The 144,179-nt window shown below is 44.8% G+C and overlaps 1 protein-coding gene across 1 annotated transcript; it reads right to left on the bottom strand.

Moving 5' to 3' along the window:
* Nucleotides 1–55,073: 55,073 nt before the first annotated feature.
* LOC144751986 (vomeronasal type-2 receptor 26-like) lies at nucleotides 55,074–125,208 on the bottom strand. Its single transcript, XM_078639944.1, has 3 exons — nucleotides 125,137–125,208; nucleotides 107,468–107,591; nucleotides 55,074–55,975 (listed from the first exon to the last, which is right to left on the bottom strand). The coding sequence occupies exons 1-3, from the start codon at nucleotides 125,206–125,208 to the stop codon at nucleotides 55,074–55,076; spliced, it is 1,098 nt and encodes a 365-aa protein (XP_078496070.1).
* Between the last annotated feature and the right edge of the window lie 18,971 nt (nucleotides 125,209–144,179).

The raw sequence follows: 144,179 nt of genomic DNA, 5'->3' as shown, positions 1-144,179 counted from the left end.
TCTCCTCAAAGTAACACGCGATCTGGTCGCAGAGAACATGACAGGGAGGGATTGTTGTTTGGAGCACTTTTGGATGGGTAAAAGCTTTCACTACACCAAACACAGTTTTTTGTTTTCGTTGGGCCTCATAAATCATTGTAGTGTAATAATTTTTCTTGGCCATTTTTATGCATGCAAAATATTCCTTCCTCCTTTTTACAAAGAGATCCTGTGCTATGGGATCATAGTCTTTTCTCCACTACCTTTCGCTTTTCCTACACTGGAGATGGAGTTCAGTAAGGGCTTGCTAGTACCATGGAGCGCTAATCTTCTTGGTTTTATCATGTTTCCTAAGACGCTTTGGAGGAACAAGGTCATTTGTAGTGGATTGCATCCAAATACGACAGTTTATGGAGTCTTGCTCCACATTGCCAGTCATAATGGGGGCTAGAGCTTGGGCTGATTGCTTAAGGCTAGTACTTTTAGCAATGGCAGTCCAATTTAGTAAGGAGGTCATACAAGGCCCCCCTCCGACTCTCCACCTCCAGCATGATTGACCCCGACTTCAACCTCCACTTCCTGATCCCAAGCAGCCCAAGGACCACGCTATGCGGCACCGTCATCTACAGACCGCCGGGAACTTGCACCCAGTCTACAACTACCATCACAGAGCTCGCCGCACCCCACGCCATAACCTCCACAGACTACATTCTACTCGGAGACCTCAACTTCAACCTTGATACCCGCAACAACGCCGACTCCACCACTCTCCTCGATAACCTCCCCAACCTCGGACTAAAGCAGCTGGTCAACACACCCACTCACAGAGCTGGAATCACCTTCGACCCTATCTTCACAGGAGGAACAAACATCCCTTTCAGCCTCACCACCCAGCCCCACTTGACTGACCACCACTGCGTCCACTTCACCTTGAACACCACCACCAAACCCAAACCTGCCCGCGCCCGTCACAAAGGAATTGGAGCAAGGTCACAGAGGAACTCCTCAACATCACCCTCCTCTAAGACCCTCCCAGCACCACGACCGACACCAACTCTGAATGAATGAATGAATGAATGAATATAAGCTTTATAAAGAGCATACTTAGCCCATGGGCATTAAGGCGCTGTGGAAAGGGATCAGGATCAGAGATGTCCATAGGTAAAAGGGCTTACAGATTCAAGCTGGTGAAGAGCCAGGTCTTCAAAACCTTATGGAATGAGGAATGAATTTACAGAGCCGAAATTGAAGGGGGAAGGAAATTCCACAAATTGACTCCAGCCAGCGAAAAGGCCCTCCTCCCTTCTGGATTTCCCGAACCTGGGAACTGTCACCAGATTCTTGCTGGCAGATCTTAGCTGCTTGCCGGGGACATATCTCCAAAACAATTTTTAATGCCTCCTGACCTCATATTGTAAAAGGCCTTGTGCACCAGGCACAGTGCTTTAAACACAATTCTTCGACCCAATGGAAGCCAGTGCAGGCATCTGATGGTAGCCAATTCAGTCAGTGGCACCTCAGATAAGTGCCAACTCCTTGAGCACAACCTTACATTAAATGAAAAATTTTAATCTGTGAACCAAAGTTGCATAGAAGCGTTGTCCATGTTTAATTCACATGCCTTAAATTACATCCATTATCCAATCTCATTCGAATGAATTATATATTCAATCCATTGTTGCATTTATGCATTTTCACAGTTTCCCTCCCGATGCATTTCGGACCTCAGTCCTTCGTCAGGGGAATCCTAAAAAGACAATGACATCGTCTAAGAATTGTACCCCGAGGTTCATTAAACCTATTTACATCAAAATTATAAAAATAAACTATAGTGCTCAACCCATGATAAAAGGTTGCAATGTTATCGTTAAGCTGAATCATTCTGTTAAATTAATCACCGTGCTGGTTCCCCATGAAACCAAAAAATAATACTCATTGAAGTCGTGATAAATCAACCAGTTCCAGAGTGCCCAGTGCCTGATAGGGCACTGGGATAATTCATCAACAATTAACAAAATTAAATCTAAAGAGCATTTGTTTAAGATGGCGTACCATCTTTCCACAAATTTAGAGCTGTTCCTGCACAGGAGTGGCTTTAGCGGGATGCGGAGCCCCCTGGGTATCCGCTGTGCCCGGTGGTAACGTATTAAGGTACTGGCGTGAAGCCTTTGACTAATTTCCTTCTTTGTAAAATATAAAAGCTGTTTCAAACAATTTTCTTGCATGTTTGCATCTTTGCTTTAGGGCACCTTATTGAACATATCAGGCACAGGGCACGCGATTGTATGTTGTGTAATTGGATATTAGCACCGTCTATCAGGCACTGGGCACTCTGGAACTGGTTGATTTATCACGACTTCAATGAGTATTATTTTATGGTTTCATGGGGAACCAGCACGGTGATTAATTTAACAGAATGATTCAGCTTAACGATAACATTGCAACCTTTTATCATGGGTTGAGCACTATAGTTTATTTTTATAATTTTGATGTAAATAGGTTTAATGAACCTCGGGGTACAATTCTTAGACGATGTCATTGTCTTTTTAGGATTCCCCTGACGAAGGACTGAGGTCCGAAATGCATCGGGAGGGAAACTGTGAAAATGCATAAATGCAACAATGGATTGAATATATAATTCATTCGAATGAGATTGGATAATGGATGTAATTTAAGGCTTGTGAATTAAACATGGACAACGCTTCTATGCAACTTTGGTTCAAAGATTAAAATTTTTCATTTAATGTAAGGTTGTGCTCAAGGAGTTGGCACTTATCTGAGGTGCCACTGACTGAATTGGATTACTACACCTTCTCGTCAGGGGGTGATATCCTTGAAGCACACCACAACCATACAGTTTGACACAAGGAGGAGTGCGTGACCCATACCACATTCATCTGATGGTAGCCGACACAGAGCGGAATCACCAGCCTTGCAGCGGCATTTTGCACAAGTTGGAGTCAATGTAGGATCCCCTTATTTACCTCTACATAAAGGGCATTGCAGTAATCTAATCTAGACAGTACAAGGGCCACCACTGCCTGTTTCCGTGAGTGGAGGGAGAGAAATTGAAAGATCTTTTTGAGAGTTGTTATCATCCCAAAGCAGGTTGAAACTGTTCTGTTTATTTTGGGGGCCCAGAGAGAGGGAGGTGTCCACTCTGATGCCATGATTTTTGGCACAGAGGCCAGGGCAAGGGCAGGATCCAAGCGTATCTGTCCACCAGGCCTCAGTCAAAATCTCCTGTTTGTCTCCAAAAATTAAGATCTCAGTTTTATCCCTATTTAGCCTTAGATAGTTCTCTACCATCCATGAAGCCGCCGCCTGCATGCAGTTTTGAAAGTTTGCTGCTGAGGCATCGACACTCTCAGTGATGCTAATCATGATTTGAGTGTCGTCAGCATAGGATAACACTTCTAGGCGAAAGATCTTACAACCCTGGCAAGCGGGGCTACATAAATATTAAAAAGGGTAGGACTCAATGAGGTTCCCTGGGGGACTCCACAGAACAACTGTTTAGGAGCAGAGAAGAATTGGTCCATCCTAACTCATTGTGACCGTTCCATAAGGAAGGATTTAAGCTGGTTAAGGGCAAGGCTCTCAATCTGGGTGCCTCCCTGCCAATGTAACGAGAGAGATGGTATTGGAGGCTGCCATCAGGTTCAGAAGGATCAGTAAGGTGGTATGACCAGCGTCAACCTGTTGTTGAATGTTGTTGAATACAACGGTTAACGCCGTCTCGGTACTGTGCTCACTTCTGAACACATTTGCGAGCCATCGAGCAGCTGATGATTCTCCAAATAAGTACTAAGATGTAGGTACAGATGTTCCCAAGATTTTTGCCGGGACAGGCAATAGGGTGGTTGTTCTTTAGTTCCACAGGGTCCAGAGAAGGCTTCTTTAAAAGAGGTTTAACCGCTGCAGTTTTCCACGTGGTGGGATACTGGCCTGAGGTCAAGACAGCATTAAAGATTGAAGTTAAAGGTGGGGCAATAACCTCCATTCCCAGTTTCAGGATCTTCAGGGGACAGGGCTCAAAGGGAGAACCAGACCTGATTCCAATTAGCATCCGCTCAGTGTCCTCTTGAAGCATAGGAGGAAAGGAGGCAATCCTTCAGAGGAGCTACCAGAGGATCCGATGGAAGATCTTGCTTTGATCCTCCAGCATTGGACATCTCCAAGGAGGATAGTTTTTGGCATAAAAAACATGCCAACACCAAAATCCTGGGAAACCTCGGTGTTATTAGTGGCAGTGGGGGCTAGGAGGGTATTAATCACAGTGAAAAGTTCCCTTTGGGATTTTATGGATACCGTCATCTTAGAGTAATAAGAAACCTTTTCCTCATCAATAGCTATATATTCCCTCAATCTAAGTTTGTACAGATCCCTTTCAAATGAAGTAAGACAGGTGCCATTTTCTGTCCTGGTGTCGGAATACCTGTCTAATCTTTCTCTGCCTTTCAGTGAACCAGGTGGCCGAAGGGTGTTTTCTTGCCACATGTTGCTCCTTAAGGGGGGCACGAGAGTCCAAGGCCACCAAAAGCCAGTTGGAAAAATCGTCGTAGATTGAGTTAACATCCAAGTAAGGGAGGTCGCAATAATTGCTAAGTTTATTAAGAAAGTCCTCCTTATTTATGCGCCTAAATCTTCTCTTCATCTCTACCCTACTCTTAAAATAGGATCTAGGTGAGATACTGCAATTTGCAGAAGGAATGGGATGGCATAATGATCAGATCAGGAGAGTGGGATAGGATCATTCACCTCTATCATAGAATCATTAGAGAAGATCCCATCCAAAATGTGTCCTGCTGTATGAGTGTGGCTCCTCACCAGCTGAAGAAGACCACAAGAGTCCATAGTTTCTAAGAAAACCTGTGTTTCAGCACAGAGTTTTTTCCAAATGAAAGTTAAAATCACCCATGAGAGTGATATTAGATCTTGCTAGATGGGGCTCTATTCGATTACTGAAATCCTGATTGAACATTGCTCAGGGTCCAGGAGGCCGGTAGGTGACTACTTTGGCAAAACCTTAGGTGGGTGGGACCTTCAAAGAGAAATACAGGGCCTGATAGGGATCTGAGGGAGAGGTGAGGGCCTCAGTGGAGCATGAATAGATGTCTTTATAGAGTACTCCTAAACCCCCCTTATCCTCCCTTCCCTATCAAGTCTGGACAGGGCATACCCGGAACTGATGGCCTCCACCAGATCAGGCCCTGAGCAATCTCTGGCCCAGGTTTCGGGGATGAATACCCAATCAGGGTTATGAAGGGACACAAAATCGCTGAATCTTGCCCTGTGTTTAATCAAGGATCTGGTGTACACGAGTGTGGGAGCGCATGCTTGATAAACAGGCGTGGAGGCTGCAATAATGGTTTAGAAAGGGGTTTATTGATAACAGAATGGGATAGAATAGGTTGGCCAAGGGTTTGTTCTTCTTCCTCTGATGATTCTTGGGATGAGCTGGAAGCAGGGTTTGATAAAGATGTTTGCTATCCCGCTTGCTCTTCCGGACTGGAATGGTCTCTCCGGAGGCTCATAGAAGAACGAAATAAATAATAGGGGAACCGTCAGAATGATGTTTTGTTACACTAATACTTTCTTCCCATCACCACACCATTGTGTTTTTTTCTGTATTGACCAGTGGGATTCAAGAACTGAACTTTCTTGCAGTGATAGGGTTGTCAGGAGTACGCCTTTTCTTTAGGTGACTAAGACAGATAGGTAAATGATGTGCATTCACGTGCAGTGACGTGGCGAAGGAACACTGTGCAAAAACGTGCAGGGATTCGAAGGAACAGTGTGCCCGACTACCAACACTCAGTGTTCTGCCCTCCCTCTATGGTCTACTCAAACCCCCCCCCTCTTGTACATGGGTGACCCCGAGCCAGTTACACTCACCGGCTCCCGCCGTAACTCTCCTAAGTCACGGCCGCCTTCCAGCCTCCTCCGGACACCACCAGTCCTCCGACCAGCTTTCCTCTCCGTTCTCAAGTCTGCAGTCCTCCGAATCGGGTCCCGCGTCTTCTGGGTCTCCACCGGGTCCCGCGTCTTCACTAGTCCAACCGGGTCCCGCGTATTCAGTCCAACCGGGTCTCGCGTCTTCAGTCCAACCGGGTCTCGCATCTTCTCTATTCACGTCCTCGGTGCTCCGGCGTTCTGTTCCTCCTTCCGCGCTCACCCTCTCTGAACTCTGACCCTGCGTGCCTTTCAGTGGTTCGTGCTCGGCTCTTCCAGGGCACGGGGCGGAACTTCCAGGTCCTGCCGGCGTTTGGCTTTCTCCTGTGAAAACACGGGAGAGGAATAGGGACGTGGTGATCCACTGATGGATGACGTAGTTCGTACCCGTGACTGTGGTCCCTCCCGTATCCGGGTGAGTACAGGGTCCTTCTCACAACGAGATATCCCATAAAGGAATGCTTCACACACAAAAGATGGGGCTGACGAGTTTCCTCATTGGAATTTTTAGCTGCACCCAGCCTTGCAGTTAGCATACTTGTACACCTGGCAACCAGCCAGAGACTCAAGGTTCATAGATCTGCAAATTGCTAGTCGCAATTAAGGAATGCTGTCCCATTCATTCCTATCGGCCTCCAGGCCCATAGGAATGAATTGGAGATTGCATGACCAGTAGGTACTAGCAAATTGCTCATGCAATTTCAAGGGTGCAAGGGTGTCAAAATGAGACCCTGTTGCACCCCTGAAATTGATCTCTGCACATATGTTGCACACACACATGACCTGTGTGTGCACAACATGAAACTTTAAAAAATGCACAAATGTGCATTTTTTAAAGTTTTTGCAAATTACCATGAAGTTCAACATCATGGTAATTTGATACTCCTATTAGTGAAATCGATATTTTTTAAACTTTTATGCATTGCATTTAAGGAATCTCAATTTGGGATTCCTGAAATGCAATCCCAATTTAAAGAATCGCAATTTAGAGATTCCTTAAATTGCAATTTTTGCATTTGGGATGAAGCATCCAAAATGCAAAAATACCGGTCACAAAGGGGCGGATTCTGAGAATCTGCCCATTTGCGACCGGTTTTTCCTTTGATGAATGTGCCTGAAAGTCCAAAACAACGTGGCCAAGACCAAGAAACTTTTCAACATCATACAGCAGTTCACCAAACTCCCTGTGAAGCCACATACATCATACCTTCCCAGGAACTCTGTGACAACCTCAGCTCCGACTTCCATCTGATTATCCCGGCCCTCTACAACAACTTCAGAGAACCACCCCCACCCTGCCACCGCAGACCATGAAGAAAACCCACCCAGGGGCCCCAATGGATCCCTGCCCGCTGCACAAATTCCACAGGGCCGTCGCTGCCATTGCACATGAACTAGGATGGACTATCAATGCCTCCTTCAGATCTGGCATCTTCCTAGACGACTGGAAGCGGGTGGAGGTGAAACTTCCTCAAGAAGCCAATGCCTGACACAGACCTAAAAAACTACAGACCCATCTCTCTCCTCCCCTTCACTGCCAAAGTCACATAGAGACTTGTAAATGCCCAGGTGACCACTCTGTCAAGGATCGGGTTCACGCTGAATAGAACTCCATCCTTGACGCCTCACAATCTGGATTCCACACCAACCACAGCACCAAGATTGCCCTCCTCACCACCACAGACGACATCTACATACTACTCAACCAGGGACACACCACAGCCCTTATCCTCCTAGACCTCTCCGCAGCCTTTCACACCATCTCTAATCACATGCTCGCAGCCAGACTTCATGACGCAGGGATACAAGGAGCCACACTCAACTGGATCCAATACTTTCTCTACGGCAAAACACAGAGGATCAGACTCCCTCCCTTCCTTTCCAAACCAACTGACATCAGCTGCGGAGTACCCCAAGGATCATCACTCAGCCCAACACTTTTCAACATCTACACAGCCCCCTCGCACCTATCAACAGACAGCATGGGCTCAGCATAGTATCCTACACCGACAACACCCAGCTCATCCACTCGCGCACGAAGAACCCCAAAGACATCAGACTCTGCTTCTACGAAGGAATGAAGGATGTTGCATCTTGAATGAGAGACAGTTGCCTGAAACTAAACTCAGAGAAAACTGAGGTCGTTATCCTAGGCTTCTGCAACTCCACCTGGGACAACAACCGGTGGCCCTCCACCATTGGAAAGCTACCCACCCCTATAGATCATGCACAAAACCTCAGCATGATCCTCGACTCCTCCCTCTCCATGAACCGCCAGATCAACGCTGTCGCCTCCACCAGCTTCAACTGCCTGTGCATACTCCGCAAGATCCTGAAATGGATCCCCCTGATTGCAGAAGTACCGTCACCCACCCGCTGATAACCAGCAGACTGGACTACGGCAATGCCACATACTCCAGAATCAACAGAACTTTTTAAAAAAAACTACAAACCATCCAGAACACTGCAGCCAGACTCGTCCTTGGAACACCATGTCACAAGCTCATGACCCAACACCTATGAGACCTCCACTGGCTCCCCATCAAAAAGAAGGTCACCTTGAAGCTCCTCATCCACACCTACAAATCCCTCAATAACATCGGACCCAAACACCTCAATGAGAGAGTCTCCTTCCACCTACCCAAGAGGAACGCCCGCTCCGTCGACCTCTCCATGGTCCCTTGCATCCACAGAAACAGTGCTGGTATGAGAGCTTTCTCCCATATCGCAGCCAAGACCGGGAACGAGCTCCCTGTGAACATCAGATGCTCCCCAACCCTGCACACGTTCAGGAAGATCCTCAAGACCTGGCTCTTCAACTGATCCGGAGCTGCCCCCGCAGCCTCTTGGGACCCTCACGGGTGAGTAGTGCGCTTTAAAAATCCATGATAAGATGATTGATTCTGCAACTCACTCTCTTCCTGTTTCTGCACCTCTCCTGCTTCTTTCTGCACCTCGATTACCTCTTTCTGTGCCTCTCTTGTTTCGTTCTGTACCCCTGTTGTCTCTTTCAGCTCCTCCCATGCTTTTTTCTGCAACTCTCTTACCTCTTTCTGTACTTTTCGTGCTTCTTTCTGCATGCCATTAGACATCTCAAATGACATCACTGATTACATCATCCATGCAATCATTGACGCACATACTCACACATTAATATAAACTTTGATATACCCACTCTAAAATACAGTTTGCCATTCTTGAAACCATAAACACACCAATACCAGTTAGTACATACCCATTCACTGATTCATAGGTCGACACACATATGCCCATACTCACACTCACACCCACCCTCTCACACATAGTTACTCACACACCTAGTCAGTACCCCAAAGAGTCAATCATACCGCCATTTAATCACCTATTCAGTTATATACACACCACCTCAGTTATTCACACAGATACTAACACATACTTACTTTCTTATACAATCATTTACACAATCACGCACACACCCATACAACACCTAAGCAGGAATGTTTCTCACTGAAAGCATCCCCACAATCTTTACGTCATGAGTGTGATACTGGAGCAAAAGCTGACATGTTGTCTGCTAGTTTATATGGGGGTGACTCTACTTCTCATCCTAGGGTTGAGGAGTTGTGTTGTTGTTAGTTATCCCTTAGGGGTAATATTACATACTATACCCACCTCCTTGACGCTACCTACTATGTTATGGGTCAAGGATGCTGGTCTCCTCCTGGCACCTCTTCTGGGGGGGTTAACAATTGTCTGCTACCTTGTATTTATGACACGGCTACCCCCTTAACATACACATTTATTAGGTGGAACGTTACGGGCCAAAAAGGCAGAACAAAACAGTACACAATTCATGCATCCCTGAAGATACAGGGCCTATATAGCAATACTTCAGGAGACTCACCTGACTGGCCCAAAGCGTGATGAACTCCAAAAGCACTGGAGAGAACAAATGTATGCGACAACATACTCTGACTTTGGTCTTGAGTTGGGTTTGCTCCTAAGTCCTATTTCAGAAAATAAGGGAAATCATTGATCAACATGGATGGTATATCTTGATAACGGGTCAGTTGGCAGGGCAGGACTTGGCCATTGTTAGACTTTATACCGCTATCAGGGACCACTGGAGACTCCTCACTAACCTTTCCTGGGCCCTGGCTATAAACCTGACACTCTTTTATAATCAGAGGCAACAGAGATGGAACTAATGGACTCCTGGAGGAAACTACAACTAGCAGCCAGGGATTATTCTTCTTTTTCCAACATGCATGATCTACATTTTTGGTTAGATGCATTTCTTTGTTCGCCGGAGATGCACAGAACAGTGAGGCATGCAGAATACCTCTGCCGCACAGTATCTGACCATAACCTGATTCTACTAGCACTAGACCGGCACAGGGAATGCCCTTGAATAGCAGGTTGGCACCTACATGTGGAGTCTTTAGATGGCCTAGTATTCCAAGGGAGATGATCAAGGACTATTTCATTGACAATGCACTGGCATCCTGCTTACTGAATGAGATGCCTTTAAGTTAGTGCTGAGGATCAGATGAATCACTGAAGTAGGAGGTGCCCGATGCACGCTGCTAAATGAGGTGGAGGCCCAGGAAGGGATGTTGAAGGAAACCCAATCCCAGGCCTACAAAAGCCACTCAACAAAGTGAAGGAGCAGCTAGCAGTTCACTGACAAAATATCGACTATCAAAATATCTACATACAAAAATATTGAGTCATGACTATTGATTTGGAAAATATCAAGTCAAACATATTGGTTTAAAAATAACTACTCACTAAACTTATAATTACAACTACAAAAACATAGAAAACATACTTCGTTTTTAATAATATAGTTGTCTTAAATATCGATTTTTAAATATGTATGAAATTAAAAAGTAAACATTATTGAAATTAAGTTATAATATATGTAATATTTGTTTACCTAAATATTATAATAAACAAATAAATCAAACACACATATGTATTAATATTTTTTTATTTACACATATCTATTTTAATAATAGTACTAAATTAATGTTTTTAAATTATAATATTTGAATAGTTTTCAAATGTAATAATATAAAAAATAAATATATATACATATATCCAATAACATAATTGGGCCAATTAAACTGGCAATAGTACATTCTGCCATAGGGAAATGGGAGCAGGGATTAATGGATGCCACACACAGAAGGGGCCCTTCTGCGGGCTCCCATAACACGCTTTTTGACATGGTTTCCATGTCAGACAGGACGGCATGGAAATCATGCATTGTAATCCCAAGGCTGCCCTTTGGGATTACGGGCCGGACTCCATCTGGCCGTTAGGCTTCTCAACATCATCGGAAACCAGCCGGATAGACCATCCAGTTTCAATTCCGACTGGCTGATTCATAGTCAGCGGGGACAGCATTGAAACTGAGGATGGTAGTCGGAAAGCTTCTGACCGAAGGTGAAAGGCTTTCCTTTCGCCATTGTAATAAGACCCTAAATATTTTTTTTTAAAACATTGTAATTAAAAATATAAAAATTTAAAAAAATAAAAAAAATAAAAAAAATTAACTAAAAATAAATAAAATATTGAACACATTAATAATTAATAAATATTATAATTTTAAATAAACCAAACCCATACTAATATGCATTTAAACAATATAAAGTGAACTAATGTTTTTAATAATTAATACATATACTATTCCCACTACAACTTGTAAATACTCAGAAGGTTTAAAATGTACAAGTTCCACTCTAGTCAGTACAACAGTAGGGAAAGTGTTGGAATTCGTTGGAGAGGTAAACTTTACTATTCTCACTCCAGTCAGTGCAACAGTAGGGAAAGTGTTAGATTGCGGAGGGGTAAAATTTACTATTCCCATTCCAATCAGGAAGTTATTACTGCCACTGTACTCTATTGGACATTATTATTACCTTTCAAGTAAAATAAATAATACCAAAACTAAACTAAACGAGAAAAAATGTACATATTTAGATATAAAAAATCCATGTTTTGAAAACAAATTACATTTATTGCAATGTTGAATACTTATTATCAATTAATAAAATATTATATTTATCAAAATACCAAAATGTTTTGTCAAAATAATAACAACCATTAAATGCAATTTTATTCAAGATTAAAGTATAACACAATTAACACATATAGTAACATATTGTATAATTTACTTAAAGTTACTTTTTCATATTATTACTTACGTAACTTACCCTATACCTCTACAAGCTATACACCACACATCTCAAATATATAATTAAATGTATGATAAGATATAATTAAATGTATGAATACATTATTAATATTAATTTAAAATGGTATTAATTATTTTCAATTAATTTACTTCCCACTCTATTCCCCTATAAACCCTACTACCCACTACGGAACTAAAAAATAGAAAAAAACTATTAAATTACATTTAAAAACTACTATTAGCTTACAAAACACATTAAACATCGATATTCTTGCTCATGACAGTATTTTGTCACAATATTCCCAACTCAATATTTGTGTCAAACGATATTATTAATTTGGGGCCTGATTACGATGTCAGAAAGCATTCTGACCAACTCCTTGTCAGAATCGTTTCTGTTCGACTCAGCTTTGGGGAGTCTGACTGACTGATTACAATGTTTCCAAACATCGTTCGGTCGGACTCCCATTGACTACAATGGGAACCTGTGTTCGGACCGACAGCACAAACTTCCATTGAAAAAAGTGGTGGATGTGGAAAATATTGCACTCTGTGGTGGGCACCCCATGGTGCCTGCCACACTATGCATGGATGGAAAGAGGGGTCCTATGGGTACCCCCACAGGTCCCAACTGGAGGCCTCAGGGTGAAGGGAGACCTGCTATGGGCCCCCCAACTCATTTTCCGACAGGCATTTCAGAATCCAACATCATAATAAGTCAGTCCGAAACACAGTGCATAGACCTGTATGATTCGGCTCTTCACAGGAAAGCCACCAGGAGCAGATTCACCATTTATTTTGTCTCGCGTCAAAGTAACTCAATGTCTGTACATCATGACTATCCTTACAGATTTGTGCTTTTACACAACTACCTTAACCTGAAGTGAGGCACTGGAAGCCCCCCTGCTGAAATTAGGGCAGCACCCTGGGATATTCGGGCATATCATCCGCTGTCTGTGCTTAATTTGTACTATAACAATGTAGTTGGGTAATAATTTCCCTCCTCCCTCATATGTCCACTCTCCTTCATCTCGATCAGACTGGGTTCATCCCAGGGAAGAAAAAAACATTTAATAACTTTAGATTGTTCTCCATCATGGATATAGTGCCACTGGAAGATGCTGAGGTGGTGATAGTCTTGATCGATATAGAAAAGGCATTTGATTGCCTGTGCTGGGACTGCCTCTACCAGGTGATGGATGATCAGGGCTTGGGTGTGCGATCTGTCCAGTAGAGTAGGTTCCTTTAGACGTGACACTCTGCGTGAGTGGAAACTGGTAGGGTAATATCTAACACCCATGCAGTTGGGAGGGGAACCCGCAGGGCAGCCTACTGTCTCCACTGATCTTTGCAATTGCAGTTGAACCACTGGCCAGCAAGGCGTGGGACATGGTGGTTTATCTGGGGCTGGTCCATCAGGCTATGTCCCACAAAATTAGCGGATGATATACTCACCTTCCTTGCCACTGCAGAGAGATATTTATTGGGGGTAGTCTCACTGTTGAGCCCAATCACTAGCACATCAGTACTTCACATAAGTTGGTAGAAATAGCTTGAGTTACCCCTGTGCCCATGTACGCTGAAACACCGGAACTTGCTCGAACTCATGTTGGAGGATAACTACATGAACTACTTGGGAGTCAAAGATTATCACACCCCAAGGGATGTATTGGATGGTAACATTGGGGCAGCAGTTAGGTTTTTCTCCGCTAGTGTGGGGTTCTGAGGACTCTTCCCCTATTTTTAGCTGGAAGGATTACAGTTGTGAAAAATTATGGCACTCGTAAGCCTGCTTTATTTTTTGCCACCCTGCCAATAGTTATTTCCTTGGGCCTGTTTACAGAATTAAACTCTTGCTGTTGGTTGTCCCTGAGGCTGGCAGAATACGAGTGGCAATGGCCAAACTGTGGAGGCCTACCTACGACGCGGGATTAGCAGCAACTGATTTTGAAATCAACTACCTGGCCGCCCATTGATTGACATCCGGCTGAATACCGTGGGGGAGCTCCCACGCTTCAGTACGCTGCTCCAGGTAATGTTAACTCCCAAGCAGCCCCTTACAGAGAATTGCTGACAATTCATCTCTATTGGCAGCAGTGTATTCAACACACTCACCCAACTCTGCCATATTATTCCAACCCGCCATTGTATGCTCTAGTAATTATAAACAGGACAAGTGCTTTACAGGGATCTTTAGAATGGGTGACCATCATCATACCCCGAGCGGGCGACCTCTATAGGGACGTTGAGCTGTTTCCTTTGAGGAACTCTCTATGTATGAGACACTTCTTGTTACATAGGCATTGACATTAACTATGCAAAACCACTAGAAGACATGTATAGCAGAACTCCTGGTTCACCAAAGTAGTCACATGATATGCACCACAACTGGTAAATCACATGCAGTCACACTGCAACATAGAGCACTAAGGATTCCGTCCGGGAAGAGGCACTGAATCTCCCCTCCTTGCCATCTGGGATGACCTAAAGAATACAGTTGACCGCAACGGGGTTGCTGCGCTACTCCTCTTGGACCTCTCAGCGGCCTTTGACACGGTTGACCATGACACTCTGAAACAAAGACTTTATGAAGCCGGCATAGAGGGAACTGCTCTAGACTGGATCGCGTCCTACCTTCGAAACAGAACTAATGTCATCCACACCCCACCTTTCTCATCCAAACCGTACTCCACAAAAGCTGGGGTCCCTCAAGGTTCTATCATCTCGCCCATGCTTTTCAACATCTACATGAAGTCTTTACCAGTACTGATCAATAAATTTCACCTCACGTGCTACAACTATGCAGATGACAAGCAAATACTCCTTCAACTGGAATGCCCCAAAGACATTGGAAAATCACCAATTTTCAGCTGTCTCAGAGCCGTGGATCAGTGGATGACTTGGAGCCATCTCAAACTGAATGCTTCAAAAACTGAAATACTCACGTGTGGCGATTGGAAAAATTATAATCTGCTTGCAGCATGGCCTGATGAACTGGGATCACTGTAAAGTACCGAAGGAAGTAAGAAACCTCGGAATGAACATGGACTCCAAGCTGTCGATGAATGTCCAAGAGAATAAACTGGCAAGATCAAGCTTTGCTACTATAAAAACGCTGCGACAAAATTTCCCTCATTTGGGAATTCCACACAAGGTCCAAGCTACCATCTCCCTTGTTCTATCCAAACTCGATTACGCCAATAGCCTCTACCATGGATCACCTTTAACGACCATGTAAAGACTACAACGGATTCAGAACTCGGCTGCCAGACTACTCTTGCATATCAAAACACAAGACCACATCTCCCCTGCCTTGAAAGCCCTGCATTGGTTACCGGTTGCCAGAAGATCCACGTTCAAGCTGCTTTGTATCACCCACAAAGCAATACATGGAATAGGACCACTCTTCATCAGGAATAAAATCACCAAACACATTCAACAAAGGAACCTACGCTCTAAAGGATCTCGCCCACCATACAAGAAAAAAAACCTGGGTGGCACATCCTTCTCTGTTCAAGCAACCAAACTATGGAACTCTTTACCCCCCAACATAAGATCCACCGACAACCACCTTTTCTTCAGAAAACTACTCAAGATCTGGCTCTTCCCCACATAAGCACCATACGGAAATAGAAATTTACTGTATATCCCTCTGTATATAAGCATTTGTTTTCACTATAGATATGTACCCACCGTTGTGTATTACTTTATAAAACATGTAAAACAATTATGTTGTTAAGAGAAGAAAAAAAATAATAATATTAATAATAATAATAATATTCATCAATAAATAAAAATCATCTTTGGTCTACATGTACATACTTCCATTGTACATCTATGTACCTTCCATGTACTTGGATCTGTGTGTCTGTTACTTTGCTCCTGAAAAAGCATATCCAATGCACGACCCTATTTCTCATCCTGTGCCTCTGTCAATATATTTAATCTAAATATACTTACTTCCTTTATCTATCTATATACTTTCAATGTACTTATGGATCTATATATTTATCACTTTCTTCTAATTTAGCATTTCCAAGGCACTAGCCTATTTCTCAGCCTATACTTCTATCAATATATCCTCTACATCCACTATCTCATTTATCCCAAACCCCATACCACAACTATGATCCCCAAAATAACCTTTTCTAGACTCTCTCCTGCTCTACCCCTCCTTGCGTCATCTGACACCTCTTTTTACTACACCGATCCCCTAAAACAAACATTTCTAAACTCTCCCCTCTGACTCCTTCCCTCCAAAACTCATTTTTACTCATCCAAAAGCCTCTTCCTACTGCTAAGACTTAAACAAAAAAATCCTTCACTCTTTTATCCCTCCACTATCCTTTTTCAATCAAAATTAACAGACTAACGTGTTCACTTCTCAAATTCCATATTCCATATTCAAATATACTAATATACTGCCCAAATAACAGAATAACATATCTACTACTCAAATTACTTCATATTTATACTATACTAATTTTCAACACTAATCCTGTATGGGTTCCGGAGTGGCGTGCGACTCGCCAGAAAAGCTCTTCAACACCCATCAGGGGTATCAAGTGCTATATGAATGCTAATCTTTCTTCCCCCTTTATCCCTCCGCTATCCTTCTCACTCCAAGTAACAGACTAATATCCACCACTGTAATTACCTCATATTTCACCATATTAATTCACCACTAATCCTTTATAGGCTCCCTGAATAGCATGCGTCAACAAGCGAGCGATAAATAAATACAAACCTTTGTCCTACTCTATCCTTCTGCTATCATTCCAAATCCAAATAACTGACTAACCTATCCACCACTTAAAAACTACTTGCATGTTTCACTGTACTAATTCAACACTAATCCTCTATGGGTCCTGGAGTAGTGTGCTACCCGCCGAAAAAGAGCTTCGACAATACAATTACAATACAAGAGGTAGGCAGAAATAACATGCCCGATTTCTGAGTCACACTGGTCCATAATCCTTACCAACATTTACACGGTATCCCGTAATACCAGGTTTAATTTCATTAGCTTTTGCTTCCTGCACAGGGCATATCTTACACCAGTGAAAATGATGTAGAACTATGGTGTCATGTCACTTAGGCTAGTCCTGTCATTTATGCCCCCTTTTACATACATTATCCCATCCATATTTCTTTCATATGCTTCTGTCTCCTGATTGTCGCATCAAATATGTTTTACACAATATTAACGCAGGACCAATTAATACTTTGAAATGTCATAACCGCCGTACTGTATATTTTCTAACAATAAGTAAGCATGAGTGACTGAGTGAAAAGTACTGTACGGTTTAACACGATCCCTGAGGAATTGTGTTTGTCATGTTCAGTGTGGCCAGAAACTACCTACACAACTGTAATATACATGGGGTGGTAGTGGCACTGTAGAGTTATCTTTTCTAACGGCTGACATTTCCTGTTGGGGATGTCAGGAAGTGGTTGGCACACCAAGCACTCACTTTAGGTCATCCAAAATGCGGAGGACCTGGGGATACCTAGGAGCTACTTGACAATGGGGCACGGATGGTGGCATGACCTGGATGTGGGAAGCAGGTAGCCAAAATGGTCCTCATGGTGTGGGCCACGCCATGTCTATAAGAATTGGGAGGGGATCATAGCATGAATAAATGAGGTGACAGACAGGACTCTTCCCTGCTTGCCATTGGTTTGCCTTCTGGGGGGATTCCCCAGCCCTGCTGAACATCAGGTATCAACTAAATTTGTAGATTCAGCACCAGTGCTGGTGAAAGATGCAATCACAAGGAAGTGAAAGGCTTCCACCAGCAACCGGTTTCCAAATGGGAAGGGATCTTATTTTATTTATTTATTTATTTTATTTAAAAAGTTTTATATAGCGCTGGCTAGACCTGGAGGTATCAGAGCGCTTTACATGAGCATCAGATCATAGTTACAGGTTACATCGTTTCAAAGGATGGCAACATAGTTATATGTAAGGTTGAGATAAACAATAAGCACAAATAAGTAAATGGAAGAGCAGGCATGGTGAGAGATTCCGGGGAGGGGGGGTTGGAGCACGGGAAGTAGACAGATAATGAGGGCGCGAAAGGGAGGGGCGGGTGAGAGACACAGCATGGGAAGAGGAGAGGAAGGGTGAAGGGGACACAAACCGGTAGATGAGTCAAGGCAACGTCCAAAGTCCAGTAAGGTGTGTTCCCAGGGCATACAAGGGGAGAGATTCAGGGGAGAGAGGATAGGAGCTAGGAAAGAGACAATAAGGAGAGACGAAAAGAAGTCTGCCTAAAGACCGTCTGGGTAGGTGATGACCAAGGAGGGAATCCACGGCCCATCTCTCCTATAGCTAAACCAAGTAGCTTCATCGGGCGTCAGACAAAATAGTTCAGTCTCAATACAATGAGAGAGGAGGGAAGGAGAGACAGTGCTGGTGGTAAAGAGGGCTGCTGTGCCATAGATAAGGCTAGAGCCTGGGACACACTGGTGGACTGCTTAAAAGACCCATATGACCACTCTCCTGACAGTTCCCAACCATCTGATCCACATCTGGATCACATTTGAAGACAAATAAGAGGAGCAGGTAGCAGGGGGTCATTGTGGCAACATCCACGACACACAGAAAGAAGGCAGTTCATTAGTGGGCATGTGAGAGTCTGGGATTCATTCAATGTAATTCTTGTGAAATGTACTGAGACAGGGAAAAGAAGAGGGAGGGGACAGGTCCAGGGAGCGGTAGGCCTGCTCAATATGCAATAAACAAGTTTTTCGGTAACTAATGAATGTTACTATGGATGCACTGTATTTACTTGCATTGGAAATTCATTGTGGCCAAACCTGGTGCTGTACTGTATGTTGCATGTTAAAAGCAATACACATGTGCTTAAACAATAGATCAGGGTAGAGTGTATATCCAGCTAATGCTGGCCGAGTTGCCCCTCTCTGCTAAGGGAACCCAAGAGTATAGGTGCAGCTAGTGGGGGAGGGCGCCAAGGAACCAATTTTGTTGTTACCTGTAGGTGGGTTGAATCTCAATAAGTGCAAAATGTCTTTATTGATTAGGCCTGCATGTGTGATGTACATATGGAATCTATATGTATTTCCATCCACATCTGGAAATGTGACACAGGAATTAAAAAATTCAAACTGTATGCTGCATCCGCCTTTACCGCAAAAATAATAGGACCAACAACATTAGGAATCCCATGGTTGCACTAAGTGTGTGCAAACTACTGGTCTGCAGTTAACCAGAATGACTAGGCTGGTCACAAAATGGGTTTTAGCCTTTTAAGATTAAAGCTTGAAAACCAATAATGTTAGGTGGTTCAAGAACACTGTGGAGGATTAATCTCCAACACCGCAGACTTCTCCGATAAAAGGTGCAAGGTTGTTGTTGACTTGCCACAATAGGCTAGTAAGGGAACATATTACAAGACTGTTAGTTGTTTCACCCAAACATTCACATTCAATGTTATTAGACTTTATATTAGAGTTACCTGAATTAAAAATTGCATTTTGATTAAAGGGGTTGTTGATCACTTAACAAAAATGGTCTATGGTTATCTCATTAGAATTACATACTTCAAAGAGTACACAACTTTGTACACCACAACATTTGATAGCATGGTGTTCAACAAGTAATACATTTGACAGGAAGTGAACATTTCTCTCAAGATTTTGGTCAGTTTTGAATAGGAAATTGCAGATGGAAATGTGTTTGTCCACTAGTTATCAATCAAAGACAGACAGGCGGAATAAAAGTTTGCACCACTGTGTCAAACCTTGATAGAAGAGGATTGGAATACGATCTTGTGGCTAACACAATTAACATACAACAATATAGACAATTAATTTACTGAGATGTTACCTTTCTTTTCTATGTGTAGACACCATCCTAGAATATTGCCGTAACACAGCATCCCAACAATTTTCCTCACATACATTTTGGAAGGTCAATCTTCCCATACATACTGGGGCCAATGTTCCCAGTAAGTACAGAGCCATGTGAAGGTTGTTGCATTAAGGCTTTCTTCATCATCATTCAGCATTTTTAAAACCTGCCAGTCTCCCAGAGAAGGAATGTTTACTTTATTACCTATGACACCACTATTAGCATCACCCCTGTACACTATAATATTGGGCCCTAAAATGATATGTTGTCACCTCATTAGTACCAGTTTAACTCACAAGTACCGTAATACTTACTGAAAGATGACCATTCGGCCTCTGTGACGGCCCTTTCGTTAAGCAGCAACGTATGCTTCTGCTTTTTTTATCAGTTTGAAGTAGAAACGACTTTGGTTAAAATCTATTTGTAAGTTATGTCACAGATAATGGATTATGTTGCAAATATAGCAAATGGATAATTATGTGGAAATCATTGTGGTCAGAGAATCGCATAGTTGCAGATTATAGTGCAACACCAATCGCTTGTACTACCTACTTATTAGGGTATGAATCGCAAGGGTTAATTATGTATATATTGCCATATGGCTTGTCATTAATAACAGAAATTGTCTCTGTGTAGAGACCAAAATTATGTGAGCTATTCAGCATTGCCTGTGCCTTACTGCCGCACTGCCCAACAATAGGTTACTAAGTAACCCACTCAGCAGTGGGTTCTAAGGCACCTTATCCTGCAATGGGTTACAAACACCTTCAAATGCAAAAAGAACAATTGATGGACAGAATGCAGAACAACGTCATACATTCACCCCAGTACAGCGATCTGGGTCTAAACCCATTGTTTGTTTGCTCACTGTGCCATTTAAGTTTGAACCCAGCCATATACAAATCAGTCTTGCTCTTGTGCCTCATGGGAACAGTCCAGCCTGAACTGCCAAGCCAGGTTCTCCCTGGACTGGAAACAAGCATCCTAGGGCCGGTTTCGATGTTTCAGCCCCTATTAAACAGGATAGCTTGACTCCAGTCTCCAGTAGCATGGAGAGCAAGCAATAGAACAATTATGGATTAACTGGGTTCTGTTTTTAACAAAGTCATGGGAACATGCCAGGGGCCTTTCATATATTGTGGGGGTGATTTTAACTTAAGGCTGTGTCAATTCACTAGCAATCTTGTATGTGGGTTATGGGAGGCTGATTCACTGCACCACTCACACTTCCATCACTGTCCGTGTGGCTCCCCTCTAACCACTCATCTGTTAAACTTTAACCTGTTGCTTAGTATCAATTTGTCAAGCGAAGCCACTGACAGACAAGTCTCATTTACAGGGAGAAGTCCTGGAAGTCTCATGGGTTTTATAGCTGTACCAATGGAGATAAGAAAGAACTTTGGAAATAATGCTATTTTATCATGTAACAAGAGAGAACACAATCTTAAAACTGTGATTATCACTTAGTGCACCCATGCAACCTGTTCCTAGTGCTGCCTACTCTTAAAACCAGGTTAGTGGGCGGAGGTGGATACTTGGGAACTTCTGAGACATTTGCCGAGGAGCTGCTAGAGCGAAATATAAATCTGTTTGCATTACAATGCCACTCCCTCAAATGTTATAGAGGCCTACTCAGGAATGGGATTATGCATACAAACGTCTTAGTTGAAAACAATTACTGCACCTCACCACCGGACAAACGCTACCAAGTTGTTTGATGGACCCTGTATGAGAGCACATTAACAACTTAAGAAAGCTCTGAAAGTGTCTCCAAGGGGCATGGAGACTATATGATTGTGTATACATTCTTACAAGGTAATGTTTGAGACTAGAAAAGCGAACTTAGGGAAGGAAGCATGGGAGCAGTTGCAGAGGAGTTGTATGGAAAAAGATTTGAACTCATTTTCTAAAGTTGTAAATTCCCCAAACGTTGCATGTGGTCACAAAAGTGGCATGGATATACCCATTCAACCTTCACTCTTCAACCTGGGTGACACTTTTTACCCCGGTATTTAACAATACCTGTTATCCGAATCAAGATCAATTGACATCTAATTTAATTTTGGATTGAGGGACAGGTCCTTATCACTCGGACATCACATGAGATGAAGTGATCTTAGCAATAAATAGATGCCCAAATAATAAAGCACCAGGGCCCCATAGGCTGCCAATTGATTTCTTTAAGAATATCACTGAGCTGTGGGCACCTATACTGGTCAACATCCTAAATAGTGCAATCATCAATGGACTCCCCAGGACCTTCTCAAATGCCATTATAGAACCTATTTTATAAAAGGGTTATCGAGGGAACCCCCAAATGCTACTACCCAATCTCGCTCATAAATAGTACAGCAAAAGTGCTGGGTAGTATAACATTGGAGCATCCGGAGACTTGGGCAATTGATTAAGATATCTTGACTCCTATCCAATATGGTTTTAGGAGGAGATTAAGGATGATTGACCAATGCCTGAATCTTTCTCTCATTCACTGTAAGTATGTGAGGGCCAAGAAAGGAAAACTATAGCTCACCTTCATGGACCTAAGTTCAGCATTTGATAATGTTCAAAGAGGTAAACTCCAGATCAAATTGTTGGACTTGGGGGTGGAGGCTTAGTTGGTGCACGTCCTAAGCAAACTGTGTCAGGTATTGCCCTAACAGAGATTATACCCCTTCAATCAATATCTGGAAAGGAGTGTATCAAGGCTAAGGATGGGTGTAAAGTCTGTTCCGCTCGTGGATTTTGTGGATTTTCAGCAATTGTGCAATCCGCAAATCTCGTGAAATTGCCGAAATCCGCCCGCAAGCGGATTTGCGGATTTTTTCAACACGTGGACAAATATGCAGGGCAGGATCATTCTGGCACGATGCTCCTGTCACAGAAAGTAAACCTCAACAGGAAGCACTTACAGATATAAAAGAGGTGCCCGAGTTAAAACTCAAATTCAGTAATGTATCATTTCATAATTTAATTTCATAATTCTTTATTCGAATTCCAAGAATTCATAAAAACACATCCACAAATTTACAATGGTATTATAAAATCCTTAAAACTTTGTTAAATCGTAATAGGCATCAGACAATTTCAGCAAGATTACAATAAAAAGGAAAGTCAGGGATTATCTATCATTTTACGTGCTCGGGTGGCGGTTCATAAGAAAGTGCTAGTTCGAAAAACTACCTCTTCATTATCCAAAGAAAACAGCATCTGATAAGATTCCCCCAAAGAAAGAGGTCTATGTTTTTAAAAAAAAGGAGTTAAAAAACATTTTACATATTTTAAATAATATTTACAAAAGAAGAAAAAGTGCAAATCAGTTTGTGCGCTTGCTCCATCGCAGGGGCATGGTGTGTTTTCTAAGTTTGACCGATATCCTAAAGGTTCAGTTCAGTACAGTTCCCGCCCTTAATCGGGGCTTCTTTCCCAGTTTACCATTGGCAAGGTAAAATATATTGGTAAGTTCCTTACCCATGTAAATAGAAACTGTGGATTTTTTAGATTCCTCACTGATCCTTTTTAAGTTATAAAGTGCATAGAGTGCTTTTTTCAAATCATTCTTACGGAATGAATCGGGTCTGATAGGGTCTAAAAAGAGGCTGCCTTTGTCAACGCTACATAGGCTCTGATAGAGCCACGAGAGCCAAGGAATATCCATTCCTCCCTCCCACTTGAGGCAATCATTTATAATTTCTTGCGTTAAGGAAGCGGATTTATTCCTCTAAACTGAAAGCCAGAATAGCGCAGGTCGAGCGCTGATAAAATCACAAATAAAATGTAAATTAAGTTTGTTATGGCAGATATATCGAGAGGTGGAGATCGGTGCACCCAGCAGCTTTCTACAGAAGCGATGTTCTTCCTGCTGGATCCACGATTCTCCGCCAAGCCCCATATCTCAGCCCCATACGTGGCTACTGGAACGCATTGCAATTTAAAAATCCTTAAAATTGCTTCAATTGCACCCGTTTTCTTCGGGCTGGGGAGACTTAAAATTGAATTGATGGCCTTTGAGAACTTGCTCGTGGAGTGGGCCAAATTCCCAGTACAAGAGTTGTTCGCAGCAAAGACAATCCCCAGATATGGAAAAGTGCGGGTGGAAATTAATCTGTCATTCCCTACCAATACGGAGTTGAGCTGGCGTTTCCCTGGTCTGCATGACATAATAAACGATTTTTTAAAGTTCACACGTAGATCCAGACCCTTCATGTACTCAACAAAGATTTTAAACAAAATACACAAAGAATTTGGAGTACGGCCCATTAGGACTGAATCATCTGAGTAGAGGAGTACTAGTAACGATGTACCGTTAATTTTCGGAACGTCTGGGGTTGACTGTTTCAGGGAATTACTCAGCCCATTAATATAAATAATAAAAAGCAGGGGTGCTAAAATGCACCCCTGTCTAACTCCCCTTCCTACCCTAATTGCACCTGAAACCTCCCCACCATGCCGATACTGACTTGTGCCTTAAGATCAGTATGTAAGAATGCCAAGAAATGTACCAGGGATTCATCCAGTCCGTAATCCAACGGAATGGACCAGAGTTTAGACCTATTTACTAAATCAAAAGAGGACGATAGATCCATAAACACTAAATAAACAGGGGAAGATCGGGCAATATTATATTTGCTAATACCCAAATTAAGGTTTAAACACTGTTCTATTGTGCCAACCTTACTTCTAAAACCCAGTTGGCATTGAACTAATATATCGCTTTCCTCCGTCCAATCTTGAACCCTATTGACTAGGACTCGACCCAAAATCTTGACTGTATTGTCGAGCAGAGAAATTGGTCTATAGTTAATTGGTTCTGATCTATCCCCCTTTTTATAACTTATCAATCAGCTCTAAAAAGTAGTGAGCAAGGTCGAGGCTGGGCAAGTGTCCTTTATCCCCATATCTGTCGTTGAAAAGTGTCTCACTATGTAGATAGTCTTCTCTCTTCAAATGGACACACACAACAGTTCGGGTCTATGAGATGGAGAGAGAGAAAGAGAGCACAAGAGTGAGGATAAAAAGAGAGAATGCAGGAAATAGTGATTGAGGAAGGGAGAAAGAGGGAAAACAAGGGAGAGAGTGAGAAAGAAAGAGAAAGAGAAAGAGACAGAAAGCACAGCAGAACAAGACCAAAGAGTTAGAGAAAAGGAAAAGAGCGAAACAGGAAGTGAGAGAGAAAGAAAAAGGGCAAGAGATAGAAAAAGAGAGCGAGAGAAGGCGACTCGCGGGAGAAAGAGAGAGATGGCAAAAGAAAGACAGAGTGAGAGGAACAGGAGAGAGAAACATTGAGAATTGGCTAGAAACTGAAAATTATGAAAATAAATAACAGAAAATGTTATGAAATGCTGTCAAGAGGGATGTAGAGGACAAAAGCTTGTGTTTATGTGCGAGAAGAGTTGGAGTGAGACAAACAGAAAAGTGCGATAAAGAGCCATAAAAACAGAAACAGGATAAATAGAAAGAATAATTGAAAGTCAAAGTTAGGGATCCAGAGGGAGAATATGAGTAGTGGAAACATACATGGAAGGACAGACACAAGACATATTTGAAAATGAAAAGAAAGAGGAAATACAATCTGTCCAAAGTCACAATTGGACTGGAAACAAAGTAGGGAAAGAAATAAAAAGAGACATACACAGAAAGGCAGAAAGATGAGTATTTGTGGATAATAATTTCTTAAATGGATGAAGTATAATGGTAAACTCTTGGAATTGCTCCATGGCCTAATTTGTAGCCTAGACATCCATTTGTATGGTGTGTCGAAGACTCTCTAAATAGCACACTTAAAGTTCTGGACCTATTGTGATAATTTTCTCAGAGTAAACATAGTACCTAATACACCAGACCACAAAGTAAATGTTTGAGTGTTAAGAAGCTGTAAGAAGTATTTTTTCTAGGAAATTTCATGTGTTTCTCGGAAAACCCATAAAAATACAGGAAGGTGAAAAACTTCCAGACTTGTTTGGCTTTTGTACAAAAATCAGCTCTTTTTGTCAATTTGGTGTTCAAGTGTAAGATGACGTACCTTCTCCTCGTGATCAGTCAATCACTCGCAAGGAAAAGCTGAGCAAGTATACACTTGAGTGCAAATTGCTTTTCAGTTGCCAACACAATTCAGTTTCAAAGTGCTCACGTGAAACAGCAAGTCATGCAGTTGTGTACATGTGTATTGCAAACTAATTGTGATAGTAAAATGATAGAAACGTCTTCGCACCCTTTCCCCACTATGATGGACAGCTCACTCAAGGGAGCTCGGCGCCTTTTGGCGTGCTGGCAAAGATACAGGCACACGTGGTCACATATTTGTGCAAATGGCAAAAAAATCCTCGAGTTTGCGGGAAAATTCGCGAACTCGATTTTTTGCCATTTTGCGCAAATTTGCGGACCGCGAATTCGCAAATTTCGCCCATACTTACTCAAGGCTGTATCCTTGTCCAATTTCTATATAGCATGTATATCAATGACCTGAAGATACATCTGGGATAGAATGTGGCCAATGCAATAAGGGCAGGATCAAGAACTATTCCTCTACTAATGTAAACAGATGGCTGTGTCCTAATGTCGAGAACAGGTGTGGGTCTCCAGAGACTGCTTGAGGGGTTGTGGCATTTATGGGATCCCTAGGGCTACAAACCAATAAAACAAATTCCTTTACTATGATCTATGGAAGATGAGACCATTTTATATAACCAAGGCACTAGATTACAGACTGTGAACATGTTTACATATTTGGGGTTACCCTTTGATAGTCAATGCAACTGGAACCATCTTAGCCAGGTTAAATGCCTCAATTCGAAAAGAGAGTGTCCACTATTCCCAAGTTTGCCAACAAGTTAAGATTTTAACCTATGGGTGCACTGCTTAATATATATATGGCTAGATGTGTATCAGCAGTTACCTATGGAACAGGGATCTGGGTAATACAGACGCCATCACAATTCCTTGTTGCTGACAACAAATTTGCAAAAGAACTGATCCGATTACTGAACATCTATTTATCATGAAGAATTGGGTCTCGTCCATGTGGGAGACATTGCCATGTTAGTCTTACTTATGCTATGGGTCTCAATCTTGAATTGTTCGAAAGCAGCATGAACCAAAGCAGTAATTAGTGATTATTTGAAGCTATGTAAGACAGGTAATATCCATTGGTTGAAATGGGTCAAAACATAATTCCAACTGATAGGGAGACAATCATTTTTCAGTAATACCATGAGTATCACAATCACAAGGCACATGAAAGCCATGGTTAAAAAGGAATGAATGGATTGTACAATGAGATATAGTGAGGAGGGGGAGCTCGGCAAAGGAACAGTCAAGTTATATGGTATGCTGGCAATGACCAGACATGTTGAATCATACATGCTCACTATCCTTAGTTCATACCAATTTTACTTAGTGAGATTTTGTCTCAAAATTAAACACTTTCTGCCCGCTTATCCCTAGACAGCCAGCTGTGATCAGGACCTCGTAGCGTGTCCATGCAATTCACTTTTTGTCCAGTCACAGTTGCATTTTTTCTTTTTTTGTGGCTCGTATGATAGGAATAGGAAGACTTTACCTGCTCCCATGCTTAGGAGTCTAAACATTAAACAATGCAGAACTGTTACATTTACAATTACTTCAAACAGATATGTTCTGCCATATAGTCTTTAGGTATTTTGCTTCTTCTGTTAAGTTATGAAAGACCGTGGGTAAATAACTGTTCTTCTGTTTACACTGCCATTTGTTGCTTCACAATCGTGCATTCTGAGCAGTTGCATAGGGTGCAGAGACAGAATATCAACGTGGAAATATTGAATTGCATTAATATCGAGTGAAGCATATCGATGGTGTAAAATATTGAGGTAAGTTTTTTCGTAGTTAAAAATATCAAATTGTATATAATGCAAAAATATAGATTTTGAACATTTCAATGTCAAACATATTGTTGTAAATTATATCGATATATTTTATTGTTAATATTTTAATATTATTAATTTAGTATTAGTTATATGTTTTGTAGATTTAAAAATATATGTTAAAAAGTTTGTTTTCTTTTTTTAAATTATGTTTTAGGATCGGGATGTTGGGTTTATAGGAGATAAGGGTGGGGAGGAAGTAAAAAATTTAGATTTCAAATTAAAATATTTTTTAAATTGTATCACATTTTAGGAGCGACATGTTGGGTTTATAGGGGATAATGGTCGGGACTAGTTTTAAAAATTTCATATAAACGTTATATATTTAAAAACAAATTATAAAGTTTTAGGAGTAACATGTTGGATTTATAGGGGATAAGGGTGAGGAGTCATTAAAAAAAGTACATTATTTAAAAAATATTTTTTAAGTATTTCAAATATTTTTTGTGGCATATATTTTTAGGGGATATGTATGTTGTGTATTTACATTTTCTAATTAGAATATACATATTTTTAAAAAGATGGTTGATGTGTTTATAGTGAATTAGGGTGTGGAGTAATTTGAAAATATTATTTGTACATTATTGATTATGTTTACATTTTTTGGAAAGAATTTGGTAGTGTGAAGTTGATTTTATGGGGGATAAGGGTAGGGAACATAGTAATTTGAAAACAATTTAAAACATTGAGCTTATATTCATGTTTAAGTACATTTTTCTAATTTGTTTTGTAATTTATTTACAGAAAAAATATTTGTAGAAAGATATACATTTTTTATGTATTTTTTCTTATAAAGATAAATCTGATGAAAAAATATATTATTTACTATTAATTAGGAGTTGTAATAATTATTTATTATATTTTATTCGCCAGCACTTTCTTTGATCTTTTTTAGTTTTGGAGTTGGAATAGTAATTTATAATTTTTTTCATCATCCAGCTGTTTCTCTGAGTTTGTTTTGCTTTGGAGTTTTAATAGTAATTTATTTAGATATATTATCCAGGACTTTTCTTGAGTTTTGTTGATTTTGGAGTAGGAATAGAAATGTAGTTGTGTTTATTATCCAACACTTTACGTGAGTTTTGTTAGTTTTGGATTTGGAATAGTAATTTTGAGGCTCATTATGATGGCAGGCAGACATCCGTCCACCCTCCATCACATCGGTGATGGGACTGCCCACCAGACATCCGGCGGTCCCACCAGCCCAATTAGGATGCGCCTGCCATACTTGTTATGTTATGTCACCCAGGCCCTCGTCACCAGCCGACTGGACTACGGCAACGCCCTCTACGCCGGAACCACCGCCAAGCTCCAGAAAAGACTCCAGCGGATCCAGAACGCCTCAGCAAGACTCATCCTCGACATCCCCCGACACAGCCACATCTCCGGACACTTGAGAGACCTGCACTGGCTCCCGGTCAACAAGAGAATCACCTTCCGCCTCCTCACCCACGCGCACAAAGCCCTACACGACCAAGGCCCGAGCTACCTCAACAACCGGATCAACTTCTACACTCCCACGCGCCTCCTCAGATCAACCAGCCACGCCCTCGCCGCCGTCCCCCGCATCCGAAGAGCGACAACAGGAGGAAGATCCTTCTCCTACCTGGCTGCCAAGACCTGGAACTCACTCCCGTCCGACCTGCGCATGACCCAAGACCACCTCTCCTTCAGGAAGAAGCTCAAGACCTGGCTGTTCGAGCAGTAACGGCACCCCCCCCCCCCTCCCAGCGCCTTGAGACCCTACGGGTGAGTAGTGCGCTCTATAAATGTCCTGATTGATTGATTGATTGATTATGTTAAAATTATTTTTAAAGCACACTTACACCAGACGGTTTCATGGTGTTATTAACGCCATGCTTGCAGGTGGATCCTGGCATTTTACCATGGCGTACGGTGCTGCTGGCTGCAGCACTGTCCGCAAAGAGCATGCACAACATTTCCCTGCAACACATGGAAGGCACCACGCGGTGCAGGTAACTGCAGGGGGACACCATGGGTACACCCGAGTGCACCCCTGCCACCCCCTTCCAGAGGGGGCCCGCAACGGGCTCCCAAAGCCACTCCCTGCCAGCATTTCCATGGCTGCATCGCCACTATGGAAAGGCGTAAACATTACCCACATCCTAATATGGTAGAAGATGCCTGCTAGGCACACCACCATATTAGTGGCCCAGCTCCGCCCAGCAGGCAATCATAACAATTGCCACCAGGGGAAAAGTGGGGGACTGATTTTGCATCCACTGCGATATCCACCGGCATCCTAATATGGCGGTGAGTAATTCTTATTACGATGGTGTAACAATAACCACCGCCGGCACGGCAGTGGTTAACGTTACGCCATCATATTGAGCCCCTTAATTAGATTAATTATGCAGCACTTCCCTGAGTTTAGTTGGTTTTGGAGTTGGAATAGCAATTTATTATGTTTTATTATCCAGCGCTTTCTTTGACCTTTTTCAGTTTTGGAGTTGGAATAGTATTTTAATTAGATATATTATCCAGCACTTTTCCTGAGGTTTGCTGGTATTGGAGTTGGAATAGAAATTTAATTATGTTTATTATACAGAACTTTCCGTGAGTTTTGTTGGTTTTGGAGTTGGAATAGTAATTACATTTTTGTTTATTATCCAGCACTTTCTCTGAGTTTATTTTGTTTTGGAGTTGGAATAGTAATATAGGAGCGATCATTCCGCCATCGTCATGAGATTTATCGCCGCCACATTATGATGGCTTTGGGTATCACTAGAGACGGAAAGTCCGTCTGCCGCTTTCCTGCTGGTGGCAATCGTCACGTTTGCCTGCCGGGCAGAGCTGGGCCACTAATACGGTGGCGGTGCCTATCAGGCACGGTACGCCATTTTAGGATGAGGGTGAATAATAGGCCTTTCCATGCAGTACAAAAGGGGGTGGTGATAGACGGTGCATCTGAATCAATCAAACACTCACACCCAGTCAAAAGATCTGGGTTTAATCCATCACCGTTATTTAGCCCACTCCGCCACCCCAGTTCAGACATGGCTATATGCAAATCAGTCTGACCCTGTGCCTCATGGGAACAGTCCAGCCCGAACTGCCAAGCCATGTCTTCCCTGGACCGGAAACAAGCTTCCGAGGACCGGTTTCTGGCATTCCAGCCGTCTTCATCCCGGCTTACTTGAATCCAGTGGCAAAGTGAGCAAGGGACTCACGTCTGAGCATACCCTGCCACACTTATGGCGGCCAAAAGCAGTACAAAAGCAGGTGGTGATGGACGGAGCATCTGAATCAATCAAACACTCACACCCAGTCAAAAGATCTGGGTTTAATCCATCCCCGTTCTTTAGCCCACTCCGCAACCCCAGTTCAGACATGGCTATATGCAAATCAGTCTGACCCTGTGCCTCATGGGAACAGTCCAGCCCGAACTTCAAAGCCATGTCTTCCCTGGACCGGAAACAAGCTTCCGAGGACCAGTTTCTGGCATTCCAACCGTCTTCAGCCCGGCTTGATTGAATCCAGTGGCAAAGTGAGCAAGGGACTCACGTCTGAGCATACCCTGCCACACTTATGGCGGCCAAAAGCAGTACAAAAGGGGGTGGTGATGGACGGAGCATCTGAATCAATCAAACACTTACACCCAGTCAAAAGATCTGGGTTTAATCCATCACCGTTCTTTAGCCCACTGCGCCACCCCAGTTCAGACATGGCTATATGCAAATCAGGCTGACCCTGTGCCTCATGGGAACAGTCCAGCCCGTACTGCCAAGCCATGTTTTCCCTGGACCGGAAACAAGCTTCCGAGGACCAGTTTCTGGCATTCCAGCCGTCTTCAGCCCGGCTTGCTTGAATCCAGTGGCAAAGTGAGCAAGGGACTCATGTCTGAGCATACCCTGCCACACTTATGGCGGCCAAAAGCAGTACAAAAGGGGGTGGTGATGGACGGAGCATCTGAATCAATCAAACACTCACACCCAGTCAAAAGATCTGGGTTTAATCCATCACCGTCCATGGTGGCATGAAGGCTGGCAGGGATTGGCTTTGGGGACCCGTTGCAGGCTCCCTTGGGAGTGGGTGGGGGAGCACTGGCTGGTACCCATGGTACCCCCCTGCAGTTCCCTGCACCAAGTGGCAGGCACCACATGGTGCCTGCCACAAGGTGCAGGTAAATACTGTGCATGCCCACTTACCATTGCGGACGGTGCTGCATCCAGCAGCACCGTCCGCAATGGTAAAAGGCCAGGATGCACCCGCCAGTATGGTGGACGCATCCTAATTGGGCTGGTGGCACATCTGCCGGGCTGTCGCATCACTGTTATGATGGCGGGCGGACTGCTGTCCGCCCGCCATCATAATCAGCCCCTTAATTTGGTTCATTATCTAGCACTTTCCATGAGTTTAGTTGGTTTTGGAGTTGGAATAGTAATTTATTATGTTTTATTATCCAGCACTTTCCCTGAGTTTTTTTGCTTTTCTAGTTGCAATAGTAATTTAAATAGTTTTATTATCCAGCACTTTTCCGTAAGTTTTATTAGTTTTGGAGTTAGGCATAGAAATGTTTTATTGTTTATTAGTTGTTTTTTTGTATGTACATTTAAATAGGAAAAGAGATGTATGTTAGTTAATCTTGTAAACATTTTTATTTGTTATACTTTTTTTTTATTTGACAGTTTATTTAAATGTTTTCACAATATTAAAAACATTAGTCAGTTATTTTGATGCTGTTCAAAATGTATTAAAAAGTATAATAGACATTATTTTTAACATACATGTAATAGTAAAGTAAATATATTGATAGTTGTTTTTATTTTAAACAACTTGGTTTTCATTGTTATTATTTTTCATGACAACATTTGTATTTATTGTTTTTAAACATGTTTTAATATATTTTATATAATTTAATTTTAATACAATTATATCATTTGTATTTTACATATTTATTGAACATTTTATTATTTTGTATATTAAATATTATTTGTATTCAGATATTATTTAATATATTAAATAATGTACAAATATATTTTTCCATGTATTTTTTCATTATTAATTTTTATATTTTTGGTATACTTATAGTACATGAAATAAACATACAGTTTAAGATACATTAAATATTATAGTTTTTAGTTTGCTGGTAATATAATATTCAATACATATTTTATAATTGTTTAAATTTTTGGGGAACATTTGTAAATCGTTTGACAATATATAAAAATATACATTTTGTTTTGCATTTTGATATTATTTCTCTATTCTTTTCTATGGGGAGTGATTTTTAATGTTAATTTTTACTACACAGCCCTTTTTTTCTAGTTTGCTCACTTTTCAATCTAACTGTTTCCTTTTTACGTCATTTTGGAAGACGGCACCTTGTGGTTGGGAACTGTGTTTCGTCGCTTAAGGTAAGTTTGTTTTAATTAACTTGAAAGGTAGTTTAGGGTATTGGCGATGCAGTAGTAGTGTATTTAGGTTTGTGAGAACCTTGAGTGTTTGTTTTTGTTGTAGTTACGGGTTGTTTTGGTAGTTTAGTGTTTTAGAGTAGAGTGTTATGTAGTGTTAGTTATGTGTTGTTTACTTTTACTCATTGTAAGTATCTTTTGTTCTGATACAAATGGTGCTTGTGGGTTGCTTCCTATATTTAAGACATAATTAACAAAAACCTGAAAATAGAACATAATCAATAATCAAACAATTACCACCCTCCCCCATCGACCCCCCCTTCTGGCACTTTTATTGTCTATTTCTATTATGTTTCTGGCTTATGGCTATTTTTCTAGCCCAGGATTCATTGCATATGTTAGGTTTCGCCTGTGTTTTTTATCTGGAGAAGCCAGAGGTATTTCAGGCACTTGATTTTATGACATTCCGCTGACAGAGGAGTAAGGAGTGGTTTCCTTATTTTCTTAAATGCCGATTTGGAGTTTGTAAGTGAGGCATGTATGCGTTCCATCCCCAAAGTATACCACAGTCTGTGGAGCTAGCCTAAGTATGTGGGTGTTACCTATGTTCCCCAATGTGCTAGAATATTTTGGACTGCAGTCCTAAGGGCCAGGGCCATCTGTTTCCCTTTGCCAGGTTTCAATGGAAACATTAAGGGGTTTGGTCAGTCCAAGCACAATGTATGTCGTAAATCGTGGGATCTGTGTCTTAAACCGTAGATCTATTTTATCTAGTATTTTGAACCAATACGTTGCAACAAGGTACACCCCATCCTAGCCAGCATGAGGGGCTGCAGTCTGTATTCCCTTTGTTGAGGCTCACGGGGGTCAAGTATCAATATGTAGCTAATTTGATAGCTATTTCTTTGCTGGCCATGTTCTGTGCTGTATGTTTGGCCCTATAGTAAATCTTTCCCCATTCTTTCCTTGATAACTCCCTCCCTAATTCTTTTTCCCACCATTTCTGGCTGGCGATGAGCTGTATGAGGGCTGCTTGGTGCAACATATCAAATAACTCGGAGACCAAGTGTTTGTCAGAAGTTTTAGTAACCAACCACTTCTCGTATCTGGTCAGTGTTGGACTGACCTTTAGGTGCCCGTTGGTGTTGAATTACCAATGCTGTAGCTGCATACAATGGAGTCGCTCTGTTTCAGGTAGTGAATCATCTTGTTGTAATTGTGTGAATGTTAATATACCTTCAATGTCCAACAGATGTCCTGCCACTTTGCAAGGTGTAGCCTACCATGTTCTGAATGCCTGTGTATCTAACCCTAGTGTGAACTCCCTGTTATCCATCAATGGTGACATCAGGGAGGGGAACGATGTAAGATCCTTCTTGATAGCTACACCCTCCCACACTTCCATCAATGATTTTGTAACAGGTGACCTCAAGAGGCTCCACTGTCTATCCGCTTTCTTAAAAAAAAAATCTACAAAGGGAGACCAGCTACTGCTCTAATCTGGAATAGCCAGTATTTTTCTTATTCTGCTCTGCTCCACTCTATAAGGTATCTCATTTGAGCCGCTCTAAAATAATCCAAAAGATTTGGGATCCCCAAACACCCCTCTTCTAGTTTCATATATCCCAATTCTCTTTGCATGCGTGGTAGCCCACCTTTCCAGATGTAATGGAGTATGTCCGTTTGTTAGGTAGTGAGATCCCCTTAGATGGGTAAGCCAGTAGCGTCTGGAATACATATAATACCTTAGGTAATATTGACATAAGATGTCAGCCACACGGCCCAAAAGTGATAAATGGTGATGCTTCCATCTATTTAGCTTGCCTTTAATGTTTGCTAAAATTCATTTAGTCTTGTAAATATTTGTAAACATTTGCAATCAATGTCTTTTTTTCTGTCAGCAATTTTTTCAAATGATAGAAAAACATAAAATGATTGACACAAAATAATGGTGTCCAGGGAAGCAACAATAAAGTGTTTCTTACCCTATATAAAAAAATTGTATTGAATCACTGTGGTTTGGGCATTTTGTGTTGTTTACTATTGTCATTAGGTCTAGCCCTCACCACATAAAGGACCTAACCCCTTTTGTTCCCAACTTGTGTATAATGGCTCCCTTATCTGTCCTTTGCTGCTTCTATAACTATTTTTAAGTCTCCCCTAATATTGTCATGCGTACTTGACTATTCAGAACCTCTGAGAAAGCTTACTTCAGAGAATGTTCATATCCCGAGTTGAGGGCATATACTGATCCTATCGCTATTGTATGTCCCCCCACCTGCAGTGTATAAGTTAAGAGTCTCCCTTAAATTTCTGCTGTTTTGTCTCTCACTTCCCCACAAAATCGTTTAGCAATCAAGATTGCCACGCCTGCCTTCTTGTCCGTTAAGGAAGAAATTGTTGGGGAAAGGGTTGCAACCGTAATCGGTGCCAGTCTTTTGATATATGGTGGGTCAATTTAAGGAGGCACACATCTGAATCTGAAAACTCTAAATATGACAGGATATCTTTTCTCCTTATAGGTTTATTGAGATATTTCATCATCAAAACATCTTTATTCGATTCATAGAATCATAAAAGAACAAGCAATACTATACAATATTTACATCCTTCCAGTCCAGTGCAATGATTCTTGGAAACATAGATTTCAAATTTTACAAAACAATACATTTGTGCAAATACGCAGTTCAAGAATAAAGTACAATCACAACAGTGCAAAAAAAAAAGCATAACCATTAAATTCTCAGTGGCAATGGGCAGTTAGTATTATAAAGTGCAGTGCTTTTATATCATGATGGTATTACCCAGTGATACTTATGCCCTTTTAATATTTGTTAAAAAGTCAATTTAGACTAAAAAGTTGCAAAAAACAATACTCATTATAACATATTAAATACTATATACAATAAAAAGAAATCAACAACATGGTCCTACAGTAAATGATTAATCATTCTTCCTCCCAGGCTTGGTTGTGTTCCTCAATGCTGGCCATTGTCTCACCCATGGCATCTAACTCTTTCAGCTCAGATGCTATTTTGCCTTTCAGGGTCTGCAGGTCCTCCAGTAGTGTATTAAATATCATCTCCAAGAAAGCACGGGTAGCCGGAGCCTCCGTAGACTCCGAATCTTGACCCGCTTGTGGGATTGGGGATGTGCACCCTTCTTTGCCACTGTAGGGGGCTCGGTCAGCATGTCATTGAGGTTGCGCTCCTTTTTCCCTCTGGCTGCAGTCATGTTGGCTATTGATCTGACAGCTGGCCCATCACCCTCTGCCCCTCTTTCCTTTAGGCCGCCTTGTCCCTCTTGGAAGGCCCCCTGCTTTGGGCTATATCAGGGTCACCCCTGATACACTGGTAGTTCACAACACATTTAGAGACCTGGGTATTCCTCAGCTCTACTTGTTCCGCAGTTGACTGCCTCTTTCATTGGTCTTCCGGCTCCCTTAGTTGCTTCCCAGGTCTTGATGCAGATGAAATGTGGTGACAACCCTTCTGCTGGGTCATGTTGCATGCTGCCACTCTCCTTGGCCCACCTGTGTTCTTGCTCTTGTAATCCAGCCTTATTCACCACCTTCTCGACGCTAGGTTCTTATGACTCTTAGGCTTCTGCTGCCTTGTGCCTGCCATTGTTCTCTGGTTCCTGGGTGCTGCTTCAGTTATATCAGCCCCCTCAGTGATCTCCTCGTTTGCTTCTTCACAAGTCCTCACTGGGCCATTCATGCATTTTTTTCTGTGGCCCCACTTCCTTTTCACATTCACTGGACCAATTAACAGCGCAGGCTTAGCTGCGGGAGTACGCTTTCTTCCTTAGGCCTGAGCGTGCCTTACATTAGCCTACTGCTGGGTACCCCTCATGCTTCACAGCCCTTTGTGCCTTGTGTCTCTCAGGCCTCCTCCTTGATCCAGGCATTTGCTCTGTCCCCTTTACCTTCTATTTCCGGAATGTATGTCTTAAAGCGTTTCTGGCAAACCAGGACTTATCTCAATTCTGTGACAGTCCAACTCACAACAAGGGAGACACACTGGACCTCATCATAGCAAAAACAAGAATAATTTCATTGGAATTCATCACCCCTTGTGACAGAACTGACCATCACAGCATCTTATTCTCCATTAATAACGAGGAAATTCCAAAAAGGAGTCATCAAAAACAAAACAATGGAAAAGGAACTTACAGAATATCAACCCCAATCAATCAATCAATCAATCAATCACTTGTAAAGCGCACTACTTACCCATGAGGGTTTCAAGGCACTTTGGGAGGGGGTGCTGCTACTGTTCGAAGAGCCATGTCTTGAAGAGTCTTCTGAAGGCCAGCAGGTCTTGAGTCTGCTGTAGGTCGGTGGGGAGGGTGTTCCAGGTATTGGCGGAGAGGTGGGAGAAAGATCTGCCATCGGAAGTCGTTCTTTGGATGCGGGGGACTGCGGCGAGGGCGAGGCCGGCAGAGTGGAGCTGGTGGGTGGTGGTATAGAAGCTGAGAAGTCTGTTGAGGTATGCTAGTCCGGTGTTGTGGAGGGCTTTGTGTGGGTGAAGAGCTTGAAGGTTATTCTCTTGTTGACAGGGAGCCAGTGGAGGTCTCTCAGGTGGGGTGTGATGTGACTGCGGTGGGGGATGTCGAGGATCAGTCGTGCAGAGGCGTTCTGGATGCTTTGCAGCCATCTCAGGAGTTTGGCCGACGTTGCTGTGTTGAGGGCATTTCCATAGTCTAACCTGCTGGTGACGAAGGCCTGGGTGACAGTTCTTCTTGTTTCAGTTGGGATCCACTTGTAAATCCTGCGGAGCATGCGGAGGGTGTTGAAGCAGGAGGAGGAGACGGTGTTGACCTGCTTAGGCATGGAGAGGGTGGAGTCGAGGATGACCCTGGGGTTAGGTGCATGTTCGGTGGGTGTTGAGGCTGTTCCCAGATTGGTAGGCCACCAGAAGTCATCCACGGCTGAAGGGGTGGATCCGAGGATGAGGACCGCCGTCTTGTCCGAGTTCAGCTTCAGTCGGCTTTTCTTCATCTGTTCGCTGACGGCCTTTATTCCTTTGAGGAGGTTAGTTTTGGCATTGTGTGGGTCTTTGGTGAGGGAGAGGATCAGCTGGGTGTCATCGGCGTAGGAGATGATGTTGAGGTCGTGCTGTTGGACGACATGGGCGAGTGGTGCCATGTAGATGTTGAACAGCGTCGGGCTGAGGGATGAGCCCTGGGGTACACCGCAGATGATCTCAGTGGCATTGGAGTGGAAGGGGGAGGCGGATGCTCCATGTTCTGCTGGAGAGGAAGGATGCGGGCCCGTCCATGGCCGTCTCTTGGATCCTGGTGTTGTGTAGGCGTGTTCGTAGTGTGCCATGTCGAAGGCGGCTGACAGGTCAAGGAGGATGAGGGCTACTGTTTCTCCGTTGTCTGTTAAACAGATGCAGCTTCGCCCTGACCCCCACAACGGGCATGGAAGATGTCCATGACCTCACAGCCTTTTACAATTCCACGATGCTTGAAATCTTGGATTGTACAGCACCCCTCCAAGAAAAAAATATTTCTGCCAACATTTCCAAACCTTGGTTTAATGACTCCTTGAACTCGGAGCGAAGCAAGCTAAGAGTTGCAGAACGATTATGTAAATTAGCACCCACTGACATTCACCTACATCACCTTAGAACGTTAAGGAACTCATACAACAGGAAGATTCTAAAAGCCAAGGCAGACTGTTTCAGAACTCAGCTGAACAAAACAATCAATCGTCCCAAAAAACTCTTTGAAATCGTCAAGCAACAAGCTCGCAACTCTATGGATCTAAACAGCCTGGCTTCACCTTCTTGCGATGAGCTTTCCAACTTCTTCCATGAAAAGATAAAGCTCGACATCCAATCTAAGAAGGCCCTTCCACAACCTGTGGCCCAGGATGCTAATGGTTATTCACAAGTCAGGGTCATTTCCAGATCTGCAGGGGAAGTCACAAAAAACAATGCTTCCTGGAACACCTCAGCGCCAATCTCAGAACAAAAAAATCTATAACACTCTTCTGGCAATCAATCCCTCCAATCAATTCTCTGACCCCCTTCCTCCTGACCTATCCAAAATGATAAAAACATCCATCCTACCATTATGGGCAAAAATTATAAACGCCTCTCTGAGACAAGGCTCCATACCAGATTGTCTTAAAATAGGGCAGGCTACACCTATATTAAAGAAATCCAATGCCATTCCATCAGATCTCAACAATTACCGCCCTATATCCAACATCCCTACTTTGGGGAAACTGCTGGAGAAATGTGTACCATATTGAGAACTACAACCTCCTAGACTATCACCAATAAGGTTTCCGTCAAGGTCACAGCCCAGAATCTGCACATACTCACATATTGGATGGCATACTAAAAACTACTTGACCACAACAAATCTTGCCTAATGATTGACCTATCCTCCGCCTTCGACATGGTTAAACATGATAGCCTACTGTCCCTATAGGACAGTGTTACAATGGTTCTTCTCCTTCCTTAATAACAGGACACAAAGAATCAAGATGAAGAATTCACTCTCTCAACCATCCGTGGTCGACATAGGCGTTCCCCAGGGCTCAGCCCTATCTTCTATTCTTTTTAACCTACTAATGGAAACCCTGGAAAAAGCATTGAAATCAGTGAATATCCTATATACCCTGTATGTGGACGACGCCCAACTGTATTAGAAAATCTCCACTCCAGAAGTCTTAATTTCGCTTAACACTATTCTACAGAAGAGGCAAAGTTGGCTCACGAACAACCACCTTACGCCCAATACAAAAAAAACTGAATTCATTCTCATTCTCCACCCAATCACACACCAAATATAGAGCAATGGTTGAAAAACCTAACCTCCATTGACTGTGTTCCCCTCGTCATTGTTTCTGCAAAATCATCATCGACAAACACCGGAATATGCAGTCGCACATCACTAATGCCACCAAGGGAGCCAATCACCACATGAGTTTACTAAGGAAAATTAAACCCTTCCTCCCTCAGACTGACTTAAAAATGGCAGTGCAACCCTTAGTGCTTTGCGGTCACCCCAAATACAAGCTGGCTCCGCTGAGGGCTTCTCTTAATGTTGCAGCAAGATTGCTACCAGGATCTAAAAGAAATAGCCACATTTCTCTGACCTTGAAAGTGCTGAACTGGCTGCCCTATGAGGCACGAATACAACTAAAGGTTGCCTGCATGACCCTCGTGGGTCACGTTTGCTCTATATAAAACCTTATAAATAAATAAATATGTGCAACCCCTTGCCCACTGCCCTGCTTACAGTTTGGTATGGCGTGGGCTGGAGTCCTCCACTCCGTAGTCTCTGCTATGTCGGGCTTTGATAAATACTGAGCAGCTGGAGGATCAGACGGCTGAACACAATGATATACTGGAAAATTGGTCAATCTTTAATATAAAATCTTTTAATTTAATTCTTGATAGCCTTAAATCTGGCTCTCCCAGGCATTCCCTTACTGTAGCGGTCCTGCAGAAGTTAGAGCTGCCATCTCAAAAGCTAATCATGGAGTTACTTAATGCTTCCTTACAGGAAGCAATTGTTCCTCCTGCATGGAAGCACGCAATGGTTCTTCCATTGCTAAAAAAAACCAATGCGGACCCAAGCCAACTATCCAACTTCGGACCAATCTCATTACTTCTGATTTTTTACAAAACTGTTCCACTTCATTGATGTTAAAACTTTCTACAACCATAACAGTCTGGTTTCATAGCAGGCTTGTCAACGGAAACCACTCTTCTTGGAGTACCAGAGATAATGCACAGCCGAATGGATGCAGGAGAAACTGTGGCACTCATCTTACTTGAATTGAGTGTCTCTTTCGACACGGTATCTCATACTGTGCTACTGAAGGTGTTACAATCTATAGATGTCAAAGGCTCTGCATTCAATCGGCTTGTGGATTTTCTGACAGATCGCACCCAGGTACTCTCCTCTATGGCCAGCTCCAAATCCCAAGTTTCACCTTTGGGGTACCTCAGGGCTCCATTCTTAGCCCCCTGTGGTTTAATATCGTGGAGAAGTGTGGCTCACTGGTTAGAGGCGGCAGACCCGTAAGCGGAGAACGGCCAGGGACCAGGGTTCGATTCCCGACGCGGCAGGGTCGTGGACCAGGGTCAGCGGACTCGATAATTCTCGCCTCGGTGCCTACTCTAGTCAGAAACCACACTCGGCAACTCTGGGCATCAGCTTGCCTCATCTTCACAACGGCCCCCCCAGACCGCCGGGGATGCTTGGTCGCACCTTAGAGATACCCATCAGGGACCATCTCTCAGGGTGAGCCAGGACGGGTTCCCCAGCGGTCGAAGCGTGGAGATACTCCTCCGGGAGTCGATTCCTAGCGCTATATAAACCTGCAATTAATATCTACATTAAGCCTCTGACTGTCATCGCTGAAGATGCTGGGTTGTCCAGTTTTTCCTACATTGATGACACCCAAATCATCTTATCACTCTCTGTTAAAGCCATCTGCTCTGCAGAGTGTATTGCGGCTAGGGCGCTCAACCTCGGACCTGGGGATTTGGGTTCAAGTCTCAGTAACGGCGCCAAAAACCTCCTGTGATTCTGGGCAAATCACTTAATCTCCCCATGCCTAAAATGAATGTGTGTCCTCATGTAATGCAACTGATGCTATGTAAAGTGCTCTGATTCCCGATTCGGTTTGGGTCTAGTTCGCGCTATATAAAACTCTGTAAAACAAAATATATATATATTGCAAGTTGGATGCTAGCCAGCCTGCTTCAGCTTAATGGCAAAAAAACAGAGGTGCTAATTTTGGGGAATATTAAAGAACTTTGGGGCCCCCAACACTGGCCCTCTGAAATGGGTGCTCTGACACAGCCTAAATCCCAGGTCCACAATTTAGGCTTTTTCATTGATGACCAATTAGCAATAAAGCAACAAGCGGTGAAGGTGGATTCAACCTGTTTCACTATCCCTGAGATGGCTCAAAAAAAGTCTCTGGATGTTGCCCAACCCCACTCAAAGAATTGTGGTCCAGGCTCTTGTTACTTCAAGATTTGATTATGGTAACATCCTATATCTGGGAGCTAATAAGGAGGTAATACACACATTTCAGATGGTGCAGAATGCAGCTGCTAAGTTGATTTGCCAGGTTCCCAGGATGATCCCCATCTCAGGCTTTCTCCGGGATCAACATCGGCTCAGGGTGGAAAATCCAATTAAATTTAAAGCCCTCAGCTATATGTTTAAGATCAAAGCTGGCAAGGCACATCAATATATTAATGCCCTTGCCTGCCCTTATGTACCACCATCCCTTCTCCGTTCAACCACTCAGGCCAAAATCTCCGTCCCTAGGATTGGATTGTCGCAGATGGAGTGATCGATCCTTTTCCTGCCTGGGCTCCTCAATGTGGAACTCACTTCCCCTGCTATTTCAAAATGAAATTGTTTTAGGGTAATTTCTAAAGGGCCTGAAAACGTGGCTGATTAATCTACAGATCTTCCATCCCTTTTTGCTCCTATCATGCAGCGCCGGGAAACCCTTGGGTAGCTGTTGCGTCTTATAAGAATAAAATAACATAACATAACTAAATAAACAGTTTGTATAATTATACATTTTTAAAAAACTTACATGTATTTTGATTTTATTTTCTTGATGGATTTTTGTTTCAATTGTTGATGATTATCCATTTGTTTTTTTCTGTTGGTTTAAAAGAAAAATATTATTATTATTATTATTATTATAGTGTTATATTTTATTATGTTATTTTATTTATTTAGATTCTATTTGTATTTGATTGAGAAAAAAAAATGCTTATTATGTATCGTCGCTGTTTTTTTCCGATGATTTTGTTGTAGTTTGTAATTTGTAGAAGCTGGCAAGTGAAAAATGTTTGTTAGTTACATTTGCTTTTTAATTAGTTTGTTGTATTTGTTGATTAATTTACATACTTACTTAATTGTATCTTTTTCTGTAATGTTGTTTTTTTGAAATATAAAATAGAAAGTTATAGTTTTTGTTTTTTGTTTGTTTCACTTTTTTTAACAAATAAAAATACTAACTGATTGCAGTTGGTGAAGTATCTTTTGTTGATGATGTATGTGTTTTGTTGAATTATGTATAAGCTGTTAGGTGAAAATTATTTGTTAGTAATATTTTGTTTTTTATTACAATTATTGTTTTTTACTAGTTAGGGTCTAATTGTTGGTTATTTTATATAATTACTTTGTATTAGGATTTTCTAATATCTTGATTTGTATTTTTTTTCCCAACATGGGGTTTTTGGGTGGAGTTGTTGTGAATTCTAATCTGTGAAAAGATAGATCATCACGTTGTAATTTTAGTTAATTTGATTATTTATATTATTAAGTGTTTATTTGTAATTAAATAAATACACTTACTCTTTTTAGTTGATGGAGTGTCCTTGGTAGATGTTCAGGTTTTATTGATTTTTGTAGAAGATGTTAAAAATAAAAGAACATTTGTTAGCTATGTTTTTCTATTTTATTCAGTTTAGTTTAGTTGTTGGTGAAGTCATATACTTACTTTTTGTTATATTTTATTGTTGAGTGCGTAAATCTTTTTTGTTGAATTTTCTAGCTGTAGTAGTTGTGATGTTGGAATAGTTGTTGGTGAAGTTGTTTTTCGTGCTGTCTTCTCTCTCTCAAAGGTTCGCTCTTCCTCAGTGGTCGTATGTTATACAGTACAATTTCTGTTAATTGTTTGATTATTTTTATGGTGTTTGTTTAATTAGTTAGAGTCTTCTATTGGTTTGTGGTTGTTGGTCTAAATTTATTGGTTAAAATAGTTTTTTTGAAATTTTTAGCGGTTACTTTGTGATTTATTTAACGTTTACTTGTTGCTTGGTTTTATTTTGTTTGTTGTTGTTATTTATTTTATATGTAGATACAAGTATTATCTTTTTAATGTTTTGTATATGTACATGTTTGTTTATTTTGATTAACTTTTTATGTTATATTGTGTGTTTATTAATTTGTTTTGGTATATTTAATTGATTTGTTTAAATTCATGTGGTTAATTCTTAATTTGGTATATGTTATTTTATATTATCATCGAAAATGGTAGTTTTTAAGTTTAGATTTTATTTTCAATACAGTTTATATGTATTTTTTCGATGTTTGTGTTGTCGCTATTGTTGATTTTTTTTAATGAATTTTTTTCTGAAATTTTATAATTTTCTCCCAAGGTATCAGCACAGTAAAATTAACAACATAAACAGGACAGCAGAAATGCAAGGTGTTGAAGGAGATAAAAAACAACAAATCATGAGACCAGACAAATAAATGGGCAATGTTACAAGAGACAGGCAACCAAACATACCAAAGACACAGAATGTAACCAATTATGGGAACAAAGAATATACAATAAATCAAATTCAGCATAATTCAATTATCCTTGAACAATATACAACAGCCACATATTAGGTTACCCCATAATGATTTTCTAGTCAGTCTAATATTCTTCCCATCCTATTATAGGGGCCCAGATATTCTGTCCCAGCAGTTTTGCTTTCTTTCTCCTTCTTTCATAAATCGCCCTCTCTAGAGTATATATAGGAAGTAGTCGGGCAACCATTGCTGAAAGGTCGGGGGAGGTATCCAGCCATGCAGAAGCAATGTTAATCCTCAAAACTGCCATAGCAATAAAGGGCAAGATGCGAACATATGCACTAAATCCGCATCAGTACCCCCGCTATTTTAGCCGGAGTGTGATATAAAGAAAAGGCAGTTCTATAGTGTTGCGCCTGAAGCCCGGCAGAACACAAAGCAGTCTGGGCTATCTCTAAAGATTTTATAAGTGCGTCTGGACCAGCCCCAAAGCGTTCAGCTCATTTAGTCCTATGCCTGCCTAGGTCATCCGGCTTCAAGCTAATCAATTCCGCATATATTAGCTTAATAGATCCCCTAGCATGGCGTAGCATAATATCAATAATTGCATTGGAATTAAACCCACTAGGCCCCCGATTTTCTTACCAATGAAACTGCGCAGCTGCAAATATTTAAAAAAAAATTACCCCTTTCCAACCCAAACTCCATCTGAATATCTCTAAATTGGCGACTCCCTTCAATCCAAATTAGGTCTCCAGCCTTTCAGACACTATTTGTTGTCCATCCTGCCATGGTCTGATCTGCAAAAATATGGGAAGGGAGGGATTTTATAGAGCACCGTGTAATGACAGAGTCTCCCCAGGCCTAGCTTCTTTTATAAGTCCTCCCATATCTTGATGGTGGCTAGTAAAGTCTTAAATGTCGTCCTTTTATAATAACTGGGCTCTGTAAATTTCCATAAACAGTTCTCAGCATCTTCACCTAATAGTATTTTGTAGACATCTGGGAGCTCAGTTTCCCCTTCCACATCCCCGGAACATGACCCTACTAAAATCCCCATATATTGCAGTGCAGCTGCCCAATAATAACTATGGAAATCAGGAACTGCGAAGCGCCCTTTTCCCGTGGTAATGACATAAATCTAAGGCCCTCCTGGTTTTACCATGTGCCCAAATAAACCGATTCAATAAACCCTCCAAAGTAATAAACCAAGATTTTTGAAATTCCAAAGGGATTGCCCTGAACAAATAAAGGATCTTGGTAAAAACATCATCTTAATGACATTACAGAGTACAATCAAAGAAAGATGAAGATTATTTAGCTGATCAAAGTCCAGCCTCGCCTTCCGAATTACAGGTTTTATATTTTTAGCAACCAACTTATCTAAGTAAGAGGTAACCCTTATGCCTAAATATATTGCTGATTCCATGACACGGGAATCCTCATAATCAACAAACCGATTCTTAATTATTTGAGTTTTGGATCTGTTAAGTCCGTATCCACTATGTATACCAAACTCTGATGCAATAGACTCTACCGCATCCAAAGCCGTAAGTGGCCGAGACGAATTTGTTATCCGATTGGTATCTAACCATACTAGATTACCTAAGTATTAAGCATTTAGACATTTATCCATTTATTAGTTTGGGGGAAGCACTTTTGACATCCAGGAGAGCACTTCAGTCCTTTCCTGCATTCCCATTTTCCCTTTCTACTGCGTTGGCCAAGGCCCTCACCCCACGTGATTCAGACATTTGCGTAAGAAACTTTTGGGCTTTTATCTCAGAGAAGAACATTCAAACCCTGCCCTTATGTATAACCTTGAGCCGTGCAGGAAAAAGCAAAAAGGCATCACAACCCATTCCTTGAAATGGAGTAATAAGCTAGCGTAGTCTCCATCTCCGCTCAACTGTTTTGTGGCAAAAGTCCGGTCGAGCGAAGAAGGTATACCCCGCTACTGTTCTTTTTGAGTCAGGTCTGGCTCGATCTATAATTTCTGCCTAAGCAAAAAATTGCCAATGAAGACCAATATCACTCTGGGTCGCTCTCCCTGATTTTTGGACTGAGCTTTTCTAAACATTGGGGAATGATGTTCCCGCTGCACTTCCATTTCCCAGTTCCAATGGGCCAAATCTGGGAAAGCAGCTTTCATTAGCTTTACGACAAAGGCCAAAACCTTCTCCCCTTCCACATTTTCCTCAAGGCCTAGCAGCCGGACATTATTTTGGCGCTGCCGGTTCTCGAAATCCTCGAGTTTCCAGTCCACATCCCGTGAATGTTTTTCCTGGGCAGCTTTAAATATATGCAATTTCTCAACCTCCTCCTCCACGGTAACAGTTCATGCTTCTACATGGGTCATCCACTTCGACATGTCAGAGCATAGCTTATTTGTCTTGTGAATAGCCCATTGGAGCTTCTTAGCAGCAAGTTGCGACCACTTGCTCTCATGGCAGACCTCACCCTGCATCTGTTTAAGAGTTGTATACAGTAGCTCCAGTGTCGTAGGTGGTGGTGTACTCCCAGCAACGTCAATTCTGCCTGTGCCTCCTGCAGGCCCGCTAGCAGAGCAGGCTGTCAGAGTTGAAGCGGAGTAGTCCCACTCAAGTCATCTGCTAGTTGAATCCGAAGACCGGCCTTTTATCCTAGTCCACCGCCTAGAAATCTTAGACTGGCTTTGATGCCGCTTCAGCGTAGCCGGGGATTCCTCTCCAGAGACACTCTCCTGTGATGATTCCTGCTCAATTATCTGAGATGTATCAGAGTCAGAGTCATCATTTAATGAAAAAAACATATCTACTTCAGGTAAAAGCAAAGGAGCACTTAACGAGATTGAGGCAGACCCTTGGATGTCCTGCTCGCAGGAGGTGCTGCTTGTGTTCCCAGGCTCAATTTCAGGTGGTTCCGTATTGCTTGCCATGTTGCTTGCACCCTTATTTATCACTATTTCATTGCCCTTGCTGTTAATATGGGCACTCGTCGCACAGGACATTGTAGAAGGGTTCTCTCCCTCCAATATCAACGTTAGATGCAGTCCATCTGGCCCTTCTGCCCCTTCGACAACAGGTAGCCTCATTTCATTAAGCTCTGAGTCCAGTACAGTAGAATCAGTGTTCCTCTGGGGCGAAAGTTTGGAAGAGGAACTACCGGTCCCAGAATGCACCTGGGTGGTAGTGATAAGAGCATTATTCCCTGTAACCTGAACCAGATCACCCGCTTGTAGAACAGTATCGGATGCCAGGGACAAAGTCAGCGTAGGTGATGAAGGGGGACAAGCAGGGGGATATGCAGGTAAACTTGGATTGCCAAGGGATGCCACTGTCATGCTTGCCATCTCAAATGCCTCCATTACTGACTGCTGGCAAAAAACACTCTCACCAGTATTTGCCGTCCAGAGTCTTGTTCCACCGGTCACACAAACATCAAAAACTCTGCCCTCCTCATCTTTCTTTTTGGGCCCACCGCGCCGTGTCTGCTTTTGGTTTGCTCCAGGGTGTGTGTCAGAGTCCACGGCCAAAGCCCCTGGTTGCTCTCTCAGCTGTTTTTTCCTGTCTTTAGCTCCAGCAGCCGCCTCTCTCTGATCCTTGTTCAGAGCGCCTTGCTCTTTCAGAGTCTTTATCATTTTTGGTGCAATTTTCAGCCAAATCCAGTGTCGGAAGGATCGAATAATGCGTTGTGTGAACAGCGATAGCAGATGCGGCAGCTGCGGGAGCAGCGGGAGGATTGGGAGCAGTGGGAGCAGCGGGAGGATTGGGAGCAGCGGGAGGATCGGGAGGATCGGGAGCAGCGGGAGGATCGGGAGCAGCGGGAGGATCAGGAGCAGCGGGAGGATCGGCAGCAGCAGGAGCAGAGGGAGGATCAGGAGCAGCGGGAGCATCGGGAGCAGCGGGAGCAGTGGGAGCAGCGGGAGGATCGGGAGCAGTGGGAGGATCGGGAGCAGCGGAAGCAGCAGGAGGATCGGGAGCAGCGGGAGCAGTGGGAGCAGCGGGAGGATCGGGAGCAGTGGGAGGATCGGGAGCAGCGGAAGCAGCAGGAGAATCGGGAGCAGCGGGAGCTGTGTGCTGCTGCGGGACCTCCCACAGGGACTGTAGCGGCGAAGCAGGTAATCCGACATTAGAGCCCAACTCTGTGAGCTTTTGTTAGAGCTCAGAGGGCAGCATAGCATAATGGGAGCTGAGCAAGCGTGGCATATCTTTTAACCATTACACACCATTTCCAGCGGGGCACTCAGAGGGGAGAGGAAGGTCAGCGCTGCCTTCCGCGGTGTCAAACAGTAGCCATCTTGCCCCCCGTCGATATTGTTTGTATGAATATTTTTGATGGGTTTCATTTTATTTTAATGTGATTGACATTCATGTCATCGATTTTTTTGTCATTGAGATTTATTTAAACAATATATTTTGATCAGTATTAGTGTTATTTCTATTTTGTGTATTGTGTGTTGATATTTTTGTTTACGATATTGTTGTCTCAATAAATTAGTAGTTCGATATTATGAGATTTGATGTTTTATCATTGATCCATTGCATAGGTCCCAAACAAGCACTACAAACAAGATGTTGAGGGATACCTAGAGTAGAGGCCTAGGTAAGCGTCTCTTTACGCACAGTAGATAAGTGGGGATTCTTTTGAATGATATAGTTTTACAGGAGTGGAACATTGATTAATTTTTATATAATCCTTTTAGTACTGGTTACCGCAGGAGGTACACTTACTGCATATTGTTTTGTATTCATAATTTCAATGAATTGTAAAACATGACTTTACTATGTCCACTGGTGAAACCGAAATGTTTATGGTTTTAAATGATTTTATCTTAGATGTCATGGTAAACATTATTGATTGAAACAGTGTGCCACTTTTAACATATGTGGGTGCGGGCTGTACATTCAACCTATTGATATCAGATGGGTATATATTGTATGACTTTATATTTTGCATCTTTTATGTTTTTTTAACCTAATAAAGAATATACCCAACCTAAATATGGTGGAAACCAACAGGAAACTGAATGATCAGATGTTAGTTCTAAGCTAGTCTGGATTGAGGGTTCTAATTTTTGGAGTCAAACATGCACTGCCACCCACCAGTCTAAAACACAATCGGAAACGACAACTATTACATTATAGACATGATGAAAAGCATGTCTCAATTTGCCTGACTGGTAAAGATTCAAACGTTCTTACTGCTTCTACGCCTGCAAAAATGGACTATATCCTGCATACCCTGTATAGCTATACCACCTGCCAATTACCCTGCAGAATTTAAATCCTTACACATGCAGACCCTTGAAATTATCAGTGTAGTTGACATCATGTATGCATTTTTCATTCCATGGTAGTTGGAACCAGCAGAAAACAAAAAAGAACAGTGACAAATGGTAGTGGCTGAAACTGTTAATCAAATTTCAATGGACATATCCGCTAATTGCAATACCTGGTCCCTTCAGTGTGTCAACCAAAACTACAATAAGCCAAGTCCCACGAAAGGGCATACATGTACACGTTCACCAGAATTTTATCAAGCCTACGATTTACTTTGCTAGTCCCCCTGGCACCACACACTCGGTCCCGGTGCCAAACCATATCATAAAACCAGTTGGACTGCACACATACACAACCTACTGAGCAATGTTTGCACAAGACATGTTTCAGGTAACAATTTGCATGAGACATGAAAGGGACAGATAGTGGAACACAAATCCTCTTTCATGAATGGATAACACACTCAAGAATCACTAGAAAATAGAGTATGCATTTCAAAATATGTATTTTAAAATCCTAATTTAGTGCCCATTCTATTCTATTCTTCAGTTCTTGTAAGGCACATAGCTACCTGGAGGCCTTGCAGTGCTAGAACAAGTGCTCACTAAGCCAGCATACAAACCAGACCAGGGGAGAGGAGTTGGCCTAACGGCTAGGGCGGCCGACCTCAAATCTGGGTAACTAGTTTTGAGTATCGGCAATGATGCTGAACATCCTGTAATTCTGGGCAAATCACGCAATCTCCCCGTGCCTAACAAAAATGAATGTGTCCTTATGTAACGCAACTCGTGCTATGTAAGGCACTTTGATACCCAATACCTTTAGGTTAAGTTTGCACTATATACAACTCTGTAAAAAATATATATATAAAAGCCCGAGAAGTGAAAAGCCACGTTTCATGGCTTTATAAAAGGACAACTAATTTTACAGCTGGGGGGACCTCTGGGGGAAGGAAATTCTAGAGTTTTGGGTCCAGGTAGTAAAAGGAGCAGCCTCCCCAATGACCTCTTCTCACTTTTGTAACCTAAATCAACTGGGCAGAGGTTGATCTAAGTGACCTTCCGGGAATGTATGGGTAGGTCAGCGATCCTAGCAGGGTAGAACCTCTCTTATGATAAGCACTATGCAAAATGCATAGGGCCTTAAAAACAATATGCGGGTTCACACTGTGCCACTGAAGAACTGTCAATGCTTTCCTAGTAGATTGGTGCCAAGGAGGATTCATAAGAAGCCGGGCGGCGGCATTCTGAGTGGTCTTAAGCCTTTTCGTGACATAGCGAGCAGAGCCAAGATAAAGAACATTTCCATAGTCCAAACGAGAGACAATGGGTCTTCTGGCCAAGAAGGGTTAAAGATCTAAGACCTTTGTAAGAAGTCTAAGAACGCCAGAGCATCTTGCTGTCAATCTGTTTGCAGGTGCTCCAGAGTGAGACTGGAATCCAACCAAGCACCAAGACTTGTATTGCTTCTTCAAGAGCTGGCAGCCAGGCACAGGAGTTGGAACAATCCAACTAAGATTGTTGCCCATGATATGAATTGTAACATCAAATAATTTAAACATAAAGGCAGCAAACATGTTTACATATATTGGTTAAACAGCAAATGGCATTCTAACCTGTGCTATGTACCTACACAGCACTGACATCTTCATGTGCTGTATCTAGAGACATTAGCAGAAAGAAATCCCATTCTGAGTTTCAAAGGTGGTTCAATCTGAACAATAATGAGTGTAGTTCACTCTAATGAAATATTGTTTTTACTGCCCAGAGGAGCTGCTATGCATATGTGATAAGAACACCAACTAACGAGACAGACAACCAGCAAAGCCTGATTGTCCCCCAGCAGCCTTCAGTGAGAATGGATCCATCTGATTGTGTCTGTCTCCTTCCCCAGGCTGTGAAGGTCTACACAAATCCTTAGCTCTTTGTTTCTGTAAGATAAATCAGAAGGTTTGTATGGGGGGAGAGTGGGGAGAGGCCAACTTAGCATTTTCTTAATACCATTAGACAGAGTTATTTTGAAAGGAAAAACAATATGAAACACACAGCCATCAAAATTTGCTCTTTCATAGTGATGATTTTGAAACTAAATACTTAGATCTGTTGAAACACCACTAATATATTTACACAAGCTTATTACATTTGTAGAAAAGAGCAACAAGAAAAAAGTGTGCACTTCATATATCCATTGTCACTTTTAATTAATTGATTGGCACATGTTAGCCTCACAAAGGGAAGGTGCAGAAAAGAAAAACACAGCATAGTTTCAGCACTGTGATTTGGCTCTAATGGTTGTTTTCAAAATTGTTCAGTTTCTTGAACATTTTTATCTGTTTAACCAATCTTTAATAATCAACTTAAAACTTTATATTTTGAACACACTAAACATCTCACATGTATATGAGGGGCACATTTAAATGTTTTCATTATCTTATAAAAAGTCCTTTCTTTATAGAAAAATGTACCTCATATTTCTTCATTCAGCTCTGAAATAAAATATTGTTTACACAGCATGTAACATAGCAATGTTGACAACCTTAGAATGATGAAAGTCCTTAGTAAAGCTGACATTTGTAAACATGAGGTTAAACACCATTTCATTGAGTGAATGCAGTTGTTAGACATTGTTGTTTAACTAGAGTGTGAGTCCTGGTCAAGCAGCAACCACAGTCCTAGTCAGGGTAAGGCACAAGCAATCCCCTAATTAACCTGTGCTCCCCTCTCGTTCTTGACACAGAGCAGCCAGGTTTAACGTGAAGGCAATGTGTAAAGCACTAGTGAAACAATTCAAACAGTGAGAACAGTGAACTCTGCACACAAAGAGATTACTCACCAGGTTTAGGAAAATACAGCAGATTTGATTTTAATAATTAAAGCAAGACCAAAGGTTACAAAAATCCAATAAGGAGAAATGGAAATACAGAATTTATAATGTTGAGGTTAGCAGTAACAAGGGATATCTAGATCCTCGGGACCGGGACAAAGTCACAAGTTCAGATCAACCTCAGTGGAGCATGGGCTGGTGATGGGATTAGGTTAGGCCTGCTGAACAAAGTATCTTAAATCATAGTTGTGGCGAGTTGAGTGGGACTGAGGCAGGAAGCATTGGATAGTCGAAGTGATGTGTCCATTCTGAGATGTGGCGATGCTGCGGTGCGAGATGCTGTGTGTCGTTGTTGAGTATGCCTTCGCTGGAACTTCCAGTGCAAAGTCTGGGCATCACTGATGTGGCAAACAGCTGAGGTGAGGCTTCAGTTACATTGAGCTACGGGGCTGCGTGGCTGCGGGGCTGCTGGGCTGCGGTGAGGAGTCGGATGTCATTGTTGAGCTGCCATGCTGTTAGTAATGCTTTGGTTCTGAAGCTGCCAGGGTGATGTAGACCTCCTGTGCAGGGCTTGATGTATGCAGCAGCAATACATGGTTCTGTTTGTGGGTGCACCTCCCAGAAGATAAGATATGTTGGTTCTGCTGGTCACACCTAAGATCACGAGACAGCCAACAAGCCCTTGGAGTCACTCTTGGTTCTATGTTTAAGAGATGCATGTCCAGTCCTTCTCTACCAGGCAAGAGGGCAGCATGCTGCACGTCAACACAGCAAAGCAGGAGTTGAGCAGAGTAGCAGTCCAGCTGCTTGGCAGACTTTTCAACAGCACAGCAGTTCTTATTCCTGAGTATCCATAGGTCAAGAAGTGTTCTGAAGTGGTAGTGTCTGAGGTCCGATATTATACCCAGTAGTGAGAGAGACTTCAAAGACAAGCCTTTGGTGTGGAAGGATGCCCTGTCATGTCAGCTCTGGCTACAGACTAACTACAGGGGATAGTCAGCCATTTGTGTGGGAACAGGACACAGCCTATTCAGGTGTAAGTGAGGCTAGGTCTAGCTCCTTCCTCCCATCCTGTTATGATAGCCATCCTAGTCACTCCCATTGTGTGTGGCAGTCTGGGTGGAATGCACAAAGCCGAGCTGCCAACTAAACAAAGTAATGTGATCGAAACAGGCTGCAGGCACCAAATGGCTAAGGCAAGAACATGCTAACTATCTAAAAGTGGCATTTTCAGAATTGTAATTCAAAATCCAACTTCACCATAAGTTAGCATTTTAAATTTAGATTCCAGAGACAACAAACATGAACCGGGTATATATCCCCACTTAGAAGTTGAACTTATACAATGTAATAAGGTAATCCCAAAGTTATCCCATCGGAGATATAGACTTTGCTGTCGTGAAATATTAATTTAAGAGTTTTCACTACCAGGAAATGTAAATCTTAATGGTACATGTACAGATTTCTAAATACATTTAACCCTGCCCTCTTGGCTTTCTAGGACCAGCCTTAAGGGTGACCTACATGCATCAAAAAGGAAGGTTTGTCCTGGCAAGAGGTTTAACTTAGCAAACACTTGCTTACTTTGCCAATGGATTCAAGCTAGCCTGGCCGATGAGTGGTGCTACCCCAGAACCGGTCCAACAATGGTTGTTTCTGGTCTGGGGAACTTGGCTTGGCAGTTTGGCCTGGACTGTATCCATGAGGAACAGGGTCAAGACTGATTTGCATATAGCTGGGTTTAAACTGGGTTGGCAAAGTGAGCAAAAGAACAATGATGGACTCAACCCCAATCTAATAGTGACTCGGAGTGAGTGCCTGTAAAGTTTCAGCGCTCCATCCATCATTTTTGTGTGTTTGCTAAGGGATTTAATTTGCCAGGTCTACACGGTAGTCTATAAATGTACACACAGGCTATGCAGTGGCACACCTAAGACATGTTTAACCCCTTGGGGGCGTCCGCGATTCTGCGCCTGTGCGGCACTTTTAATGAGTGGGCGGGTTCATGACGGCCCCAGCCGTCATCAGCACACGAGCACTGTGATGCATGCCGCCTGGGGGCCGTCATCAGCATGGAAGGGGTTAAAAGGGTACATAATTGGGGCCCACAATCAGTGCTCTAGGATCACTAGTAACATTTCATTTAAATGTCCTGGGCACAAGCAGTACTTATTACTAGGGACTTATAGGTAAATTAAAAATGCCATATGTGGATGAGCCGATGTTACCAAGTAATGAGAGAGCACTCACATTTTAGCACTGTTTAGAAGAGGAGTAAAGTGCACAGAGTCCTAAAGCCAACACATATAAATTCAACAAAAAGGGGAAGAACTGCCATGTTGGTCTTATCTGCTGCAGACATGCCAACAAGAGAGGTTGTACAAATATAATGTGTTATACATCAATTGCAGATTTTTATTTTCATTTCGTAATAGGCCTTTGCATTAAGTACTGTTTTGTATTCATATCCGTCCTCCAAATGATGATGTAACATTTAGGAATAAAGATACAACCCAATAGTCCTGCACTCGATGACAAGATGGCGAAGATCTCCACGGCCACCAAATACTTTCCATTGGTGCTGAGATACGCGGGTATGAAAGAGATCCAGACGGCCAGAAACACAAGCATACTGAAGGTGAGGAACTTGGCCTCGTTAAAACTCTGAGGCAAATTACGGGCATAAAATGCAACCACAAAGCTGACAGTGGCCAACAAGCCCAGATATCCCAACATCAGATAGAAGAAGAGGACAGATCCCTTTTCACACTGGATGATGGTGGTGTCCTGTATCTGTATCTTCACTGGGTACGGAGGGTCAAGGAGCAGCCAGATTGTGCAAATCAGGACTGGAGCAAATGAACACAGAAGGACCACTGCACTGGGCATTCTGGTCCCAAGCCACCCCGAGGAACAGCTGGTGGGATCGCGAGCATTGAACGCTATAATCACAGTGATGGTCTTCGCCAGAATGGTGGAAATGCTGATAGAAAAGATGATTCCAAATGAGTTTTGGCGGATCATGCAGGTGGCCCTCATGGGATGACCAATGAAGGTGAAGGGAGAGAGGAAGCAGAGCATGAGGGCGATGAGAAGCACGTAGCTGAGCTCTCGATTGTTTGCTTTGACAATTGGTGTGTCCTGGTACTTCTTGAAGATACACAGAACAAACAGAGTGATTAGGAAGAGGAGGCTTGTGAGGCATGAGAGTGTGATTCCCAAAGGCTCCTCAAGGGAGAGGAACTGGAGAGTTGTGATATCACATCGGGTTCGCTCTTCATTGGGCCAACGGTCTTCAGGACAAGGCCAGCAGTCAGGGGAATCTGAGGAAAAGAAGAGAGGTGGTTACTGATTACAATCTCTGTACTTAGGAAGTCTCAAATGGATCTTAGGGAGAAACTGCAGCTTTTGTGACCCAAAGGATCACCCTTTAGTTGCCTTTGCATCTGTTTCCTTCGGGGAGAAAGAAAGATGTCTCATTATCCCCCCTAATTAAAGTTACTTTAAAAAGGAAGCACAGGCTGGAGAAACATAGAGATACAAGACATGCTGTTACGGTGAATTTATGTGAAATGGTTCCTGGCCAAAACTGAGTAATTGACTGCAAAAATATATATCCACAAGTCAATATTATATGTTATCTCAGACCATACATTTTTTATAAAATGTAATGAGCACAATAATAATTCAAGCTTTAGTACAGACGTGCATTAGTAAGGTGGAAAATATTCCTAATCCATAATAACGTACCACACCTAATGAAAATTCCCTTTGGTGCTCTGTTGTGATGAATGGATGTACCCAGGTTTCCCTCATACCTTTCCCTGCACCCCTTCTATAGGCTACACAAAGCCTGTTAGATCTCTGGGTATTGCTTTACTGCCTTCATTATGCTTTCTGACACAGTGACTCAAACCTCCTGTTTGCTTTCAGTAAACCTTTTTCTTACTCCTAGGTTGAGCCTATCAGACTATGCAAGCTATCCAGTTCCGAAACATATATTATGAACTTAACAAGAACAGACTGGGATTTGCAGACCAACCATTGCTTTCCATTAATTGGCTTTTCTATCAATCTCTTTTGCCTGCTTCTTCCTGTATTTGTTCCTTCCATGGGGAATAGCCTCTTTAGCATCTCTTTGATTGGGTCACTTTTTCGCCTTGTTTTTAGGAGCCTACTTTTTTCTATTTTGTTTTGGGACTAATTGAAGGTGCATGTGTTTTCCAGGTATCTCCCCTGTATGCTCTTCTCCCACCCCTCCATGGTACTCTAACTCACCAATGGGTTTCTATCCCCCACATGAACTTGTCATGTGAACCTTGACAGTCGTTATGCCCTCTGTCGTCCATTTTACTCTCTTTCTTTCACGTTGATTCTCCTCCCTCCGAACATGATACTTGTCTCCCAAACCTCTCCAAACCCACTCCCACAACCTAGTCATCATTTTTATTTGGTTAAGCGCTTTTGTGCTGTACATTAAAACAGTATTGTTGTGTTCCTTTTCCCATGTAATGAGCCATCTCGGCCAGGTAAATAAAAACATCAACACCAACACAATTTTAAAGATGCATGCATTTTTTTTAAACATGTGGATGAACCAAAAAGATTATGTGACAGGCCCATAAACAAACTTTTTCTTTATGGCCATGCTGCATAAAATTGTAAATAGATACTTGTATTGCGCACTACTCACCCGCAAGGGTCTCAAGGCGCATGTATGAATACCGCTGTGGAACCCATCCTGGCTTTCCCTGTGAGGTGTCCACTCCTGGGCACCCCCAAGGTCTACTTAGCGTTGTGGGGGCCGTTGTGGAGATTAAGCAAGCTATTGCCCAGAGTTGCAGAGTGGGACTCCATGATTGGAATAGGCATCGAGTCGAGAATTATCAGGTCCGTGGAATTTTTGAGCCCAAGACCCGCCGAGGCGGGGAATTGAACCCTGGTTCCGGGGTAGACCTCTGCATCAGGGTCTACCGCTCTAACCATTGAGCCACACTTCTCCAGAGCAGTGCTCTTTCTACACAGCATAGCCAAAAATGATTGGCAAAGCCAATTGGTTTACTAGGTGAGAACTATTGACTTTGGCGATGCTTGTTTATTTTGACACATGGCGACATCGCCTGAGGGTTAATGGCTAAGAGTGAAAAAGTAAAGTATTTGTTATGATCTGTGTCTTACTGAACATGTGTCAAGGCAAAGCTTCCAGTGCTTGCATTGTCAAGAACAGGAATTCTACTTGAAGACTTGACAGTCGCCTGTGAGTAGAGGCAGGGCCTGTTGCTCCTGGCAGTAATTCCAGACTCAGGTTAACTCCAAGAACAAAGACTTGGAGAGGGTAGTATTTTGTAAAATAATATTTTTGCCAGATGAAATTTAGGCCACAATAGTTTGGAATGATGGCTAGGCAGGAGGTCCTGGGTCAAGTACACAGACAATTGTGGGTGGGAAAGAGGAGTTGGCAGCAAGCAGATAGACAACAGAGGGTGGTTGGGAGGGGATGTGGTCAAGCTCCCTTACAACAGAGAGTAGTCTGGCGGGGATTGGCCCAGCACAAAGGTAGCAGAGGTTGGGAGGTGCTGGAGGCAGGCATACAGACAATGGAGGTTTGAGTGTTGGGTGAAGTAAGCACATGGACAATCGAAGGAGAGTGGACACAATGAGCAGGGAGGAGGAAAACAGAGGGGGTGAAGTACAATTGGGAGACAGCTGAAAAACACAGGCACTCTTTGAAAGTTCATTAACAAAAGATACAAGTAGCACCTGAAAAATGAGCAGGGGAACAACTCAAGTAATGCGTACATGTTCCAGGGAAGGGAAAAACACACAAAGAGGAAGGAAGCCTACGGAAGCTGACGAATAAGAAGCAAGCACTTGAGAGGGACATTGGAGCCAACCAATGGAATTAAAGGGTTGCCTCTAAGCCACCGGTGAGGTAACAAAAGGTGTAGTAAGAGGCAATGTATGCGCTGTTTTGGCGATACCTAAAAAATAATAGATTAGAACCACCCTTCATATAGGTATCATAACTGAATTCCTCTGAGACAATGTACGGACATCAGTTAACTGGTCAAAGCTTCATAAAACACAGCAATCATCTGTAATAAAAAACAAGCATTGCCTCTGGCAATAGGTTTGACTTGAACATGCTAACACATTCAAACACAGGTCTGCATAAAACACAATTGAGCCATTAATGGCAGAAGACCACTTCAAATGATGATATCATGACTAGGCAGTCTTATACATAGGACAACAATCAGAGTACTTTTGCAGAAATCAAAAAGATTTTGAAGGAGAACATGCCATTACAGACAAACAACCAAATGTAAGTCCCTTTATAGTAAATGTAAAATAATTGTTGACAGATATTTAGACCACCATTGCTTTTCCAACAATATGGGTTGGATTGAAGAGAGAAAGGCTTGGCAGTGTGGTCATATGTATCAGGACGCAGGACTACATCCTTGTGCACACATGTGCATGCTTCTCAACATTCTTTTATTTATGTAATAGCATGCCAGAATGTTCATAGTAAAAACCTTTTAGTATATAACTTATGTCACCTAAATAATATTTACAGAACTGTTATTATAGTGGGTGTTGGTTTTCAATTACCACATATTTGCGATGAGTATCATCTGTTCGATTATTTTAGTGCTTGGGATGGCTTGAACCTGTGCATCTCATACCTTGCATGTCCAATATCATACCTGCCACGTGTATCCCCACATGTAACCCGTCAATTGCACGTCATGCATGTGGGAAATTCTGTTGGGGAGGCACCTTACATAAGTATCAGTGGGAAGTCCAGAAAATTTGTTACCAGCCCCTTGGGCTTCTCGATAGGTCGAGTTTTCCAGACGTCTCGTATATACTTTGGAATATACTTTATATACTTACTTCTTTGTGTACTTAAAAACTCACCTCTGTAGTGAAGGCTGAGCCTCGTTTGCACACATTGCTATGTTAGCATCGGATTATTAGAAGTTTAAACGCCATTTTACCTTTTGCTGCTTTTGCACACGACACTGCATATAGCTGTTGTTGTAAGTTAGGCTGCGTGAATTACTTCACATGAGAAAGGCTTGTTTTCAATATCCCTAGGCTTACATTGCGACCCTAGTCTGCACAGTGAGTTCTAAAGCCTCGAAGGTTATCATGACAAGGTAGCTGTTGTTTGGGCTGATCAGCTCACGTTTTAGACATAACATACATGCAACTGCAAGCCAGTGGAGATTCTGGTGCCTTTAATATTGCACTGCATGCATGATTTCAGGCACTTGGAAGGATTCCATTTCCAGAAAGACAGAGACCTTTTACAGATCCTGATTTGATTCACTTCTGCTGATCTTAGAGGTATGGGGTCCCCCACACAAGCCTAAGAGACCTTCTATATTTTATAAAACATAGTTCCTAGATAGGGAGGGCAATACAATAAGCAATATACGACCTGTTTTCACCATCATTGTAATACGATTTCTCCTTTTGTGTTTTATGGAATTGTAACAATGCTGATCATAATATTTCTTTTTTGTTTATATATATTTATTATTTTCCATTCAGCACATAATTTAGACAGAGCGCCACAGTTTTCAAAACCATAAATTGATAAGCATAAACAAAAACATAAACATAACAGTACTTCATCTCTGATTCCAATAAGTAAATTTACAAACATACATACAGTCCCAGTGCCTCATGCATAATCCTACTTACAAACATTTCCGAAACATTACCCAGAAATTACCGAAATCATCATAACTACCCCAACCCCGCTCTCCATTTACTAATAGGTTCCCAAATTCGTAACCCCAACTGCCTTCCTTTCCTGCCTTTCCTTGCATAGATGGGTTTTTCTAAATTATATGTGGCCAACAGATTAGACAACCATGTTTGCAAACCTGGGGGATCTTATCCAACCAAACCCTGGCGATGCAAAGCCTATACACTGCCAAGGCAACAAAAATTAAATCTCCCTGCGGGATACCATCTTCAGGGACTACTCCTAGCAATATGTGTACGGGTCTAAGACTTATCTTAATGCTTAGGGAGTCCTCAAAGAAATTCTCTATTTCCCTTAAAAGTGTGTGCAGCTGTCAACATATTGCGAACATAGGTATTATGTCTGCTTCTACTGAATTGCAGCACGGGCAGGTAATGCCTGTAGTCCCACCCCAACTCGCTATCCTGGCCGGGGTATAGTACAGTGAATAAAGGGTTTTATAGTGTTGGACTGCAATGACGCAGAGCAGAGAACTGTCCGTCCTAACTCCAATGAGTCCTGAAACCACCCTATCTCGCCCTCCAGTTTCCCTGCCCATTTATCACTATACTTATCCATATCATCCTGCTTTGTGTCTAAGAAACTGGCATAGAAACTTCGTATCGCGCGATCCCCCCCAACCTTATTTTCTCTATGATCTCAATACTGTTAAACCCCACCTGCCCCCCCTGCTTACTCCCTAGAAAACTCCTTATCTGCAGGTACTTAAAAAAATCCTGCCTATCCAATCCGAACCTATCCCTCAAATCTGAAAATAATACAAAACCTTCCGAATTCCTAACATCTCCTAACTGAACAATCCCCTTTGCCGCCCACCTTTCCATTGTCATGTCCCCAAATACCTCAGTTGGAAAAGATCTATTTTTAAACAACCTTGTATACCGGTTAAATCTCCATATGCCCAACTTTTTCATAAAAGCACTCCATACCTTAATACCCACCTCGACTGTCTTAAACCTGGTTCTTTTATAGTATCCATACTCTACGCATGTTAAAAAGCAGTTTTCCACATCCTCTCCCAGGACAGCAGCATAAATTCTAGAGGAACAGTCTGTTATTCTTTGATCTAAACCCCCCCTCCTATCAGCCCTTGCAGATACTGGATTGCAGAAGCCCAATAATATAATCTAAAATCCGGTGCCCCCCATCCACCTCTTTCTCTTGGTAGTGTCATGTACCTATATGCCCTACGAGTTTTGCCCTGCACCCAAATGAATCTATTAAGAATACCTTCCAGTGTATTGAACCATCTTGCTTCGAAGAAAAGAGGGATTGCCCTAAAGTGATACAAAAATGTAGGCAATATAAGCATCTTAATTATGTTCGTGCACCCCATTAAAGAAAGATGGAGGTTATTCAACCGTTCCAAATCCGATTTTACACTAACCATCAAGGGAACCATGTTATTCTGCACGACAATTTCCACATCAGCCGATATTGCCACCCCCAAGTATACTGCCGACTCTATGACTCTTGGGTCTCTGCCCCCTTGTACATGCTGATTACAGATTATCTGGGTCTTAGATTTATTCAGACTGTAACCAGAAACTTGGCCGAAATTCTGAGCCTCCATCTCCCTAATAGTGCCCTCCGGACTACATGTTAAAATGGCTACGTCGTCTGCATAAGCCAGTGTTTTTGCTTCGCAACCATTCAGGCTCATTCTGGGAATCCCTTGATTCCCTTCCAACTTGCGCAAAAAGGGATCTAAATATAATGCAAATAGAAGAGGGGATGATGGGCAACCTTGTCTAGTTCCTCTTTCTATTTTGACTGCTGCTGAATACCCCCTATTGACCCTAATTCTAGCTGATGGATTCTTATATAAAGTCTGCATTGCTTTAATAAACCGTTCCCCTATTCCGCTCCACCTTAGGGTACACCATAGATATTCCCATGAGACCATATCGAATGCCTTCTCGGCGTCAAGAAATAGTGCCGCCATAGGGTCTCCCAGGATACCTGCCGCATCAAACATTGTAATCACCTGCCTGGTGTGTTGCCTAGTCCCTTTACCTGGTATGAACCCATGCTGTGAGCAGATTACTAAGCTCTCAATAATCCCTGCAAGTCTCTTGGCCAGCATTTTCGAATAGACTTTGACATCAGCATTCATAAGGGTAATCGGTCTGTAAGAGCCTGGCTGATTTGGTGGTTTCCCTTTCTTAAGGATCACAACTATATCTGCTCCACCCCATGAATCAGGAATTGCTTCCCCAAGTTGTGCTTGCCTCATCATAATAAACATATCTGTGCCTAAAACTCCCTGGAATGTTTTATAAAATTCCACCGGCAGTTGGTCAGGGCCGGCAGCTTTACCCGAGGGTAGAGTACTTAATGCACTTAAAAATTCCTCCACCTGAAAAGTTGCTTCCAGCTCCTCATTACTTTCCGCGGCAATAAGTGACGGTGTAACACCCCTCAATCTCTCGTGGCTCTCCCCCACTGCCCTCCTGGTATAGGGATGCATAGAACTGCCTAAAAACTTCCCTCACTCCTTCTACCCCTACAATACTATCTCCTTCTCTATCTATGATCTCCGAAATATCTGATGCTGCCAGCCTCTTCCTAGTTCGAACCGCCAACAGATGGCCCACCTTCTCACTGAACTCGTATGCCCCTTCCTTCCTAATTAAATAATTCTCCCCTGCCTTCTTAGATTTATGCTCTGTGGTTGCTGCCTTAAGGGAGACAATTCTAAGTAAGTGTATTTCTAGCGACAGCCGCTGCCGGATGGCTACCACCAATTCCTCTTCAGCTTCCATCAGCTTTTTATTAATTTCCTCTATTCTGCCTTTTTCCCTTTTCTGCGCTGAGAGTACATAGCTCAAAGTTTCCCCCCGCACTGTGGCCTTAAATGCCTCCCAGACCACCCCTGGAGCAGCTGTTCCTCTATTAATATCCCAAAAGCTTCTAATCCAGCCTTCCATGTACTCCCTATATCCCTAATTCTTAAGCAAAGCTCTCTCAAAAGTCCATTGCCTTTCCTTCCTCCGGTCCTGACCTATTTCGATAATTAGAACTAAGGGGCTATGATCTGATACCATGCGGGGGTGTTTTTCCATCAGTGCCCCCCTCAGCGAGGACCCAGAAATCAAAAAATAATCTAGCCTGACCATCACTCTATGGGGGACAGATTAAAATGTACTACCATCTCTACTTGGGTAAATCTTGATCCAATGGTCGATCAGAGAGTTATGTATGACCAAATCAGATAGTGCTCTATACGTTCTCCTTTTCCTACCTAGATAACAACCTCCCACCTGTGAAAATGTGCTTTTAGGATCATGTATATTAAAATCCCCACAGATTACTATTGGCTCTGTCCAATGCGCCAACTCCGTATCCAAATATTGGAAGCTCAGAGGATCATCCTCCGTTGAACCACAGATCGTAACAAGGGTACATTTCCCGCCTTTAAAGGTTAATTCTAGGATCCCCCACCGCCCCCACTGATCCTCCTTTTTCCTAATCACGGCCACGTCCCCAGTTCTACCCAGGATTGCCACTCCCCTATTCCTAGATCCTTGCTTAGAATTTGCAAGAAGAGCAAATCCCAGCTGTCCCAAGAGATAGCTTTTTGATGCCTCTATATGCGTTTCTTGCAAGCATACTAAATCCAGTCGCAGCATTCTCAACAGTGCCGCCACCCTGAGTCTTTTAATTACATCATTAAGACCACAAACATTTATGGTGGCAATCCTACCACTCATTTATGAATCTCAAACATTTCCCCATGGACTGAAAACCCTTCTGTACATGATATTAACCACCCCCACATTCTATTTCTCAAGTTGAGACCGTTACTTGATTGCATATGTTGTGTTTTCATGACCAAGTACTGTATTAGCTGTTTTGCTTGTACGTTACTCTGTCCTCCTCTGTGCTGTACCGACCAGTGCAAACCAATTCTTCTCCGCCATTTCTTCCCTCCTTGACCCCCTAAACCCCCCTGCCCCTCCCTACCCCCCCTTCCTGTCCCAACCCCCTCCCCCCCTCTACGGGCAAATAGGTCAGGGAGATCTATGTGTGGTTGCTACAGTATGTGGAAGTCGCAAACCTCCCTCTCTACCCCCACCCCAATTTGTTGTGATCCCCTGTGCTCCCCCCATTAAAATACAAAAACATTGCCGTCCTTAACCATGTCCCTAGTCACTTTAGCCCAAGCACCACTCTTTTTAGCCTCCCTTCTGCGAATTTAATTGCTCCAAAAACTGCTGAGCTTTACTTCCGACCAAAACATTAATACTCTCCCTCTTGTAACCACCTTTAACCTTGCAGGAAATAACAGATAAGCCTCAGAACCCAATGACTGAAATGGCTTGATAAGCTGCCTCAGCCTCCACCTCCTCTCAACGGTGACATGGCAAAAGTCTGGCCTGGCAAAAAAGGAGGTACTCTCAAATGACCGTCTGCTATCTGGCCTTGCTTTCTCCATGAGCTCTTCTCTAAGAAGATAATTCCCAACATATATCAAAATTGCTCTAGGGAGAGGTGGTTTACCTGCCTGGCCCCCTCCACCCCGTCCTTTCTTGATTGTAAAGGGGAACCTGTGGGCCCGTTGTACCTCCCTCTCCCATTGCCAGTCTGTTTCCGGGAGAGCCCCTCGAAGCATGTTTACATCAAATTGCAGAATATTCTGCCCCTCTGTCCCTTCTTCCACACCCAGGAGGCGAATGTTGTTCCGCCGCTGATGGTTTTCGAACTTCTCCATCTTCCAGAGCAAATCGTCGGTCACCTTTTCCTGGTTAATTTTAAACTCCTGCCAAGCTCCCACGTCATCCTCCAATCTTCCTGTTCTCTCTTCAACCTCAGTGACCCTATTTGCCATATCATCATACAGTTTGTTAACCTTCTTCAAAGTTGTTGGAAATGGGGGTTGCCCACGTCTCAAAGGGGGTAGCATGGCATCAAGCGGGCAGGCCAAACTTCGAGGACATGTGAAGCATTCACACAGTACCCACAGACGACACACCAATCACACCACAAAAGAGTCACGACACCACCTTTGGTTGGAAAAGAATAAGTTTAGTGTTATCTCCAACCTGCAAGGTAAAAAGAAATAGAATAGTGGTAGTCACATCAAGGCGCCAACTGGCGCCAGAGCCAAGTACATCATGGGGACTTATTTACATGGGACAAAAGGGATGAGTCCATAAGTCCATGCTGCAAGGAAAAAGGGATGGTTAAATAAACATTAGCCCTGGAGCCAATCTGGCGGGGCCAACTCAGGCTCTCATCCTTAGGGGGTTGTAAATGCAGAATACCACATTAGCATAGGTATATATATCATGCACAATCACGCCAACCCACCCCTGTAAAAGAAAACAGAGCATCACAGCACATCTAATATTAGACAGGAGCACCTGTCATGAATCAACCTGGCTGGCTCATTATCAAGGGCCCTGAACAGGGGCCTAGAATAACTCATCAGGCCAACAAGGCATTTATGCATTTAACATGGGCCTGACTTTAGGCCTATGAACCTCAACCTAGGGCAAACCCTCCTCAGAGTATAGACATATAGATTAGATGTCAGGCCTAACATTTCAGGGAACATCAGGCAGAACGGTGGCATCACTATAAACATAAACAGCAGGGTGTACACAACAGCCAATCCCCTGCATGAACATTAAGCCTACACATTATAGAGCGATGTTAGGCATTAACCCATGAGCATGAGCCTAATCCTCCACACTGGTGCACCGTTTAATGAAGGTTCCCTAGGCATCTGTTCCCTCCCAGCTCACTCAAGCCAACCTATATGGGGGTGTGCCCTTAGGCCTTGCCACACTAACACAAATCCCAAGCCCTACACTAGCTGGCATTCACCTCGTCACCCCAGGCAGGGATTACTAATGTCATGGCCCAGCTCAGAGGCCTGGCAATCCTGCTAGTACTTCTCCCGGGGGCTCCGGTGTATAATTAGGGCCCACTAGCTCAATTACAATGTCTCCCGGGGGAGAGGGGGGCGAGCACCGACCCTGTGCCCCGTTGCCCTCTTCACTCCCCACACAGTTTAATTAAAGCCCCACTCACCGGGCTACTCCGGGGGTCCTCTTCCCCTGCATGACTCTTTTCCGTGAAGGGGGGCAGGCACCGGCAATGTGCCTCGATGCCCCCTCCTCTCTCTCAGAATGACAGCCGGGCCCCACCTTTCTCACGGGGGCCCAGGACTCCACTGTGCCGGTGTGCAGGGCTCTCCTCACTGGCTGGGAGCCCCGCAGGAATACAGACTTCCTCCGGCCGGCTCCTGTGCGTGATGGCAGGGCTCCTCCACCACACGGAGCCCTGCAGGCGACGCGCTGCTCTCGTGGTGCCCTGCTTTGCTTGGGGAGGCGGGGCTAGCACCGACAGTGTGCCCCGGCCCCGCCTATCCTCCCGGCCCCACACTCAGGGCATAGACCGGCAGGGTAGGCTCCTGCTCCGGTCAATCTCAATCGGGGCTCCCCTCTCGCGATCACGGGGCCCCGCAACGACTCTTCACCCGGGTCCCCCTCCTTCCTCACGGGGACCCGGGGCTTGAATTCAGCTTCTCCGGGCCTTCCCGGCCAACCACCAATCCCTGCGCGGCCTTCAGAGGTCACGGCCGCGCAGGCCAATCCGTGCGCGGCGGGGGCGGGCCGATGACGCAGCCTGGCCCCCTCGTCACGTGTCACGGGCCGGAACGGCTTCAGGGCCTAGCGCGGCCCTCTCTCAGCTTCGGCGGCCCCCTCCTGGCATCGGGGGCTGCCGCAACGTTGCACACCCCAGCAAGGGGGGGGAAATCTCCTCAAGACAGCGCCGGGCTGCGGCGGTGATTTTCGGCGCTGCCACACAGCGCGAGGACAGGACAAGGGGTAGGCTCCCTTTCTTGTTATAAAGTCCCCTCACAGTCTCCTCAGCACCCGGGCTGCGACGGTGATCTCCGGCTGCGACAAGGGGTAGGCTCCCTTTTTAATTAATTATTTAAATCGGCCCAAAGCGCGCCTCCACAACAGCGCTATTCACAGGCTGCCAGTCTCCTCAGAAAACAGCGAAAACGGCGCTATTCACAGCGCACTGCTCCTCCCTCTGCCCAACAGAATAGAGGCAGTTCAGGGCTTCTAGGGACACGCAGCTCCTCACAGTCCTTCTCTAGCGCTTCCAAATTATAGCGCTTTCCAGGCAGGACAGTTCAGGTCAGGCAGCAACAGTCTTGGAGTTTACAGCGCTTAGGTAGGCAAACCAGGGCTTCTAAGTAGGCTCCTCACGGAGGGGGGGGCGAACAGTTCCACAGCCAGCCCCAGGGGCACACTCCTCACCTCCTGGGGGGTTCAAGCCCACAGCATTCCTCCTCTTCTGGGTACCTTTTTCCCTCAGCGCTGGCGTAGTCCAAGGTCCCACAGCGTCAGGGACCTATGAAGAGTCCTCCCTTGTCAGGGGCCCATGGGGACAGCAGCGGGGGGGTTTATAGGGGTGCAGGGCCCAGCTCACAGGTCCATGTGGCGGTAGCACCTCACAGCAGGTCCCCCTCCCTTCCTTGTCCCAGCGCTGACTGACTCTCTGGTGACACTTCACCCTATTTATACCCTCCTCCCAGGCAGTGCCAGGACCTTCTAGAATGTTGGCACATCTAGCCTAAACTGGTTCTAGGGGAGGGGGTGAGCACCCTGGGTGCCAGGCTTTCCCTCCAAAACTAGGGGTAGCTGGGTAATATTATCTAGACCGCTGACCTATGTCAGTCCAGTGGCAAAACCCATGGCCATGGCATCCATTTTAAAAGCAATACATTTCAGTCAGGTACATTTCCAAAATGGGAGTGCAGTTTTAAAATGGGGGATTTTACAAGTGCTCACATTATGTCAGGTAATTACATTTTTCAAAAGGGGTCTCACACCACTCATGGCCTATACAGGTTTAATCCCATGGGGGAGACATTCAAATTAGGGGGTCAAAAGCGAAAAATTTTGGGGGAAAAAGGCCAAGTCCAACACGACTCCCCCCCAGCCAAAAGCCAGGGTAGACATATCAATGCCTTGATGGGCTTCCCTGCTTGGGGCGGAAAAAGGTGGACGCAGGCCTGCAACTACAGGAGCACCTGCAGTCTCTCCTCCACTCTGGAACCCAATGGTTCTCTTTCGCATCCCTTCTTTCACCAACATCACCACCCCACTGGTGTTCCCTAGTGGGATGTCTCTCCTTCCTAGAGTGGGAGGCTCTAGCCTCAGGCTTGTAATTCCCTTGGACCACTCTCTTCTCTCCAAACTGCCACTGGTCCACCCATCTGGGGTCTACACCCTCAGACTGACCAGCCCTTAGGGGCGAGGCTCTCCTCCCCCTACTTCTCCTCCTAGGGTTCCTCCATCTCCTACGCTGGGGGACACCCTCACACAACTCTCTCCCCAACCTGGAGCCGAAACCCACAGGCTGAACCGGTGACAGGGGCGAGTCCTCCCTCTCCCTGCACCCCCTCCCAGAGTCCCGCACCCTCCTAACTGGAGTAGTACCCCTGGGAGTCACTTCCGGGGGGACTCTGGTTACAGAGGTCCCTCCCACCAGAGCAGGCAAACCCTGTCCCTGGCCACCCAACCCAGGATCTGCGCCCTGTGGCTGAGCTGGTGACAGAGAAGAGACCTTCCTCCCTCTGCACCCCCTCCCAGAGTTCCGCACCCTCCCACTGGGAGTAGTACCCCTAGGAGTCAAATTGGTAGGGACCTGAATTACAGGTACCCCACCCTCCAGGTCAGGCAACCCCTTAACCTGGAACCCCAGTCCAGGATCTAAACCCTGTGACTGGTCAAACCCCCGAACCACTGGAGCTCCAATTAATGATGCTCCGGGTCCTCCTGACATGAGGGGATCCTTTCCACGAGAAGGCACACCGGGACAGCCTAGACTCCCAACCTGGGGTTCCCTAAAAGAACTCTCCAGTCCCTGTGACTGCAGTTGGGGCATCTCGGGACACCTCCCCGTCTCACTCCCTCCTTTAGATGGGATGTGAGGCCCTACAACCCGCCCACTATCCTGGGACCTAGCTGGGCTTCTCACCTCTCCCGCCACGCTGGGTCGGAAGATCCCTGCACCTCTCCTTTCTGGATCACTCCCCAATGTCTTCCCAGACGCTCTGGCACTTACCCAGAGGTCTGCCTCCCGTGCAAGTTCCCTGGGGTCTGAGAACCCGCACCGCAACAGATGGTGACGCAGTCTTGGGAAACAACTCCTCAGCATGTGCTCCCGGATAACGGCATGGCACAGCCCTTCCCAATCCTCCACTGCTCTCCTCACCACCCAATCCTCCAGTACAGTCCAACACTCCTCCTCAAACTCTCCCCAGGACTGATGGAACAGCTTACCCCTGCCCCTAAACACTAACCCGTCCTCCTCTTCCGGGTAATCAGGCACAGTCTCTTGGGCTTCGGGAGTGGGACTCCTTGCACTGGACCTACACTCGCTGCCACCACTGGATCCCACCCTCTTCGGTGAATCCAGACTCCTAAAACCACTCTCAGGGGACAACCTACCCACCTGAGCTGATCTCTCTCTGGCGAAGGCCCTCTCCGCCTCCGCCATCCTCTCCTGCGCTAGGACTTTTTCAGTCTCTAGTCGCTGCTCTTCTACCCTCAGCTGCGCTAAGCCCTCGGCATGCCTGAGCTTTGCCAGCGACAGCTGATACTCCCTTTCCTCCCTCCTATCTACCCACTCTTCTGGGGACAGGGAAAGGGATGGGGCAGTGCCCCCGGGACTGGACCCAGTGCGAGACTCCCTATCTCCGGTGTCCTCCACAGCTACTGGCGTCTCTGCCCTGCTAGACTCTTCCTCCTCCTCATCGGAGCAACTACCTCCCTGGGTTCTGGATGGGGAGCCCTCACTCTGGTCTCTAACCCACTGACCCTTCAACACTTCGGGGGGGTAGTCAGACAAGTCCCCATTAACCTCTAAGGCCTCTCCCCTCTTGAGGGCCTCATAGAGAAACAAATTCCTCCTAATGTTCCCTACTGGGGGTATCCCTCTCTCCAGGAGGAAGTCTATCACCTCCTGTTCGGTGTACTCCATCAGTTCCACTTCCTGGTAAATCAACCCCATCGTGGCGAGGTACACCCGGGACACACCCTCCCAGTGGAACAAGGGGACAATTCAAAATACTCTTCAGGAGGAAGCAATCAAAAAACAATATTCAGCCAAACAGCAATAATCCCCACCACAAGGCTCTACCTGTGGTGTAACCTGTGGCCGCTGTGGTACTGCGCAAACACAAGTCCTATCCCACCGCTCTGCCACCAAATGTTGGAAATGGGGGTTGCCCACGTCTCAAAGGGGGTAGCATGGCATCAAGCGGGCAGGCCAAACTTCGAGGACATGTGAAGCATTCACGCAGTACCCACAGACGACACACCAATCACACCACAAAAGAGTCACGACACCACCTTTGGTTGGAAAAGAATAAGTTTAGTGTTATCTCCAACCTGCAAGGTAAAAAGAAATAGAATAGTGGTAGTCACAACAAGGCGCCAACTGGCGCCAGAGCCAAGTACATCATGGGGACTTATTTACATGGGACAAAAGGGATGAGTCCATAAGTCCATGCTGCAAGGAAAAAGGGATGGTTAAATAAACATTAGCCCTGGAGCCAATCTGGCGGGGCCAACTCAGGCTCTCATCCTTAGGGGGTTGTAAATGCAGAATACCACATTAGCATAGGTATATATATCATGCACAATCACGCCAACCCACCCCTGTAAAAGAAAACAGAGCATCACAGCACATCTAATATTAGACAGGAGCACCTGTCATGAATCAACCTGGCTGGCTCATTATCAAGGGCCCTGAACAGGGGCCTAGAATAACTCATCAGGCCAACAAGGCATTTATGCATTTAACATGGGCCTGACTTTAGGCCTATGAACCTCAACCTAGGGCAAACCCTCCTCAGAGTATAGACATATAGATTAGATGTCAGGCCTAACATTTCAGGGAACATCAGGCAGAACGGTGGCATCACTATAAACATAAACAGCAGGGTGTACACAACAGCCAATCCCCTGCATGAACATTAAGCCTACACATTATAGAGCGATGTTAGGCATTAACCCATGAGCATGAGCCTAATCCTCCACACTGGTGCACCGTTTAATGAAGGTTCCCTAGGCATCTGTTCCCTCCCAGCTCACTCAAGCCAACCTATATGGGGGTGTGCCCTTAGGCCTTGCCACACTAACACAAATCCCAAGCCCTACACTAGCTGGCATTCACCTCGTCACCCCAGGCAGGGATTACTAATGTCATGGCCCAGCTCAGAGGCCTGGCAATCCTGCTAGTACTTCTCCCGGGGGCTCCGGTGTATAATTAGGGCCCACTAGCTCAATTACAATGTCTCCCGGGGGAGAGGGGGGCGAGCACCGACCCTGTGCCCCGTTGCCCTCTTCACTCCCCACACAGTTTAATTAAAGCCCCACTCACCGGGCTACTCCGGGGGTCCTCTTCCCCTGCATGACTCTTTTCCGTGAAGGGGGGCAGGCACCGGCAATGTGCCTCGATGCCCCCTCCTCTCTCTCAGAATGACAGCCGGGCCCCACCTTTCTCACGGGGGCCCAGGACTCCACTGTGCCGGTGTGCAGGGCTCTCCTCACTGGCTGGGAGCCCCGCAGGAATACAGACTTCCTCCGGCCGGCTCCTGTGCGTGATGGCAGGGCTCCTCCACCACACGGAGCCCTGCAGGCGACGCGCTGCTCTCGTGGTGCCCTGCTTTGCTTGGGGAGGCGGGGCTAGCACCGACAGTGTGCCCCGGCCCCGCCTATCCTCCCGGCCCCACACTCAGGGCATAGACCGGCAGGGTAGGCTCCTGCTCCGGTCAATCTCAATCGGGGCTCCCCTCTCGCGATCACGGGGCCCCGCAACGACTCTTCACCCGGGTCCCCCTCCTTCCTCACGGGGACCCGGGGCTTGAATTCAGCTTCTCCGGGCCTTCCCGGCCAACCACCAATCCCTGCGCGGCCTTCAGAGGTCACGGCCGCGCAGGCCAATCCGTGCGCGGCGGGGGCGGGCCGATGACGCAGCCTGGCCCCCTCGTCACGTGTCACGGGCCGGAACGGCTTCAGGGCCTAGCGCGGCCCTCTCTCAGCTTCGGCGGCCCCCTCCTGGCATCGGGGGCTGCCGCAACGTTGCACACCCCAGCAAGGGGGGGGAAATCTCCTCAAGACAGCGCCGGGCTGCGGCGGTGATTTTCGGCGCTGCCACACAGCGCGAGGACAGGACAAGGGGTAGGCTCCCTTTCTTGTTATAAAGTCCCCTCACAGTCTCCTCAGCACCCGGGCTGCGACGGTGATCTCCGGCTGCGACAAGGGGTAGGCTCCCTTTTTAATTAATTATTTAAATCGGCCCAAAGCGCGCCTCCACAACAGCGCTATTCACAGGCTGCCAGTCTCCTCAGAAAACAGCGAAAACGGCGCTATTCACAGCGCACTGCTCCTCCCTCTGCCCAACAGAATAGAGGCAGTTCAGGGCTTCTAGGGACACGCAGCTCCTCACAGTCCTTCTCTAGCGCTTCCAAATTATAGCGCTTTCCAGGCAGGACAGTTCAGGTCAGGCAGCAACAGTCTTGGAGTTTACAGCGCTTAGGTAGGCAAACCAGGGCTTCTAAGTAGGCTCCTCACGGAGGGGGGGGCGAACAGTTCCACAGCCAGCCCCAGGGGCACACTCCTCACCTCCTGGGGGGTTCAAGCCCACAGCATTCCTCCTCTTCTGGGTACCTTTTTCCCTCAGCGCTGGCGTAGTCCAAGGTCCCACAGCGTCAGGGACCTATGAAGAGTCCTCCCTTGTCAGGGGCCCATGGGGACAGCAGCGGGGGGGTTTATAGGGGTGCAGGGCCCAGCTCACAGGTCCATGTGGCGGTAGCACCTCACAGCAGGTCCCCCTCCCTTCCTTGTCCCAGCGCTGACTGACTCTCTGGTGACACTTCACCCTATTTATACCCTCCTCCCAGGCAGTGCCAGGACCTTCTAGAATGTTGGCACATCTAGCCTAAACTGGTTCTAGGGGAGGGGGTGAGCACCCTGGGTGCCAGGCTTTCCCTCCAAAACTAGGGGTAGCTGGGTAATATTATCTAGACCGCTGACCTATGTCAGTCCAGTGGCAAAACCCATGGCCATGGCATCCATTTTAAAAGCAATACATTTCAGTCAGGTACATTTCCAAAATGGGAGTGCAGTTTTAAAATGGGGGATTTTACAAGTGCTCACATTATGTCAGGTAATTACATTTTTCAAAAGGGGTCTCACACCACTCATGGCCTATACAGGTTTAATCCCATGGGGGAGACATTCAAATTAGGGGGTCAAAAGCGAAAAATTTTGGGGGAAAAAGGCCAAGTCCAACAAAAGTGTTATGTATTTTTTTCGTCGCATGTCTCGCCCTTCGACTCTCAGCCCTGGCCTCCCCTTGAATCTGCTTCAGCGTGTTAGTAATCATATCAAAAGGGGCCTGAAACTGTGCCGAATTATTCTCCTCATAAGTCTGTGAAGTGGCCGAGTAGTCCCAGAGAAGCTTCTTCCCAACCTTGGTTGGTGACCCTAAACCTGAAGCCTGCTTTCTTCCTTTAGTCCATCTCTTCTTCTGTGTACTTTCTTTCCCTGACATGCTGGAGGCCGAAAGTGACAGACCTCCTCCTCCTTCTCCGTCCCAGTCTCACTTGTATTTGAGACATCCGTGTCCTCGTTCACCGAATAGAAGCAGTCGCCCTCTACTGAGCCTCCTTCAGCCCCCTCAGGCCCCTCCACATTTTTCGGTAACAGGCTCTTCTTATTAGTCAAGCTGGCCTTGCTACCCCATGAGCTCCCTGCTTTCAGTTCGGCCTCGACCTGCATCAGGGCCTCGAGCATGTCTGCACTCCCTGCTGTGCCAGTCCCTAGGCCCTCATTCACCGCTCTACCGACTAAGGCATTTGCCCCTCCGGTATGGATAGTCTTACCCGAGTTCTTGTCTGCCTCATGAGTCGCTGTAAACTCCATTGTCCTGCTTGCACTTGCCGGACTTCCAGCGAGTTCACCGCCACCATCGCCTCCGCCCGAGCCTGAAGCCGAGTCTGTGTTCGAGCGTTGCCTAGCAATGACCAAGGCCCCGTCAGAAGCGGCGTCCTCCGCAGCGTTCTCGAGGACGCTTTCATCCCAGGCTAAACCTTCCTCGTTTTGCTGCCCAGTTTTTGGGGTAAATACTTCCATCAGGGTGGGCTGCCGAAGCGCAACATCCTTGCCTCGTGCCACCCCCCATCTTCTGCTTCTCCGCATCCAATGGTGTTACTGCTGTGGGAGTCCCATCCTCCGGTTGCTCCCCCCTTGTTGGTGCTTTACCTCCCACTTCTGGCTTTTTCCCCTTAGATACTGGTACCGGCGCAGCAATCTTCCTGATCGCACCTGATTTCAGGGTAGCAGGTACGACTTCCTTCCTTGAAATATCGGGCGGGAGCTTTACTACCACAGCGTCCGGGAGAGATCTCCCCTTCTCCTTATCCTTCTCCTTCTCCAACCGCTGTGGTGGCGGAGGCATTTTCCTGAAATACTTCACCTCCCGAATTGCACCAAGTATACCAAGAACGATTGCCACCTTCAGATGCAGGGCTCTGGGACCAAGTCTTTTAGTGATGCCTCTTTTCAAACTCTCGTAGCAGCGAAGGCTTTTCTGTAGCAGGAGCTCAAACGCCATCGGGGGAGAACACGCATCGTTTTCAGGTAAGCGCCATCAGTGGGGGTATAGTAGAGAGAGGTCTTGCAGCGACAGCTCACTGCAAACTGTCGGCAGCCATCTTGCACTCTGACAGCGGTTCCCTGATCATAATATTTCTAATCATATGTCTGCTTATGTTAGCAAAGATACTGCATCTTAGAACACGTCTTTAAAATGAATATTTTAACCTTTCCCATGTCTCTTTTTACTCCTATTGTGGACTGGTATGAGAATAACAAAAGAAAGAGTGTTCTCACTTCCCACCATTCCAGAGATGATCCTAAGTAGCATGTTCTGGGTTGTCTAAATATTGGTTCCTATGCTATAGGACGATGACCTAATGTGACACTGATGCTAGTTGGTTCGGGTTTCTAGGTACTCAGGTGAGCTTTTTGGTCCACAGCAATTCACTGAAATTCCGGGTCTCTGTGCACAGTTCTGTGTAATAGCAGTACTAGCAGAATCCCTGCAACACCTCTTCTTTTCATTAGTTTGTTTCAGCATCCTTTAACAACCCTTGCTTCCTAGTGGTCCGTTCTTCCTCTTTGTCCCTCCTTTTGGTGGTTGGTTTCCTCCCACAGAGCAGGGACTAATTACTGTATTTTTAAGCCTAGGTTGTTTAGCTGTTGGTGGGGGGGACTCTTCTTTACATTTCGTTCCTGCTCGTGTTATATTGTGGGTGCATGCTCAGCTGTTGTGCTATTTTATTATTGCATCTTCCCTCCCACTCCCTCCTTCCCCTGTTGTTGCTGCATGGTGCCCCGTTGGTCATGAGCTCTTATTTTGTGTTAAACAGTGCCTTTTGCTGCTGGTTATCTTCATGCTCTGCTCATTATCCAGTACACTCATTTGCTACTGTACTACCATACACCAATGTGCCAGAGAGGACTGATACTTTGAAGAGCGCTCAGAAATGTTTAGTTTTGATTAAATTAATCTAAGCAGAAAAGCAACAATTGGCTGTAGCTAGAATAGACCAGGTGTTGTGCTCCAATAGTAGCTGCTGCGACCTGGGTGTTCTGCTGCTCCCTCTCCTTGCCTTGTTGGCACTGCCCCCGCTGCCTCCTTGGCCAGGAACATATGAGCCATTTACAGAATTCCCAGCTTTTCAAATTCCTTCCTCGTCTCGTCTCGGATGGCCAAGCGCTATTGAAGCAAAGGCAAGCCATGCCTGCATTCGCATAACATGTGTATTTGTAATTTACATGTTCACCACTAAGGGTATCTTGGCGCTGAATAACAGATGTTTGTTGTTCCCCAACGGTACTCATTTTATCTACCATCAGATGGATGAAAGGCTGTGGACCCACCTGGATGTGAACCGTGACCATGAGGTCGAACACAGGCCCCTGCAGTAGATGCATTAATCCACTGAGCCACCAGACCCGGTATAGTATCACTATGGGCAAACAGATGAGGAATGCTGCTGCCAGTATGCTATCAGTATAGTGGCCCGGCAGAGACATCTGGTTGTTTCAAGCTGCACACGTAAAAAATATTATCTGTTCATTTTTAGAAAAATGTTGGTATCGTCCTGATGAATAACAAGCAAGGGACTCAGTTGTTCCTAGACGAAGAGTAATAGTAATACGGTCAAGAGGGGAAGAAAATTGATGAGGGGGTAGTGCTCAGTGGAGTGCTCCCCTGGGCATCCCATTAGTTGGAATGAATGGCCTCACACACTCTTGCGAGTGTCATGCTTCATCATCGGCTGTTGCTCCTCGTTGGGCAGGCAGTGCAATGTCCAACGGGCTCACCTCTAGGAGGGGCTCTTTATCGGAGATCTTTTTTCCAACAGCCTGTGGGTGAAGTGCAAGTGAGGGGCCAGGTAGGAGGTGGATAGTGTAGGTGGGTGTGTTAAAATATAGCAAGGGATACCGGAGAGCAATTTATTCTGGTGGTTCCCCTACTATAAGTAAAACAAGTGGGTGGCCTACGATCGCCAGAAATTAGGTTCTGTATCACGATCTAGGACTACACAGCGTTACGTGAGGTCAACATGTTTCTCGCTTCTGCGGTTATGCTGCGATTCTTCAGGACCTTATCAAATTTACATCTATCACAAAGGGAAGACCTGAAAGTGTCAACCTGTAAACATCAATTTTATAACTGTTGTACTACCTGGGCGTAACCGCTCTTGCCTGGAGGAGACAAAAGGAAGAGTTACCAAAATACAAGGACAACAATTATCCATTCTTGACCGTGAGCACACTGTGATTAGGTGAAGAGAAGTGACTCGGTGTCTGTGGCATTCTGTGAGCAGTGACCTGTAAGTATCCACTTAATTCACATGTATCACAAGTCATCTCTATCACAGTAAAAAAATAATGATAAAATGAACTAAAGTTAAATAAAATAAAATAAAACTGAACTTAAAACATGATAGCAGCAGTTATTCAATTCAAGGTGTTTAAATATTGACCCCTCTCGGATTCATTGGATACTCACCTATAGGTCAAGGAGTACAGGTGTCAACAGTACCCGGTAGGTGTGACATCAAGGGAGAGAGCCAATAGGGGTTTAATGGCTATAGGGGAGACAAAGGCACCAATATCCAGAGTTATCAGAGAATCCCCAATGTCTAAACGTTTCTTAGGAGGAATACTGACATGCAGGTGGGTAAGCAATTGTATATCATCAACTGCTTATGTAAAAGGATTGCCATATTCTTATTCAGGTATCAGAGACATAGGCACATATGTTCGACATACAGCGTGGGCATATTAAGTTCTGTTTACCAATGCCAGTGACCACGTATTGGCCCTTGCATGGTGGCTTCACCTTACATTGAGCTAGGTTCAAAATAATGGGACCAGAGGCCAGTCGCCTACAAAAGCCCTGAGCGATTTAAAGTGGTCATATGGCCAGGGGCGGTCATATGTGGTTGCCTGCATAGCGAGGTGATCAGAGGTATAGGTGCATACATGCATCTCTTATCTCAAGCTTGGTGCACACTCTATATTAAAATCAGATGCCAGCACTACCCCTGCGTAGTCGACTGAGCAGTGAGGCAGTCAATTGTATAAAGGGACAAAGGTGCATCCAAAAACATACCACTGTATGCGTGCCAAAAATTTCAAGTATAGCACGAACAACAACAGAGAGGCACTCCTGGAGGGCAATATCAGAGCCTCACAAGAGACCATACCCTTGACATGTGTCACAACCTTCACACCAATCTCTAATGATATCAAGAGAATTGTCAAGAAACACTGGCAAATTCTCAATACAGGAGAGCTGACTCTGGAGATCCCTAGGTTTGCTTTTAAGAGGTCCAGTAACATCAAAGACGTCCTGGTACACACCAGACCAAAACAAAGTAGAGGCCGCAGACAGAACACACTCTGGCAACTCCCACCAGTGATGGGACATTACCCGTGTGGTTCCTGCAGTGTTTGCCCCTTTACCAATGTTACTAAGTCCATCAATTGCTTACCCACCTGCATGTCAGTATTCCTCCTAAGAAACGTTTAGACATTGGGGATTCTCTGATAACTCTGGATATTGGTGCCTTTGTCTCCCCTATAGCCATTAAACCCCTATTGGCTCTCTCCCTTGATGTCACACCTACCGGGTACTGTTGACACCTGTACTCCTTGACCTATAGGTGAGTATCCAATGAATCCGAGAGGGGTCAATATTTAAACACCTTGAATTGAATAACTGCTGCTATCATGTTTTAAGTTCAGTTTTATTTTATTTTATTTAACTTTAGTTCATTTTATCATTATTTTTTTACTGTGATAGAGATGACTTGTGATACATGTGAATTAAGTGGATACTTACAGGTCACTGCTCACAGAATGCCACAGACACCGAGTCACTTCTCTTCACCTAATCACAGTGTGCTCACGGTCAAGAATGGATAATTGTTGTCCTTGTATTTTGGTAACTCTTCCTTTTGTCTCCTCCAGGCAAGAGCGGTTACGCCCAGGTAGTACAACAGTTATAAAATTGATGTTTACAGGTTGACACTTTCAGGTCTTCCCTTTGTGATAGATGTAAATTTGATAAGGTCCTGAAGAATCGCAGCATAACCGCAGAAGCGAGAAACATGTTGACCTCACGTAACGCTGTGTAGTCCTAGATCGTGATACAGAACCTAATTTCTGGCGATCGTAGGCCACCCACTTGTTTTACTTATAGTAGGGGAACCACCAGAATAAATTGCTCTCCGGTATCCCTTGCTATATTTTAACACACCCACCTACACTATCCACCTCCTACCTGGCCCCTCACTTGCACTTCACCCACAGGCTGTTGGAAAAAAGATCTCCGATGAAGAGCCCCTCCTAGAGGTGAGCCCGTTGGACATTGCACCGCCTGCCCAACGAGGAGCAACGGCCGATGATGAAGCATGACACTCGCAAGAGTGTGTGAGGCCATTCATTCCAACTAATGGGATGCCCAGGGGAGCACTCCACTGAGCACTACCCCCTCATCAATTTTCTTCCCCTCTTGACCGTATTACTATTACTCTTCGTCTAGGAACAACTGAGTCCCTTGCTTGTTAATCATTGCTACGTGGGGCTCCGACTCATGTTGGACCTTCCATTCTAAATTTTTGGAATGGTAAATTGAGCCTTAGGATCAACTCTTGATCTGATTCCTCTACCCCCCCTTTTTTGATACACATCGTCCTGATGAAGACACAAAGCACGTGTCGAAACGCGTAGCCGAAAACCATCTCCTCCATTACATCTCTTAGAATAATTGATGTTCAAATATTCCTTGAATTTTATGTATCAACTAGAAGGAAAAATTACTTTTAAACATTTATTTCAATATTTTAAGAAAATATGTTAATGAATATGTTCATGTCAACTTTTAAATAACTCAAATTAAATCAATCATGCTATCGTAGTACTTTGTTGTTTCTCTCTTTAATGTATTTGTGCTAGATATTATATTTTGCCTGTGTTTATACTTTTATTTTAAATTGCTTTACCCTGGACCCAGGAATTTTATCCTTCTCAGGGGGTCCTTGTTTATTTTCACGTATACTAATAGTTCAGTCTTGCAATAGTGTCGCTTTTAAAAACTGATTGACAAATACTGTTACTCATAATATTTTCGCAACTGGGCTGAAAAGTGAGACGTGCTTGTTTTATAGTTGTCTTTCTTCATTCTTTCACATTTGGTTCTTAGAGTACCCTTGCCCCACCCCATTTCTCTTGGTGCCTGCACCCGCCCCTTCTTCCTGCTTGCCCGGTGCCCAGCGACTGCCAGAGTATTCCTCTGCTCTGGAATCTCCGCAAAAGCTGGAAACAGGCAACTAGCATTAAAGATAATTTAAAAAATCTATCTTTTAGTTTATGTTTCCAAATCCTGGAGACATTCAAGGTAGAAGCTGACAAGTTCACTGATTTTGTTTATCCTATTTGCTGCCATGCATAACCCACAGGCCTCACTGGACATAGAGCTAGCTGCATGGTGGGAAACATTATCATTGTCAGCAATGTATGTTGCTATTCAATGGTTGTTCATTTCCTTTAACCAGTCAAGGCATTAGTTAATGAGTTAATGAGTTGGTTATTAGTAACTTTTATTCATGAGTGACACAGGGGATAACTACTGCACTAACTTGTTTTGATTGCTTTCCATGCAGCCTTAAACACTGTTCTTCAATAAGGGATTAAACTGTGCATTTATAGTGAGCCTGAGATTTCAGTTTAATCCCATATTCACCAGTGGACCACAGACGCCTCCAACAGGATCAATATCAAGACCTACAATGCCAATAACAAGTTATGCTTTATTGCATTGCTAGGAAACTTCTGTCTGTGGGAGGTGCTCCTACACCTATTCACTGCTAAGGAATTGCCTAACTAAATGGAGTCAGTTTAAAAATTGTCACAAGGTTTGTGTAGAGATCTCTCCCATGTTACCTACAATTACTCTACTCTAAAAAAATAGCATCCCACATGCTCTACACAATGCCTTATTGCAGATCACATGTGTGGGAGAGTTGGATCTAATTTTTATAGTTACCCCGACTTTTTGATAATGTTTCACTGTTTTTCGACTTTAGACTGGCTGGGGCCCTGCTATCCACTGGAATCCACTGGAATCAAGTTATCCCAGCTGAAGAGGGGTGAAACCCCGAAACCGTTCCCAGGATGCTTGTTTCTGGTCCAGGGAGGATCTGGCTTGGCAGTTCGTGCAGGACTGTTCCCATGAAACACGGGTCAAGACTGATTTGCATATGTCCAGGTCTAAACTGGGGTGGCATGATGAGGAAAATAATGATGGAAATAATCCAGATCTCTTGACTGGAGGTGAATTTTTTTATTTGTTCTGCATTCTATCAATTGTGTCTTTTGCTTTCTCGCCCCAAGTGTGCCAGGTATGCCCAAACGTTGCTCCTGGGTAAGTATGGGCGAAATTTGCAAATTCGTGTTCCGCAAATTTGCGCGAAATCGAATTCGCAATCCGCAAAATCTGCAAATTCGTGTGAATTTGCGGATTTTAGTTTTTTGCGTGTTCGCGGGTTTTTTGCGTGTTCGCGGGGCTCTTTGCATGTTCGCGGGCCGCTTGCATGGCGAAGTTACCCATGCGGTCGTGTATGGGCACAGCACCCTCTGGTTCACCACTGCCACCCTCTGGTTTATCACTGCCACCCTCTGGTTCACCACTGCCACCCTCTGGTTCACCCCTGCCACCCTCTGGTTCATCCCTGCCACCCTCTGGTTCACCACTGCCACCCTCTGGTTCATCACTGTCACCCTCTGGTTCACCACTGCCACCCTCTAGTTCATCACTGTCACCCTCTGGGTCACCACTGCCACCCTCTACCGAGACCGTTTTGAGACGCAGCGGCAGCACAAAAGATGCGCCATGGTGCTGGGTATTAACAACGTGATGCGTCTGATTGGCAATCTATGGACATGGTGACTTTTGTAGATATCCTTAACAGCATTAGATCTGGCTCTCCTCAGGACCCTATCCCTGCGTCTATTCTAAAGCAGTTGGATCCCTCTATTTTGGGCGTAATTAGATCTTTACTAAATGCTTCACTAGAGGAGGCTGTGATTCCAGATGACTGGAAGCATGCTATGGTTATCCTTCTGCTGAAAAAAGCAGAGGGGGACCCAGAGATTTTCTCAAACTTTCGACCAGTATCATTGCTACCTATTTGTTTGAAGGTCTTGGAAAAGCATGTTAATAACCAGCTATCTAAATTTGTCAATGACAACAATCGGTTGCATTTCTCACAGTCTGGGTTTAGAAAGGGACACTCTACGGAGTCAACCTTACTGGGGGTCACTGAGGCCATCCGAAAGGAATTAGATGGAGGGGGCATGGCGGCACTCATTCTTTTAGATTTGAGTGCCGCCTTCGACACCATCTCCCACCAGACCTTGATCCGCGCGTTGGAGGATATAGGAATACAAGGGAACGCCCTGAGATGGATGGAACAATTTTTGTTACACCGTACTTTCCAAATCTTCTCTAAAAATAATTCCTCTGACTTTCATAAATCTCTGTATGGGGTACCTCAGGGTTCCATATTGAGCCCACTTTTATTTAATATATATGTTACCCCACTAGCTAAGGTTGCGGAAGAAATGGGTCTTATTATTTATTCATATGCGGATGACATGCAATTAGTGTTTTCCCTAGCATCCACAGAAAAATCCAAACCCTCTCCCCTTCGCTTTGGTCTTCTGAAAATGGCTAACTGGCTCCATGATAATAAGTTAAAATTGAATGCTGAAAAAACAGAACTACTCATTTTTGGCAATAATAAGAATCTATGGGGCCCCACTCATTGGCCAGTTGAAATGGGCCCGCCCCCAGTCGCGGTTATATCTGCCCGCAATTTAGGTATAATTATTGATAATAAATTATCAATGTGTGCTCATGTCACAAAAACGGCCGCAACTTGCTTTGCCATCCTTAAATGGTTAAGGAAAATCCTGTGGCAACTGCCTGATGGGGCACAAAGGACAGTAATGCAGGCCTTAATAGGGTCTTGATTGGACTATGGTAATATCCTTCTCCTAGGAGCCAATAAAGATACTATCAACCATCTGCAGATTGTACAGAATGCTGCAGCTAGGGTACTTCTTCATCTGCCAGGGCGTACTAGTATATCTGAGCATTTAAAGAAACTGCACTGGCTGAAATTTAAAGCACTCTGTTATATGTTTAGGATCAGTATGAATGAGGCCCCCTCCTATTTGTGTAGATTGGCTCTGAAATATGTACCATCACGCGCTCTTCGATCCATGACACAAGCCAAATTTTCTGTACCTAGAGTTAAGCGAGTACGCATGGGCGGACACTTATTTTCCTTTTTGGTTCCTGTCCTATGGAATGCCCTTCCCCTTAATCTGCGGTTGGAATCGAATTACCTCAAATTTCGCAGGGGAGTAAAATCCTGGCTTTTTGATCAGTAGCTCTTTTAAAGTCTTAGTTCCCTCAATCAGATCCAAGGCGCCGGGAAACCCTCTGGGTAGCTGTCGCGCCATACAAATGCACAAAATAAATAAATAATTAAATAAAGCCCTGTGCCATCAGGAGAAGTTCCGGTGCAGGGGAGGCCGTTCCTGCGCAGGAACGCCTCCTAAAAGTGGCTGAGTGAAATCTACAAGATTTCACTCAGTCACTTTTAGGCCAATGCTGCGTCAAAACCCTGCGCCTGCTTGAAGCAGGCGCAAGGCTTGATGCAGCATTGGGGAGAAAGGGCCCCCCAGAGCATTGCTGGAGCTGTGTCGCAAGCGCGACGCAGCTCCAGCAATGCACTGCTTTTACGGCACAGATGCGTGACGCATCTGTGCCATTTTTGCCACATGGTGCGCCGCATTGTAAATGCGGCGCACCATGGGTGGCGGAGCTGCGGTGCACAATAACTGGCGCATCCCTGGGGATGTGCCAGTTATTGTAAATCTGCCCCTATACATTTAGCCAACAAGGGAGCACTTACTGATTAGACAGTAGAAAGTACTCCAGTTGAGTAGAGATATTGCACAAAAAGGTGGCATCTTCGTGGAGAAACACGCAGGGCGGGATTTATTCTTCCCCCGTTAGACTTGTTTTTTCCTTGTTTTTCTGCCCTTCTGCCCTCTGTTAGACTCGTTTTTCCCTATTTTCTGCCCTTCTGCCCACTGTTAGACTTGTTTTTTGTGCCCATGTGCCCGCTGTTAGACTCATTTTTCCCTTGTTTTTCTGCCCTTCTGCCCTCTGTTAGACTCGTTTTTTGTGCCCTTCTGCCCTCTGTTAGACTCGTTTTTGTGCCTTTCTGCCCCATTAGACTCATTTTTTGTACCCTTCTGCACTCTGTTAGACTCGTTTTTCCCTTGTTTTTCTGCCCTTCTGCCCTTCGTTAGACTGCTTTTTTGTGCCTTTCTGCCCTCTGCATCACCACATCATCACTCAGCGCTACCCCACAGCACCACTCAGCACCACCACAGCACCACTCAGTGCCACCACAGCATCACTCAGCACCACCACAGCATCACTCAGCACCACTACATTATCACTCAGCACCACCACAGCACCACTCAGCACCAACACAGCACCACTCAGCACCACCACAGCATCACTCAGCACCACCACAGCACCACTCAGCACCACCACAGCACCACTCAGCACCACCACAGCATCACTCAGTGACACCACAGCATCACTCAGCACCACCACATTATCACTCAGCACCACCACAGCACCACTCAGCACCACCACAGCATCACTCAGAACCACCACAGCATCACTCAGCACTACCACAGCACCAATCAGCACCACCACAGCACCACTCAGCGCCACCACATCATCACTCAGCCCCACCACAGCATCACTCAGCACCACCACATTATCACTCAGCACCACCACAGCATCACTCAGCACCACCACAGCACCACTCAGCACCACCACAGCACCACTCAACACCACCCCAGCATCACTCAGCATCACCACAGCACCACTCAGCACCACTACAGCACCACTCAGCGCCACCGCAGCATCAATCTGCACAACCATTCAACAACAACTGGTTCAAATATGTTCTCTCAATGTTTCAAACTTTATTACAAATGTCACAAAAAGAGGTTAATATTTCACTTCTGTTCTTGGATTTTCGTCACAATAAAATACACTGAACATAATCTTCACAAACGTTATTTACAAAAGTTTAAGCTATTGCCATTATAAATTAAAATCACTTTTATTTAAGTATTAATTATTTAAAAAAATTAAAAGCCATTGTAATTTGTAATATCAATACAGCTAAGTCACGTAAATACAAAACATGTTGCATTACAAATGCTATAGGTGTCACGTTTGCGAAAGTTATATCTATTGGCATTGTAAATGACAAAGCTATTAATTTAGCTATTTTCAAAACCAACACATAAATAAAAAAAAATGTCATTTACAAGACCAACAGCTCAAACTTTCCTAATGCGAGACCTATTGCATTGCAAATGCTTGTTTTTATATCTGTCAGTGCTTCCTGTTGAGGTTTAATTTTCGTGACAGGCGCCTGATTGCCTACTTGTAACTATTCTCTGACCCTGCTTCAAGGGTCAGAGCAGGGTCAGAGAATAGTTGCAAGTAGGCAAAGAGGCGCCAGGAAGCACTTACAGGCTTACAGCAACAGGTGCCCAAGTTGAAGTTAGTTTCTTTGTAACCCTTTTGTAAAAGATTACAAAAAATTAGCTTCAACTTTTGCACCTGCTGCTGTAACCCTGTAAGTGCTTGGCTGAAAAATCGTTGCCGCTGATTCGCGGATTTTACCGCGATTTCGCGAGATTCACGGATCGCGAAATCGCAGAAAATCCGCAAAATCTGCGAGCGGAATGAATTTTCAGCCCATGCTGGACTCACTGTACCTCTGGAATCAAGCTATCATTAATAAGAGGTGAGCGGAATTTGCAAAATTGCATTACGCAAATCTCCGCAAAACTGTAAAAAATCTCTGCGGACATGCAGAAATTCCGCTAACACGTTGGATTGCTTGTTTGCAATGCTTTTTTCCTGTTCACAATCGCTGTTTGCGTACTCTGGAGGAAATATCTTGCAAATACGCATTTTTTTAAGAACGCAAACAAGCAACTAATTTTGCAAAGTCGCGGAACGCAGAATATTGGGAAATTACCCAAATTCCGCAAATTTCGCAAGCGGAACGGAATTTACCACCCACGCCTATCCTTAATGAAGAGAGGTGAAACCCCGAAACCGGTCCTAGGATGCTTGTTTCTGGTCCAGGGAAGACCTGGCTTGGCACTTCGAGCTCGACTGTTCCCATGAGGCACAGGGTCAAGACTGATTTGCATATAGCCAGGTCTAAACTGGGGTGGCATGTTGAGCAAAAGAATGATGGATATAACCCAGATTGACTGGTGGTGAATGTTTTGATTTGTTTTGCATTCCGTCCATCAATTGTGTGTCTTTTGCTTTCTCGCCCTAAGTGTGCCAGATATGCCCAAACGTGGGTCCTGGGCTCACTGTGCCTCTGGAATCAAGCTATCCTTAATTAGGGGTGAGCGGAATTTGCATCATTACAGGGAATGACACAGATAATGGGACATTGACACTTGCCATCTGAGCAATGTACCATTTACAAAGAGACGTGCATGAGGAGGGTGGTGGCCCTGAACTTAAGTGATTTTTAAATTGGTTCTCCTTGGCTCCCCCAGTGTATCTCTGTTCTGCTCACATCATTGTTTCCGGTCTTCATTGTGTTCTTGTTTTGTGTAGGTTTGTACAATTGGGAATCTCCTGTAGTAAAAAGCAGTCCTAAAACTGGAAACATGCAAGTACCTCGGAAAGTGGGGGTTGTCAAAAGCAAGCATAAAATACAACATGCCCCCAATAAATTAACTATCACAAAGTATGGAACAGATATTGTAGTTGAAAATTCAACTAAAGGGGAGAATGTTAACGGTAACGAAGTCAGGCAGCCTCTGAGACGTAGGCCTGAGGTCACTGATTGATAGGTCACAGGTGAGGTGGCAGATAGCTGGCAGACAAATGCACGAACAGGAAATCCCAGAACACTCCCACAGATAGGCGCAACAGCACCACAATGGTCCAGGTAATTTGGCCCCAATAAAGCACACATGGCTGAAGGGGTATTCACACTTCTACAACACCATAAAGTCAGATACCACATGAATTACAAACATATAGCCAATCAGGGCACAGCACACATACAGTGATCACGCTCTGCCTGTGTTGGACATCTGAACACAATACCCTCTGGTCACATTGTGTCCATAAAAGTTTGAGGCCCAACTGGAATATTTAATGACCAATTAATTTATTACATCAAAGGCGGCATTCCTTACCATATAAGCATCACCGGAATCATTTACGTCATACCATGAACTGTATGTAAGGATATCTCATATTGACTGTAAGTTGAGACAGTCCTGAGGCCATATGCCCGTAACAGATCTCCCAACTGCAATGTTCAATTAAAACACTCTGTTCCTGTTTTGCCAAATACCTTTTCAAGGTATTTCATGCTCAACCAATATTACTTCCACTTATCAAAACAGGTAAACACCTTGCCCTGGTCAGAGTTCTTTTCCTAAAGGTAAACCCCATAACCTGGAGGGGCATATTGCTTTTTTCCCAGTCATGGGACTGCTACAATGTGTTATACATTACGTTTGGGTTCCTTTTCTGCCAGTGCGCCCAAAAACTGTGCCTAAAATTAGACCTGGGTGGAAAATGTAGTAATAGGCAGAATTTGGCAAGAGTTATGTGGAGGTGATGCCAAAGTCTGCCAATCGCTGCGTGGTGGAATTCTTTCTCCCACAAGACTTCAGAAATGTGAGCTGGAGAGGGGTAAACAGATTTGGCGTCCCCTTGTGACAGGGATTGCTTTTGTGAAGGCTGGGAAACTTGCCTATAGAAAAACAATCCTATAGACATTTTTCTCTTTCTATATATGCCTCAAAATGCAGCACGCATTGAAAGAAGAAGAAAAGAGGAGAAATAAACATAGTTTTCATCATTATGCCTGATTCAGGGGGGTAACGCTTTTTGGCACATCCCCAGGTTTTCAAGTCCCTGTACATCTGGGAATATGCCAAAATGAATTTGTAAATGCATGGGAACACCCGTATTCCAACCTTGGAAAGACTCCCTACCTCAATATAATGCAAGGCAGCCCTTTGTACTGATTTGCTATATTTTGATATTCTCTAAACCACACAATGCCAAGGTTTTTACATCTTGGTTTAGTCCCAAAAGTGACACAAAACCTCTGTAAATGTCTCCTTGTAGTGAAGGCAGGCCCGTGCTTGCGCACATTGCTAAGTTAGCATAAGATTATTATTAGAAGTTTAAATGCCATGTTGCCCTTTTGCTGCTTTTGCACACGACACTCCTAACATGTAGCTGTTGTTGTAAGTTTAACCGCGTGAATATCTTCACATGAGAATGGCTTGTTTTCAACATCCCTAGACTTACACCGTGACCTTAGTCTACACAGTGAGTGCTAAAGCCTCCAAGGTTATCATAACAATGTTTTTCAGGATGATCGGCTCACGCTTAGAGACAACATACACGCAGCTGCAGCTAACTGAAATTCTGGCGTCTTTAATATGGAACTGCATGCATGATTGAAGACACTTGCATAAAATCAGTTTCCGGATAGAGAGAGCTTTTGCAGATCCTTATGTGATTCTCTCTTGCTGATCTTGGAGGTATGGGGTTCCCCATTCCAGCCTAAGAGACCTTCTATATTTTATAAAACATAGTTCCTAAGTAGGGTTTGTGGCATACAAGGTACTATAGGACCTGTTTCCACTATCATTATAATATGATTTCTCCTTATGTATTTTATGGAATTGTAACAATGCTGATCGTTTTATTTTTGATTGTATGCCTGCTTATGTTTGCAAAAATACTGCATCTTAGAGCACGTCATTAAAATAAACATTTTAAACTTCATTATTTCTCTTTTTACCCATGTTGTGGACTAGTGTGAAAACAACAAACAAAGGAGTGTTCTTGATTCCCACCATTCCTGACAGTAACCTAAGTCGCATGTTCTGGGTTGTATAATCATTGGTTCCTTTGTTATAGGAAGAAGAGCTAATGAGACACTGCTGCTAGTTGGGTAGGGGGTTCTAGGTACTGAGATGAGTTTTTTGGTCCACCACAATTCACTGAGGTCCTGGGTCTCTGTGCACAGTTCTGTGTATGAGCAGAATCCCTGCAACACCTTCAATAGCTTCCAGCTGAAATACAAAATAATCAGCTGGACAAATATTGTCTAGAGCCTCCTCACTTACATTTAGGTACTGATCATAATTTGCAGAAATTGCAATATAATTATTGAAAGACTTTCAAATAACACTTTTTTAATGAATTATTCCAAGTCATTTGATCAAGCTCTCCACAAAACCCAACTCTGTCTCTGGCACAATCATTGCTTCCAATATCAACAGACCACCCCCATGAAAAAACGCATATCATCTCCCATCTACCTGGCCAAATCTGTTACAAAACATCTCCAATTCACAACCTTATCTTCACTGTTAACAAAATTGAAGGCTGCCTGCTACTCTGCCTAGCCTTCCCTCCAATGTACTTTACATATTAAATGGAAGGCTCTGGGGTCAACAGCCAGTTTCCTCAAATGTTCAAGGAGAACAGGATTCCTGTTTTATTCAGTCTCTGACAAGGAATGTCTATCTTCTGAAAATCTTTCAGTCAACCTTCTAAAATCCACCACTAACTTTTAGATACAATTGCTCCCCTCACAAAAGAGAAGCTGAGATTGTCAAATTCAAACTCAATGAATGGCTCTCCAAAGACATTTTTAAATGAAAGGTCAGCACTGTATGCAGATGATGGACAACTTATTTTCCTCTCCAATAAAAATAGCTTGCCACATTCATGAGAGACCCTATAAAGCTGCCATAATCAGAGCAATGGCACACTTCTAGTGTCATACTGTCAACGCTGAAAATTCTTCAGAAGAACTATTCTGAGTCTACCAAGAACTGATCACTCATTATTCTTCTACCAGTTAGTCACTTTCATCCAAACAACCCTGTGAAGACATCTTGGTTTTCACTACTCCACCAAAGTTCCAATAATTGCAAGGTTTTTCAATGTGTCCCTGCTAACGTGTAACATTTCTAACAGCACCGTAATTAATTATGTGCCTCCTTAAGAAACCCTACGCATACCCTGAGGAGCTAACAAGCTACAAATACATGTCTGGCTTTTACACCATTACTAAGCTTGTAGATGTAGTGGTCACCACACAACTTTCTATTACTTCAAGAGAAATTGCTGCCTCCTTTGTGTCTTTTAATCTGGATTCTGACCTCAAATGAGTACCATATCAGCAGTAATGAACATCAGGGAAGAACTCGCTCAGCCATAGAGAGAGGTCATTCTGGATTAGTCTGCAGCTTTTGATAAAATTGCATGTGAAAATGATCCTTTCAAATATGGAGCCCAACTTTGGCCTAAGATGTGTTGAATCCCACTTGACTAAATCCTTCTAGCCAACCACACCTACAAGGTGAAACTCGGTCATGACTTACCTAACTATAACTACGTTCTGCAGCATTCTCCAAGGATCATCCCTCTCCTGAGCTGTCTTAGGACTCAACAACTACAGTATTGTTTATTTTGTATTGATGTCTATGAGCCCTAAATACAAAAATCAATAAAGACCCATACTTGTAGAAAAGACCTTGACTGTCCAGTAAAAGTGAAAGAGTGGACAACAAAGATTTGAGTATGCGTCAAAATCATGAAAACAAGAGATAATTGGCGTAGGGCAGCGCTGCAAGTTATTTTGCCGTGCTGCCATATGCCAATTCGAAAGGGCAGGAAGGGCCAAAATTGTAAGATGCAGTGCACTCCTGTCCTTTCTGCCGGCACGCAGTTACCAGCACTGAGCCAACACAGGCACCATTGCACCACGATCTTAATGCATTCCCAGATTTATACCAGGTTGTAAATCTGGGAAAGAGTGAAAACCTATGAGCGATGCAAACACCCACTGCATGCCCATGACACGCATCCCTGACTCAATGTGAAGCAATGCAGCAGCTTATTTACAAGGCCATGAAAAGCCATGCAGGGTGACTTTATGTGGCCTTGTAGATGTGGCTTAGCAGGAACCCTGGTCAAAGGCTGGTCTTTTTAGCGGAGGAACTGTGGGTGCTGAAAGGTAAGGTCAGGCTACCATCACTGTATGAATTGGCGGAGGGGAAGCTAAGGGCGGATAACTTGTTACCCCAAAGGGGGGGTAGGAGGAAATATATTTAGGGTCAGAGATTAAGGAGTGTACGGACTGGCGATTTGACCTTGATTAGGAAGCAGGATTACCTAGGGAAGGGCCTATGGGCCTTGGTGTTGAACACACAGTCCCGATAGAAACATAACTGGAAGTCTTCTCGTTATTGGAGAAAGAAGAGCCAGACATTCTAGCGATAACAGAAACCTGGCTAGAGGAGGGCTCAGGGCCTGATATAGTAGTGGCTCTACCCCCAGACTATAATTTTCTGATGCATAACAGGCGGGGTGGGAAAAGAGGAGGAGGGGTGGCGTTGTTCAGCCAAAGGCATTTGACTCTAGAAGGGGTTGGAGCAGAAAGCTAAACTAAATTCCTCCTGCCTGATATTGGTGGTAGTACACCATCCCCCTGGCCTACCCCTTTATTTGATGATCGGTGCATGGGCTCTAGATACCAACAGATGTTTGTGGTGGGGGACTTCAACTATCATTGGGACCAGGAGCCAAGAGATCCCCAGGTGAGTAGGTTTGGAGAGGAGATGACCATGTACTTGTAGAGGCCCCTACCCTTGATTAAGAACATACTTTAGACCTTATCTGGACAACCTTGACTTCTGCAAAGTTAATGGAGATTCAACCCTGCAGCTGGTCAGATAATTATTTAATCAGACTCACAATCCCACTGCCCAGTCGATCAAGATAGCAACCCCCAGAGTGGCAGACAGTACAGAACTAGAATAACATAGAGGAAGCAAAGCTTGGGGACGCATTGACATGGACTCTGTATCCAATGAGATATACAGAGGATTTAGATCAGGAGAGAGAGCGGTTCACAAGAAGGATGACAGAAGCCATTGATAAGATGGCCCCTGCCTGGAGAGAAAGAGTAAGGAATAGAGGTCAGGGCACCCCCTCGTATAAGGAAGAACTAAGAGGAGAGAAACAAACACTACACCAGTATAACAGGAAATGGCAAAAGCTGTATAAACTGGAGGCCGTTGAGGCATATAAAGTGATGTTAGCCTTATATGAAAAATACTATCACTGCAAGGAAGTCAGATTTCTATAACCTAAGGATTAGGGACACAAGTAACACACAAAACTAAACCTATAAAGTACTGAGTGAACTTAGCCAATGGCAAGAGAAGAAGGCTACTGCTAACTTTGAGGACTATAATAAGATACAGAACTTCTTCTTAAAAAAAGTTAGGGATATATTAACGGAAATAAGTAACACCTGCATCAGTCAATCGCCCTTGCTAGTGGAAGAGCCACCTGATTATGAGGGTGAGAAGCTCTCAGTATTCCCAAATCTCGATCCAGACTCCTATCACACAATATTTGCGTTTAAGTTTCTTCATTTGCATTTTTTAAGTATTATAGATACAATGTCCATATTTGCACAGTGCAGGATATATGATCATTTTCGAGTGCCAGTCATCAACTTATACAAAGAAAAGGAGCAGCATGGTGGCATGGCAGTTTGAGGATTCTGTTTACATTAGGTACGTTTTGTGGCTCCTGCAGTTTTCGGTTCAGTTGCTATATACTTATGCACCTGACAGAAATTTCAGACAGTTACACTATTTTATCAGCACAATTATTCTTTGAAAACACTTATAAGGCAATGGGTCACTTGCAGTTTATGCTGGGTCTATGCAGTCAGTATTTCCTTAGTTAGAACAATACAACATAACATTAATTAACACATTTCAACAGATCCATCATATGTATTCATTCCAGTTCAAATTAATGATTGTATCACTTGGATATTTGGCACCAGTCCCCCATGGCTCACCTCCACAGGACAGTCTATTTTGAGGTTTGTGTTTTACCACACCCCTGGGCTACACCTATGCACCCCTCCCTGTGTGGCACTCCACTCAGTTGTGCATGTGGGGCACGGAATGTGCACCATTTAATTGTCTGTATCCCCTCTGCCCTCCTTGCTGTTTGGTGAGTTGTTTCCCTCTGTGTCTTGACCCTCATTGTGTATCTCTGCCGATATTGTGTCCCAACATTGTGTAATGGGATATTTGCATAGACTAGCTATCTCTTCCCTGTGTAGTGCAGTCTACCTGAGCCCATACCACAAGCGAGCTCTTCCAGTTGTTAAGGATAGTGGGGTCATCTAGATTTCCATTGTTTGGTGATTAGTATTTTGGCACCTATTAGTCCTTGATCTAGGAATCTTGAGGTAGTTTTGTGTTTCTTAGATCTGGGGAATATTCCCAGTATGAACTCTTCCCACATACATAGTTGCCAACTGCCAGTTCAGCTGTTACATCCTGCCAATACGTATGCAGCATCGTGCAGGACCATATATCCCTATCACACAATATGACTAGAGTCAAATCAAATTCATCTGAAGATCCCTGCCCACCCAAGGTGTGGCGGGGCTAGGACTGCTTTCCTTTTTAAATTACTCTCTGGCAACTGGGAAGGTTCCACTTAATTTTAAGGACGCATTGGTAACTCCTCTTCTGAAGAAAGCAGGGGCAGGTCCAAAAAACAGAAAAACTATTGGCCAATATCTAGGCTCCCCTTTCTAGCAAAAGTAGTGAAACAACATGCACTCAGAACCCTCTCTCGATTCATACAGGAACAACAGCTGCTTGATGTGTGGCTGTGGGCTTCAGGGCTCACCATAGTACAGAACTGGTGATGCCCTTGGTATTGGATGAGCTTAGGTTAGCAGCAGATAAGAAGAAGCCTTCAGCGCTGATCTCACTGGATCTCACTGCCACATTTGACACAGTACACCATGTACAGTTGCTGAGCCATATTCTGAAGCAAGGAATCACAGGCATGGTGTTTCAGTGCATCTCGTCCTTCCCGGCAGATAGGACAAAAAAGGTGCAGCTAAGTGGCTGTGTGTCCAGTAAGGAGCACTGTCCTGTGGGGTCCTCCAGGGTTCCGTTTTATCCCCACTGTTTTAATATCAACCTCCAGCCACTGGTGGCGGCACTAGCGCATCCTTAGGTTTAAAATTAATTGGATGACTGCTAACTTTCTTAAAGTAAACCCAGATAAGACTAGTAAACAGATAAAACCTTTTTTGGCCTCAAGAGTTAGGCACCACACCAACACTCGTACCTGTTGTAAAGAGTCTAGGCGTTAAGTTGGATAGTAAGCTAGCATTGACCGGGCAGGTGATGACTTGTAGGAAATTGTGTGAGCCTTTTGAGGCAACTTCGGAAATTGGTATCCCTCCTATCCTTTTCAACTATGTATGTGTCTTGTAAATGTATGTGTCTTGTAAAGCGCACTGCTGCCCTGAGGCGTCGTGGCGCTGTAGACCGCTGGGGAACCCGTCCTGGCTATCCCTGTGAGATGGTCCCTACTGGGTATCTTCAAGGTGAAACCAGGCATCCTCGGCAAATGTGGGGGCGGTTGTAGAGATGAGGCAAGCTTAATGCCCAGAGTTGCCGAGTGTGATCCTTGGTTAGAGTAGGCACAGAGGTGAGAATTATCGAGTCCGCTGACCCTGGTCCACGACCCTGCCGCGTCGGGAATTGAACCCTGGTCCTGGGCCGTTCTCTGCTTCCGGGTCTGCCGCCTCTAACCAGTGAGCCACACCACTCCTCGAACTGTGCCGACTGTGCTGAAAGCACTGATTTGGTCACAACTAGACTACAAAAATTAGCTATATATTGGGTTCCTAGACAGGCTGTAAGCATTAACCAGTAATGAACAATGCAGAATGATACATTTTTAAGCTTCCAAGGTGATCACATACTCCACCATTGCTGCAACAACTGCATTGGCTCCCAAATAAGCAGAGGACTAGGTTTAAGGGCCTTTGTATTTCACATAAGGCTCTGTATTGGACAGTACTAGGATATATGGTTTGACAAAGTCACTAAGGTGGATGAGTCTTTTCAGTATTGATTCTCCAGTCGTGGAATAAGCTGCCGGAGAATGTGCGTGGGGAAGCAAAGGTCATTGCATTCAGGAAAAAACTGAAAACTCAAAAACTCTTCTGTTTATGCGGGCTTTTTGGGCAAGAGAAATTCTAACCAAGTGGGCATTGAGGCAGGTAACAGTTGGCGTTGTTTGTAATTTTCTCAAAAGCGCTAGGAGACCATTGGTGATTATGCGCTATACAAATGACACTTAAATTAACATAAACTAAATATGCTTCTTTGATAAAACATAACTTTTTAAAATTAATTTATTTTTACCAATGGAAACAGTAAGTAGTGCAGTATCACTCGCCTACATCCCTTCTCGGGCCGGCTGCATTGTCCATCTTAGTCAAAGCAGGAATCATTGTACAGTAGTCACAAAGGTAAAATAGTAACTTTCTCCTTTAGTGGAACAGATGGCAGGCAGCTACACTAATACATTCCCGTACTGTACTACATATGGCATGTAAACAAGAAAAAAAAACTTGCCATTCATTTTGTTTCCCCCCATTATTGATTCAAACTTCACCTCCCCTGTCTCGCCCCCCATCCCCCAACCGAACCAAACTAGATGCGCTTGTCAGAATTCTAAGTTCTACTGTGTTGTGCACTCTGTCCTCTGTGTACTTGTAGATGGGTCAGTAGTGTAGTGGGTGCATACCTGCCCTGCCCGGCTCCTCTTCTCTTCGTTTTGCTACGGGGTTATCCGGGTCGAGTAGCGTGTCTCCCGCTCAGAGCCCAACAGTGCTATCCTAGGAGACGTAGCATTGAGTGCCTCCCACGCCGTGTCTATCTAGTGTCGAGTGTCAGCGCTCAATCCCTCCCGTCCTTCCTGTGAAGGCGTCGGTGTGTCGCTCTCCGCGTTCCTTGCTATTAAATAAGCCTGATGCAGTCCCCAGAAATTCTTAGGGCGACTTCTAGGCGGGAGTAGCTCGCCGAAAGCCTCCGATTGCGTGTTGCAGTAGAGCAGCTCCCTGGACCATCTCTGCAGGGTCGGCAGTGGCCCCCGCATCCAGCAGGTCGCTACAACTTTCCATGCCACTAAGAGACCCATATCTACCAGCCTACGCAATGAAGCAGGGACTAAGTTGGAGTATCCCATCAAAGCCAGGGCCGGATCAGCCGGGAGCTCCTGCTCAATCATAGTGCTCATTTCGCTAAAGACCGCCGTCCAGAATTTTTGTATTCCCGGACACTCCCATGCCATATGCATGAAGCCGGCAACCAACGCATGGCATCTCTCGCACTCCGCAGATTGCCTCAGCCCATATCTGTGAAGCCTTTCTGGGGTATAATACACACGTTGCAAATATTTAAAATGGACCAGCCGGTGCCTGGCGTTAAGGGAGACTCTCCTGGTGCTGTAACAGCAGTAGGCCCACATAGCGTCATCTATAGGTACACCCAGGTCCGTCTGCCACGCCAATCTCGCCCTGGTGTAGTTTACTTGGGAGTGTTGATGCCCAATTTTATACAAGTTAGTGATTAACTTACGTTGGGACTTCGTTTTTATCACATAGGTGAACTCCGGTATCTCTGGGGGCTCCTCTAGGTCCGGGCCAAGCAATTCCAAAAAGGCTCTGCGTACTCTATGATATTGAAATTTTTCCAGGAGCGTATGACGCTCCCGGCCCTGCGAGATCTGCACCCAAGTCTTGACCTTCCCAGCCTCAAATAGATCTCCCATAGCTGTAATACCCAAAGTGTGCAAGGCCTTGACGACCCCAGTTTCCACGACCGTGGGGAGCCATCTAGCCCATTCTATCGGCATCAGTGGGGAATACAAAAGCTCGCAGGCCTGTGGACGCAGTAGTGAGTGCCAAGCGTGGTTGGTGGCCATAACAGAGTCGAGCGTTCCCACCCTGCGGTCCGCGGGGTCACACACTGTAGCGGGTAGAGGTATGGGGGCTGCAAATAGGCGTTCCATTATCACATGTGGGGTATCTGGTCGGCCATGTATCCAGGTGTGCAAGTGCGTGGCTTGTGCGATTCGGTAGTACCTCTCTAGGTTAGGTGCACCCAAGCCTCCCTACTCATACGGGAGCATCAGGACCTCCCACTTCACCCTAGGCTGTCCGCCACCCCATGCCAGCCGAATGAGAAGCTGTGTGAGAGTATGGAAAAAAGATTTCTGCATTACTATGGGGAGGTTATAGAATAAGAAAAGGAATCGAGGAAGTACCACCATTTTGATGATCGCGATTCGTCAAATGAGTGAAAGTGGGAGTTTACGCCACACCTCCACGTCCTCTGCCAACCTGCTGCAGGCCACGCCATAGTTTTCGCGGGCTAAAATGTCTGGGTCGGTGTCTATCTTAATGCCTAGGTATCTGATCGGTTCCGTCGTGCACACTAGAGGGTACTCCATGTCAAAACGGTCAGTGCTTGCTGTTAACGGGAATGCCACCGACTTCGTCCAGTTAACACGGAGTCCGGAGAGTGCCCCAAAGTGCACTACCTCCCGTAAGACCGCAGACAAGTTATTTACAGGGTCTCTAACGTAGAGCAGCGTGTCGTCAGCATACGTGGATATTCCTATCTTGTATGTCGGAAAGCTTATGGCTCTGTGTCTGTGATATTCCCGGAAAGCACACACCAAACGTTCCGCAATCAGCGCATAGAGTAGCGGCGAGAGGGGGCAGCCCTGCCTTGTCCCTCTGCTAATAGGGAAAGGATCCGAAACCATGTCTCCCAGTCGTACCCGAGCCGTAGGTCTGTGATAGAGTGCACCCAGCATTTGAACAAAGGGTTCGCCCACTCCTATCTTCCGCAACACCCTTAACATGAAGGGCCACTCTACGGAGTCGAAGGCATTCTCCATATCTAAGAAGACCGCGATGGCTTGCGTGTTTTGCCGGGTGTGTTGGATCGCGCCCAGTACCGTGCGAATGTTGTAATTCAGGTTACGCTCAGGTATAAAACCAGCTTGCTCCGGCGCCACCAAGCTCGGGGCCACCAGGGCCAAGCGTGTAGCCAAAACTTTCGCGAAGATTTTGGCATCGACGTGGATCATCGACAAGGGCCGATATGACCCGCACTGCTCAGGGGGCTTTCCCGGTTTGAGTATCGTAACTATGATAGCTTCACGCATAGATGAGGGCATCAATCCTGTCTCACATATTTCGTCAAATAAGGTAGAGAAATGCGGTATGAGCATATCCTTGTAGGCTTTGTAGAAGCCCACCGTAAGACCGTCCGCCCCGGGGGCGCTTCCTGCTCTCATACCTGCCAGTGCGTCAGCAATTTCGTCTTTTTGTATCGGCACCATTAGGAATTCCCTCTGCTAATTCTCCAGAAAGGGCATTTTGATATAGCTCAGGTAACTGTCTATTTCATCCTCAACATTAGTCAGCCTAGCAGAGTAAAGTCGCGAATAAAATTCTTTAAATTCCGCGAGCATGTCGCCCTCATCCCAAAGGATCTCACCTCTCTCAGTGTGGAGTATCATGAGCGGGGTGACTTGCTTACTACCTTTCACGATTTTGGCAATCAGGGAGCTCGGGCGTTCCCCCTCACCATATACTCGCGCCGAGGCATATTTGCCCAGGTGAAGTACCTCCCTGTCTGCCTCTTCATTAAATTCTTGGAGTAGTCCTTGCAGTTTGGTCATGTCTGCTCCGGCATTACCCTCTTGGTGTGCGCGCTCTATCTCCGCTACACTCTGCTCTAAGAATGTTAGTCGTTGCCTTATAGCCTTAAGCACACTCGAGTGTTTGGCCATCACCTGTCCCCTCACAAACACCTTAAAAGTCTCCCACACCGTGGAGAAATCTTCAACCGACCAAATGTTTGTGCCAAAGAATGAGTCTATCTCTTCGGCCAGTTCTGCCCGAAAAGTCTCATTAAGCAGTGAATATGGAGGGAACCGCCAAGTGAAAGGGGGTATTCTCTTCACAGGAGTGTCGAGCACCATCAGTACCGGAGAATGGTCGGAGAGCGTGCGAGGCAAAACCACACATCTCATTACGTGCTTCATCATGGCCCGTGACGCCAACCAATAGTCGATTCTAGTATGGATGTTGTGGAAGGATGAGTAGTGTGTGAAGCCCCCTATGTCCGGATATTTGTCTCTCCAAACATCGATCAAATCTAGTGTTACCATGTCGGCTTGCAACTGTAGGGCCGCCGCCGCCGGGCGTCGTGCAGGCCCCGCCGACCTGTCTAGCTCCGGGCTGAACACTAAGTTAAGGTCTCCCCCCCCAAAGTATCCTGGAAGCAGCATGGGGGTCACACAGCCTGGCCAGCGCCGTAAAGAAGGCTGGGGAATCATAGTTCGGACCGTATACATTGACAACTATAAAGTCGTGACCTTTACCCACGCATCTCATAAGTGTTAGCTGCAGTCTGGACTTGGGGTCAACCCAGGTGAGTACCCCCCTGGAGTGCGAGGTGAAACCTGCCTGCGTGATACACCCCACTAGACCTCTAGCTGTTAGCATTTTACTAGCCGGGACTAAGTGCGTTTACTGAATGAGGGCCAGATCAATATGTTGCCTCTGCAGGTAGTTCATCACCTTTCTGAGCTTACGATAATCGTTAAGGCCTCTCACGTTCCACGTCAGGGCCCTGATACATTCCAGTTCCCCATTGACGCTGGGAGTAGTCGCTTCAGCCATAGTCATTGCAATTCAAACTGTACAACGTGAAGTGCCCAATTAAAAGGAGTTGCCACATACATGGAGGGATCATAAAGCAACACTCGCGTCCTCTCACTCGTGCATCCTAGGAAACATTGCAGGAACACGCCAACGAGGCCAAGCGTACCCCTTTAACTACATACCGAGCATACAGCACCATCCTGTCACATGAACAAGTCCCAAGTTCTGTTCCAACACACAGAGCAGTTCTGAGTACATCAGTAGGCAGCAGCATCTCGAAACACAATCCCCATCCCCCAAACCCCCTCCCACAGCAGACCTCCCCCAACTCAGCCCGACAGGATCCCTTGCCCTCCCCCCAAACACTCCCAACTCACCCCCAACTTTACCCCAAGTAGCCCCAGATGGGACCAAAGTAGCCAAAGGCGCTAGGGCAGAGGTCACCAGGTTGGTCAACTGTCGCAGTCCCACCATATCTCTGAGTAATCTGGCCCCTGCACCTACACACCCATATCGTATACCATCGTGGGTCGTCGTCTCAGCATTCTGAGATCCTCCGTGCATCCCTCTCTCACACGGAGTGCGTACAACTCACCATCTGACTTCCCCTGCTGACTGTCCTACCCGTTCCCCATCACATGAAGTGTTAATATCGCAGGGTTACACAAATCGCCCCCCACAGTCACTGTTGTCTCCCCCAGGCCCCCTGCAAGTGTTTCTGCTAGTAGACATGAGAAATTTGCGCTGTAGAGGACCACAGCATGAGTTGCTACACAACTGTCAACAGTACATGCAGACAATGCTGAATGCATCATCCGGTATTCAATCAATGGAAAGGTCTCACCCATTTGGCGTTGCATCACTCCCACACAGGCTGCGGCTCTGCGAAATTGTACGTCCGCTCACATCACTCTGGAATGTCACTGCAACGAACCCGGCCCCACCCATGCACGCAACAAACTTCTACTTCGTGACCACCCCCCGCTTAATCCTGCTCATCCAGGAGCGCGGACTCTTCCTGGTCTCCATGGTGACTCTGCGGACTGTTCCTGTGCTCCTTTGACCAGACTTTAAGAGTTTTTTGCAGCTCTCTCGGGTCTGTAAAGAAGTGCGACCGGCCTTGCCTGTTAATGCGGAGCTTGGCAGGGTACAACATCGCATAGTCCAGGCCCAGCTCCCGAAGTTGCTTCTTGTATGGGGCAAAATGACGTCTCTCGTCTTGCACCTTAGCAGTGAAGTCCCGATATAAGGATATTTCCATTCCCTCAAACTGCAATTTCCCCTTTTCTCTGGCCACACGCAACGCTGTGTCCCTGTCCCTGTAATTCAGGAGTTTGGCGATAATGGGCCTCACTGTAGCACCAGGTTTCGGCCGGGGTCCCAGGGTGCGGTGCGCCCTTTCCACAATAAACATTGGTGAGAATGTTTCTTCGCCCAGGAGAGTGGTCAGGAGTTTCTCAACAAATAGTTCCATTCTACCAGTGTTTGTCGTCTCTTCCACTCCCGTTATTCGTATATTCGAGCGCCAGGAGCGCGCCTCCAAATCCTCTGACTTGTTCTGGATGATTTGTAGTAGTTTACTGAAATATTTGCGATCCTTGTCACACTCCAACTGCGCTTCCTCGACCTCCGTGATTCTCCTTTCCGACATGTCGAGGCGTTCCGCGTGTCTATCCACCCTCTCCGACATGCGGTCCATACGATAGGAGAGGGCGTCAATTTTGGTGCCGATTGATGCCATGCTGTCCTGCAGTCCTTTCTCCATGACTGTCAGCATTTCCTTGATTTCTGAGCACATCCCGCTCTCAGGGGCTGTAGCTCGCGGCGAGGCCCCAAAGTCTGTGTGTCCGGGACCTTTGCGCGCCTTTGATCAAATGCGAGCTTGGACTGAGTCTTATCACCCTTGCCCATGGCGTGCCTGCCAGTCATCTAGCTCAAGCACTGTTTTATTTAGAGAGCACCTCAGTGTCCAGCCAAACTACGCCACCACCAGTACAGAGCACACTCTGTGACACTATCACAGCTGTCAGACTCCGCAATATGTGTCCTGCGTATTCACTAGAGGCAGTCGAGTGTGTCACTGTCCTCCGCCAGTCGCTGCCCCCTAGTTCCCTGCGCCAATGACAACTCGGATCACGCCACTCGTGGGGGTGGTGAAAGTTTTTGGCCCTCGATGGGGCGGTCAGACCCGGGGTGTCGAGTACACACTCCTGGGCCTCCCGCCCGTGTCAGTCTCGCTCGCTGGCTGTCCTGGCGGCTATCCGAGCTCCGACGCTCGAAGGTCACCGTGGTCTGATCTCCAATAGAAGGCAGGGGGAGGAGGACTCGCCACACAATGGGTGCTGTATGTATGTATGAAGCTCCCGTGGAATCCTCTCCTCGCGTGGCGGCACTATGCGGCACTCAGGGTACTGTCCATATGACCCCCGCACGCCTGTGGTGGACGAACATGCATGGCGCTCAACCCAGGACACAGCGCTCTCGCAGCCACTCCTAGCTCCTCACCTCCCTACTGCCGGTGTGGCTGCTCCGTCCTCCGAGATAGCGTCCCCAGTGCAGTGTCTACTCGAGGATCCCTTGCAAGCGGTCAATCACGGCTGCTGGCTCCGCTATCGCCCGCGGTGCAGTGGCGGCACCACGAGCGCTGGGCCCCACTCACCGCCACGGGCGTCACCTCACCTCCCAGGAGAGGCCGGGGATCGGGGCGTAGTGCAAATTTCAAGTGCTCGAGCCCTCAGCGCATGTACGCCGCCTGCGCACCAGTATTGTAGGGCTCCCGCTTCAGTCGGGACAGTGCCGCAATGTCAGCTCCAACGTCGGTAGTCCTGTGGGGCCTGGTGTGACCCCCGGGGAGCCCGAGACTCCGAGCGCGTTCTCGGGGCACTCTGCCCTCCAAGCTCGTGCGGGGCGCTGCTCCTCACCGGCGCCCGCAGAGTCAACACCAACGTGGGGATACAGCTTCGGGAAAGCAGCACAGTTGCGGCCGACCTCAGGAAAGAGTTATGGGCCGTGTGTCACCAGTCCGGTCGATCCCCTGCGCCCCGGGGTGTGGCCAGATGTTGCGCCGCACGCACAGCGACGCACGGCGGATGCCACTCTAGGCAAGGCCGGGGATTCAGGCCTGGTCCGCAGCGCTGCGGACACCTCAAAGTGCGGCCGGTGCCGCACTCCCCAGGAGCCCAAACTTCTCGCCGGAGCAGCGGATTTCCACTCCTGATCAGGACCCGCTGCCGGGGTTTCAACAATGACACCGATGGAAGGATTAGTTGCAGGATAATGTGGATTTCGGTGAGGAGCTCAGCTCTCACGCGTCCTCCATCGACGCTGGCAAGCTCCGCCCCCCTGATAAAACATAACTACATGAAATCTTCTAAGCATGTCAGTCCTACCAGACTCTCTATCAAGGTTCTATATGAAATGACAAGAACAGGTGAAGTGACTGCAACCACTAACAGGGATGCAGACCATTTCAAATGTCTTTGAGTTGCAAACTACCCCGCATTCCAAGTCTGGAATTCAAACTCAGGAAGCAGAACTCAGATTACCTGTCACCCATCAGACGATAATCATGGATTATTTGAACATGTGACTTAACTCATAACTGATAGAACTTTTTTGCCCTCTAAAGCCATTGATTAGTATCAGTGCAGTATGGTTAGGAGTATATTACATAAGATTCTGGTGTAGAGCGTCTTGTTGTAGTCCAGACTGCTAGTAATGAGTGTATGTCCATCTGGTGTTCTGACGCAACTATTTGAAGAACTTTTGTAGCACTGATTGTGGCCACAGACATCATTCGAATCATCGTTGACCAACAAGAAACTGCTTGAGCTCTTGCCAGCCATTTCCACTATCTCTAACAACACCCTCAGCAGCAGACTCCACGATAATGGCATAACATGATCCACTCTCGAATGGATTTGTTCCTTCCTCATGGGAAGAACCTACTGGGTCAAGCTGCCACCCTTCATATCAGCCACCAAGAAAATGATATGCAGAGTCCCACAGGAATTCCCTCTCATCCTCATCCTTTCAACATACACATGGCACCGCTCACCAACATCATCCAATCACAAGACATCACCATCATCTCCTCACCAAACAACTCCTGCACAGACTCCAGACCATACAGAACGAAGCCGCAGGACTCATATTTTACCTTCCTTGTTGCACCCACATAACAGCAGAACTCAGGAAGCTTCCCTGACTCCCCAATAACAGGCACAGTCAATTCATACTTCTCACTCACACATACAAAGTCCCACATAACACATGGGCACCGTTGCTCTGCCTCACTCCCCCCCCCGTATCCACAAAAGAAAAACTGAAGGACACTCATTCTCCTACAGTGCACCCAAGACATGATAATGACCTTCCTCAAAACATCAGAGCCTCCTCTTCACTCACCGAGTGCCACAAAAAGCTGAAGACCCGGCTCTTCACATAAGCATCTTGGGATCTCATACACATACACATCTTGCCAAGCACCTGGATGCCCTCTTGAGTGATTAGTGTGCTATACAAATCAGCATAACATAACATAACATACCATAGCAAGTCCCACCATCCCTTGGAAGGAGGCCCAAGAAAGAGACACAACCAGCATCTCTACAGGACAATACCATAAGGAGAAGAACAGTATATTAAACAGCCAATCTGATTGCCGTAAAGTTGGTTTAGATTGAGCCAGCACGCTGGCCACTCCCATATCTGCTGAGAATGCATCCCGCCCTTGTGAGTAAGGCAAGGTCAAAGTGCCCAGGAGGGAAATGAGTATTTATTTATTTATTTATTATTTTATTTATTTAGCGATTTATAAAGCGCCTGGTGACCCGGAGGCATCCCCGCGCTAATGATACAAGTGGAGACCAGAGGGGGAAGGGGAGCTTATTTGGGGAAAAGCAGAGTTTTCAGTTTCCCCAAATAAGCATTGTATGTCACAGCAGGATTGTGACATACAATGCCTACCTAGGGGTGACTTAATTATATTTTATTGGAAGTTTTTTTCTCTGTCAAAATAGTTATATTGATGGGTCAAACTGCAGGTTTGAAGTGACACAGTCAGCCTAAATTGGTAGGTCATGTTTTCTTTGTCACACTGGTGAATGTCACAATAATTCAATCGATCATAGCATTTGTATAGCGCGCTACTTATCCGGAGGGGTCTCAAGGTGCTTGGGGGGGGTGTCTGCTACTGCTCGAAGAGCCAGGTCTTGAGTTGCTTCCTGAAGGAAAGGTGGCCCTGGGTCAGTCGAAGGTGGGTGGGGAGGGAGTTCCAAGTCTTGGCCGCCAGGTAGGAGAAGGATCTTCCTCCGGTGGTAGCTCTGCGGATGCGTGGGACGGCGGCGAGGTCGAGGCTGGTGGAGAGTAGCTGGCGGGTGGGCGTGTAGAAGGTCAGACGGTTGTTGAGGTACCTGGGGCCCAGGTCATGGAGAGCCTTGTGCGCGTGGGTGAGCAGCCTGAACGTGATCCTCTTACTGATGGAGAGCCAGTGCAGGTCTCACAGGTGTCCGGAGATGTGGCTGTGTCGGAGGACGTCCAGGATGAGTCGTGCAGAGGCATTCTGGATTCATTGGAGTCTTTTCTGAAGTTTGGCTGTGGTTCCGGCGTAGAGGGTGTTCCCGTAGTCCAGACGGCTGGTGACGAGTGCCTGAGTGCCTGGATGACCTTCTTCCTGGTTTCAGTGGGGAACCATAATTGATGTGGTGCACAGCTTAAATTTAGCTTTCCATGACATAGGTGTAGTTTCTACACCATATAGTGAAGCCTTCAAGGGGAGTTAAATATGCCAATCAGGGGTTTCCCAAATGTTACATTATTTAGGGGTTAAAGCACATACACAGGGCACAGGATGGCAGCGCTCCAGTGTACAGAGTCTAACATTAAAATTCACCCAAACAATTTGTGTGACCGTGCAAAAACATGAACAGCAAAACTTGTCACCTGAGTGAAACAATTTAATCATATCAACTCAACCCTTGGTACTCTAAAAAATGCTTCCTATTGAACTGGAACATTTATTCAAATCTCCTGCATCACACACAAAACCAGAGATGTTAGTATAAAACCCAAGGAACCATGAATTAATCATTTTTGGAACTTGACTTAGAATCTGGAAATGTAATCCCCCTCTATTTTAAGTCTTCACAATGACCTGACACTCCTGAATCCTTTATGGTCTCTTATATCCCTTTTTATTGTTGATATCACTCTGCAAGCATTGTGTAGTGAATTTACATACTCAATGTTGTCAACTATATTTTCATACATAATGTTGGTTTCATTTTTTACAGAGGCCTTACTCTCTTGGATCTGATACACACCATATAAAAGTGCAATCAATAAATCAAGCAATAAAAGAATGAATACAGAGGATCTGTTATTGTGTGGCAAAGCTCTAAGGGTTCTATGTGTACTGCAAGCATTCAATATAATTAGGCTTTCCTCTTTTCAGTTTCAAATTTTGGTAAATTCTTGTAGGGTTTTTTCAGTTTCTTCGGTACCTTAAAAAACAGTTGCTATCAATGGATACACATTTCCACGCCATTAAAAGCAACAGAAACAATGTTTTCAGGTGTTTACAGAATGTTTTACTTTTAATTATTGCATGCTTTCTGCACTGATACTACATGTGTATAGATAGCGTGTGTACAGGATATAAGAGGTCCAAATCATTTTTTACAATTCAAACTTATTGTAACACACGTTACAGTACTTCTTTAGAGAGTCTTTTGTTATGCATGCACGCTCGTTCCTTCCAAAGTAAATGCTTATCTATGAAAGGCCCTCGCAACATTGGCACTTGAGATGGGCAACGCCAAAACAGCCAGTACACAATTTGCTAACTCTGGTCAATGATATAGCTTTCCATGCCAATACTGGTGCACCTGCCTGAATTTTGTGATTGTCTAGGACATGTTCTGCGTTGAATTGGGCACATATGCCCACAGTTATTGATGCAGTCAAAAATGATGCAGTACTTTTGAAAGACTGGAGACATCCCAGAATGGATCTAGAACTTGTGCAGAGTGCCTCCGTGAGGCTTCATTAACTTCAAATGTGGTGAAAGGACATTTCTATGCAACATTGCAAATCATTTCCCATAGACTGTAAAATAACATTTCCTGAATTGCTCCTCAATATTTCTTTGCTTACCAAGTGGCAACATTCTAACATTGCAAAACACACAAGATGATGGATGGAATGATGCACAACGGCAAAACATTCACCCCCAGTCCCAGATCTGGGTTTAATCCAGTGTTATTTTGCTCACCAAGCCACCCCAGTTCAGACATGGCGATATGCAATTCAGTCTTGACCCTGTGCCTCATGGGAACAGTCCAGACCGAACTGCCAAGCCATGTCTTACCTGGACCAGAATCAAGCATCCTAGGACCGGTTCCTGGCTATCAGCCGTCTTCAGCCAGGATAGCTTGACTCCAGTGGCGTAGTGAGTGCGGGACCCACGCCTGGGCATACCCTTCCCACATAGGGTGAACAGCAAAACACACAAGAAGGATGCTTGATTCCGTTCCAGGGAAGACAAGGCTTGGCATTGTGCTTTATCAAACATGACAACTTTCCACTCCTACGAGCACTAGTGACGTGAGCACATCAGACTCAAAGGATACCCACCTGTTTCAATTGAAATCTCACCAGCAGAACAGGGAACACATGCAAAGCAGCACACAGGCCAGCCTTTCCTCACAGACTGTCTATACCCAGGAGGGCAACTCTCACTGCAGAAGGAACTGGGAGCCTGTGGACAAGAACAGATTCCAAATGAGGAACTAAAGACATAACTCACTTTATGAAAATGAATAATATAGAGGGACATATTATTTGGTACTAAATAATGATACCGTAGAGTATTGAACCATAGGATATCATACTATTCCATACCACAGCCCAGCAAAGCAAACCATACGGGACCCCACTGTATCACTTTTAAAGCTATAACATTGTTACAACCAATGGTTAGGTAACGGGAAAGGGAGAAAGAAACATATCTGCACATAGACACTGCCTCCAGAGTTTAAACTCACCCACAGTAAGGTATTCTATCAGCCTGGGGCAAAAGAGCACATGGAATACAACCCACAAAGAACCCTTAATGGTTCTTTTTCAAGATCCTAACCTAGTTTTTCATCATCATTCTTCATCAATAGGTCGCATACCCGTCCCTATTAAACCAGGATAGGCTGAGCTATGCTACAGGAAGCACTTTAGTTTCCTACTGGTTTTCTTAATGATAAAAATATCTTTGGTAACCCTGGGTATCCCAGCAATGAGAGACGTCTATGGAATAGATAAACACAGTAATTGGGTGACTGTGGGATGGAGTGACCCTACACCCTACCTATTGTTATAATGTTTCAGCCTTTTTCCATTGGCCACTTAGGGTCCCAGGCATTCTTCAGAATTAGACAGTCTATAATCCTTTCCCTAGTATGTCTAAAAATAAACCATTCAACATGAAACAAGCACAGGATGTAGTCTCTCTCTTTTTCTTGAGCATGTAATATGTTATTCTTGTTTCTTGGATATGAATCTACTTTGAACAAATGAAAAGAAAAAAAAGAATAACTTGATTTAATTATACGCAGCAGGTGAGAGAGTATAGGTAGTCATGTCCGAAGAAAGTCTATCACTGTACAGAAGGTTTGACCGACCATATCTACAGTTTATGAGGAATAATAAACCAATCTCACATTCTTGGAAAAAGCGTATTAGTAATAACAACGAGTAAAACCATCTGATAAGGGGAACACAGGTGACTCTCGACCTCGGGGAGAGATAATATGGACCATTGTGTATGTGTCAGGGTGTCTGGTGTGGGGAGCGCGTAATCACTATGGGCCAGATGTATCAAAGGGTTTTACCCATTCTGTGTCTATGGGGAAATGTGTTCATACATATGGCCCATGTGTTGTGTGTATGCTGTGTCCAGATGTGTTGAGGTTTCCTAACTGTATGTGGCAGATGACTTTTTGGTATTTTGGGAACCTGCATCTTTGGCTAAACATATTTAATTGGGGCCAATTTCCTTAGACCTGTTTGTGGAGTAACCTTCTATCTATGAGATCAATCAGGGGTTTCCTTGTGTGATCATTAGTCTTTGGGCTAAGTGCAACCCCACCTGTGACATATTCATCAGTAGACTTAGGTTAGGGCCTGTCTGACCTGGTAACTCTGACTTAAGACTTATGGGGAGTCCTCTTGGGTGAAGTGTTCATACAGAATGGCGGTCACTGATATTTTTACTGACATTCTCATTATTATTCATCCAGTTGCCATAGCGTACATTAACATTATTTTTATCCATATCAACATCATTGTGCGTGTATAGGTTGCAACGTATATTGATATTGCATGTATTGGTATTGCCTGTGTTATGCATGCGCATATTATGGTGTACATTTACATTTACATTGTTGGAGACAAATATGCCTCTTTACAACACAATATTTACCACCACAGGGGCAGCCCTAACCACCTGAACCAGGGGCTGAATTAATTTCTGCAAACAAGGGTTCTGATGTGTACAGCAACCATTAACAAATCATAACAATATTAATAATGAAAAAAGCAAAATAAAAGTGGTTTGCCACTTGTCTGGTTTTGTATATGTTTCACAATGTTTCCGTTATACCGACAACAAATCTGAGCTTTATATGATCTTTTAAATCTTAATAAATTTTGTATTTTTCTATAATTACACACACATCTTTTTATTTACTTTTCTTTCATGGGCCAAAATACTTTTCTTTTGCTTTTTTCATTATTAATATTTTTATGATTTGTTAATGGTTGCTGTACACATCAGAACCCTTATCTTTACAACACAAGTTGTTACCACGACTTGCTCTAGATGGCACTGGACTTAGGAATAGTATAATGTATTATTCCAACTCCAGTGAGTGCAACAGTAGGGAAGGTGTTAGAATAGTGAATTATACTATTCCTAAGTTTAGAGCACCATCTTAAGCAAGTCATTTTCGCGACTTGCATAGGAAGGTACTGCGTTGTAACAACACGGTCGTTGTAATGACCGCCTTGTGGTAAATAAATAATTAATTACCGGTACTATTTTTGAATACAGTGAATAAAACAGATAGCTCAATAAATAAGAGACAGGATTCGAGGTATCTTGAGTCTGACAGGCTTTAATCAGGCATAAGGGAAGGGACAGGAACTGGATAGCCTGTACGGAGATAGAATGAAGGCAGCTGCCGGGGAAATGGGAATCGGGGGATTGGCAACTTTCAGTAACAGTACACAGTATATATATACTTAAACAATTACATTACATTCAATACAGTAGGCGTAGCAGTAGGCGTAACTCGTAGCAGTCGCGAAAGATAAGAGTAAAATGGGTGTAACAAGAAGGCGTGTACAGGGCGTATACATAGACATGTGATGTAAACGTCACAGAAGTGTCATAAATGGGGCGGAAACATGGAGGGGGCTACCTGAGCAGCTGGGACCTTTAACCTAGTGGTACGCGCAAACGGGCAATGACGTGTTACCAGGAGAAACAGGGGGCTATGACTTCTGCGCTGGAAGAGGAGACTAAAGTCTGCAGTGTCAGAACGACATGTACCTATGGCATATCTGGTATCTTGTGTTTGGAGTACATGTTGATAGAATCCAAAAGTTATCAGGGCAAAGGCTACTTGACACTAAGACTGGTGCGTGCATAATTCTACATGTATTGCGTGTGCTAGGAATATTCTATGAATATTAATACAGTATTTCTCTTACATGGAGACAGAAAGGCTAGACCATGGCTGAAACTATTGATGCGATTCAGTAGCTTAGGAATGCAGAGAAGGAGGGCTGGACTGATAACTAGAAGCATAACATACTCTTGGCAGACTGGGAGGCAGAGCCCGGCCGGGCCGGGCACTGCGAGGCAGGAAGTAAGTGAAGGGTCAGGGATGCAGGTGGGGGCTGTATCTCTCCTCGGAGAGGGTTCAGGAGACAGGAGCTGAATCTGATGTCCGGGCCCTTTTGAGGCCTAGAAACGGGGACAATTCAATGAATTAACGTGCACACTGTATAAGGTGGCAACTTAGGCCTAATACTCGTTGCTTTCACGAGAACTGGAAACTGGCATAATAGAGTTGGACACAACTATAATTGCGTCTTTAATCGATCATAGGGGGATACATGCATATCGATCATGCACATATAGCATAATATGGGGAACACGTAGGCACATATAACATGGCAAAATTTACTTTTCCACATTCCCTCCTTGTGCCCTACGTTTCCATCAGGAAACATCAATATTCATGATACCATCTATCTGTTCATATAGCATCATTTGCTCGTCTCGAATTGTCTTGGAACGGGACTTAGGACTAGGAATACAAGAGGTAGCACACATGCCGCAAATCGCAGGGCCACATTGTAAACAGAGGCAGCAACTGAATATGATCATTACTGCAATACCCAGGAATGACAATACTTTCCATCCCCAGGCAGATATGATACTCCAGAGCCAACCGGACCATGTCCAGGTGCCTGGATTCTGGTGTAACTGATGGGCAATTTTATGGAGTCTGGTTATAGCTGAATAAACAGACGGCGCGTTATTAGGAATGAAAATGCAGAAACTAGATCCGATGACTCTACATGCTCCTCCTCTATCGGCCAGTATGACGTCAAGAACGAGACGATTTTGGAGCACAACAAAACGCATAGCAGATTGTTCTTCAGTTAAGTTACCTAGAGCGGAAGTAGTCTCATTCACTACTGCTTCAAGGGTTCTGGTTAACCTACGTATTAACTTACTATTCTGGACAGGTCCTATAAAGAAAAAGAAACCTTTATTGAAGTCTTGATACTGTTCTAGAGTAGTTTCAGTTTGATCGACAATTGGGGACTCAATCTCCCTTCTATGTCTAACGTGTACTAGATGTGTGTTTCTGTGATAATCGGATGGGGCTAGAAAAACTGGTGGCAGTAGGAAAGCAATATAACATGTTCCATCCCAATCGAGGGGCAGACGAACATATGCGGTCTGACCACAAACAAAATAAGAATGACGTGAGGCCTTGAAAATAGATTTCCCACTGTCACTATACTCGACAGTAGTAGTACAATCACTATGTCCTACATGTGCGGAACCATTCTTTCTGACACATAATTCGCCTTTGACTGGTAGTACTGAAATAGCAGGCAAATCTGGAGTTGTATCGGACTGAACATTCAGGACCATGAAATTCGAAGAATAATTACCTAAATCATATACTTCATTTTCTAGATCTAACCCTGTTCTATGGGAAAGACCTTGCTTGTCTGGGAAACATGTTCTATTCAGAAGGGACATATCAATTGAGGATGACGTTAACGTGGACCATGCTCCACACAAACCATTATGTGAAAACGGATAAGGAAAAAGTGGCAGAACTCCCTTCGGTGCCTGGAAAGGGGGGAGTCGACCACACACCCAACAATTAGTGGCATTGCTGGTCTGGTGTGAATAGTGCAACATTCGGATAAATGTGTTGTTACGCATAGCAAGACGATAGGATAGCTCGTGAGGAGGCAGATCACTAAATGTGTGCTCTACTGTAGCATTAGAAAACATATGTACATGTGAAATTGGAAAACATAAATTTAAAGCATAACTTGTGCAGGTAATCATAAGACTCAAAAATAACAAAAAGAATAGAACGATAATACATCTTTTAGAGTTTTGACTAATTCTCTCACTGTGTGGGTCTGTCTCTTACATGTCAGGAACCTGTCTAACCGTTTCACCCGAGAGGGACTTAGACAATTAAACTGGCTGACTTATTTTACTAGACCGTAGCTTGGCTTTATACTCCTGCTGCGGAGTTTTCTCTAACAGGGGAAGTTTGAATTCAGAGTCTGTTTTTGGGCAGTCCCTAGGAATAAGGCAGTCTTTAATAAATGTCTTTTGTCGTAATCCATGGAACTTCTTGATATGACTGGTGTGGACCCATCCCTTCCGGCCCTCTAGCTTGACTGCGGTCCTTGTTGTTAATAACACCATTTGAGGCTCCTTCCAACGGGGCTCCAGCGGACTTGAACGATCAAAATTGCGCACCAGGACATATTCTCCCGGAACGACTTCATGCGGTTTCACCTCAGTGTTGTCTGGAAATGCAGCGGCAACCTGTGAACGACAAGAGTGTAGGGCAGACATCAAGGAAGCTAGGTAATCTGTCAGCATATTACTGGAAATGTCTGTAATACTACGGGGTCTAGGTGTACCCCACATGTTTGGAGGACGGCCGAATACGACCTCATAAGGGGACAGACCTGATCTGGAATGTGCAACCATTCTCATGTAAAAGAGCGCAACTGGCAAAGCTACTAACCAATCTACACCTTTTTCTGTACACACTTTAGCAATGCGGATTTTCAAAGTCTGGTTATGTCTCTCTACGAGACCGGCTGCTTCAGGATGGCGCACACAATGGAACTTCCACTGGTATCCTAACAGAAGGGACACATGTTTCATGAGCTCAGATGAGAATGGCTGGCCGTTATCTGAATACACGACCCTAGGTAGTCCATAGCGGGGAAAGAACTCACGAACCAACTGCCTGGCAGTGGTCGCAGCTGTGTAATCTGGAACTGGATATGCTTCTGTCCACCTGGACAAAGCGCATACAACTACGAGGACATACTTGATACCTCGACATCGCTCCATCTGAATATAATCCATTTGGAGGACTTCAAAAGGGTGGTCAGGAGGTTGGAATCCACCTTGTTCCACCGGGACACTTTTACCTGGGTTGAACTGACAACACATCATACAGGTACGGACTTTCTGCTTGGCTGCTGCTCGTAAATGCTTGTTGAACCAAAGGTTCTGAATACTGTCTAACATAGCTTTTTCTCCTAGATGTGCTGGACTATGTGCGGTATTAATAATGACTTGAACCATAGAGTCGGGGAGAAACCATGTGGCTTTTCCCTTCGTTAACCATCCTTGATCTGTCTGGACCCCTCCTTGTTCGGACCATTTCTTGATTTCTTCGGGAGTAGCGTGTAACTGTATGTCTATGACATCTTGTGTAGGGTCCTTAACTGTCATACAAGTAGTCTGATCTGGAGTGAGTGTCTGTGTCGTGTTAACTGGAATGTCTGGAGTCTGAGCTGTAAGCTTGGCTGTTCGATCTGCTAGATCGTTACCTTGGGAAATGATGTCAGCGACCTTCGTATGTGCCTTGCACTTCATGATAGCGATAGCTGTCGGTAAATGTATTGCATCTAACAGAGCTTGAATGAGGAGACCATGCTGGATCTTGGTTCCATGAGAAGTCATAAAACCTCGTTCTTGCCAGAGCACTCCAAAGTCGTGTACGACTCCGAATGCATAACGTGAATCTGTGTATATGTTAAATTTCAGGTTCTTGGCACGTATGCAGGCTTGGGTCAGAGCGACTAGCTCTGCTGCTTGAGCAGACAGGGTGTCAATACGGTGTGTTTCTATAACTTCAGTGTCAGTAGTCACTGCATACGCGGCTACTAGTTCTACTGTACTTGTTCTCATAAATGAACCATCCACATAAAGTGTCAGGTCGGGATCAGGTAATGCAATGTCTGTCAGATCTTGTCTTGGCTTCGTCATGGTGTTAACAACTTCCACACAGTCATGTGTGGCAGGATTTGAAGTAACTGACGGTAACAGTGTAGCAGGATTTAGAATGTTGCAGCGTCTGATTTCTATGTGTGGCTGAAACAGTGTCAATTCATAACCTGTTAAACGTGCAATTGTCAAGTGCTGAGTCTGGGTTCTGTTTAAAAGAACTTCCACAGAGTGTGGAACTTGTACTGTCAGAGAGTGTCCTAACACTATGGAATCACTCTGTCTGACGGCTAGAGCTGTGGCTGCAACTGACTTGAGGCACGCAGGCAGAGCCTGGGCCACTGGATCTAATGTGCTCGAAAAATAAGCACAGGGCTTGTATTGTCCTGCTTGGTCTTGTGTGAGAACAGATAATGCAGTACCATCACGTTCAGTGACAAAAAGTGTAAAAGGCTTACTGTAGTTCGGTATTGCTAGAACAGGTGCTTGGCATAAGGCTTTCTTTAACTCATTAAAAACAAGTGTATGTTCCTGGGTCCAAGGGAGGACAGTTGATACGGCTGCCTCCTGTGTCGTTAACTGTATCAGTGGTTTGGCTATAAATGCATATTGAGGAATCCATTGTCTGCAGTAAGAAGTGAGGCCAATAAAAGCTTGTACCTCCTTCTGTGTCTTGGGCTGTGGAAGACGTGCTATTAACTGGATGCGGTCAGGTGTCAACTGCCTACCCCTCTTGGACAGTAAGTGTCCCAAGTATACCACTTGCTGGACACAGAATTGTAATTTGGAAGGGGACACCTTGTGCCCCATCTCGGCCAGAAAATACAGAACTGTAAGTGACGCTCGCTCGCAGTCACGTTCCGAACGGGCTGTGATCAGTAGATCATCGACATACTGGAGCAGGGCAGTGTCAGTTGGCATGTGAATATTGTCTAGTTGTCTCTTAAGTGCTTGACTGTAAATACTAGGGCTTTCTGTGAAACCTTGAGGTGCTCGTGTGAATTTATAGCTTCTTCCACTTAAACAGAAACCGAAAAGGTACTGGCTGTCTGGATGAATGGGGACACTGAAGAATGCGTTCTTGAGATCGATAAGTGTGAAGAACGCAGCTTCAGAGACAATGGCTGTCAAGAGGGATGAAATATCTGGGACTACTGGGTACTAGGGTATGATACATTTATTGAGTTCTCGAAGATCAATCACTAATCGATATACTGGAGGTGCATTTGGATCAGTACGTTTCAGGACTGGAATGATAGGAGAATTACATACATTGGAGTCAGTTTCTACAACCACTCCTTGGGCAATAAGTTCGTCAATAATTTTAGATAAGGCTGCTACAGCCTCAGGTGGCAATTTGTACTGTCTGATTCGTGGTAATACTACACCTTGCTTCAGAGTCACACGATGGGGTGTGATATGCATACAACCTACATCAGTTGGACCTTGCGCCCATAAATGCTGTGGTACATTCAATAATCTTGGATCAAAATCTCGTAATACATAATGACCTTTGAAGTCTCTCAAAAACAAGCGGACCCCCTCTGGGGAACAACAAATTACTGCTCCTAATTCTTTCAATGTCTTAATGCCTAATACATTTTCTGGACAAGATTTCGTGAGTAACAAATCAGTAGTTCGGGACAATGGACCGACTTCTAGAGTAACAGGTTTCGATATCTCATTAACAATAGGCTTTCCTGAAAATCCAAGGGAAACATTTCTAGAGCCTGAGAGCGGAGCCCCTGGAACCTCGTCATGACTGATGGTAGTCCTACTTGCCCCTGTATCAATCAGAAACATTCTGTCTTTCCCTAATACTTGACTGTGTACATAGGGACCCTCTTGGTCTACAGGTATCTCGATGAGAGGCAAGCCTACCTCCCTCTCTAGGCTGTTTCATGAATACGGCTGATAATCTGGATACTCTGTCTGGGCATACTGGTACATCTGCTGTGTAACATGTTGTGTTGCAGCGATAGGCTGCGGTGCTGTAACTGTCTGTTGTGCATTCTGTGGTGGCTGGGAAGTCTGTGAAACTTGTTCTTGTCTAGGCGGACGTGGTCTTTCTTTAGTTTTACCAGTAGCTATGTTGTGTTTCAGAACTGCACACTCGTTTATAAAATGACCTGGCTGTTTACAGTAATTGCAGGTCCCTTTAACGGGAGCTGCAGGATGACTGGCTTGATTCGGACCCTTCTTCTGACTGTCTTGTGGAACAGATTGTGCAACTAATACTTTCATTTTCGTGTCTTTCATACGTCTTCTTTCGTGTTCCTGCTCTTCCCTGATTCTGTTCTGGTGATACTGGAGCATTTGTAACATCTGTGACGGAGTATTAGCTTGCCAGGTACTTTCGACTTTCAATACTCTATTTTTAACTTGCGGACTTGAATTCTCGACTAGTTTGGTAACAAAAAGATGAGGGTACGATTCACTACTTGTTTTCAGACCACTATTAATAATAAAACATTTTTCAAATCTAGAATAGAAATCACTAGTGTCTTCATCTTGTTTCTGTTTACAGGCTGAAATGGCATCCCAATCTTCCTTTTTCGTGGCTAGTAATCTTGGCAAAACTTGTATCAATAACTCGGGCAAATCTTTACATTTCTCCCCAAGACCGGTACCTGGTACTCGTGTATTATCTTCAGCTTCTAGAGCTGTCCAATCGATCTTTTTCTCTCCCACCTCCCATTCTTTTTCCTTGAGTTTTTCATATATGCCCGCAGGCAACAGGACCTTTAACATTTTAATGATATCAGGATAAGTGTATTCTCCCATACGGAGCATGTCTTTTAATTCACGGTGGAACCCTGCTGGATCTTTGTCGTGACAAGGAATTAGCTTTTTCATCTCTAAGAGTTCCATTTTAGTGATGGGGGTGTAAACAAATACTCGTTCTAGATCACCACCCGCTGTCCTAACTGGGTGTACTTCTCGTAACGGATTCTGTCTATCTATGTAAAATGATTTACTTTCTGGAGGTGAGACGTGAACAAAATGTGGATTTAAAAACGTTCGATATTTGTGGCGCTGTTCTAGAATGATACTAATTAAATCAGTACCTAGACCTCTCCATCTATACTGGAGTAACTCGTTCAATACATCATGTAGCGGACCTGGATCAGAATGCTGTCCCTCATACAGTGTAATGAGGTGCTGGATCATATACATACCCACCAGTCGCTGCTCGGCTGGGGGTAGTTTCAGAAACATTTGTGCCACTATTTCGTCTGGAAAAGTGGTAGAATCAGTAGTCCATCGGACTGCTGATCGGGCTAGTTCTTGTTCATGCATTGTGCTAAGCTCACTATAGCCTATTCGGGATTTCAGAATGTGATCGGTAGCTTGGAATACTTGCTCAAGAGAACCCTGTTCTGGTGCTGGAGGAGGAAAAACTTTCTTGTGATCTAGGCGTGAATGTCGGTCGGGAAGTCTAGTTCTACCTACATACGCTATTCTGGAGGGATTCTCGTCGTCTACCTCTTCAGTAGGAGAGTCGTCTTCTTTCTCGGTTACTTGTGTTGCTTCTCGTTTCTCGTGTAACTTTATTATTTCCCTACGAATTTTCTTGTACATACTCTCTATACAGTTCTGTGTCTTGTGTCTTCCCTCGGCTATATGGTCACTCCACCTGGTCAGGACTTTCATTTCTTCTTGATCTTTTTCCGGATAATCTTGTTCTCTTATTAAACAATTAATTAAAAACTTTAAAAGCATAAGCTGGGTCTCGACTTTTCTTTGAATCATGGCGTCGCGAACACTTTCTGGATCCACTCCTGTACGGATAAAACGATATATTCTGTCTAGATGTTCTCTCATATCAGGCAGGGTGTCCAAGTAGTCGGTCACCCGTCTTAAACGTAATGAATATATGACCATAGTACCATCGCCTGGAACTGGATCATAACGACATTCGGTAAGGGCTCGCTTGATATCTGTAAATGTTTGAATTTTTGGCGTACGCTGTAACGCTCGTTCATGTAGCTCAAGTAGCGTCATACGTCTGTGTTGAGGCGGGGTTCCAGGAGGACTTCCCCCCACGGCTCCTAAACTGGAATCGTCGATGGGTATTGTACGTGCTGGGAGAGTGACTGATGTAGCGGGTACATGTACTGTGGGCTGGACCGGGGGTGCTGTAACAGATGTTGTAACAGGTGCAGTAACGTGAACTGTACCCGCGGCCCCGGTGGCTGGAGGAACAGGAATTACATTATTTACGGGAACAGGCGGAACAGGATTTGCATATTCTGGGACTGTATCGTCCAAATAGGACGAGAGAAAAATATCAGCTGCGGTCGGTTTGTGACGTAGCTTAATCGGAACTAATGGCGGCGGAAAATTACATGGTGATTCCGGGGTTGCTTTTGGCAAGCCCTCGGCAAGAAGAGGATACATACCCTTAATAAGGGCATTTCTCTGTCTGTCTGACTGTTCTGCTTTAACTCGTTCACCTACTTCGATCAATTCCCTTTCTTGGGCTCTTTCTGAGGATTCCCTACTTAATTCTGTTTTTCTGATTTCTTTTTCGGTTCTTTTATGAGATTCTTTGCGCCATAACTCGATGGCATCTTTCTGGGACTGTCTGGCTTTCTTTTTCCATAATGCTTCTTCTACTCGTATGATGCACTCGGCATCCCATGTACCTGATATGGGCCATCTATATTTCTCTTCTAACTCCTTGGTATAGTCCACCCATAAGTCTAGATATAATATGGCACTTAAGCCATGCTTATGATACATAAAATGACCTGGACTGTCCCTAGGCGGGACAGGAACTGCTTCCTCGAGCAACCCTTTTCGGGTTTTTATCTGACGTAACTTGGAGAATAGAGGCATTCTAAGCTTGAATCTGAACACAATACAATACACGATAAACACAATAATGACTAGAAAAACAAATCACTCATACCACGACATTGAAAACACATTAAATAACATTTAGAATAACAGTTCGGACAGAAATATTACCTGGTATACTGAAAACAGAGACATGAATTTCTCGAGAACGGAACTTACTAGAATGACTAGATGCACTGCTAAACAGTACGAAACTTACCGGTCCCATAAAGAGACACGTCAGGACCCGCATCCACCTAGGTGAACACTTCGGACTGGATCTGCGTACCCAAACCCACGGACCAGAGACAAATTAATTGACCCTGTCTAGATACTACCCCAGCAACGGTACTCACCGGGCAGCAAGAACGGAAGGCCTCGGACTGGACTGGACTGCGACGTCGGACTACGAACTTCGGACTTCAGTTACAGGTGGGCCTCCGGATACCTCGGACCTTGGACTCTCGGCTTGGGCTCTGGTCGGGACTCGCCGCGTTCCTCACCGCCTCGTCTGGATGCTGGACCGCAACCTCCGTCTCCTCCGTGGGCCTGAGGGATACTTGAAGCAGAAATATCTGCACGTGCACGGTATGGTTCCGTAACGGCTGCAGAGGATCAGGGGGCCTGCATGGCTTCGCCGACGCGTGGGGAAAGGGCAAGTCCCTATTCGGGCGCCATTATGTGGTAAATAAATAATTAATTACCGGTACTATTTTTGAATACAGTGAATAAAACAGATAGCTCAATAAATAAGAGACAGGATTCGAGGTATCTTGAGTCTGACAGGCTTTAATCAGGCATAAGGGAAGGGACAGGAACTGGATAGCCTGTACGGAGATAGAATGAAGGCAGCTGCCGGGGAAATGGGAATCGGGGGATTGGCAACTTTCAGTAACAGTACACAGTATATATATACTTAAACAATTACATTACATTCAATACAGTAGGCGTAGCAGTAGGCGTAACTCGTAGCAGTCGCGAAAGATAAGAGTAAAATGGGTGTAACAAGAAAGCGTGTACAGGGCGTATACATAGACATGTGATGTAAACGTCACAGAAGTCAGCAAATCAAAAGGGAGAGAGAGGACTAGGTAAGCTAGTCCGGGTCCCCTGGTTATATGTAGAAATTTCAATATAGGACTAGCTAGGTTGTGTTAGTGAGACTCAGGAGGTACATCTGTGGGCAAACCATTAGGTTTGGTCATGAAGCCCTCACACACCAACCTAGTTGGTGTCATGCTTCATCATCGGGCCCACCACAGTGACACCGAATGTGTCCCGGGTGTGCTGCGACTCCAGATTACTGAGGAGCTGGTATGCTTACTGAGTGTGCAGTGATTGGTGAGTATGAACGTGAAAAGTTAAAAGCTATACAGGTGGTCCCAGTTCCCAAGGGTGAAAGGTAAATTTTAATATCTGGGCCCCTGTTAGCAAGATAAAAAGGCTTGTGGACGATGTGGAGTGTATTAAGAGCTCCTACGTCCTTTGTGGTCTACATGTTTCAGCCAGGCCTTTTGGTTAAAACTGGCTTTCCTCAGGACCAATGAGTATGTGTGGGTGACAATAAACTATATTAAGTGACTTGGTGTGTGGTAAAAAAGTGTCGCACTCGCTAAGGTGCTGTACGTGTTAGAGGGGGATTCCCTCTGCTTTAACTTGCTACTTGCTGTTAAAGCCTCATGGGTCACTTGGCAGGGAGGGGAAGAAGACCGGTAATTCCGATCAGCGTGCTCCTGCGACCTATCGTCCTGCTCCAGTGTCCCGAGTGCCCAATCACTGCACACTCAGTAAGCATACCAGCTCCTCAGTAATCTGGAGTCGCAGCACACCCGGGACACATTCGGTGTCACTGTGGTGGGCCCGATGATGAAGCATGACACCAACTAGGTTGGTGTGTGAGGGCTTCATGACCAAACCTAATGGTTTGCCCACAGATGTACCTCCTGAGTCTCACTAACACAACCTAGCTAGTCCTATATTGATATTTCTACTCAACGTCACAGAAGTGTCATAAATGGGGCGGAAACATGGAGGGGGCTACCTGAGCAGCTGGGACCTTTAACCTAGTGGTACGCGCAAACGGGCAATGACGTGTTACCAGGAGAAACTGGGGGCTATGACTTCTGCGCTGGAAGAGGAGACTAAAGTCTGCAGTGTCAGAACGACATGTACCTATGGCATATCTGGTATCTTGTGTTTGGAGTACATGTTGATAGAATCCAAAAGTTATCAGGGCAAAGGCTACTTGACACTAAGACTGGTGCGAGCATAATTCTACATGTATTGCGTGTGCTAGGAATATTCTATGAATATTAATACAGTATTTCTCTTACATGGAGACAGAAAGGCTAGACCATGGCTGAAACTATTGATGCGATTCAGTAGCTTAGGAATGCAGAGAAGGAGGGCTGGACTGATAACTAGAAGCATAACATACTCTTGGCAGACTGGGAGGCAGAGCCAGGCCGGGCCGGGCACTGCGAGGCAGGAAGTAAGTGAAGGGTCAGGGATGCAGGTGGGGGCTGTATCGCTCCTCGGAGAGGGTTCAGGAGACAGGAGCTGAATCTGATGTCCGGGCCCTTTTGAGGCCTAGAAACGGGGACAATTCAATGAATTAACGTGCACACTGTATAAGGTGGCAACTTAGGCCTAATACTCGTTGCTTTCACGAGAACTGGAAACTGGCATACTAGAGTTGGACACAACTATAATTGCGTCTTTAATCGATCATAGGGGGATACATGCATATCGATCATGCACATATAGCATAATATGGGGAACACGTAGGCACATATAACATGGCAAAATTTACTTTTCCACAGCCTTGTAAAGGTATTGCAGTGTATTGGCCACGTTGTAAAGGTTGTTGACTGTTCGAGACGGTGTGTGTGCTGTAGTGCCTGTTACCCTTTCCCTAGCTATTTGCATACTACCTAATTTGAGGACTACATTTTTACAGCAGCAGACCCCCATATATAGGAAAACACACAACAGTAGTACAAAAAGAAGAGCTGGAAATAATTACATGAATCGTGTGGACAGTTAGAGGAGGATCCAGGGGCACCTCCCTCCTCTTTCATGTCAGCTTGTAGATGATGCAGTACTTGGATAGCGAGAGCAAGAGTTCAGTTTTTTAAATCATTTACAGGAATAAACGTATAACAGGAAGCACCAATCTTGGCGCACACACCACCTTCTATCATGGTTATCAAGGCCAACACATGCCAATGTTGCATCATCATGAGGGAGATTGCTCCTAGCTCTTCCTTGACAGCGTTTAGGCTGAGCTCAGTGCTGTTAATCAACTTCAATAGTTCTCACCTGGTTATTTGTAACCAGTGGACCCTTCTGTGTTTACTTGAGTCTCTGAGTCCCCAAACCTTCACATCCTTCAGGAAGAACCTCAAAGCCTGTCTCTTCAACTGAACCTGAGATGCTCCCCCACCCCCAGCGCCTTGAGACACTAATGGGTAAGTAGCACTCTTTATAACCCCCCTGATTGATTGATTGAAAACAGGGTAAATTATGTCCTTGTACTGAGCCCAGCCAAAATAATCAGTAGTAGTTATCTTCAAGCTTTATGCTATAGAGTTGTTTTCTTCTGTAGCACATTTTGGGGCAAAACAGATAGATCTTCACCAGGGAGGACCAATGTTTGGGTGTAAATGGTCATGAGGGTGAAGAGGCCCCCACCATCAAGGGGAGAGGTAGATGTGGAGAAGTTTGCCGTACTGCCAATACATATCCATCAACGTGAAGGTGCACCATAGCAGATCCAGTAGATGCAGTATTACTTCACAGCGTAGTGCTAGGCATTTGTTGTACTCCCAGAGGCAATAATCTGAAATCAATTTGTAAAAATAATGTTGATTTGTATGTATTTTTTTAAGACCAAGAGCTACGATATACATCAGTACTTTAGGAAGTTACCATTTTTAAGAGTTTGTAGAATATATATCTTTTATGTGCCATTATGCACCATTGAAGTCAATGGAGACAAGCATAGAAATGCACATAAAGCTAGGCAATGCTTTCACGAAGTTACCTTCTCATTTCAATTCGATAGCAGGACCAGGTCTAAATTTCCAGCAGGAGAAGGTCGGGAGCAGGGTGCTGAAGTTGTTGGCAGCTGGTGCGCTACGTCTAAGGAGGCCATCTGGAAAGAGTGCAGGACAATGGGAGCACAAGTGGGAGCACACATGGTTTATGATGAGCATGGCTGGTGGGGTTGGGTCCACCAGGTATTGTGTGGCGAGCAGTCCTCACATCAGGAGCAGGAGAAGTGGAGAGGAAATATAAGGAAAGCTGTGCAGTTCAGGATGTGGATCTCAGGGGTCTCAATGTCCCTTGATGGATGCTAGCTTCTGTTGTCAGTGGAGAACATCATAGACTCTTTGTCTTGCTGTCGGTTATTGGCATGCTGCACCCCCAGTAGGTTGTGGTTTCTCCAAAGTTGGTGAAGAGACAGATCTGACCCTCTGGAGGTGGTGTACATTTTTTTGGAGGGAGTGCTGCATCAAAGTTGTAAGGGAGCAACATGTTAACAAACCTGACTAGCGCCTGAATTGTGCAGAAGAGCAATACCTTCACGTCAAGAGAGGTTCTTGGTGACTTTTCGAAGGCTAGAGGTGCTCTGGGGTTCTTGGAGTCTTCACAGGCTCAGAACAATGTGGCACACCATGGCTTTTGAGTCTAAGAGGCAGCAGACAGAGTTGGGCACCACTTTCATTTGCTGCAGGGCTTCAATTTTCAGGAAATGTGTCTTCTTGGTCCTTTTCATCTTCTTGTCAGTCAAATTTAGGTTGAATATCCAGGGATGCCACCTAAATACTGAATTTAGGGTTGTTACAGGGGAAGTCAGCTAGCAGTCAATGGGCTACCTACCTTTAGGGAGCCTAGAACCCTCTAAGTGACCACTACCTGTGTGAGGAGGAACTACCCTAGCCCTGATAGGTTGTTTCTCCACCATCTCAAAATGGTGGATTTTCAGAAGAGGGGTTCACATGGCCTGTCACACTGGAGATGGCTAAATGTGGACACTACTCCTCATCTAAATAGTTTTCCTTCCTGTCCTTCAGCCACATATGGAGCAGGAGAGGGGAGTTGGCATCCCTAACTATCTTGGAAAGTCTGGGCTGAACTTCAAAGGTGGCAACGCCTTTTAATCTTCCAACTCTGGAAATCAAGCAGGCTTTGTTTATGGCCACCTGAGAGTACAGACTCTCGCCCGATAAGGTCAAAACATGTCTGGGGTGGCAGACCTGCTATGACTAGTCAGAGACACTCCAGTGCTTTGTAGCTTTTCAAGTGACCCTCAAAATGATCTCCTGTCAACATTTACTAATACATCCCACACAAGCATCAGTGAGGATTTTTTAAGACAAGATGTTTGGTGGAAAACATCTTAGGTTACAGTGAAGTCTTCATGGAGCTTTGAAACTCTAATGACAAGTATCCAATCCATGTGGAAGAGGCGTGGCGGAGCGGGAGCATGCCTGACTTCCGGACTACGGGGTTCATGGTCCGATCCCCATTGCCGGCGGCAGGTCAGTCCAGTACCATGTGACTTTGGGCAATATCTCACTTAAGTTTCCCGAGGGCACCCAGTACCACTTCGGAGGTAGCTGTGCTCTTTACAAAGTCAAGGTTATATATAATGATATGAACTCTTTATGGCTTCCCTGTGCACTCACAATATCCAACAATGGCTCAGATATTACATGGTTGTATGTGTACATGCAGACATTCCCATACATGGGATATAGTGCCACCTGCCTTGGGGTTATAGGGCCTGCAGTAGGGGTGACTTACATCTATCTCATGAAGTATGTGAGGGAATGGCACATAGGGCTGAACACCCGTAATCTGTATGGAATAATGATTGACATACGCATGCGTTTCCATCTACAAGCATGACATGGTCCCTCACAGGAGTTTGGTTTGGAGATGAATGAGTCGACATTGCCATACACTGGCTGTTCTATAAAGTATTGCCATTTTTTCAGTTGTGAATGTGTCTATCATTGTAATAGACGGCTGTAGCAGATTTCTGCTCTATATGTGTCCCATTGTACCCCGCCCCTTGTTTGTCGATACGCAACCTCCCCTTTCTTATTTTCCACAGGTACACTGCGACCTCAATAACAGAGAAACAGGTTTAATGCATTCCTATTTCTTATCACAATTTCAGAGCACTGCTATTTGTACATTTTTTCACTTTGTTCACTTGTAGGTCCTGATGAATGCCTGTAAGTCCTAGCTAAGGCTGTTGAGGCAGAAACATGTCGACCATTTTTTAGTCCAAACCCCCCCCCCGCTTTTTTAAATAACTTGTCATACTCCAAGTGCATCAATTACTCTTAACCAGTTCTTTAGAATGCACTATCATGGAGCTTACTGGTCCCAAATACAGTACCAATAAAACCATGATCTGACTTTTTGGGACTTTTTAGACTGTCTTCCCCCCTCCCACCCCCCCATCACTGGCTCACTACTGTACCAACATTGGGTAAGAACCTCCGGGTGGAGGCTGCATAACTTCACTGACCTAATGATTATGCACACACGTGATTAAAGAAGCGGAGAACCAAGATATATCGCTAACCTTACCACCATTGTGGAGAAGTGTGGCTTAGGGGTTAGAGGCGGCAGACCCGGAATCTGAGATCGGTCCTGGACCAGGGTTCAATTCCCCGCCCCGGCGGGTCTTGGGCCAAAAATTCTACGGACTCGATAATTCTCGTCCCGGTGCCTCCTCGACTCACGGGTTCACACTCTGCGACTCTGGGCAATAGCTTGCTTAATCTCCACAACGGCCCCTCGCGACTGGATGCCTGACTTTCACCTTGTGGATACCCTGCTATCTCACAGGGGAATATCAGGAAGGGTTCCCTAAGCAAGCGCCGGGACACCCACTGCGGGTAGCCGTGCGCTATATAAGCACAATCTACATTTACATTTACATTTAACATACCCATCACGTGCATGAGGGTCTTTTATCTGGGACACCCCACATTCCTCCTGCATACCAAAGGTTGTGCAGGACAAGTGATCCTTCCCCACTTGATTAGTATATAAATTTAGGAAACTGAATGGATCAGTCTTTCTACCTCCCTCCAGTGATTATACAATATTGAGCAGCGTGCAGCTGTGGGAGTACCCAAAGGAACTCTGACCGAGAATTTCAAAGTGATCAGAATACTGCCCTCAAAATACCACCATGGCAGAGAATCTTGGACTAAGTTACTCCATAGAAGAAATCGATGCGATACTTGCTAGACCGGCACTGTTTATGAACAGTGACCTCACTCAGACCCTTTCCAGCTCCACAGAATGGGACGAACTGACGGAAATCAAGAAAGAACGAGTCAGAACAGCCGTCCACGGCATCATAATGACTGAGTACTTGAGAGTTAATGCGGCACCCAGGGGACTCTGGGTTACAAATGCGCCGAGAATTTTCCTAAAAGACTTACCCTTCAGAAGAGATTGGTCTGCAATCTCATGGAAGTGCACCAGAGACTATTTAGTTCTAATCATCAAGACGGCTACCAGGCTGACAGATGAATTAATGGTGAAAATTGAAATATTGGAGACAAAATTAAACAATACTGTGAATGTTACAATATACAAAAAAAGACTGGAGGAAATTAACAAAGAAATGAGCAACACCCATGAAAACCTGACCCAAACAAAGTTACAGAAATTGGGTCTAATAGTGCCGCTTCCAGCAATGGGTCAGATCAAGGAGGAGATGATTCGCACAATCCAAATAGGAATCAAAACTACAACAGAAGAGGCAAGCGACGAGGCCGTAATTCATGGCGACCACCGTTCTTCCAGATGGGGAACCAAGGAATGCCCTTTCAACCCTTCAACCCTCATTTTCAAGGATGGATGAACCCTTATTTCCAAGGACCACCGATCATGAATCACCAAACACAACATCAGTCAGGTCCTAACTTCCAACAAGGGGTTCCTTTTTTAGGGAATGGCCAGACATCACAGAGAACACGGAGGAGAGGAGTAACCTGGTCCGATCAAACCCGACAAGTACAGACCAGGAGCGTAACAAAAGCCAAAACAGGAACAAACACGAATCCCTCATCGTGAATCTCACAGACAAAATCCTGACGAGAGAGGAAGAGAACGTACTTAACAAAGGTTTGGGCTATGTCCCTACTCCAAAACTTGATACTTTCAAAACCAAGTGTGAATTGGCGGAATTTTGCCGAAAACTAAAATTGAAAGCTTTTTTCAAAACAGACCAGCCTCCCACTAGAGAAGGAGACACCATTTTGAAAAATAAATCAACTTTCTGCCCACTCAACTCCCAGGTTCCCATTGAAATTCAAACTTTTGAGCAAGCCCTTTTCAAAGGAGTTGATGACCTAGCGAAGTCTTCTCGGAAACCCTTCCATAATATGACAAGACTTGAAGAACAAGCTCTAAACACCCTAAAAGAAGATCGAAATATAGTCATAAAACCCGCCGACAAAGGCGGAGGGGTGGTTCTCCTAACAGCAGAAGGGTACCATCAACAATGTATGGATCTCCTGTCGGATGACAAATTTTACAAGATATTGACAACAGACCCAACCCCTAGATTGCAAAGAACTGTAGCTATGATGATTGAAGAAGGGGAAACCAACAACTGGATCTCCAAAAAAGAAGGAGAATACCTAAGAACCACCACACCGAGAATCCCCTACTTCTACTCACTCCCTAAGACACACAAAGGACGAACACCACGGCCTGGACGACCAATCGTCTCAGGAATTGGCTCGATATTGGAGCCCCTCTCTGAATTTGCTGATCAGTATCTCAGACCATTGGTCCAAAGGACCCCTACGTATCTAAAAGACACCAGAGATCTTCTGAATCGACTCAAAGACATAGAGTACTCACCAACCACGATGCTCTTAGTTGGTTTCGACGTGGAAAGCCTTTATACTAGCCTTCCACAGGGCAAAACAATGGATACTCTTGAGGATATACTCTTCAACGTTGCATGGACCTACAAAATTCCCAGGCACTTCGTACTAGAGTGCTGTAGGATGGCCCTGACGGAAAACTTCTTCCAATACAGAGACACCCTGTACCTACAATGCCACTGTGGTTCTGAAAAATATGGATCCGTAATAGTACCGGACTCGAGAATAAAAACTTCGTCGAAATAGGACGAATTTGGTATCAAAAGACCGAGAATGACGAGTACATCAAGTACATGTATTTTCGGCATATTCGAGTGACGATTTCACCTCGAAATCGTCATTTGCCTTCTGAACCCTTAGCTGCATGTTGCCCTCTACATAGGCCTTAATCCAGTCGAATTTGATTCCACAAGGACACATACTCCTTAATCGACTTCTTCCTGACCCCAGTACAAGTTAGAACCATTGCCCCAGGCCGAGCTCGTTAGGTCAGTTCCCTCCCAGTGGCCGAGCAAGATAGTATCTAGGCCCAACCGGCCATAAAGCCATTTCAGCACGCACACCTGCCATATCTCGCTCACATCTTTCTCCACTCCTTTTCCTCACTTATTTTATGGTGGGGAGGTGACCATTTTTATTAGGGGTCCATCGATATCTGATGAAATGTTGGGCCTTGCCGGATGATTTGTTATGGGCAGCACAACGTGAAATATGTACATGTCATCATGACTCCGCTTTTCTTTTGTAATCAGTAACCATAAATGAAATACCACGAACCCAAGGAATGTTTTGCCAAAGGGTGAATATTGTGTATAAGAAGAGAAGCCTAACTTTGTGAAAGTGTGCAGTCTCCTGAATATACTTGTATCGTACTTCTAGGACCCTGTCACCTTGGTTGCAGCCAATAAACGAATCTTTGACTTCACCTGGAAGACTCTGAAGTTTCTGTAGGTCTGACTCAGGAGAACCCGAGGTCTCTGGTGTGTTGATCCCCTGGCACCGCTGGGTTACCGGTTCTGTACCGGTTCTTAAAAACCCAGTACCTCATTTGGCGCCCAACGTGGGGCGATTCCAGTGGTACCAATCAGCCTGAAGATCGTGAGGAGCTTCGTGTGAAAATTCCGGAGGAGGGCCCACCACCTCATCGACCCCTGCATGTCGACGTGGTCCGAAGGTCTTTACTGCGAGGTTCCCCGCTTCTCGACGGCTACAAGGACTGCTGCCCTGGCTATCGCCCTGATGTTGGACCCTTGAAATTTTCGGTAGAGCGAAACGCTGAGACGAGTCTTCTGGTGAAGCCATCGATATTTTTCAGTTAAGTATAAGTGGAGCGTCTCCTAGTCCTTAGTTGGACTTACTTTGTGGTATCTTGGAGATACATAAAGGTTTTTATTGGTACTTGCAAGCACCATAACCGAAGGACTCGTGTATTCACGAGAAATATCGTAATCGATAACTCCTTTGAAGTTTTGGAACTAAACTAGAGAGAAAGGATGCCTAGTCTTAGACTCGGGAATTTGTTTTGTCTTGGTAGTAATAATAGGGACTCCCGATTGGAGGACTCATGTCCGACTTACGAGCTGTACGTTAAACATGGGGTAGGCCCCATCGTTTACAACGAGGTATGGATTAAATACACTAGGAAAGACGGTGTTTTAAAATGGCCCCAATATGGTAGCTTTGATTCTGAAATTTTAGACAACCTTGAAGTTAAACTCTTCAAAAAGAAAGCCCGGCCGGCGATGTTTGACTCTTTCCGCATATGGCGCAAAGAAGCCAAACAAAAAGAAATTAAATTAGCTAAGAAAAATAAGAGAGAAGGGGGACTTTCAGTAATGCAAGCTGCCGTGCAGTTTAAAGATAATGAGGAAGAGCAGATAAATGAACAATTGCACAGGCAACGTAAAATGGCAATAGATAAGTGCTATCCAGTTTTGCCGTCTCTTCAGCAAGGGACAGCAAAAGAGCGTGAAAAAGACCAATTAATGTCGCAATTATTAACTTCGCCACCCCCCTATGCGCAGAATGCTACAGCACCCCTGCAACCTTTAGTTGCACAAGCTGCGCCTCTGGCTCTTCCACAGCACCCACCAGCTGTTCTTCAGCTGGCTCCTACTTCTTCGGTGCAGCCTCCTCCAGGCCCACCGACCACTTCTGCTTCATCTATGTCTTCTACGATTTTGCCTACTGTACTTTCTACATCTCCTAATGCCCCTTCTATGATTTTGCCTAGTACCACATCTATTATTCCCCATACCTCTTCTGCCATCTCTGCACCCGCCTTATCTCACCCCGTTCTTTCATCTGTTTGTTCTTCCGTTTCACCTTCCCTTCGGCAGAAAATGGCCAGCACTGTTACTAATCTTCTTTTACCCCTTTTCGGGTCGCCTGCTACGACCCCTAACATAGGAAGAAGACAGTTGCGAAGTCAACTGCCCGATTATCAAGAGAGAGATTCCCTGAATAGTTTAGCTCGGAAATGGGTCATGGACACTGCAAAATATGATTTACAGTCTGTCATGGAAGTTTTTCATCAATGGGAAACAGCGACACAGAGATATGTGTTCGAACAGATGTGTGTTTTTCTTTGCGAGGATTTAGAAGACAATGATCAGGATTGCCTCCCACAAGAGATGTGTCGTATAAGGTTTAAGTTTAGTCTGGGTATGGTTGTAGGTCCCGATGTAGAAGAAGCAGTTGAAATGCTATTATCATATCGAAGTAAGGGAAGTAGTTCTGGGTCACCATCGGAATCTAGTGCATCTAGTAGGAAAAAGGCACGACAATACCCTATGAGAGAAGTTCCCCCACAGTGGAGAGAGGGTGACGCGACAGCTGTCCCACCTGTCCTGCCCCACTTTCACCGCGTATGGGTACATGTTCCATGGAAGCGAGCTGAAGTTTTAGCACTCAAACAAACACTACCAGATCCGCGTAAAAATCCTGCAGGGTACTATAAAGAATTGTCGCAAACTGCTGAATCATGTATAATGAATTTGGCCGATATCGATATGTTATTCGGGAACGTTGTTCCACAGCCCTTATGGGGAAAAATTCGTCATGAAGATCATGACCAGGAATTAGGTGACACGTGGGCTAATATTACTGCTGCAGATGCACGACAAGTTGGTGGTGCCAAGCCTGAGCCTCTGATAGCGGAACTACCTGGTAGAATAGTAGATTACATGAAAACGATAATGCCTGCAATACGCGTAAATTGGGATACGTTATCTGCATGCAAGCAAAAGAAAGAAGAAACTGTTTCAGATTTCTTCACCAGATTTGAAGAAACATTCATTGACCACAGCGGTCAAGATATGACCACAGAAGGTGGCCAGAGATTGTTTGTCGATAAATTTGTGCACAACCTGCTTCCAGACTTGTGTAGGAAATTAAAAGATTCAGAAAGTTCTTGGGCAGTCTCATCTTCAGCCCAGATATTAGCTACCGCACAGTACTATGATAATAGAGACAAGGATGAGAAAGATAAAGTAGAGAAGAAAACTAGAGAACTGAAAACAAAGGTTTTGCTACAGCAAGCCTATCCTCCACGTGGTGGTGGTAATAAAAAAAATAATGGTCAGAATCACTACCGGAACACTTTTCAGCAGCCTCAGAGAAACTTGCAGAGATTCGATTACAATCAAAACCGCGTAGGTCCCAACCAGTGTTTATACTGCAAACAAGAGGGTCATTACAAATATGACTGTACTGCCCTGCCGCAACGTACAAATGAATTTTCTGGCGTAAGAGGTCGTGGTAGTCAGCAAGCACCTAGAGGTAGAGGGCGTGGAAACACCCCTCAGGACGCACGTCCCCTTCCACCACAAAACTCTATGAACAGGTTTGACCAGCAAAATAACGTATCTGACAGGACAGCTCAATACTACGTTGATGAGTATTACACAGAAAATGAGCAGTGGGAGAGTAATGATTGCTAGGACAGCCTTAGACAAGGAGAGGGAGTTGTTTCAGTTCCAGTAGATCAGAGTGGACCTTACGTTGAGGTGATTACATCGGGTGTGTCAGAACCTTTTCTGTTGGATACTGGTGCTACAAAGAGTTCTATTATGCACTCCAAACTCCCTGGCGCACCTTTGTCTGGCGAAATGAACGTTTCCGTAGGTTTTTCTGGCGCCCCGGTCAGAAATCCGATTTCTGACCCTTTATCTCTTTCTGTTGGTCCTTGTGAATTCGAAGCACCCCTTATTTTGACAACAGGTTGTGGTGAAAATTTGCTAGGATTAGATTTGCTAAAAAGATTGTATGCGACTTTGTACTGTTCTCCCTCAGGAGTACAACTGACTTTAGGTAAGAAAGTGGTTTCTCCCATGTATTTGTCGAGAAATACGCTTCCAGCAGAATTGGCACTCCTTCCGGATATTCTTTGGGCTACTGGTCCGAATGATGTAGGTCTTTTAGAAATTCCACCATATGTTGTAACATTGAAGCCGAATGTCAAAATGCCACGAATTCCCCAATACAGAATATCCAATGAGGGCGAAAAAGCTTTGCTAGCGATTGTTTACGAGTTAATTGAGAAAGACGTAATTGAAGAAACACGAGGCAATGTTTGCAATAGTCCTGTTCTGCCTGTTTTAAAACGAACTGACCCTTCTCAGCCACCTGTGTATAGATTTGTGATTGATCTTAGGGAAGTAAATAAGATAGTGGTGCCACAATTCCCAGTTGTCCCCGACATCACAACATTATTGACTATGATTCCAGCCTCTGCATCCTGGTTTTCGGTGATTGACCTAAAGAATGCTTTCTTCAGTATCCCGATTGCTGAGGAAAGCAGGGATATTTTTTCCTTTAGTTTAGGTGGTCGCAGTTTCCGCTTTAAACGCGCTCCTCAAGGCTACTGTGAAAGCCCCTCAATATACAGTCAAGCTCTGAAAAGTCAGCTCGACGCAATGGTTTTGCCCAAAGGTTCCACTCTCGTACAGTACGTGGACGATCTGCTCATAGCTGCGGATACTGAGAAAATATGTAAAATGGCCACGTTGGCACTACTGCGTCATCTATGTGATCTACATCACAAGGTGTCACTTTCCAAGCTCCAATATTGCCGACAAGAAGTGACCTACTTAGGTCATCTCTTATCGAAGGAGGGAAGGAAACTGACCCCAGAAAGAATTCAGGCAATGGCAAAATTAAATGTGCCAAGAACGCAGAGAGAAGTACGCGCTTTCTTGGGCATTACATCGTACTGTAGACAGTGGATTCCAAATTTTTCGTTATTAGCCAAACCCTTATTGGCACTAACATGTACAAATACACCCAATCCCATCCCTTGGTCTGATGAGTGTCAGAAAAGTTTTTTCGAATTACGCACAGCATTATGTTCGGCACCTGTGTTAGGTAACCCCAACTACAGTAAACCTTTCACATTATATGTCCACGAGAAGGAGGGCTGTGCATTGTCTGTGCTGACTCAGTTATACGGAGATAGACAGCGGCCATGCGCCTATTTTTCGTCAACTTTGGATCCGGTAGCACGAGCATTGCCAAGTTGTTTAAGGGCCACAGCAGCAGCAGCTGTTTCTATTCGACAGTCTGCAGGTCTAGTAATGAATAATACACTAATCGTGATGGTCCCGCATGCAGTAGACACATTGTTAAATAGGACCAGGACACAGCACTTAACTAGTGCTCGACTGTCCAGTTATGAATTGACGCTACTAGCAAGCCATGTGCACATCAAAAGGTGCAGTACCCTGAACATAGCCACATTGTTACCAATTGCTGAGGAATCGGATGCTTCAGAACAGCACGATTGTTTCCTCAGAACGGAGGAAGAGACGAAAGGGAGAGTTGATCTATTCGATACTCCTCTCGCTGAATGTGATGGTACATTATGGGTGGATGGTTCATGCTTTAAACTCCCAAATGGTAACGTGACTACAGCATATGCTGTCACAACTTTGCACACAATCGTTGAAACTGCGCGAATACCACATGGTTCAGCTCAAGCCGCTGAACTCGTGGCATTAACAAGAGCATGTGTGTTATCGAAAGGAATGAAAGTGACTGTCTATACCGACAGTCAGTATGCTTTTGGAGTGGCTCACAGTTTTGGACGATTGTGGAGAGAACGTGGGTTCCTGACTTCGCATGGAGCTAAGATTCAGCATGGTCAGTTGGTGAATGAGCTTCTTGAATCACTGACGTTGCCCCTGAAAGTAGCGATCGTAAAATGTAGTGCACACAAGAAAGTGATTGATGATGTTGGTCGTGGAAATGCATTTGCTGATGAAACTGCTAAGGAAACGGCAAAGAATGTGATGAGCCGAATGTATGTTGCGAGCCCAGAAAGATGGACTGGTGATGTTGGAATATGTGAAGACACGATAGAAAGTGTGAAGTCCATCCAAGCTGAGGCCACGGAGAAAGAGTTAGGCATGTGGAGAGAAAGTACAGGGAGAATGGATGCAAATGGTTGTTGGATTGAATCGACAGAGCAACAGAGATGGTTGTTACCCGATGCATATGTGCCTGCAGTGGTTACAATGGCTCATGGGATGGCCCATATCAGCGCGAAAGGGATTTGCGAGTTGTTGGCCCCAGTGTGGAAGAATTCAGGGATTCCCAAGTGTGCAGAGAATGTTGTCAAGAATTGCATGGTATGTCTGAAGCACAATCCTGGTAGGGGAACCCCAACTCCAGCTGGTCATTTTGCACCTCCTACATATCCGTTCGAGGTTTTGCAGCTAGATTTCATACACATGGAGAGGTGCAACAACTTAAAATATGTGCTCGTGGTTGTTTGTGCCTTCTCAAGATGGGTAGAAGCCTATCCCCTAAGGGACAATACTGCCTTGTCCACAGCGAAAGCCCTTGTGAAAGAGTTCTTCCCCAGATTCGGAATGCCTAGAATGGTCTGGTCGGACAACGGAAGTGAATTTGTGGGTTGTGTGATGAAACGAGTGTGTGAAGGGCTAGGCATTAGGCAGAAGTTCCACGCTGCAAATCACCCCCAATCAGCTGGATTAGTGGAATGTTACAATGGCACGCTTAAACTCAAATTGGACAAAATCCAAGCGAGCACGGGTCTTAAATGGCCCGACGCTCTACCCTTAGCACTCCTATCCACCAGAATGACTGTGCATTCGCGAATGAAACTCAGCCCCTATGAAATAATCTTTGGTCGGCCAGCCAACATATGGGGAGTGCCTAGGCCCACGAAGTTTAGCGAGCTGCAACACCCCATTTTGCTTGACTATTTGTATGAATTGACGGCTAAATTGCGTGTTTTATATCAACAGGTCCACAACACCTTGCCTCCGGTCTCTGAGACACCGGGTCACTCCATTGACCCTGGTTCCTGGGTGTTGGTCAAGAATTTCCAGAGGACAAGAAACGACCAGCCCAGATGGACCGGGCCTCACCTCGTCCTCCTGTCTACAAGGTCGACCGTTAAAGTGGAGGGGAAGGCCGATTGGGTCCACGGGATCCATTGTAAGAAGATACCCTTCCCTCTGCCACATGACCAATGGGTCCGGACAGGAGGCACTGACTCAAAGCGCACAACTGATGAACGCGTAAAAGAAGCTAAACGTGATTGTGAAAGTGGGAGCATTTTTCAAGAAACTACGCCGCCATCAGAACAATTGAACTCTGTGGAACCTGAGCTACTATTTCCGGACCAGACAGTACCCGGGAAAAGACGCTACCATTTACGACCGAGAAAAACAGACTAAAGTAAAAGTGATTTATTTTATGATCCGAGAGAAAAACCTGTGGACTAATAAAAAATAAGTTTTTTTCCCAAAATGCTATTTTTGAAAGTGCAGATTCTCCCATCTAGGTAACTTGCTTATTTTTGTTTTTTTCGAACCGGCATCCGGGTTCCGCTGCTAGGGTCGCGGTTGATTAAAGACTTTTGGGTGCAGCTGACAACAATAGGTTGCTGGTTCCAGTTGGTCGAAGGGAGCCACCCTAGACTGACGGAAGCATCCTTTAGCAGAAACAACCTACCGCCGCGGGCAGCACCTTAGAGAGGATGGAGTTTCCTGATGTGGAGAGAACTGCCAAACAAATGAACTTTAAGCAGAGACTTTTGAAAACAATGAGAAAGAAATTTTTTATAATAATGTGTATTTTTATGCTATTTAGCGTAATGGTGTTCTTAATAAGCTATGTTCTATTCTCTTTTCATGTGACATTCACGCCTACTACATCACCCATACCTCCCCCTACTGTTTCCTCTCATTCTTTCCACCCTTTGCCTAACCACAAATCAAATAGGAGACTAGAGTTCATTAATAACTCCTTCGTTCAGCTATTACACCAACACCAACTTGTAATGAACACAACCAACTGTTGGGTGTGTGGTCTCATGCCCCACACCACGGATAGAGGTATCCCCTATTTTGTCCTGCCATTTAGTCACAATGGGTCAGTATGGGCATATAGGACAATGTTCATATATGCACGAGAAATCCAACCCCTACGTTCTGTAAAAGACAACCTCAAGACTAGCGCCCTAGTGAAGGGTATAGTTGACATGATCAAGGAAGTGACTTCTTACGAAGATACCCCGGATGATGAGATACTTGCATATGTAGGTTGGAATGTGACCGGATATGGCACTACATTAAGTGAGAAACAGCAAGCCAAGAGATCGTCCCCTATCTGGATCGTACCCCATCAAGGTCACCTGTGTCTGCAAGGTATTGGTAGGAATCCCAGAGCTCAGCTAGGGAAGAGTGTCTGTACAGAAACGTACGTTTTTGGATCTCAGACTTCCCCTGCCTTTTTAGCCGCTAAGGGTACTTATTTCATCTGCCACGATAGAGCCTATACATGGTTGCCCCCTGACTTCTCGGGCTCATGTTTTGTTTCATTCCTGTTACCTCCCACCTACACAGCAGCGGCGGATTACCATCGGACAATGGTAGTTAGAGGTGTTTTGAGTAAAGAAGACACTGCGGGTCAAGAATTTGGTGACTTTGCAATGGGTGTTCTGCCGTTCTGGGGAGCCATGGTTAACAGCAGAAACATAAGGCAATTGACAAGGGTAGTTGAATCCACCGTGATTGAAACTGCTGGTGCCCTTAGTAACCTGACTGCTGAGCTCCAGTCGGATCGACTGATGACCCTTCAGGACCGGGTCGCTTTGGATGTAATACTTGCGGACCGGGGTGGAGTATGCAAATTGATCCAGTCCAGTTGTTGCATTTTTATTCCAGATAATGCTCCAACAGTGTACGGGGCCATCTCCAAACTACATAAGATTTCCGAATATATTCATGTGGATATAGGAGATTGGTCATTAACGGGATGGTTCTGGGGACTGATATCTGCCTGGGGATGGAAAATTCTGATGGTCGTTGGGATGGTCTTAGCCATTCTTTTCCTGTTCTGTCTATGTATACAGTGTGCTCCTGCAATATGTGGCCTCTGTGCTACATCATGTGTAAGGAAGCCTGTGTCAAGACATGAACTCAGCACTAGAATGATGTTGCAGCAACATCTCAATGACTTTAGGAATATAGATCTGGACTCAGATTAACATGAGGATAGATTAATTGCCTATGCAAGGGCAAAAGGAGGGTCTGTGGTTCTGAAAAATATGGATCCGTAATAGTACCGGACTCGAGAATAAAAACTTCGTCGAAATAGGACGAATTTGGTATCAAAAGACCGAGAATGACGAGTACATCAAGTACATGTATTTTCGGCATATTCGAGTGACGATTTCACCTCGAAATCGTCATTTGCCTTCTGAACCCTTAGCTGCATGTTGCCCTCTACATAGGCCTTAATCCAGTCGAATTTGATTCCACAAGGACACATACTCCTTAATCGACTTCTTCCTGACCCCAGTACAAGTTAGAACCATTGCCCCAGGCCGAGCTCGTTAGGTCAGTTCCCTCCCAGTGGCCGAGCAAGATAGTATCTAGGCCCAACCGGCCATAAAGCCATTTCAGCACGCACACCTGCCATATCTCGCTCACATCTTTCTCCACTCCTTTTCCTCACTTATTTTATGGTGGGGAGGTGACCATTTTTATTAGGGGTCCATCGATATCTGATGAAATGTTGGGCCTTGCCGGATGATTTGTTATGGGCAGCACGACGTGAAATATGTACATGTCATCATGACTCCGCTTTTCTTTTGTAATCAGTAACCATAAATGAAATACCACGAACCCAAGGAATGTTTTGCCAAAGGGTGAATATTGTGTATAAGAAGAGAAGCCTAACTTTGTGAAAGTGTGCAGTCTCCTGAATATACTTGTATCGTACTTCTAGGACCCTGTCACCTTGGTTGCAGCCAATAAACGAATCTTTGACTTCACCTGGAAGACTCTGAAGTTTCTGTAGGTCTGACTCAGGAGAACCCGAGGTCTCTGGTGTGTTGATCCCCTGGCACCGCTGGGTTACCGGTTCTGTACCGGTTCTTAAAAACCCAGTACCTCACCACGGGACCTCGATGGGCAGCACATTTGCCCCGAGCGTGGCTGGACTCTATGTTAGCACATATGAGGACCAGCACATCCTGAATGAAGAGACCAATCCATTCTTTCATCATATATTGTTCTGGAAACGATATATTGATGATGTCTTCGTAATCTGGCAAGGAGATCATAACGATCTATTACAATTCCACACCTGGATGAATGAGAGAGACGAATGTCTTCATTTCACTTACTCTGCGGACAACAAAAGTATCGACTTCTTAGATGTGACCATCTATGCTGAGGCTAACACACTTCAAACCCGAACTTTCTTCAAACCAAAGCCAAGAATAGCCTACTCTCATACAACAGCTTCCATCCACGCTCCCTGCGAGAAAACATACCATACAGTCAGTTTCTCAGGTTGCGGCGCAATTGCAGCAACACTGGCGAGTATAAGGCACAAGCTAACGATCTCTGTGACAAATTGGAAGCCCGGGACTACCCAAGGAAAATGATAAACAAATGCAAAAAACGGGCAAGAAACCAGAATAGGGAATCACTCCTTGAAACTATTCAAAAAGAACCTGCTGAAGGAATATTGACTTGTGTAACAACGTACAGTCCAATGACGAATGATATCAAGAAATTGATCAATAAAAACTGGAGAATTCTGATAACAGGTGATTTGACGTGGCCAAAACCAAGATTCGCCAATAAAAGAAGCAGGAATTTGAAGGACATTTTGGTCCACACGAGACCTGCCCCGAAGAAATCGAGAAACATGACGAACCCTTGGGGGAATCCGCAGGTAACAGGACATTATCCATGCGGATCATGTTCAGTTTGTAATCTGACACAAGCTACAAAAGAGTTACAACTACGACCTGATTTCAAATGGTACCTGAGGAGTCACACAAACTGTAACACTAGTCATGTGGTCTATATGATCACATGCCCTTGCCATCTCCGCTATATCGGAATGACCTGCAGAAAAATTAAACAGAGAATATGTGAGCACCGAAGTAATGTGAAGTGCAAAAAGAGCACCACCAAAATGGCAAATCATTATCTAGAGAAGGGCCACACCCCTGAAGATCTACAGTGGGTCATCCTCGAGACCCTACACACAAAGGACAGAAATGCAGAAAAGATTCTTTATGAAAAAGAACAGAGATGGGTACATCGACTCAGCACCCACAATGACGGATTGAACGATAATATTTCATGGCTCAGTCTCACACGAAGCTAATTGAGTGTTCAAACATCCATCAGGTAAATACAACATACTCCATAACCTGCCTTCCAGAGACAAAAATGAGATACTGTATGAGCCTCCAATGAAACAATGGGCTCCACTAGAACCACATTCTCTCTTAGAATGCAGCATTCTATGCAAAAAACGAGCTTTTTTACAAAAACAGAACCCCGCTTTTCGTTGTGTATGCTAACACTAATCAAAACATCCTTACGGAGACCAATAGTTACGCTTGTTGTCAAGGTCACCATAGTAACCCTTTGAGTGGCCAATCAGCGTTACCTACGCCCAGAGCGACGTTTCTTCATCCCGACCCGATTACTCAGCCTACTGTTTCCGGGTCAGGGAGAGCAGAACGCGCAACGAAGCTGACGGTGCAAGACGCAAGAGGTGCAAGCCACGATAAGCCTAAGATACAAAAACCGCAAGTATATCTAGACTTAAACAAACCCTAAATTTGATATTTCTTTCCCTAAGTCTGCTCCCAGCTCCCCCACCTGAGTGGAGCGCTTAAACAAAGCGCGTGAGGTAACTGTGTTCGCCAAGAATTGAAGGTCAATTCATAGCTCACGTATGACTGAACGCACATGATTTAAGATTATACCACACAACTACAGGCACTTTGAAAAACGAGTAGTGTGGACTGCACGCATGCTCACCGGTATCTATAGTATCTGAGGAACACCCGTAATCTGTATGGAAAAATGATTGACATACGCATGCGTTTCCATCTACAAGCATGACATGGTCCCTCACAGGAGTTTGGTTTGGAGATGAATGAGTCGACATTGCCATACACTGGCTGTTCAATAAAGTATTGCCATTTTTTCAGTTGTGAATGTGTGTATCATTGTAATAGACGGCTGTAGCAGATTTCTGCTCTATATGTGTCCCATTGTACCCCGCCCCTTGTTTGTCGATACGCAACCTCCCCTTTCTTATTTTCCACAGGTACACTGCGACCTCAATAACAAAGAAACAGGTTTAATGCATTCCTATTTCTTATCACAATTTCAGAGCACTGCTATTTGTACATTTTTTCACTTTGTTCACTTGTAGGTCCTGATGAATGCCTGTAAGTCCTAGCTAAGGCTGTTAAGGCAGAAACATGTCGACCATTTTTTAGTCCAAACCCCCCCCCTTTTTTAAATAACTTGTCATACTCCAAGTGCATCAATTACTCTTAACCAGTTCTTTAGAATGCACTATCATGGAGCTTATTGGTCCCAAATACAGTACCAATAAAACCATGATCTGACTTTTCGGGACTTTTTAGACTGTCTTCCCCCCTCCCCCCCCATCACTGGCTCACTACTGTACCAACCTTGGGTAAGAACCTCCGGGAGGAGGCTGCATAACTTCACTGACCTAATGATTATGCAAACACGTGATTAAAGAAGCGGAGAACCAAGATATACCGCTAACCTTACCACCATACCCATCACGTGCATGAGGGTCTTTTATCTGGGACACCCCACATTCCTCCTGCATACCAAAGGTTGTGCAGGACAAGTGATCCTTCCCCACTTGATTAGTACATAGGGCTGTGTGCCATGTTGAATCTTTTGTTTTAATTGAACCAAGACATGCAGCCTGTAGTGCCAGTTGCATGGTCTTAGTGAGGGGTCTGTGGGGTAGCACATTTTGTGCTGCAGATCTAGTGGACCCTCTTCAGTAGCCATGCCCTAGGTAGCAGGGGTACCATTTAATTTAAGTACCGTTTTTGGAAAGAGATCTGGTACTGAGAACCCAGTTTGGAGGGGCACAGTGCTCTTACTGTTGGAAATCACTTCAGGCATCAAGCAAAAAGTAGGGCCTTACCATGTGAAAAGAGGCAGTTTTCCTACAATGTTCTTGACTGGTTGGCCTTCTAGAAGTCTTTTTGAAGGTTTTGATAGAAGGGGCATGGACAATAGCATTGATGGCGCTTGTGCAGCTGGATGGACATGGTGGGCTGGATGGCGTTGCTTGAGCAGAAAGTGGTTTCGGAGTACCGTGTCTGGTCATTGAAGTTGTCATAGAGTACATTGATTTTCAGATGGAAGTAGGATCCGAGCCAGTCGCAGATGTCCTGAGAAGGGGTGATATCTGTGGTTTCGCTGGGGAGCTTGGTGAAGTCCTGGATGACGATGAAGTGTTGCTTGGAGTTGCAGCCATTGGTGAGGATCTTGTTTTGGATGGAGGTTCTTTTGGTGGATATGATGAGTTGGTGGTATTTCGTCATGGCATTTTTGTAGGTGGTGCAGTCTTCTGGCGTTTTGCTGTTTCTCCACGTCTGCAGGTGCATCTGGATTCTTGGAGTTCAGAGGTGAACCAAATGGCTATTCTGGGGCATTGTCTGTGGGGTTGCCTAGTGGGCAAAGCTTGCCTGTGCAGCTGGAGATCTATCTGTGGAGTCCTTTGGCTGTGATGCTCCTGTCGATTGGCGTGGTGGGGGCATCGCAGTTGAGGGTGAAGTTGAGTTGTTTCTCAGTGATTCAGAAAAGGGGGTGGTGTGGAACAGAGTGTCTGAATTAAGCAGACCACTCTTACCCAGTCCAAAGATCAGGGCTTGATCCATCACCGTTATTTAGCTCACTGCCCCATCCCAGCTCAGAACCTGGCTATATGCAAATTAGTCTGTCCCTGGCCCAGTGAATCATGGGAACAGGGCAGACCAAACTACCAAGCCAATTCTTCACCAGAAAGGAGACAAGCTTCCGGGGACCGGTTTTTGCCATTTCAGGCGTCGTCGGCCCGGCTTGCTTGAATCCTGATGGAGCAGTGAGCAAGGGACTCATGTCTGAGTATACCCTTCCACGCTTATGGTGGACAAAAATGATTCAGAAAAGGGGGTAGTGATGAACAGAGTGTCTGAATTAAGCAGTCCAAAGATCAGGGCTTGATCCATCACCGTTATTTAGCTCACTGCCCCATCCCAGCTCAGAACCTATTTTTGTCCACCCTAAGCGTGGAAGGGTATACTCAGATGTGAGTCCCTTGCTCATTGCACCATCAGGATTCAAGCAAGCCGGGCCGAAGACGGCTGAAATGCCAGAAACCGGTCCCCGGAAGCTTGTTTCCTTCCCAGTGTAAGAATTGGCTTTTGTAGTCTGGTCTGCCCTGTTCCCATGATGCACTGGGCCAGGGACAGACTAATTTGCATACAGCCAGGTTCTGAAACTGGGATGGTGCAATGAGCTAAAAAACAGTGTTGGATCTAGCCCTGATCTCTTGACTGGGTGAGAGTATTCTGCTTAATTCAGAGACTCTGTCCATCACCACCCCTTGTTGTAAATATAGTTGTTTCTCAGTGACATTGCTCCAGTTTCTTCATGAGGGGCATGGTGCAGGTTTGGGCTTTATGGGTTTGTTGACGTCGAAGTGATTGCAGAGGTGATCTGTCCATGGTGAGGCTGAAGTGAATGTTGTTCCCTCCTGCGAAGATAGGGTTAAGGATGTGTCCTGCCTTGTGGGTAGGCGTGGTGATAAGCTGTTTCAGTCCGATGTTGACAAGGTTGCCCGGGAGGGTGGCGGAGTTTGGGTCGCTGGGGTTGTCAAGGTGGAAGTTCACTTCTCCAATTAGTATGTAGTCCATGTGTGGTGGTGGCCCTCAGCAAGGCCTACCAGTGGTAGGGGTTCGCACCTTTTCTTCACAATAGACCAATAATATAGAAGTTGGCACAGAAACTGGAATAGAAAATACAAAGTTATTAACCTCATGAGGTGGAACTTCATTCACACAACATCCTTCGGTAATGTATGACGTAGCACACTGAATGGAAGGATCTTGCTCCTTTTATACCCACGGAGGGGCTCAAAAGAAGGTGGTACAAATACAAAAGAACGGTTCAGGTAGATATAGGTCATACAGAAAATGCACAGTCAACAAGTGGGAGGAGCTAACAGTTTCTAATTCTGGTGAACACATCCTAACATTTACTGACTAACAGCAGCTGCATGGACAGATGCAAGCTCAACTGAGCATGTGCAAAGTTAAAGAGGCTAAATAAAACCTGTCTCTAGGCAGATTTCAAGATCAGACAACAGCAAGGTAGGACAGAGCACATGGATTGCATGTGGTAGCACATAGCAAACAAAATGGCTGCCAGAAATACAAAATGGATTCCACAAAACGGTAGCCTCTAAATACAGGATGGCTTTTGCTAATGCTAACCCAATCACTGCCCAATTACAACACAGGGAGGCGATGGCATGAGGTGTGATGGGGTCAGCAACGGTAGTGGCAAACAAAGCGCAGGGTCTGGGGGGTCTGTAGGTGAGGGTGCCATGGAGGGTAGATATGGGGCTGGTCTGGATCTAGAAGTGAAGGTGTTTGGTGGTGGAGACCGAGTCC

This window comes from Lissotriton helveticus, chromosome 4_2, assembly GCF_964261635.1.
Source record: "Lissotriton helveticus chromosome 4_2, aLisHel1.1, whole genome shotgun sequence".
Taxonomy (NCBI): Eukaryota; Metazoa; Chordata; class Amphibia; order Caudata; family Salamandridae; genus Lissotriton; species Lissotriton helveticus.
This window is presented reverse-complemented; position numbering and strand designations above follow the sequence as displayed.

Coding starts and splice junctions, on each gene's coding strand:
- LOC144751986 (XM_078639944.1), bottom strand. CDS start 125,208: ATGTCGACTCATTCATCTCCAAACCAAACTCCTGTGAGGGACCATGTC. Junction 107,592..125,136: donor TTGTAGATGGAAACGCATGC/GTATGTCAATCA, acceptor TCTTGTCCACAG/GCTCCCAGTTCCTTCTGCAG. Junction 55,976..107,467: donor TGAGATTTCAATTGAAACAG/GTGGGTATCCTT, acceptor TCTTTTCCTCAG/ATTCCCCTGACTGCTGGCCT.